General features: G+C 31.8%; 5 protein-coding genes across 20 annotated transcripts; 3 read left to right on the plus strand and 2 right to left on the minus strand.

The window, feature by feature from the left end:
- Positions 1–27,911: 27,911 nt before the first annotated feature.
- LOC129942917 (uncharacterized) lies at positions 27,912–32,195 on the plus strand. The gene is made up of 2 exons (XM_056052058.1): positions 27,912–31,859; positions 31,929–32,195. The coding sequence occupies exons 1-2, from the start codon at positions 27,912–27,914 to the stop codon at positions 32,193–32,195; spliced, it is 4,215 nt and encodes a 1,404-aa protein (XP_055908033.1).
- A 9,923-nt stretch (positions 32,196–42,118) lies between these two features.
- Positions 42,119–52,464, plus strand: LOC129938727 (ras-related C3 botulinum toxin substrate 1). Of its 4 annotated transcripts, none has more exons than XM_056046443.1 (5): positions 42,119–42,345; positions 43,550–43,665; positions 43,786–44,018; positions 47,460–47,620; positions 47,679–52,464. In XM_056046443.1, exons 2-5 carry the CDS (start codon positions 43,550–43,552, stop codon positions 47,754–47,756), a joined length of 588 nt encoding a protein of 195 aa, XP_055902418.1. In that variant the 5' UTR covers positions 42,119–42,345; the 3' UTR covers positions 47,757–52,464. The 4 variants fall into 4 exon arrangements, with proteins under 4 accessions (XP_055902418.1, XP_055902419.1, XP_055902422.1 ...); XM_056046444.1 differs by having other exon boundaries at positions 42,119–42,342; positions 43,548–43,665; XM_056046447.1 differs by lacking the exon at positions 42,119–42,345 and adding an exon at positions 42,412–42,544.
- Positions 52,465–62,443: 9,979 nt separating this feature from the next.
- Positions 62,444–93,342, minus strand: LOC129952875 (microtubule-associated protein tau). 13 transcript variants are annotated; one of them, XM_056065800.1, is made up of 11 exons: positions 93,160–93,333; positions 92,957–93,108; positions 86,384–87,400; positions 86,171–86,214; positions 75,696–75,867; positions 74,327–74,529; positions 73,431–73,616; positions 70,778–70,798; positions 70,276–70,431; positions 67,278–67,343; positions 62,444–62,838 (listed from the first exon to the last, which is right to left on the minus strand). In XM_056065800.1, the coding sequence occupies exons 3-11, from the start codon at positions 87,387–87,389 to the stop codon at positions 62,650–62,652; spliced, it is 2,043 nt and encodes a 680-aa protein (XP_055921775.1). In that variant the 5' UTR covers positions 87,390–87,400; positions 92,957–93,108; positions 93,160–93,333; the 3' UTR covers positions 62,444–62,649. The 13 variants fall into 13 exon arrangements, 11 of the variants coding, with proteins under 11 accessions (XP_055921775.1, XP_055921769.1, XP_055921784.1 ...); XR_008782412.1 differs by adding an exon at positions 63,011–63,140 and having other exon boundaries at positions 62,704–62,838; positions 92,957–93,331; XM_056065853.1 differs by lacking the exon at positions 62,444–62,838 and adding exons at positions 63,521–66,451; positions 66,979–67,035 and having other exon boundaries at positions 92,957–93,331.
- A 43,755-nt stretch (positions 93,343–137,097) lies between these two features.
- On the plus strand, positions 137,098–137,607 carry LOC129942923 (AT-rich interactive domain-containing protein 1A-like). The gene has a single exon (XM_056052072.1). It carries the CDS (start codon positions 137,098–137,100, stop codon positions 137,605–137,607), a length of 510 nt encoding a protein of 169 aa, XP_055908047.1.
- Positions 137,608–141,162: 3,555 nt separating this feature from the next.
- LOC129939056 (uncharacterized) lies at positions 141,163–142,271 on the minus strand. The gene is made up of 2 exons (XM_056046921.1): positions 141,642–142,271; positions 141,163–141,560 (listed from the first exon to the last, which is right to left on the minus strand). The coding sequence occupies exons 1-2, from the start codon at positions 142,179–142,181 to the stop codon at positions 141,513–141,515; spliced, it is 588 nt and encodes a 195-aa protein (XP_055902896.1). The 5' UTR covers positions 142,182–142,271; the 3' UTR covers positions 141,163–141,512.
- Positions 142,272–144,179: the final 1,908 nt, after the last annotated feature.

Here is a 144,179-nt window from a genome sequence, read left to right on the forward strand (position 1 = left end):
CAAAGGTTTGTAGGTTTTCGTATTTTGTTAAAAAAGTTGTTAGTTGAATTATTCAAAAATTACCAACAATATTTTGATTGATTTTAAAAACTGTTTGTGTTAACGAGATTTTTAGTCGAGAGATAAAATTAGTTTGAAGACAATATTTATTTTTAGTCAAAGGTAAATTTGTACAAACTTTTAATAATGTTTTCTTAGGTTTTTATTTTTTGAAAAAAAAAACTGTCAACTAAACTTTCTCAAATCCTTGTTGAAAACAATAAATTATAAAAGATTAAATTAATTTGAAGCCAATATCTTTAATTTTTGAAAAGATGTTTGAGTCTAAAATCAATTTTTATTCTTCGTTGTACAAAATTGTTTTGAGATTAAATCATTTTTTGTTCGTAAAACATTCAAGATGCAAATATTTTTTTTCAATTTTTTATAATATAATATACATACCTAAACAAAATTATTTAGACTCTAGGGACCCTCAACATTTTCAGTTTTACAAATCGGACCGATTACAATAACTTCCTATAGGAAGTTAAAAAAAGGCCAGGGTGCGAGCCACACTGATAACTTCTCATCCCGTCTATCGATTTGTCTTGCATAAAACTTTTCACAAAATATTCATAAAAATATGTTGTTGTTTTCCTAGTGCTTGAGTTGAAAACCATTTCTTATCAAATTTGATTTCGAAATCGACATTTTTTGTCGAAAACCAAAGCACAAAGTAAAATTCTGTTGTCAAAAATTTCAACTTAATGTCAACTAAGCAAATACTCACAATTTTAATTGCTATTACAAAAAAAAATATCTCTCTAGCGACTAAGTTAACATAAGTGCATAATATATTAAATAATAAGTACAAACAATAATTAGCGTTTCTGCTGTTTTTGAAAAAGAAGGTTGATAGAATTCGAAATTATAAACACAATATTGTGTGCTTCAATAATTCGAAAAAAAAATCTATTGAATATCATTCATCAAAAGCGCAATCAATCAAAATGTCTTTGAATGTTCTATTTACTCTTTAAATGCATGCAAACCGGCCCTGATGAATCTAAGTGTTCCACTTGGGTGTTAACTTTGCTAACATTCTTGAAGAAAGCTAGGATGTAATTATATAATTAACCAACTCACCAAAACACTCAAAAAAACTTGTAACAGCCGTTTACAAATTAAGTTTCAAAAAAAGAAGACTTTTTTCTTCTATATTTGAAGGAAGAAAAGAGAACAACTATGCATAGGTAAGCACACAGGAGTCAAATGGAGTTTAAGAGGATACTTGGGAAATCCAATCACAATCAGTCTCACAAGCATTTATAAGTTCGTAAGGTCGTTCGTTAGAGCAATATGCGGGACTCCATATCCTCCATCACATCTATAGAAAAATTGTACAGAAGAAACTCAAACTGAGTAGCACTATCTATACTTTGGATAACTATAATCGATTAAACGGGATTTCAACGTCTGCTTGGCGCCACCGTTAGTCGATGAGAATCTGTTAGCCTCGCCGATAGACGTTTGTATAATATACAAATGTACCTATACATACATCTATATTTATATACATATTTTCTCACATCTTTTCGTCCTTCACGTTTGTTGTAAATGTGTGTATTAAAGCGTGCAAAAAGGTAAAATATCGCAAACTTGTAGACATCGAATAAATGAGTCTATTCTGTTGTTCGGTTTATGTTTGATATATTGGCTGAAAAAGGTCGTAGCCAGGATATTCGAGTTTCTTTGTGCTATGTATTGTATTTTGGGGGTAAACTCACTCAAACTCTTAAAAAAGAGGGATACTAAATCCTTCCTTCATCCCTTCCTTTATCCACCTTCGACCATGGTCAGTGGTCAGGAGAAAGAATAAGTAGCGATTTTTCAACCGTTTACTTTTCGTTTCAGCAATTTGAAATCAACTTATGGTGTTAAGATAGGTGGATATATCATAATAATAAGTGGCTTAGTACATATACATACCTATAAAGTATACAAAAATTAAATGACTATTTTAACTGGACCATCAGTAATGACTACCTGATGATTTTGTTTTTGACATTATTTTCATAGCCTGTAGGCAGAGATCAGAAACAAGTTTTAAACTTATAAAAAGTTATTCAATAGTTGTTGATCAGTGAGATATGAAAAAATAAATTCATCTGCTAATTTTAATTAATAAGAATATCCGTTGATGTTTTTCAAACCAACCACCGATGTACTCATACGAAAATGTTAGTTGACAAAAGTTGCCTTTAAAAGAAATACCTGGACATCGAATATATTTCTTGACATATTTCAAAAAGCAGTTGTGTTTTTTCTCTAAGTTTAATTTTCATTTTCTGTTAAAGTGCTAAAGAATGAACTTCATTTATTTTAAACTTTCCATAAGAAGTTATTGTAATCGGTCAGATTTGTAGAATTACAAATTTGGACATTTCTCTACGTTTCAAGGTCCCTAGAATATAAATAAAAGATTTTAAGAGAAATGTGTGTCCGTACATACCTACACGCTTTTTTCGTCTCCCATATCTCAAGATCCAGTAGTGGTATCGACTTCATATACGCCGAAAAGACACTCAAAAAAATTAACACACAAACCAATAACGCCAGCGACTTTAATTAAGTTATATATTATATATTGTGACGTGATATCACACCAACATAATTTAAAAAAAAAAAGGCTGGGATGCGACCCAAACTGAAAACTTCCCATCCCGTCTGTCGATTTGTCTTCATTAAAAGTTTGTAGGTTTTCATGTTGGGTTAAAAAAGTTGTCAGTTGAGTTATTCTTAATTTTTTTTAAATTACCATCAATATTTTTCACATAAAGGAATAGCTTAGTTTGAACATCTAGTTTTGTTAAATAGGTTTTTAGTCGAAAACAAATTTTTACCAATTAAAGTAGCATTTCTTAAATTTTTACAAATTGGATGAATGAATTTGCTGATCTCCTTTTCCACGCTACTGAGTGTCAAAAATTCAAGCTTTTTAACTGCACCTGTAATCCTATGGTTACTTCCATAACATTTACGGATTCCATGAGCCGTAGTGATAATTGCTTCAAATTAGAAATAGTTAATGAATTCAAGTATTTGGGATTAATAATTGATTCTTGAATGAGTTTTTATAACCACACAGAGAATCTTAGACAATATTTTCGGTGCACTCTTAGAAACTTCTTCTTTTTGCGTAAAGTTTGCTCTTCCAAACTGCTACTTAAAATTTATTATGGCATTTTTCATTCGAAACTAGAATATGGAATTTCTTGTTGGGGAGGTTCATATTAAACAAAATACAACCTTTATTAATTTCGCAAAAAAGTGTTCTGAAGAAAATATGTGGTAAGCGTCGCCTGTACCCTAGTTCTCCACTTTTTAGAGATTTGAAAATTCTTTCAGTGAGACACATGTATTGTTATAAAGTTCTAAAAATTTTCTTTAAGAGATCAGGTAATCTTAATTTTAGAATAATTGATAATTATATTTTACGTGGAAATTTTTTTAACCAAGTTTCTATACCGGTATATCGAACAACCGCTTTTAGAAATTTTTATAATGTTTCCTCATGTCGGATATTTAATAGACTTCCCCATTCTATTAGGATGCAAACTTCTCATTTGTTATTTATGTAACAAGTTAAATATTGGCTCCTTAGTCTTGATAATGAAAGTATTGAATTTTTTGTAAATGGATCTACCTGATGTTTTCTTGAAATGTTTAACTTCAATTTAATTTAACTTCTGTATGCATTACATAAATGTATGATATTTTAACTTTCTTTTTTTAAATTTTCTTTTAAGGGTCAACCCACCCATTTTAATTAATAAATGTAAAATTTTTCTTAGAGTGGCAATAACTCTATTTTTTATAAAAATATTTTTGTCACTTATTTCTTTTCATCTTATTGTTTTTATTTGGATTTTAAGAAATAAAATGTTTAATCTAAAAAAAAAAAATATCATCAAGAACCGAACCTCAATTTTTACCAAATTTGCCTACTATTTCTTGTAGATTTTATTTTTTTATTGAAAAAACGAAATGTTAGATTTTTATAAAAAAAACTACTGAACATCAAAAAACAATATTTTCTGTGAAATAAAAAAAGTTTGAAAACAATATTTTTAATTTTTACTAACTTTTAGTGTTGTTTTTGTGTTAGGTTTTTATTTTTTGTAAAAAAACTGTCAATTCCATTTCTCTCAAAATTTTACTGAATTTTGGAAACAATATTTTTCAAAAGATAAAAGTAGTTTAAAACCAAAATCTCAAAGTTTTGAAAAGATATTTGACCCGCAAAATAATTTTTACCAACTTTTATTCATTTTTTTGTTTAGGTTTTTTATTTTTTGTTAAAAAACTGTCAATTCGATTTATCTCAACATTTGTCCCAATGTTGAAAACAATTTTTCTTATAATATAAAATTAGTAAGAGGCCATTATCTCAAATTTTTGAAAAAGTATTCGTGTCCAGATTCATTTTTTACCAACTTTTGTTAAATTTTCTTTTGAGTTTTAATTTTTTGTGAAAAAAAACTGACAATTCAATTTTTCTCAAAATTGTACAGAATGTTGAAAACAATATTTTTATAAGATGAAATAAGTTTGAAGCCATAATCTCAAGTTTTTGAAAAGATATATGAATCGAAATTCAATTTTTACCAACTTTAAGTATTGTTTTTTTTATATTTTTATTTTTTATAAAAAAATGTAAATTTGATTTTTCTCAAAATTTTACCAGATATTCAAAAGTTTTTCGTTGCACAAAATTATTTTGGAGATGAAATCATTTTTACTCATAAAATTTTCGAGGTGACACATTTTTTTCTAGTTTTTCGTTTTGAAATCCAACAATTTCTTCATATGCAAAATATTGTTGGTAATTCCTAATCTTTTAGAAAAACTCAACTGACAACCTTTTTTTCAAAACACGTAAACCTACAAACTGATAAGAAATGGTTTTGACTTAATTAGGACAACAAAGAAAAATATTGACTTCAAATTATTTATCTTACACAAAATATTGTTATGAATATTTTGTTTAAGTATTGAGCAAGACAAATCAACAGAGGGGATGGGAAGTTTTCAGTGTGGGTTACATTCCAGCCTCTTTTAACGTTTGTGATTAAATAAATATTTTAAAAATTATTGAGGCATAAAACATTAAAAAATTTAAAAAAAAAACCGTGTAGTTTTCAATAAGGATACATTATATTGTGTCTAATATGTGACCTAATTTTTTGTTTGGGTATACAAAAATACATAGTTCTAGAATTAAAGCGTTTTCTTATAGAAATAATTTTATCTTTTAATCATCGTGCAGTAACTTTCTTTCCTCTGAGGGTTAAATTAAGTAAACATTAAACAATCGATTTCCCAAGATGTTTAAGACGTTTTATTTTATTGGATGTGGGAAATTTATGTGAGAATTAGACCCCTAATAACCATATGTGTCGAGGGAGAGGAAGAGAACATTTTAGTTCCTTTCGCATGTTGCAACCAGTAAAAACTTGGGGCGCAAGGACTGGAAGTAGTGTAAGCACTCTTTTCTATCCTAGTTTAGTTCACATCGGAAATCTATGAAAAAAATAAAGTGGTTTGTCTTTGTATTATTTGTAACATAGTTTAAAAATTTATTTTAAGTATTTTTTTAAAAATCTACCAAATATGAAACTATCCTTTTTTATCTCATAAGTGCGAGTTCAATTTCTCACTTGTATTGTCTTTCACTCAACGATTCAATTAAATTTAAATTCGAATGTATACTAATTAAACTTTCATAGTTAAAAATGAAATATACAGATATGGACATTAAATAGACACAGAGACATCCGCTATGAGTAAAAGCAAATTAAAACAACAACAAGCATTAGAAGTAGTTTTAACCCTTAACAAAAGAAAAAAGTTAGACTATCTTATGCAAAATAACATGGGTTTAATTTTTGTTTAGCTTGTTGATTGTTTGGAGATGAACCGCTCCTTAGGTAAGACTGTGTTTTTGGTGGACATTAGAATAGAAACAGGAACTTAATATTTAACTAGTGTCAAAAATATTAGTTTCTAATCTTTTATTTTACTTTTATAAAACAATAAGTTCATATAAGGAAGTAAATTTAAATAATAATATTACTATTAATTCTAAGGAAAACATGGGTCGCGGTAGGATTTGTTCCCTAAAAAAGAAAGCTGTCATTTTAGTTCTACAATATGAGGGAAAATCTTCGAGGGAAATTCACAGAATAATGAGCAAGTTTTCAAGTTGATTGCAAAGGCAATTTTACCACTGAGCTGGGAAAACCAAGCAAAACAACCTTAAGGGAAGACTGAAAGATCATTTGCGCCTCAAAAAAAGATCTTTACAAGTCTTCAAGGGAAATAAAAAACAAACTACAGCTTCCAATAACTTCCAGAACTATTCGTAGAAGACTTGTTTAAGCTAACTTGCTTAGATCGCGTTTCATAATAAAAAATAATATAACAACGCGGTTTAATTTCGCCTTCCATCATTTTGATTGGAGTGGGAAAAAAGTCGATGAATGTTTTGTGGATGGACAAAAAAAAATAAAAATTTGTTTGTTAGTGATGGCAGACACACCGTTAGAAGGCTTCCTTTGAAAAAAACTAAATCCCAAATACATCAAGAAAACGGTCAAGAATGGTGGCGGCAGTATCATAATTGCGGTTAATTTTCTTGGTATGGTGGTGGACCAATACATTTCAAAATATGAAGCGAATATCATGAAGGATACATTATAATAATGAAGGATACGATGCTGCCTTATGCGGACGAGAACATGTCTCTCAAATATGTTCTACAGCAGGACAACGACACTAAGCACCCACCCAAATTTGCTCCAAAGTATTTTTAAGACCGAAAAATCAGCTTATTGGATCGGTCATACCAATCGTCTGACTTAAATCCCATAGAAAATTTGGGGTTGATTAAAAATGCGCGGTAGGGAAACATTTAACAAAAATAAAATCTGAACTGTGTTGGAAAGTTCAACTGAAGTGGTACAATATTTCAATTGAAATATGCCGCCGATTATTTGTCTCAATGTCCAACAAATGTCACTCTGTAATTAAAGCTAAGGGCCAGTCTACCAGATATTAAACTAAATGTATTTATTTTAATGTCCACGATATTTGTTCCTATATTTTAAGTTACAATAAGAATATGAAGACCAAACTTGAAAAAAAAAAATCTTTTTAAGTCAATAAAAACTTGAATGTTAAAAACTCGGGTGTTTCAATTTTAAAGTCTATATCTGTAAATACAATCTAGGTAGATGGATTCTATCTATTTAAATATAAAATTTAAGAAAACATATTTTTTTTCTGTGCTGAAAAGGAACGATGAAAGTTGCAAATTGATTTAATTAAAGATTGCTCAATTCTTATCAAATTTGGAAAAAACTAGTGTTATTAATTTTATTGGACCAGAATTATTCATCGGGTCTTAGCATTTAACCTAAAACTTATAATAATGGATATTATTAATCTTGAATTAAAGAAAGCGTTCGGCAATTTATATACATTCAACATTAATGGTTTATGCTCTAGAGAAATAGCCAGCTGCATTCCTCCCCTTAAACAGTTCAACCGTAATACTCGCGCTTCTAGGAATGCTCATCAATCTACCCTCGAGCCCATCTTCGGTCGTACTGTCAAGTACAGAGATTCTTTCTTTAGCCGTACTATGCGAATGTGGAATGCCTTGCCACACTCTGTCTTACCCAGCTATTGCAATATTCAGGAATTCAAAACCAATGTGCACCGACATCTCCTTTCAACCCCTCTCTCCCTTTCCTAGTGCTCACACTGTGTCTACATAATAAGGGTAATATATCCCCTTGAGTGTGCGCTTATTATAAAAAAAAAAAAAAAAACGAGATCAGGATTATTATTCGAAGATCAATTGGACGTTCAAGTTTATCTAAGCGTCTCTTATCAAAACTTCAGGTTCACTCGTATATAATTTAATTTAATTTTAGAAACAAATAAATGAAAAACCTCTTATAAAAAGTGTCTTTATTTAAAAGCTATCAAGTGTATACTGTGCACCCGTAGGTACGTGAATCTATGAATTTCAAACAATATGTTGAATTTCAACGAAAATTAAAGTTTCATATGGCCTTGCTTAAATGGTGGTGTGGTGATTTCATCAGGACTATATGACTCAAACTTGATATATTTTTGATGAAAAACAAGCTCATATTTGAGATTTATACGCTTCTTTCGCAAAAGGGTGCATTCACAGTGCATAATGAAAACGATTGTCATGATTCCAACTACGTATAGTAAAGTACATGGTGTTCCACTGCTGTTGATTTCCTATAAAGAGACAAGTATATTCGTAATTAGTCGGGAATCGGGTACATTTAATTTGATGTTGAATTATAAATTCTGTTCGCGTGCTTCAGTAAGCTCATTAATTTTCGAGGGTTTTTCGAAAAAAGTAATGCAATTTGTAGACATTTAAGAGTGATATATTATTTGTACATATGATTTTGAGACTTAAATTTGACAACTGAGTTAAATTGATTTAAAAATATTTTAATGAATTTCACAAACAAGATCTGCTTACATATTTACAAACAGATGATTGGATGTATTTTTAACATTAGAACCAATAAGTATAGTGTCATATTTGACATATTTTTGTATATGGCAGGTTAGGTTAGGTAAGCTTGAAGTGCATGTCCGTGATGGAGTAGGAGACACTTATGCAAGTTTAATGGGCCATTGTGATACGAAATGAGTCTTGCAGCTTTTTTCTAACCTTAATGAAACCAGTTGGAATCCCTTATAGAAAACATGAAAGACTGATTATGTTAACATGAATGAGATCGTTTAGACCGTTACAGAAGAATTGTCCTATTTAATTTTTCTTTAAACTACTGCCAATTGTTTTGAGCATTCAAACAAGCGTAAATATATCACACTTAATCAATAATGTACACAACATTAAGAACACACTTAATAAAGCTTTATGGCAAAAGCTAATAGTACAAGACGTCACAACATCAAATTGTCGTTGATTTCGCTAAGCCTGGGATAGTTTATCGGAATTGACATGGACCTAGACTTGATAGGGATTGATTTATGTCAAAGTTTCAATCTTTGCGGCCTTACATGACCCAGCGATTTAAGTCGTTGGACTTTAATTCTTTTAACCAGGTCAGTGTCGCTGTAAAGTCCTTAAATTTTGTCAACGTATATCTTCTCCTCCACCTCAATGTTACAGCTGTCCATGGCGAAGTTTTGTCCAAGACATCATCGCACAGTGTATGGGAGAGATAACCAAAACTCAATTTCATTTTCTCTTTATTATTATGTAAGCTCAGGCTTTTTCTTATGATTTGTTTATGCTCATAATGCTAAAGTGTTGCGTATGTTATAGCTATAAAGTTGTGAAACCAAGAGTGTCAAGTGCATTACCCGAATTTCATAGTTTTTTTTAATTTTAAATGATTTTTACTGTTTTTAAAAAATTGATAAAACAAAATCAGCTATGGACCATGGTAAGCTTAATTGAAAAAAAAAATATTTTTTAGGGAAAGCTTGCAAAATTTTGGGAAATACCATGAGTAGGTTTGGTGTTTCGATCAATATAAATGGTTTTTTTTTTAAGAGCAGATTACTTTTAAAAATTAGGAGTCTCTTCAATAGAGTAGAATATCTTTAATGTGAAACTTAAGTCAAAAGTAAAAGCGAGTTGCCCCTTTTTTTTAATAATTTTTGTTCTTACCTTGTAATAGTATTTTTCATACACAGTATTACCCTATGTTTCCATTTTCTTTTGGGAACTGAACCAAAAATAATTATTAAACGCGAAACGAAAAGGTGGTAGACCGAGTCTTTCCTTTGGCGAAAGTAGCGAGAGCTCTAAGCGAAGGAAAACAGCTGATATCCGTGCTGAACATACTTCAGATCTGTTGACTTATGCCGTACAGATAAGTTTAAGAGCTGAAGGAAAAACTATGGAAGCGGATGCGATTAAAAAAGTTTCAACCGTGCCAATATACGCTAAAGATTGCATAGACTTAAATAATCATTCAAAAATCAAAAAATGTACGCCTAGCGAAGCACTTTTATAGCTTAGTAGAACACAATATAACGTCATAAGAGACTATGTAACAGATATATTTCCATCATACAAATTAGTACAGGCAGAGAAAAAAAGATCTTATCCTGATGATGTGAAAGTTTCGGAATCTGAAGCTGAAGTACCTTTACAATCTCTATTAGACCATAGAGCTTCTCCTTTGATACAAAGTCAAAGTCCTGTAATCAAGTCAGAAGGGCTTGAAAATTTTGAAAAAATAATTCAGTTTTCCAAATGGGGATTTCAAGCCACAAACAATTAAACAGAAATGTGTATCTGATGCCTCTGATGACCAATATATATTTTTGATTTCCCTTGTCCCACTACATTTAAGTAGCTATTTGTGTAATGCCGCTTCAAAAGACTTTAACGATCTTGAAAACGTTTTCCAAAGGCCCATAAATACCCAATATGTGTCGTTTGGAATCTCCGTTCTACATGCGTGGATGTTAAGTGAAGAGGCTCAAGAGTCAAGAAATAAAGATTTAAAATCTTACAGAGAATGTTTTGCCACGAAAACTTCCAGAGTTGACAATATCACCGATATTATAAACAGGTTATTTTTTGTTTGCGTAAATTATCAGTGTTCAATTAAAAGATGTTTGATATTGATGTTGTTAACATGGTAGAAGAAGTAAAACTATAAAAAATTAAAACAAAATAAAAAAAAAAAATGCATGCATTTTCAACTTCATTTATAAATAAAAGCTTATCAACTAAGTTTTGCGCATGGTTTTCCTTATCTTGGCCCCAGTGTGTCGTTTAATGTCACTTTTTGATGGCAGCATATACATACTTGACCGCAGAGCTCAAAAACGCTCAATTAACATCAAAAATCAAATCAAATGGGGTGGCGCAACAGTCCGTTGTGAACCAGGGCCTAGTGACTTACAACTCTCAACCATTCCTGTGTGCGAATACTGTTGTCAGGAATGGAGGGGACCTACAATTTTAGGCCGAATCCGAACGGCTAGTTTGAGAAAGCACTTTTTCATGACAAGAATTACTCTTGAAGGATTTGTCAATTCCTCGCAAGAGGTACTACCCGCGAAAATTATTTTTTTTTTTAAATTAAGGTGGCACTGGCAGGGATTGAACCCAAGACCCCTTGCATGACAGTCCAACGCACTTTTTTTTTTTTTTTTTTTTTACAATTCATTTTTATTTAATTCAATCTTAAACCTATCTTAAAGCTAGACAAAAATTCATAAAACTAGCCTAAATTATCCAAAACTTACAACTAACTTAATGGTCCCATACGGACACTCTAAGCTAAACTATAACACTAATTACTAATGCCTTTCGGCCTTAAGATATATTTTACTTCAATTTAAATTTTATTTGTTTTGTTTTCATTAGAAAATTTTGAAAAAAACTAATATCAATAACCTTTTTTATTTTTACTTACAAACTACTTAAAATAAGGTCCTTAAATAAAACTTAAAACTAACTTAAACTACCTATTCTACCTATAAACTACTTAAAACTAGAACAACCACAGCAGCAAATCTAACGTGTTTTGTTTTTATATTTTACTGTCTTTTTTGTATGTTTTTTTTTTTTTATTCCATGTTTTTTTTTTTCTTTGTTTTTTTTTGTTTTTTTTTTTTTTTATTTTTATTTTTTAATTTTTTTTTATTTTTTTTTTTTGTGCCACCATGCCTATTCTACTTAAAACTAAACCCTAAAACTATAAAACAAGTATGTATGCCGGCCAAGGCTTAAAGCCCCATCCCGACTACCCAATATCAAGTGCCGATTGAAGCCACCAAAACTGGTTCTCCTGCTTCACCCTATCCGTTCGGTCCCGTTCGGACACAGCCCTACTGAACCGAAGGAGCTCTGCTCCGCCTTGTGCCATGACGTCCCGATTGTACAGGAGTCGCCTATCCACGGTTCTTCGTCTGACGTGGTAGATTAACGGAACTGCCAATCTATCCTGTATCAGACCGCATCTATCTAAAAAGAGGAATGCCTCTGGGGGAATGAAGCCGCTCAAGCGTGCACTCTCAAAATACTCGTCGTTCGGATAGAACGCCCCGAAAATTAAATTGTTGGTCGCAGACATAGCTCTTGCAATGTGACCTCGAACGAGTTTTATCACGAAATTGTCAATTCTGTTGATTCGAGCCCCGTTGTATAGGACCTCGTTTGAATAATAATGCACATAAGAAGATTCGGCTGTTCGATATAAGCCGGTACAGCGTCGTAACCACTGCCGCTCGAACACCCGAAACTTCTCCATCTGGGAAGGGGCAACGTTGAACCACACAGGACAACCATACACGATCATTGGCCGTATGAGGGCCATGTAGCAAATTACCTTCACTCTGGGGTCAAGCCGACTGCTAAAAAACAGCCGTTTCGTCAGAGCGAAGGCTCCTCTGGCCCTGGTCAGAGCAGCATTTATATGTCTGTCGAAATATAAATACTGATCTAACCAGATACCGAGGTACTTCACTACACTTTTGCTCGCCAATGGCTGCCCGTGAAGATCAACGATGACCATCTTGCGCCAATTCTTACACGTATCCCTCGTGGCCCTAGCCAACGGAGTCCGGAACAGAATTGTCTCTGACTTCTGGACATTTATTTTCAGTTTCCAGTCGTCGCAATATCGCTGAATCTTGTCGAAATCACGCTGCAAGAGAATTCTAATAACCTCAACCTTTCGGGCCGTTCTGTACGCAATTAGATCGTCGGCGTACGCAATTGCCTTTGTAAGACTACCTATCAGATCGCTGGTGTAAATGTTGAAGAGAATCGGCGAATTCACCGCTCCCTGTTGAAGACCATTTTTAATTGAGAATGTTGTGGTAGAAGTTACATTGCCACTTTTGACAACAAACTTTCTACCGTTAAGCATATCATAAAGTATATACAACAATGGCTTGCTAATGCCAAACCTGCTCAATTTTAAGTAAAGACCCTCTAACCATACGGTGTCAAAGGCCTTTTCCAAATCAACCAGGACAGCACCTGTGCATTGTTGTTTTGATTTATTCCATTGGATATCAGAAACGAGTTTAGACGCAGCATGAATTGTGTCATGACCCGCCTTGAACCCGAACTGTTTATCCGGAATTATTTTGTTGTCCGCAGCCCACTTAGTCAAAGCCCTATTAATGATTTTTTCGAAAACTTTGCTGATGCTCGGAAGAAGACTTATCGACCGAAGATTGACGGGTTGGAGTTGTCCTTTCCCTTTTTCGGGAGAGGATGAACCACAGCGGTCTTCCAATGCACTGGATAATATGCATTATTCAGTGCATTATTGAAGAGTGTGGTGTAAATGTCGATTGCTTCCGTCGGTAAATGTCTTAGTACAACGTTGGATATACCATCGACACCCGCTGACTTTTTATTTTTTATTGAATTGAAGATGAGTTGAAGCTCAACCTTCGTAACTAACAAGGGACTTGGTCCCGTTTGCTCGGCGATTATGGCATTTGCCAAGGAATCGTCATTGAACCGCATGAAACCGCGGTTCTCAGATCGCCAATGTGTGATATCATTACGGAGGTAAAAGTGATTAAGTAGGGCTCTGTTTTCCAGGTCGTGGTTGGGGCGAATGCTAACATTCACCTTGTACACTTGCTGGAAAGCAGCTCCCACCGCCTCCACTTTTTCCTTCGGATCTTCAATTATGTAAAAGTCATCGTCAAAGATGGCTTCCTCTGGATCTATTTGCGCTGTCCTGAGTACGTCTCTGTTCTCTTCAGTTCTTTGTAGTTTAAGACACGGAAGGTCATTATCGTTTTTTTTCCTGAATATCTTGTTGATTTTGGGGAACATACTAGGGTCACTCGAATTAACTGACCGGATCTTGCGGTCCCAGTACTTGTTAATTGATAGCCTGTAGTTCTCCTTAATCAACAGATTGACATTTTTTATTGACGATTTCAGTGTCCTAACCTCCAAGTCGCGTGGGTCTGTAAGTCGTCTATGCAAGTTTTTGAGTCTTGTTAGTAAGCCACTCTTGTGCCTACGTAGTGCGTCAATTGTCGCGTTTCTGTAAGCGTCCATTTGTTCCCGTTCTTTGTACTTTGGAATTGTCCGTTCCATCGTACGTTTTATTGTTTCGTCCATCTGTTGTAGGTGTTGGTCAATTTCTGTATTTGTCAGGTTTCTGTTGTTTGGTGGGGCTATGTCACTCGAACGAAGTTCTCTCGCTAAGGCGTTGGTGAAACGAGGCCAACGCATCTTACTGTAATTGTAAGAGTGCGTTGCAACGTATTCCTCCAACTCCACGCGTTCGTTCGGAATCTGCATTACAGCAGCCAGTCCGCAGTGATCACTGTCGTACTCGACTGTCTGTAAGCAGTTTCGAGGGTGATTACCCACTTTGTCTGTTACTGTCAGTCTAGTGTCGTACAGCAAAAGATCCAGAAAGGAGCCGCTTCTTGGATACGATGGCTTTTCGGTAGCCAGCAGGTCGACGCCATATTCAACGCTGTTAAGATTCATCAAATTAAAAAGATGATTACCTCTGGGATTATTATGTTGATTTCCCCAATCTTCATGTTTTGCGTTCAAATCACCGGCCAAGATGAAATAGTTTTCTTCCAAGCTCAGTTTCAGTTCCCTAAAAAGAATCTCGAGTTCTGAAGCAAAGTAAGTAACCTGCGGAGCTCCAGCCGCATAAGCCGCAATCATATACATCCGCTTCCCTTGAGTGAGAGAGATGCATACAACGCAAACTTCTAGCGTCTTGAGCTTTCGCAATTCATTGTTGTATATGACTTTATAATTAATGCCTTTTCGTATAAAGAGAGCGACACCGCCCCCTTGAGTGGAGTCGGGCCGGTCTCTTCTTACGATATTGTAATTTTTATGAGTCAATTTGTGTTTGTGGTTTAGCTTAGTTTCGCTAGCCATAAACACATCGGGACTGTAGTCTTTCAACAATTGGAACATATTGGCTCTTCGTTCAATCCTAATCAGTGAATTTACATTTACAGCTAGGACTTTTAGGCGCGTCTCCGGCAGCGCGCCCATTATGGTCTAAATTGCGCCAGGCCAGGCAACAAAGAGTAGAGATGATCTACCCTTTTGCCTTGCTCCTTTATCTGACTTTGCAGTCCTGTTAGTTGACCTTGAATGCTCAACAACAAGGCTACAATGTCAGGCTGCACCTCTGGTGCCTTAGGCACAGTGGCCTTGGGGGCAACCGTTGGTGGAGCCTGTCTCGTATTCCCATTCCCTGACACCATTTGGGCGTAAGAGAATTTGGGATCCACGAATTTTTGTGTTGGAGCCTGTCGAACTGTTCGACTTTTTTCGGCTTTTTGACTGGCCTGTTTTTGCTTCATTTGTTGGACCTTAGGGCAACCCCTATAGTTAGCCGGGTGCCCTTGGTTTCCACAAAGGACACACTTGAGCAGGGTCAAATCCTCAACCCGCTCATTCCCCAGCTTACATTCACCTACTTTGTGGGTTTCTCCGCACCTGACACAACGCAACTGCATATTGCAGTTGGCATTGGCATGGCCAAACCTCTGGCAGTTAGTACATTGTAAAATGCCTTCGTGCCTTTTTAATGTATCCCAGCGTACAGCTTGATTGTCGAGAGATGTGATTCCCTTGACACTATTAACACTGCTTTGGGGCGATAATGTTACCAGGAACATTGGCAGCCTATAACCCCCTCGCCTGGACTTCACCGTAGTGAAAGGCTTGACCCCGATAAAATCGAGATCGTCTGTGGCTTTTTGACGGAGCTCAGCTAAAAGCTCCTCTGGTTCCGTGCAGGAACTTATACCCTTCAGAAGGACCGTCTGGAATTTTTCGCTCTTAGGCGTGTAGCTGAAGAACTCAGCTGTGGCCTCCTTAAGTAACTCTTTCACTAGCTTGTATTCGGCCAGTGAGAAGCACTGTACCGAATACCGCTTTTCTTTTTCGTTCAAAATATTTAGTAAAAAATTTCCCTTAGTGGCCGACTTACATACCTGTTTCAAGTCCTGCAGGTCAACCTGATAGGTCCTAATTGGTGGCACCTTCTCCTTCTTGAGCTGTGGTTGTTTCTGGTGTTGTTGCTGCTGCTGCTGTTTTTGCTGTTGCTGCTGTTTTTGCTGCTGCTGTGTCTGTTGCTGCTGTTTCTGTTGCTGCTGCTGCTGTTGTTGTAGCTGTTGTTGTTGCTGCTGTTTGGCCTTAGCCGAAGTCGATGGGCCCTCAGCAATTGGGCCTGTCACTGCTGCTGGCTTCTTTTTATTTTGCTCCGCTCCTGTATTTTTGGGAGCGGGCTTGGGTTGTGGTTGTTTTTGCTGCCGTGGTTGTTGTTGCTGTTGTTTTTGCTGCTGGTGTTTTTGTTGCAGTTGCAGTTGCGCTGCCACTTGCTGCCGGCGCCCTTCTTGCTTAAGCTTTAGTTGGCTGAGGAGTGGCTCCATTTCCTCCTTTAGTTTTTTCAGGCTGTCTTCAAATTTACTGATGGCGGCCTGTTTAGTTTGCAGTGCCTCCATCAGTTGCTTTTCTTCATGGAGGATTTGGTCCACCTCCCCCTCCAACGATTTATTTGTTGGCGGTTCTGTCTCCGATAGGATCTTGTTCCTATATTTCGGAGACCTAAACTGCCCTTCTCCACCCTCTGAGACGTAATCTGGGCTCCCAGAGTCATCACTCTCTGATGTTTCGTGCTCTGACGCCACACCTTTCGATTTTTCTTCCATTTTTTTCTTATTTGCGTTCCGCTTGGCTGGATTAGTACGTTTTACCAAGTTGGGAGATTGCCTTTTTCTCTTTACTATTGCCCACTGGTCAGTTGAATGGTCCGATTGTGTTTCGGTGATTTTTTGTACCGCTGCTTGCACCACAGTAACATCACCTGATGTATTGGCAGAGGTATCTTTCGATACCCCTGCTTTCCTCTCCCTCTCCATTTGCTTTTTTTCCCAATCAATAAAATCTACGATTTCACGATTGTGAAAAAAAGCTTCAATATTTTTTGTGCGCTCCGACCGGGATTCGAACCCACGACCCTTGGAGTTGTGTTCGGCCGCCACTTTTTTTTTTTTTTTTTTTTTTTTAAATTCATTTTTATTAATTCATTCTTAAACCTATCTTAAAGCTAGACAAAAATTCATAAAACTAGCCTAATTATCCATAACTTACAACTAACTTAATGGTCCCATACGGACACTCTAAGCTAAACTATAACACTAATTACTAATGCCTTTCGGCCTTAAGATCTATTTTACTTCATTTAAATTTTATTTCATTTATTTTTGTATTTATTAGAAAATTTGAACAAAAAACTAATATCAATATCCTTTTTTTTATTTATTTTTACTTACAAACTACTTAAAATAAGGTCCTTAAATAAAACTTAAAACTAACTAAAACTACCTATTCTACCTATAAACTACTTAAAACTAGAACAACCACAGCAGCAAATCTAACTATCAAACATTTTTTTTTTATATTTTGTTGTCTTTTTTTATTTTTATTTTTTTTTTTTATTCCATGTTTTCTTTTTTTTATTTTAATGTTTTTTTTTTTTTTTGTTTTTTTTTTGTATTTTTTGTATTTTTTTTATTGTTTTTTTTTTTTTTTTTTTTTTTTTCTATTTCTTTTTGTGCCACCATGCCTATTCTACTTAAAACTAAGCCCTAAAACTATAAAACAAGTATGTAAGCCGGCCAAGGCTTAAAACCCCATCCCGACTACCCAATATCAAGTGCCGATTGAAGCCACCAAAACTGGTTCTCCTGCTTCACCCTATCAGTTCGGTCCCGTTCGGACACAGCCCTACTGAACCGAAGGAGCTCTGCTCCGCCTTGTGCCATGACGTCCCGATTGTACAGGAGTCGCCTGTCCACGGTTCTTCGTCTGACGTGGTAGATTAACGGAACTGCCAATCTATCCTGTATCAGACCGCATTTGTCTAAAAAGAGGAATGCCTCTGGTGGAATGAACCCGCTCAAGCGTGCACTTTCAAAATACTCGTCGTTCGGATAGAACGCCCCGAAAATTAAATTGTTGGTCGAAGACATAGCTCTTGCAATGTGACCTCGAACGAGTTTTATCACGAAATTGTCAATTCTGTTGATTCGAGCCCCGTTGTATAGGACCTCGTTGGAATAGTAATGCACATAAGAAGATTCGGCTGTTCGATATAAGCCGGTACAGCGTCGTAAACACTGCCGCTCGAACACCCGAAACTTCTCCATCTGGGAAGGGGCAACGTTGAACCACACAGGACAACCATAAGCGATCATTGGCCGTATGAAGGCCATGTAGCAAATTACCTTCACTCTGGGGTCAAGCCGACTGCTAAAAAACAGTCGTTTCGTCAGAGCGAAGGCTCCTCTGGCCCTGGTCAGAGCAGCATTTATATGTCTGTCGAAATATAAATACTGATCTAACCAGATACCGAGGTACTTCACTACACTTCGGCCGCCACCTCCACTAGGCTATCGACTACTTATTGAAAACTGTGGCACAATGCCAACTTAGCAAATGCTCAACACTTTTTAAATTTAAATTGCAAATTGAAAAAAAGATTAATGCACACTTCTTCACTCGCTGGAAGTCAAAGAACGACTGAGTCCAACGCACTAACCATCATGCCACGGGTCAATTAACATCACGCGTTTTTTTTCAAATTATGTCAATATCATCGGCATATCCGAGTTATTGGATGACCCATAGAAGATTCTATCCAGAACGATGTAGAAGAAGTCGCATGACAGTGCATTGCCTTTTCTTAAATCTTTTTTGACATCAAATGCATCGGTGAGATATTTTCCGACCTTGATAGAGCAGCGTGCATTCTCCATCGTCATTCTGCACAATAGAATAAGTTTGACAGGGATGCCACAGCTAGACATGGATCTGTAAGACTCTCCTTAATAGATGATGTCATACGTAACTTTAAAATCGATTATCAGCCGTAATGTGAATATTTTGTCAATGGTGGACTTCCTGGACTGAAGCCACACTGACCAGATTGTTGACGAAGAGCTTCAGACGTTCACATAATATGGCAGAAAGGATCTTATATCGATGTTCAGGAGACTGATGCCTATGTTGTTGAAGTTGGCGCAATTCAGAGGGTCTCCTTTCTTGAATATTGGGTGAAATAAGCTTAAACTCCACTCATCGGGTTTGCTTTTTTCCGACCATACCTTGGAAATGAGTTGGACTTCTTCACTTCGTCAGGGTCGGGTCGGCGAAATTGTTGATCTGCTGCGTCCTAGTGATTCTACCTCATATGTAATGTATTGCATGCATATATAGTGCCCGAAGTGTGAGGAGTGTGAGGGTTAGTGCATAGGACTTTCATGCCAGTCCCTGTCTGAAAGTTTTTTTCACGGACACTGTCTCTTGCAAAATATTTAAAAAATCTTCCAAGAGTAATTTTTGTCATAAAAAGTGCGTTTTCTCAAATTTGTTGTTGGAATTCTGCATAAGAACTATAGGTCCCCTTCATCTCCGAAATGACTCACCCACAGGAGTCGTTGAGAGTTGTAACTCACTAGGCCCTATAGTTTTCTATACGTTTAATTTTTTTTAAATGTATGGCATGTATTACGTATTTTTTCTGAAACCTTATTTAAAGTATGCGCTTGTAAGCAAGAAGACGTTTTGAATATATTTACAAAAATAATGTTCCCTACAAATTGTGTTCATCATCTTATTTAATCTAAATCTTCTTGCATATATGTACATATGTAAATATGTAAGACTCGCAGAGAAACTGCCCGAATCCCTGCTGAAATAAATAAGCAAAAAAGTACGGAACACACAGGCAAATAAGTCATGAATCATGCCGGGATGGAGAAGGTAGGACACACTATACACTCCCGAATGCCAATATAAAATAAAACGATTCACGTGAAAGGATGTCAATGTAAATATACAACACAACAGGACACATAACACAATGTGTATGACGCAAGAAAAGGCCAATGCGACATCTCTGTGGGAGACTTATCCGTTGTCCCCTGTTCGTCAGTGTTGGATGTTGCCCGTTGTCCGTTGGCGTTTCCAAGTTGACGGCGATAATAATTAATCTCCATTTTGCTGGCGTTGTCAATCCCCCAATTAGGAGGTCATTCATTTATTTTATAAAGAGCCTCAATTAATTTCATCAAGGATTTTACAGTTAGTCTATGTCCTATATATTGAGAAATTTCTTTGGCTTTTATTTATTTTTTCTTTAGAAAAATTTTCACGTCGTCGTTTGAAACCAGATTATTTATAACACTTTTTTGTTTATAAATTAAAAGATATCTAAAAAAGCAATGAGTGCAATTAATGAAGTCTGCAAATCATTCTATTCAAAACCATTACAAATTATGCAAAAGGAATTGTTGTGGTCTATTTTTTTTTATTGGGTAACTATTCCTTCTTAAAAGTTAAAAAATCCTCAAAAAAAAAAAGGATACACAACAAAAACAGCCACAAACATAAGAAGCCAAGTGATGATAAACATGAAACAAATCAAAAGCTTTGCGAAAATAAAAAGTGTTTTGGGAAATTAGTTGCGGTTGACACGAAAATAAAATGATTGAAGAATCTTTTTATTTCTAGAGGTAGGTGGGTGGGTATTAACGTACCAAAGCTTATAAAAGGAGTAAATAATGTTTTCAAAAAAGAGCAATTTTATAAAGTTTTTAATTAGTTTTGAGGCTTTAGTTTACTTGTTTTTTCGGTTTGTTTTGGTTTAATGTTTATGGTCAAGAAGGTTTTTGTGCATTGGTCATTTTGGTTTTGTCGGCAACAACAAATTTGTTCCTATTTTAAGACCAATAAAAAAGTACAAGCTTAAACATATACATAGGTAAGGTTCGTTTAGAATATGATTTTTTAATAGGATACAAGTCAAATTTTGTGAAATTTAGTGTACATGTACCGACAATGAAAAATTAATAAATTTGAGGTTCCAATATACTGAATTTGTAACTTTAATATTCCGCAAATGCATCTTATACGCAGAATAGTGAGAGCTTAGGATTAATTAATTTTACAAATATAACGAAATTTACACTGAATTATTTTAATTAAGTTATCAACAAAAATGATGGTTATGTAATGAAATAAGCAATTAAGAGGCAAATTTATTTTGAAAAAAAAAAACAGGTTGAAGTATGAAAAAACTTTTATCAATTGTTTAAAATGTTCCAATTTGAGCCAAAAGAGGGAAAATATTAAATATTAATAAAAAAATATTTTTGATGATTTCCAACCTAGAAACAATACAAATTAATATAAGGAAACAATTCTAATTTGCATTTATTAAAACTAATACTATGCCTCCATTTTTATTTTTAAATTTTAAGCTAAATAAATGTACATCTTATCATATCAGCATAGTACCCACTTGTGCCACGTAAGCTACAAAATACTAACACTCAACGTATGATTATATTATAATACTATACATACGAGTATTTTTTTTTAAATTTAATTTTATTTTGAATTAATTCTGTCCTGTTCTGAAGTTAAATACCATGACCATTCAGAAACATCTTCTCCCTTTTCATGTCATGACCCCTGTGGTAACTTCTTTCATGCAAAATACATTATTGTAACAAATGCGTTTAAAGACAGAACTAATTCGTCAAAAATTGGGTTTTGGTATTATGAAGATTGTAGAAAGATTTCTTTATCGAGGCCAGCTTTCAGTTTGAATTGACGAACAATATGTCTTTCAAATATTTTTGATGATCAATTACCTTTTACAGACGATCTTGTTACTCAAATGTCTATTTTAGTAACAGACTTTTCCTATCATTCTTTGGATAGCAATATTCTTTTTTTAGGTGAAATTAACTGGGTCACATCAGAAGATGAGTTATACTCATTGAGCTCGTCTGAAAAGTAGCTTCTATTATAAAACCATATCACAACATGGTTTTATGCGAAAACTTTTGAAATTACAAATGTGTACTTGACTATTTGCATAATTGCTCAAATATCCTAGAACTCGGTCAAGAGCTCGATTGTATTCACGTTGATTATTTAAAATCTTTTGACCAGCTTTCACTTAAGGCAATAGGAGTTCTTCCTCAGTTTATCACGTGGAATTTATCTTATCTTAAAAATTCGTCTTATCAAGTTAAACTTAGAAGTTTTTTCTCTAACCCTTTCATTGCCAAATCAGGAGTTGCCCAGGGTAGTCATTTAGGATCTATGTTCTTTATCTTAGCTATATATGATGCACCTCTTTGTGAACGATACAGCAACATTTAAATCTACACGGATAATATCTTCAAAAGCATACAATCTAAAAACGATTGATTATAACACCAAGAGGCTATTAACAGTTTTGTTATTTGGTGTAAGAAGAATGGGCTCTCAACCCGATTAAATGCCAGGAAATGACTTAGTTTGTAAAGCCAGCTCTTCGTTAGGATTTGTTAAACGTTGATCTAAAGAATTTCGGGATCACTATGTTACTCTCGCTTTATATAACACTTTAGTCCGCTCCTATCTTGAGTGTGGACTTTTTTTACTCGAACTACAAGAATGGGAATCTGTGCAATTTTTTGTTAAAAAAAAGAGAGCGCTAAATTATTTATCTAAAATTTAAAGACCAATAAACATTATCATTACCAAATTAAACTTATCGTCTATGTTTTAATTTTTGTATGGTTATGCTGGCGGAATAAATACATTTATTTTTCTCATATTTGTTGATTTAAGTTTAAATAATTATAAACCAAAAACAAAACCTTTATGTTATATAAACTTTTTATTGTTAAATAAAACTCAAATGAAATTAAACAATGCATTCCATTCTCTTCGTACCGTAGCGTGCGTCATCTACAAAAACCATCCATCGATCTCCAGACTTACCTTCAACAAAATGAGATATTTCATATGCAAATTTATGTACATATGTATTGCAATTGTAATATGATGCGTCTGAAAATTCCAATCAGATATTCCTGCACCTACCAGCAAAAGCTTAACTTATTCGATTTGAATTCAGAAACCCTTAAAATCAGGTGACTGTCTTTCGATTGCAATTTCATTCAAAATGGTCAAACTGAATGGAACATCACTTTATTCACTGTAGGTATTTTTAAATTATCTATCTATATTTTGAGTCATACCTACATATCTAAAATGTACGTATGTACATAAACAATCGAATTAAATCTTAAAGATATAGAATGTTCTTATTTTTGTCAAATAAAATCTCATTGCTTTATCATAAAATGAACTTTGATACACAAATATACCAAATTAATTAATTATGCTAGATAGGGTATCCATGTAAATTAGTTCAAAACATTAAAAAACCTTAAAACATATAGAACTGAATAAAATATTCACTTTTGAAAGAGGTTCTCTTTAATATTTTGACAAATGTGTTTGAAACAAAAAAAAAATTGAAGACACAAAATAAAGAAAACCTTTCATTTCAAGTGATTTACAATGCATGCTCTAGACGCCAAGGCATATATGTACGAGTATCTTTCTTGTCAAACGAGCACACAAAAATCCAACAGGAAGACGATGGTTATAAAAAAGAAATATTACCCATTACTATATTGTTAGACTTCAAGGCGACAATACACCTTTACCCCTTCGATTTCTCGTGCAATTGCACACACCCCACCACTCCCACACATACTCGTAGCTGGAAATGCTGATACACCAGTCAGGGTCTAGTTGAAAAAGACATTTTGTATTTTATGGATTAGGTACCCTTCGCTCGTGAAGTAAAGACAAAAATGACGTACTTACTAAAATACATTTAAACTTTTCCGACCTTTTATTATATTTAGTTGATAAAGGCCATGATATAATAGACACATCCAAACTTAAGGTAAGGACCACTGTTAAAAGTAAAGACCACTTTTGGATATTTTTATTCTTAGCGCCCGCTTTAAATTTAATTATAATTTGATTTTGAAATGATACATTTTTTAAAAAAAAAAGGGGCCAAATATCAAAACATTCCAATTACGGTGAAGATCAAGAACGACAAAAATTCACAAATAATTAAAATATTGATTGATATTAATTGACTATAATGACTACAATGCAAATTGTGGAGAAGATTTAAAATTTATCTCTAATTGAATGCCGTCTTGGGTTCTAATGACAAGTATATTTGTGGATTAAACCACTGTAAGTCCTAAAACAGTCGTTTTAAAATGTTTTTTAACTTCTCCTAGGAAGTTATTATAATGGGTCAGATTTTTCGAATTGAATTTTGACATTTCTGGACGTTTTAAGGTCCCTATAATCGAAATAAAAGATTTTTGGAAAGATGTCTTTGCGTGCGTCCGACGTTTTTTTCGTCGTCTATAGCTCAAGAACCAGAAGAGATATTGACTTAAAATACATTTATACAGAAAGATGCAGAAAGGGCTCTCAAAAAAATTTTGGTTTACCCTAAATATCTAACGAACCAATAATGCTAGAGATTTGATTAAAATTTTATATTGTATACTGTGACGTGATACCAAACGAGTATATTTTTGGAAAAAAATCCTATTAATGGTTTTTTTATAAATCAAACTAAAAAAAATTTGTCACCTCGAAAATTTTACGAATAAAAAATCTTTTTATGTCTCCAAAACAATTTTGAACAAAAAAAATATTTTTTTATAACAGGTAAAATTTTGAGAAAAATCGAACTGACAGTTTTTTTTTATAAAAAATATAAACCTAAAAAAAACTACTCAAAGTTCTTAAAAAATGAATTTGGAATCAAATATCTTTTCAAAAATTGGAGATTATAGCTTCCAACTTATTTTATTTTATAAGAAATATTGTTTTCAACATTCAGAAAAATCGAAATGACAGATTTTTTACAAAAAATAAAAACCTAAACAAATTAATAAAAGTTAATAAAAATTGATTTTCTTTCCGACTCAAATAACTTTTCAAAACGTTAAGACTAATTTTATTTTATTAAACGTTGTCAACATTCAATAACATTTTGATAAAAATTGAATTGATAGGTTTTACAAAAAAATTAAAAACCTAAAAACAAATTAACAAAAGTTGGTAAAAATTGATTTCCGAATCAAACTTTGAGATATTTGAATTAAACTAATTTTATCTTATGAGAAATGTTGTTTTTTATAAAAAAAATAAATACTTAAAAAACAACACTAAAAGTTGCTAAAAATTTATTTTCGGCAGTTCTGGCACTAAGAGTGACCTAGGCTGGTGAAAACACCGACCATAGGGAGCTTAACCTGGTCTTGACAGCATTCTCCAGAATCAAAAACCGTATAGTAAGTAAGTTTCGATAACTCAATGCTGTCTAATGCCGCAAAAGCGTAACCCTTCTCAATGCACTTATCTATGGGTGGTTGTTGCTTCCCAACATATTTTTTGTTATTATATCTTGTTATTTATATCTTAAAATCACTTTTGTTTGATTCGTATCTCAAAATTATATACATTTATTTATTTAATTTATTTAACTCAAAGAATTTAAAAACTTTATCTGCACATTTGACACCAATGATGAAGGCGGGAAAAACATTCGTTGGACTGAGATGCCTTTTAAGAAATTGAAACACAAGGTTTAACAATCTCAACAACCAGTCAAGCGAATTTTTACCTTGCTCTTCTATATGAGATATTTTGATTTATATAACTAAATTAAAAAACAAAACAAAAATCTAAATTTAAAATCACTATTAATTAACGCGTGAAAGAAACAAGCCGAAATCTAATAAACTGTCAAACACGAACTGTCAAATGTGCAGACTAAATATGCAGACTAGATTTGCAGACTATATGTGCAGACTGCAAAGCTAATTATATAATGATCTCTTTTCTTTTCATTAAAATTTAATTGTCATACTTTCATCATTACATGTTTTGTATGTATTAAATTAAATATGTATTTGCTTCACACTGCAAAAAGAAGTTAAGCATGTAATTGTATATGCTAAATTTAATATTATTCCAGTCTGCAAGAAATTTATGAAATGTCAATAACCTTTGAAATACTTATGTAATTATTTATATATCACAGCTGACTTTCATATAACTTTCAATAGCGAGGTGTAAAGTTTTCATACACTTGTAATATTTTCATTCCTTCTTGCAATTTAAAATAAACAAGTCATTTTTATAACGTGAAACAAAAATCCGTATTTTATTAAAACTTAAAATAAAATAATATTATTTCGTTGGTTATACCTTTGCCGCGAAACATGGTCCTTCGAGCCTTCGAATAATTTAAAAGCACCTAAGAACATTTGTTTAAGAAGTTTAAATTTTAAAGTTTAAAGTTTAAAGTTTTAACTGTTGAAGTCAAAATAATTAAGAACTTATAACTTAAAAGTAAATTTAATCAACGTGAGTGGAAGTTTGCAATAAAATTGCCAATAAGATCAAAAAGAACCAGGATAGCATCGATTTATGGTCAGAATCAAAAAGCATCAGAACGTCAAGGAAGCATCTTTGTTCACCAAAACTACCTCATCAGACCGTAAACCAAGGGACAGTTAAGGAGCACCGTACTAGCTGTATCTTCACCCGAGAACTACTTACTGCTACCTCATCAGAGCGTGAATCAAGGGACAGTAAGGAGCACCGTACTAGCTGTATCTTCATCCGAGAACTGCTTACTGCTATCATTAACAAAACTATTAAGTATATGGCATTAAGGTAAACTGTTTCTCCAATACCATACAATTTACATATTATAACACATATTTAAGAACTTAATATAATTCTCATGTGTTTATATTAAATTTATTTCAAATAAAATTTAAATCAAGAATTTTAAACTTAAATCTAAAATCATATCACAATCAGAATCTTTAATTTAAAAAAAAAAAAAAAAAAAATGTCTAAATTAACAAAATTAATAGAAGGACAAAGTTTAACTTTATCTGAATTATCCAGTGGTTACGAAAACTATTTAAAAGAAATCGCGTCGCGAAAATCAAAGGGGTACGTGAACGCGTGTATGAAAGAAGTTGAGGACATTTTTTCACGAGCCAAGAAAGACCACGCGGTTATAGTGAATAGTACGTCCGATACTTCTAAAGAAGCATATTTTGCTGATGAAATTTTTTTAAAAATTAAGTATATATATTACAAATATATCGGTACCATAAACGATGATAGAGATAAGCTATTGGCAGAAAAAGCAACAATCTCTTTAGATTCAAGTGCCTTGAACTGTACTAATAGCAATTTAAATAACTCAAAATCATATAATTCAGATGTGCGCTTATCACGCATCAAAATAGAGCCTTTTTCGGGTAAATTTGAAGATTGGATAGAATTTTTCAATCTTTTCGATAATTTAATAAATAAAAATGAAGAACTTTCTGATATTCAAAAATTACAATATTTAAAAACATCTTTAACGGGTGATGCTGCTCGTCTGATACAACATCTACCCATAGAAACGAAAAGCTATGACTCTGCTTGGCAGATCATTACTGATAGGTTTCAAAATAAACGAAAACTTGTAAATACGCAAATCAAAAATTTGTTGGAACAAAAAAAACTAAATATCGAATCTGCAGACTCTTTAAAATCACTTCACGATAAAAGTGTCGAATGTGTACATGCTCTTGCCAACTTAGGAATTGCGGTAGATATGTGGGATGCTATTTTAATTTTTATAGTATTTCAAAAATTACCATACCAAACCCAAAAAGATTGGGAAAACAAGCTAGGTGCAACAAAAAGTTTGCCTGACTGGAAAACCTTTCTAGCATTTATAGAAGGTCGATTTAACTCTCTAGAAAATATTCTAGACATGAATGAAAATCAAAGAAACCTTCCACCAACCAATTTTTTTCGAAAAAATGTTCAATTATCGCACCATACCCAGCCGGGAAATAAAAATACAAATTTCAATTGTCGCATTTGTAAAATGCCTCATAGCACACGTCATTGCAGGAAGTTTTTAAATTTGGATGTTAAAACTCGTACAGATGTCGTGAAAAAACATTCAATTTGCTCTAACTGCTTAGGCTATGATCATCATGCTTCAGTGTGCAGCAGCACAAATCGATGCTACAAGTGCGGACTCAAGCATCATACCTTATTACATATTGAGTCTCAAAATAATTATCAACCAACTAAATCATTAAACACATACCAAGCAAATGCATCTCAGTCGAAACAAAATGTACAATCCTCAAATAATGAACCTCAACCACACTGCTCTAATACAGAGCCAATAAACTATAAAACGCATTTAAATCAAATGCAATCACAATCCTTATTGGCTACTGCCCTTGTTAAAGTTTTCAAACCAAATGGAACTCAACTTATTTTAAGGGCTCTTATAGACCCAGGATCTCAAGCTACCTTCATAACCGAAGATGCAGCTCAGATCTTAAAACTTAAAAAACATAAAACACATGCGATTGTTAAAGGACTAGGAAATACTGAAACTGGTACATCAAAATATGAAGTCAATTTTAAGTTATTCTCAGTACATGATTCTGATTTCTCTGTAGATGTCAGGGCTCTGGTATTCAATAACTTAACCACTACATTGCCCACTCAAAAATTTGATGCATCTAACTTCAATCATGTATCAAACCTGTTACTTGCTGATCCAACTTACAATACACCCCGAAAGGTTGATCTTTTAATAGGTGCCGATGTGTATTCGACAATAATTTTGGATGGCGTAGTCAAGGGAAGTACAGGAACACCTGTAGCCCAGTTGACCGAATTAGGGTGGATCTTAACTGGAAACATTCACACACAAAAAATTCCAATAACTATCCAAAGTCATCATACACAATTGGATGTTCAACTTACTAAGTTTTGGGAAATTGAAGAAAATCTTGATGAGAGAAAATGGACTGAAGATGAGATTATGTGCGAAAAACATTTTAAGGATACATGCAAGAGAAGATTAGATGGTAGATATGAGGTACACCTTCCATTCAAAAACAACAAAAGGCCAGTCTTAGGTAATTCCAAACGAGCTGCATTAGCAAGATTTCTACAAATTGAAAAACGAATGAAAGCAGATAGTAACTTTAAAAAACTTTATGTAGATTGCATGACTGAGTACCTTACCTTAGGTCACATGAAAGAAGTGAAAGTTGAGGATGAACTAGGTCCAAACTATTTTTATTATCTTCCACATCATGCGGTTCTGAAAGAATCAAGTACTACAACCAAACTACGGGTAGTATTTGATGGTTCTTGCAAGTCATCAAATGGACTTTCATTAAATGAATGTCTTATGGTAGGCCCACGCCTCCAACTCGATATAATTGATCTGGTGGCAAGATGGAGGAAATTCAAAATTGCTCTTGTTGCAGATATAAGCAAAATGTATCGTCAAATTTGGGTGGCTCAAGAAGACACACCATATCAAATGATCTTATGGAGATCATCCCCAAATGAATCCATAAAATGTTATTGTTTAAATACAGTTACCTTTGGAACTGCTTCTGCTCCCTTCTTAGCTGTACGAACATTACAAAGGTTAGCTGAAGATATTGAACATAATTATCCTCATGTAGCAAAGGCAATCATGGATGGTTTTTTTGTCGATGATCTTATATATGGATCAGATAATGAAGTTGAAGCCATTAGATTGCAAAAGGATATCGTTTCAAATTTACAAGCAGCAGGGTTTCCTCTCAGAAAATGGGCAAGCAACTCACAAAGAGTTATGGAGGGAATTCCTGAAAATTATAGAGAGATTAATCTTCCTCTTGATTTAAAATCAACAGATGCCATAAAAACATTGGGGATTCAATGGCATCCTAGTATGGACTACTTTAGCTTTAAAATAAACTTACCTGAAACTTCAAAATTATCAAAGCGATCAGTTCTAGCCGATATCGCTCGCCTGTTCGATCCATTGGGATTGATTTCTCCTTGCATTGTCAAGGCAAAACTTATACTCCAACAACTTTGGACTAGAAATTTGGCTTGGGATACACCTTTACCACAAGATATAGAAAAGTCTTGGACAGATCTTCGCAGTACCCTGCCAAAAATTTCACAAATACAAATACCACGTTGGATTGATTATGAAATCTCGTCCGAGGTGGAGCTGCATGGCTTTAGCGATGCTTCAGAAAAAGCTTATGCAGCAGTCATCTATATACGTGTCATACAAAACAACATTGAAAAAATACACTTAATAGCATCTAAAACAAGAGTTGCTCCAGTAAAATGCATTTCTTTACCACGCCTTGAACTTTGTGCAGCATTACTCCTGTCTAAACTAATATTCAGAATTATTAAAGCCATGCAATTTGAAAACATTAAAACATATGCATGGACCGACTCTATGATTACTTTAGCATGGATAAAAGGAAGCCCAACCACGCGCACCACCTTCGTTGCTAATCGAATAAGCGAAATTCAAAGTTTAACTAACATCGAATCCTGGTATCATGTAAACACAAAACAGAATCCTGCAGATTTTGGATCGCGAGGATTAACAACTGAAGAGCTCATTAACAATGAGATGTGGTGGGATGGGCCAAAATTTCTAAGAAACTTTAATCCGCAAGATTATTCATCAAAAACTACTTTTGAAACACAACAAGAAACTAAAAAGGAAAGCAAAATCAATACAAAAACATTATACAATAAGAATTTTGCAACACTATTAAACTTTTCTTGTGTTGCAGCTTACTGTGTTACAACAGAAAACGAATTTTTAAGGAGAGTCTCCGATTTAAGAAGATTGATTCGCATCGTTGCAATATGGCAAAGATACATATCTAACTTAAGATCAAAATTAAATTCAAAAATGAAATTAGGATTAGAGAACAATCCACTTAAAATTGAAGAACTAAATGTATCTAGAACAACAATTACCAAATTAGTACAAAACGAACTATTTTATGAAGAAATAAAGGCATTAAATGAATCAAGAGCTATCCCTAAAGGAAGTGGAATTTTGAACTTAAATCCCTTCCTTGATAAAAACGGTATCTTACGTGTAGGTGGTCGACTTCAAAACTCCTATTTACCTTACAGTCAGCGGCATCCAATCATCCTCAAGGATCAACATCACTTTTCAAAACTAATTGCATGCGATGCTCATCAACGTACTCTACATGGTGGACAGCAACTCATGATGGCAGATATTCGAAACTATTATTGGATAACCAACCTTAAACGACTAGTAAAATTTACAATACACAAATGTGTAAGGTGTCATAGACATGATGCTATAATGCAAAACCAACTAATGGGAAGCCTTCCAACTGAACGTGTTATAATTACAAGACCCTTTACAAACACTGGTGTGGACTATGCTGGACCTGTTGAGATTAAAATGTGGAAGGGTAGGTGTAACAAATTCTCAAAAGGGTACATCGCCGTATTCGTATGCCTATCTACAAAGGCCTTACATCTTGAATTGGTCAGTGATTTGACCGCAGCAACCTTCATAGCTGCTTACAGGAGATTCGTAGCCAGGCGCGGAATATGCAACAACTTATTTAGTGATTGCGGAACTAACTTCAAGGGTGCAAGCAATGATCTCAAAAGAGACAGTAAATTCATAACTTCTGAATGGTCATCCACAGTTTCAAAAACTCTGGCCACGCTCTATACCACTTGGCATTTTAATCCTCCACTATCCCCCCATTTTGGTGGACTATGGGAGGCAGGGGTGAAATCCATTAAACATCACCTTAAAAGAACAATTGGCACTGCGAAGTTGACTTTTGAAGAATACTCTACATTACTAACTCAAATTGAGGGGTGCCTTAACTCACGACCTCTTTGTCCAATGACATCTGATCCAAATGATCTTAATGTCTTGACACCAGGACACTTCCTTATTGGAGGTCCACTCAATGTATTGCCTGACAGAAATCATACAGTAAAAAATTTAAATAATCTTGATAAATATAAATATATACAAAAAATTACACAAGATTTTTGGAAGCAGTGGAGCACAAGCTATCTTCACTTGCTTCAACAAAGACCAAAATGGTTACAACAAAAACCAAACATCAATGTTGGAGACATTGTCATAGTAAAGGACGACAATTTGCCACCCTCATTATGGTTACTCGCGCGGGTTATCGAATTACATCCGGGAACTGATGGTCTAACGCGCGTCGCTACCATCAAAACACAAAATTCAACGTTCAAACGGCCGATAACAAAATTATCCCCTTTGCCGGTAACAAATCCGTCGAATCCGAATACATAAAAAGCAATAGAAACTATACCTGAATATGTACATATGTATATATGAAATAAACACTACAGTGGAGCAGGAATTAAAGTCACTTTTAATTCTCAATACAATTCATGAACTTTAAAAAAAAAAATCAAATTTAATTCTAAAGCCCATATCAATTACCTATTTATAATACAACGTTATAATGCCCATATCAAAACAAACCTGCAATACACTTCTGCTTATATCAATGACGTCGAATAAAATCTTAACCTCAACTCTATGAATATCACTCAAGCCAAACAGATAACTATATTCAATTATAATTATCCTTGTCGTTTTATTGGGTCTAAGAACTAACTAACCTTGTTTCCTTCTTTTCTATAATTTTCATGATAAATCCGATGAATATTGTACTGAGATAAATCCAACAAAAACAAGGAGATTCTGGACGTCATGCAGAAGTCACCAACAGCATCCAAATACTTTGGGCGGGAGCAAACACTTTGGGCGGGAGCATGTTGCTTCCCAACATATTTTTTGTTATTATATCTTGTTATTTATATCTTAAAATCACTTTTGTTTGATTCGTATCTCAAAATTATATACATTTATTTATTTAATTTATTTAACTCAAAGAATTTAAAAACTTTATCTGCACATTTGACACCAATGATGAAGGCGGGAAAAACATTCGTTGGACTGAGATGCCTTTTAAGAAATTGAAACACAAGGTTTAACAATCTCAACAACCAGTCAAGCGAATTTTTACCTTGCTCTTCTATATGAGATATTTTGATTTATATAACTAAATTAAAAACAAAACAAAAATCTAAATTTAAAATCACTATTAATTAACGCGTGAAAGAAACAAGCCGAAATCTAATAAACTGTCAAACACGAACTGTCAAATGTGCAGACTAAATATGCAGACTAGATTTGCAGACTATATGTGCAGACTGCAAAGCTAATTATATAATGATCTCTTTTCTTTTCATTAAAATTTAATTGTCATACTTTCATCATTACATGTTTTGTATGTATTAAATTAAATATGTATTTGCTTCACACTGCAAAAAGAAGTTAAGCATGTAATTGTATATGCTAAATTTAATATTATTCCAGTCTGCAAGAAATTTATGAAATGTCAATAACCTTTGAAATACTTATGTAATTATTTATATATCACAGCTGACTTTCATATAACTTTCAATAGCGAGGTGTAAAGTTTTCATACACTTGTAATATTTTCATTCCTTCTTGCAATTTAAAATAAACAAGTCATTTTTATAACGTGAAACAAAAATCCGTATTTTATTAAAACTTAAAATAAAATAATATTATTTCGTTGGTTATACCTTTGCCGCGAAACATGCATCGAGGAGACTGAACAGCTTTCCGCCCTAGGTATGTGCATCAGAAACCACTTGTTGTGGAGGGATCACATATTCGACCAAAAATGCTGGTTTTCTCAACGATACAAGAAAGTAAGTAAAGTTCCCATTTTAGGATTCGTGCCCCATAGCGTACCCGTGTCTTTTGAATAGAGTTTAAAATAGAGCTCTTAAAATAATTTTAAAAAATCAGTTAATTCATAACAATCTCTAATGTGTTAACCAATCCGTTTTTAGAATAAATCACAGTTGTGTGTCTGATATCATTAAAGTAACTGATCATCTAAGATGTGCTATTGACCATGATCAAGCATAATTTTTAGGATTATTTGACTTCTCGAAGCCTTTGATACGGTTAATCACAGTGTTTTTATTTTCAAAATAAAAAGTCTGTACCGATTCAAAGATTCAGCTTCCGATTTAATGTTTTCTTACCTTTCTCTGAGAAAAGAAGCTGTCGTTGTAGATAAATATGCTGCAGGATTTCTGGATCTCTATTCCGGAGTTCTCGAGGGATCAATACTAGGACCATTGCTATTTTGGATGTGTATTAATGACCTTCCAACCCAGGTACATTATTCGTCCATTGATTTGTATGCAGACGATGTTCAGATTCGCCTAAGTTGTAAATTGGTCATGATTGAAAACGGTGCTTACCAACTTAATAAAGACTTGTATAGAATTTATAATTGTTCAAAAATCTAAATATATGGTAATTTATGAACATAAGCTTGATCTCAGCTATTTTCCACCCATACAAATTTGCAACCAGGTAATCGAGTACGTTGATAAAGTAAAGAACCTTGGTATATGGTTTAATTCCACACTTAGCTGGGATTGTATACTCCACAAGATATTAGACTTTACTTAGAAAAAAACTTTAACTATCCCGATTATTACTTACAGATGCCAGATATTTAGCAGTCATAGCACAGAATCTAAAAGAAACCTAAATGTTGCCTTCAACAACAAAATTCGATACGTGTACAATCATAAGCGTTATTTTTCGGCCTATAAGAAAAATGTTCTTGGTTGTACCTTAAACACGTATCTAAGTTACAATACTTTAAAGAGTTTGAATCGTAGCAAAGAAGGAGCCATCTTATCTTTATAACAAAATTGTGTTCTCTACTTCCATCCGATCTTTTGTATTTATTCAACCAAGAGCGCCAATTCTTTGTTTGTGTTGTCAAACTATGGAACTCCCACCCTTAGACACACGAGAGCTTCGACGACGACGCCGACGTAAGCATTTTGATCGCGTTATCTTTAGGTTGGCTGAAAATTCTTAACTTAATTTTCTTTTTTTTGCTTTAATTCTAAAAACTTACATTTTTTAATCCTAATTAATATTATTAAAAATTAAATAGATATAAATATAATTTTTCGTTGTTTTTTTTTAAATATGCTCTATATTGAAATAATTTAAATTTAAATTTAAATAATCTTGTTAAAGTGTAACTATAGTATATAATAAATGTAACTTTAGCTTTCATAGACTTAAATCTACTAAAGATGAAATAAAATAAAATAAAATAAATTAAAATAAATGAAATTCAATAAAATTGACTATACTTATTACAAATGATTTATTGTTTTTGCTAAAAGCAATAAAAATTATGATAGTTTTAGGTTTAGATATGAGTGAAAACAGTCATCTTAATCTTAACGTTAGCATTTACCGTATTTTATAAATAATAATTTTAAACCAATGGAATATCCGTTTAGAAAACTTAAAGGAAATATTAGGGGCTCAATGACCTGAAACCACTTATAACAAGATACGAAAACAACGGTTTTTTACACCTTCAAAGACAAGTGCCAAAATGATAAATTCTATGCCACCAAAAATTCAGTTTTATTGCTAAAAATAAAAATGTATCTAAAGGATCAAATATAATTTGAAACGTTAAAAAATTCTCTTCTAAATAACTGCACTTTCAATTGGTTTCTATTATTTTTTCCAGGTCAAACCCATCGGAAATGCTTCTATGATTTTTCTATAAATAAAAGCTTAAATAAAGTTTTAAAAATTTAACATGCTATGGTAATTTTAGTAGAACTTAAATTCAAATAGAATTTACAGGCTAAGATCGTTTCTATTATTTTGTTTCTATCAATGAACATATTAATATGTTTCCATCCCCATCTTATTAAATTAAATTAATTCTTTTATATTCTCTTTTCTCCCTTCTTAAGAAATTAAATAAAAGTTCAGTATACATAAAATTTATATGCATAGGTTATGCACATTGTTTGGACTATTTACATTACTTTTTATTAAAACATTTTAATAAAATTGAATTCATATTATTCCCCATGTGATATTATAAATTCCTTTAGCTGTAATGTCAATACAAATACAGAATCCAAAAGACTGCCGACCAAAAGCTCCCGCGGATAATAATAATTGCAATATTGAACAATATTGTTTAATTGACTTTGTCAAATAAATCGAAATGAAATGAATATTTTCACTGGAATAAGTTCGTCAACTCAGAATATGATAATACACTTCCATCGCCAATGTTTCCCCAAATTGACATGCTTACATCATCATAGCGAATGTCATCTACCTCGCAGGTCGTAGATTGTCTCCATCTCCATGTGTAACAATGGTAAAGCAAGGTTTTGTTAAAGCCTCAAGTTTTATTTTTGTATACGAGACCAATACATGTTTTAAAGCAAGTGAGATTCAGATATAGCCCCGAGGTTCAATACCGCTTTTAAATGTTGCGTTCTTGCATATAAATAGATACATTCGTGCATATTGGAGGTAGAAATATATATGTACATATAGGTTTGGGAAGTGTAAAATCCCCCATTGATTTAAACTCTTGGATATAAGAGATCCACACACGAACACGACGAAATGAATGTCATCTGCTCTCCCCCTAGAAATGAAATTAAGTGAAACAGATGTCCTCAGATATTGTGATTGATAGTTCGCAATTGATTGGTGCCTGATGATGCTGTGACTGTGACATTGTGTGGAGTCAAATAATTTCATTACTGAGATTTAGACAAATTACCTGCTAGGTCATGCCCATGATAAGGGTCAACCTTGAGCATAAAGTGTGTCTATTTTGGTGTCAATATACAATATACATACATATTATGTAGATAATCTTCGATTTCCTTATCTGATGTATTTGAAACTTTTTTCGATCAGACTTTGACTTTGACAGGAACTTTTTTATAAAAAAAAACGTGTACCTACATTATTTATATCATGTCATTTTGTTCCTCTGTTATATGCGGTGCTATACAATATGTACTCGTAAGTATAAGCTTCAGAAAAAATTAACCACCGTTGGGGTCAATATACTGCATGGATGGGTATAGTACTGTATTTATGATACTAAAGGATTTTCCAATAAGGGCAGGATAAGTTTGACGACTCACGGCGGCCATATTGTTCCTTTTCCTTTCTGTTGAAATATCTTCTTTTAATCAGTCACTAAAGACAAATCATCATGATAAGTGACAACGTCAAGCAAGATGTGTCAATGATAAAGCTTAATCATCAAACTGGGTGTTCTGTATTAGGACTCGATTCAATGAAGAACCAGGAAACACTGAAAACATCGATTTTGCTCGTAAAAGTGTGCAGCAGAATCCGAATAACAGCAGAATTTGTCATGGTGTTACGTTATTTAGGCCTGCAAAGATACAAAATCCGACTGGCCAAGAACTGAAACTAAACGCCCACACGCTGCATGTCGTATGTTCGCCAATCGAATTTTGGAGAAGTTGAAAGTTGATCCCAATTTTAGTCGAAGAACCATCTTTATGGATGCGGCTCATATTTGAATGAATGGGTACGTGAATAAGCAAAATTGCCAGCTATTGGACGATAGCATCCCACGGGAAATTTACGAAGTGCCAATTCATCCAAATAAAATTATGTTTTGAGTATTTTTACATTTCTCTATATTTCAAGGTCATTAGAATCTAAAAAAGACGCTAATAACTTCCCATCCCGTCTGTCGATTTGCCTTGCTTAAAAGTTTGTAGGTTTTCGTGTTGGGTTAAAAAAGTTGTTAGTTTAATTATTCTTCAAAATTTTAAAATTACCAAAATTTTTTATGAAATGAAATAGTTTAGTTTGAAAATCTAGTTTTGTTAAATAGATTTTTAGTCGAAATCAAATTTTTACCAATTTAAGTACCATTTCTTAAATTTTTACAAATTATATGAATGAAATTAATTTGAGAGATATCAAGAACCGAACGAACATCAATTTTTACGAAATTTGCGTACTTTTCTTGTAGATTTTATTTTTTTTATGAAAAAATGGACTGTTGGATATTTATAAAAAAACTACAATATTTTCTGTGAAATAAAAAAGTTTGAAGACAAAATTTTTAATTTTAGAGTTAGTATTGTTTTTCTGTTAGGTTTTTATTGTTTTTGTAAGAAAACTGATAGATTTTTAGACAGATTTTTCTCAAAATTATACTGAATGTTCAAAACAATATTTTTTTTTTAAATAAAAGTAGTTTAAAGCCAATATCTCAAAATTTTGAAAAGATAGTAAAGCCGAAAATCAATTGAAAAAATTGTTAATTTGATATTTACCAGATGTTAAAACGTTATTTTTCGTTGCACAAAATTATGTTGGAGATGAAATCATTTTGTATTCGTAAAATGTTCCAGGTGACAAATTTTTTTTTCTTCAATTTTTTTGGATTTATAAAAAAAAACGTTAATTGGAGTTTTTTTTTTCAAAAATATAGTCGTTTGGTATGACGTTAAACTATATTATATTAAATTTAATTTAAGTATCTAGCGTTTGTTGGTTCGTAAGATATTTAGGGTTAACCATAATGTTCCCCTTTTTTAAACTGCTACGGTAAAAAAACCACCCACGCAATTTTCTTGAGAGCCCTTTCTGCATCTTTCTGCACTACAAGAACAAAATTTATTTGAAGTTTATTTGAATTTATTTCTGGATCTTGAGCTACGGACTTCGAAAAAACGTACGCACAGTCATCTTTCTAAAAAATCTTTTAATTCGACTCTAGGGACCTAGAAACGTCGAGAAATGTAAACATTTTCAGTCTGACAAATCGGACCCATTACATAATGGAAAGTTAATAAAATATTTTTACTTGAATTAAATTTTATATTATGTAATAAAATGTTGACAAAATCGAATTGAAAGTATAAGAAATAAAAACATTATTATAAGTTGGTAAATATTGATTTTTAACTTACATAAATATCTTTTTAAAAGCTTATGATATTTGCTTTAAGCTTATTACATCTTATAGAACACTGTGGTTGAAATATTCAGGAAAATTTTGAGAAAAATCTAATTGCAAAAAATCCAACAGTCAGTTTTTTCATAAAAGTTAATCTACAAAAGATAGTACTTAAAATTGGTAAAAATTGATAGACGATTCTCAATATTTCGTGTGAATAAATTAAGGTATTTAATTCAAAATGATTTTATTCTGTGCGTAATTTTCTTCTGTGTTTGTTTATATAAGATATAAAAACTTTGAAGAAATCCTACTAAAACTGGTTTTTGACTAAAAATTTCGTTAACATGATATGCAAAATATAACAAAACACAAAAACCAACAAACCTTTTAAGCATGACCAATCGACAGACGAAGTCAAAATTCTGTTTTTACAAAATTCTTTATAGTTTCTTATGAACAAAATTCTGGATGGTCATAATTAAGTATTGCAAAATTCTGTAAATATTCAATTTTTTACTAGCAATATAATTTGAGATATGCATTCATATTCTTTAAATACATAAAATATTTTATTTAATTTATAAATTCATTTTAATTTTTTTAAATAATGAAATCATCTTACTGAAAAGCTGACTGCCAAAAGCCAACAAAAATTCAATTTAGTTTTACTGATTTAGTTCCAATTTTTTACTTTTCCGATCACTTCAATACAAAAATTTACTGATGAAAGCAACATTAAGAAAATTCTCTGGCGCGAAGCTCAAACTCTTTAAATAGAAACTTCAAAGTGACATTTAATTTAATGACGTAAATTTACTGATTGCTGTACGCTCATCTGTAAAACATTACAGATGTTTTAAATTTAACTGAAGGATTTTACTGATAGCTATTAACGGTCCCTAAAGAAGTCCAACATTTTATAACTTTCTTTTTGTTTTGCTAACAAGTAAATTGCTATTTGTCTTTTATTAAATAAATCAATAGTAAGAGTTACTGAAAATAAACAAAGAAAATACGTTTAAATGGACTTATTTATTGTACAGATGTTATATGATTTTTTAGATAAGATTGGTTTTTATTTCGATAAAGTTAATTACAATTTTGTTTAAAATTTACAAACAAAAAGCTGCGGTTTGCCTCATTGACAAATAAAAAAAAAACGATAACATACCTCAATAATATATTTAAAAACTTTCATTTATAATTCTACTTCTATAAAGAAAAGCTAGGCCTGCAGGGTCATATATGTGTCATATGGATTAAGCGAATTGTAAAAGTTAAAGTAACTATTCATAGGTAAATCATCACAAAAGCTTAGTAAATTGCTAAAATGCTTTAACATTTTACTAAATCATTTAAAACTTAGCTCCAATATCTTAAATTTTTGCCTAGATAATCGAGTCAAAAATTAATTTTTACAAATTTTATGGTAATTGGCTTAACCACAATCAAACCGCGGGTAAGATCGGTCTGGCTTTTGACAAGTCTTACCGACTTAACAATATTTCATGATTTTATGTGTCAGAAAGCGTGACTTTGGAAATTAAAAAACGTAATAGCTAAGTCTGAAATGTTACCTTAAGCTTTGTGCTCGCTTTAGATCTTAAATATCGTGTAATGGAGCCCAACGCCAGAATACATTTATTTTTGTTGTCGTGCTTTGTAACCTGTCAACTGTATTTTCATTGGAATTTGGTTAGTTTTATTTAGTTTTATTTCTTAATCCGTGTGTAGCAGCAAGCAGCATTGTCTTCCCTTCTGTTCTTTATTTATGATACAAATAAAAAAAATATGTAAATCAAAAAATGTAAGTAAACTTATAAACTCCCGAGCGACGGTTGAAGCTGCATTACATTTTGGAAATTCCTAGGTCACGTCATAATTTGATATCGTAAAATATTGAAACTTCGGCAAAAGCCTGTCAAAAGTCCGGTCGACGGGACCATATGCATAGTTAAGCTTGAAATTAAGCTACAATTCTTGTTTTTCTATCTAATCGACAAATAGTTACTTAAATATATTTTTTGTCTATATTTAAAATATTCTCTGTCGTGTTTCTTGATTCCATACTATAATTTAAAAATGGGTGTAAATTGTCAGAAATCATCAAAAAAACTATGAACATAGTCCTTTTATTTTAATTATTATATTTATACTATTTGATTGTAGTACCCGTATCGTGGTGCTTAGTGCGTAGGACATGCGAGATGTCTTGGGCCTAATCCCTGCTTGTGCCACCTACAAGTTTTTTGCACTTGTATTGCCTCTTGCGAGGAATTGACAAATCCTCCAAGAGTAATTCTTGTCATTAAAAGTGCGCTTTCTCAAATTAGCCGTATTTAAAAATGTAGGTCCCCTTCATCGCTGACTTGAGTCGCACACAGGAAAGGTTGAAATATGTTAGTCACTAGGCACTGGTTTTCTACGGCCTATTTCACCATTCAATTGAATTATTTATAATTATGATATGCATAACTCGGAGCCTTAAAAAGATTGTTAGCATCTGTTTTGTTAGATAAACTAAAAAAACTCATTTATATAGTTGTTTATTCGGCTCAACTTTCCATTACCGCAGCACGAATTTCGTCTTGGGTTTTTTTTTATTCGATAGATATGTGCAAATAAATAATAACTATAGCAATTTTAGAGCGAGGAAACATTTATTTCTATTTTTAATTAATTTTTAAAGTTCACTTTTTTCCATACAAAACACTCAAAAATGGTTGATTTTGACATTTCTTCCCTGTTTTTTGTTCAGTGTTGCCATACTTGTTTTTTTTTCTTGGTAATTTCTTTTATTTTAGTGCTCAAATGGAAAAGTACTTTGCATATACCCAAACTCGCACCCACCCCAAATCCTATAGTGACCCCAAGCAGGGGGGTTGCAGGGGGGCAGCATGCCCCCCTTACATACCTAGCTGTTAGTACGCCGTGCTATCAATTAAAAAAAACTTGTTTTAGGCTCAAAAATGCAATACAAAAAAAGTAGGGTTAAGTCCTAAAAAGAAAATATTTTTTTTATGACTTAAAGTTGTTTCCTCGCCCTAATATTTAAAACATGTTCTATTGAGACTCCTACCTAACTGTAAAAAAAAAATCAGAAGGAAATTCGTGCTGCGGTAATGGAAAGTCGCCCCCTCGTAATAATTATTCTAAGTGAAATTTGGACCAACTCACAAAAGTTGCGTGGTAAGCACTCGCCCTAATTCGTTTGATATTTTTTGAAGACGAACTGAATCATACCACAAAAGCGTTCCAAGCAGCATCGCATTCAACCAACTCCATCCAAAAAATTAAAGCCTGAACTCTGCCATGTACATCAACCAACTGTCATTCGTAGGGTGTTTAGTTTGGCGATAGCGAGTGACATTTTCATTTTCATTTTCGATAAAAGGAGTAAAAAGGTCTCCTTATTTAATTTTTATTTTATTTAATAAGTTATAAAAAGAAAGAAGCAATTCTTCCAATTAATGCAAGCACCAAATATTGTTGGTTCACTAATTTACAAAAACAAAACAGTACAAATTGTTTAAAACTCAAACTCAATAAAACCATTTGAGGAACATTAAAAAAAAGGTAAATCATCAAAAACAGATCGGTGCCAGCCAAAGGCGAGGTTTGTCATCGTCGTCGTCGTTGTCGCTGTCGTTGTGTCGTAGTGCAGTGTGCTACATCTACCTGCGTCTTCATAAATTCAAAATAGGGAGGAAAATTATTGCTTTGTTTGGGACACAAGACAGCTGCAGGCGTTGTCATTATTTTTGCAATCTTTTTCGTTAGTTTTCTTTTCCAGATTTTAATTTATAAAACTCTTTAAATTTTATATTAAAAATAGCTAATAGGGTCTACTCTCAAGATAATAAAGAATAGGTATGTTTGTTATTTTCCTTTTCTAGTCATCATCATCATCTTAATCGGCGACGAAATGGGAGCGCCGCCCTAGCAGTAGAATACAAAAAAATGACTTAATTGACTATTTATATCCATAACGTCAACACCCGCAATAAATTCCTGAGAAATGAAATTGCAAATTTCGAATTAATTGCAATCGTTCTTTTTTGTTCCTTTTTACAAATTTAATTAATTGTGAGGTTTTTGTTTTGTTGTGCTGCATGACCAGTTATTGGTGAAGTCGTCAAAAAGACAGTGCCGGACCACTGGCTTTTAAGGCCCTCTAAAAACAATGAACAATGGTATTTCGTGTGCCGATTAGTATGTTGTCTGAAGATACTAAAAACTGCTAATGTTACGCTGAAAGCTATTTTGTCCACATATTCTACAGATAGTTTTGCGTATGTCAGATTTTGTTGGTACAAACAAATATAATAACTCTTAGCCAGTCGCATTGGGCGGGTTGCGTTCCTACCACTATTTCAAATAAAATGTCACCCAGTTCATAGCTTCATATTCTTTACACGCTTCGTAGTTCCCAGCAACGCATTTTCCAGGTGCTGTTGCGTTTAAAATGTTAGACAAGAATTTGCATATCAAAAAATGTACATTCTATACCATGACAAAAATTTTGAGTGTATACCGATTACCCTATACAAACTAGCTTAGCTGAATAGCGATTAGTGAAGTATCAAAGCCCAGCATTTGGTAAATTGTGCTATTTGATTGAAATCATCACTTATTGTTGATTGGCTCTAAATTTATTTAATTTCCCGATTCCATTCGCAAACTAGGGCCCAAAAAATTACACGAGACCGTTGTTTTCTTTTAAAATTTTATAACATGGGTCTGTTTAGCTAAGCAATTTGTTTTCGTCTTTATATTATAGATGTCAACAGGAAGACCAATTAAGTGCGTTGTCGTCGGTGATGGTACAGTCGGAAAGACATGCATGTTAATATCATATACAACTGATAGTTTTCCAGGGGAATACGTGCCTACAGTGTAAGTTATTGACTTTTGCATGAAAAATAAAACAAACCGTTTAATATATTCACTTCTTGTTGAATGCTTAGCTTATGAAATATTGAAATTTATGTATTTTTCTATTTAAAAAAAATTTAGATTTGATAATTACTCAGCACCAATGCAAGTAGACACAATTCAAGTGTCACTTGGATTATGGGATACTGCAGGTCAGGAGGATTACGATAGATTAAGGCCATTGTCATATCCACAAACGGACGTTTTTCTGATATGTTTTAGTGTGGCCAGTCCGTCGTCGTTTGAAAATGTCACATCGAAATGGTATCCAGAAATAAAACATCATTGTCCGGATGCGCCTATCATTTTAGTTGGTAAGTAAAAATATCTATGCTTCCAATATTTTATTGAGTTCGTATTATTATGTTTATCTTACATTATCCTAACTTTTTTGCTAAATAAATTATGCACAATGGATAAACAAAAAGTATTGGCAATGTTAGTCATTTCATATTGTTTGCTATTGGAATAGGTTTTGTTTTAGAAAAGCATATTTTTATTTCTTACTTACTTACTTGTCCTGTGCGAACTAAGCCTCACCCAGTTTCGCACTCCGAGATGGGTGAGGTCACTTTCCACTTGTGCCACCTGATCCGCGGCATTTCTTTTCTGCGCTGTACCGTGGGCGTGGATTCGAAGACTTTCTAAGCCAGAGCATATGATTCCATCCGTTCTACGCGATCTAGCCATGTCAGTTGTTGGATTTTTTTCTTACTAGGTCTACGTATCTGTATGCTGTACCCGACCGTAGATCACGCGAAGAAGTTTTCTCTCGAAACGTCTGTAGCGTAGCGTCACGTTGGTCGGTCGAAACAGAGCTTTACTACTCAATTGCTTTCTTAGCCCAAAGAAATATCGCCACCGAAAGTAATTATTCGTCTAATCGTAGCGCTAGTTTGTCGGAGTTTAGGTAGACAAAATATTTAACTACCTCAAAGTTACGTCTGTCAATGGTGATGTTTTGACCGAGAGTCGATGTTGTAAGAGGTCCTTTCTTGATGTCAATGTCATCAGCATATGGTAGAATTTGTACAGACTTGTTAAATAGTTCCTCTAGTGTTAACGTGAGAGCTCATGTTAAAGAAATGGCATTACAGCGTATCACCTTGCTTAAAACCGGCTCTATACAGCTCGTCACTGTAGATGCTGTCATATGCGGCCTCGAAATCGATGAAGAGATGGTTTATGATTTGATATTTTTGGGTTATTTCCAAGGCCTGCCGTAATGTGAATATTTGATCATCAAGATGTTGACGATTACGGCAGAGAAGATTTTGTAAGTGATGTTAGAAAACGAATGTCCATAAAGTTGGTGCAGTTAAGGGAGTCTCCTTCGGCATTCAAGCCATCTGCTCTAGCGGCTTTGTTAGACTTTAGCTTTGATATGGCAATCCTTACTTCGTCTGAATCAGGAAGACTCAGGATTTCGCAATCTCTTGCGTTTGTAGCCATTCGACGTTGTATCCTTTTCCAGCGTCTCTCTTGGGTCTGAAAAGCGAAGCGCTAGCTTGGCTACAACGAGGTAGTGGTCCGAGGTGATGTTAGCTCCTTGGAAAGTTCGTACATCCATGATGCTTAAAGCGTGCCCAGCGTCGATCGCAATATGGTTAATCTAATTAACGATAGATTGATCAAGAGAACTCCAAGTTTCTTTGTGAATGTTGAAGTGTGGAAAAAACCTACTGGCTTCCATGACATTTCGCCCCGCAGCAAAATCGATGAGTTATCGGAAGTGATGTCGTGCAGGCTATTTTTCCTGATTATTCCACAGAAGATGTCTTCCCATCCTACCTTGACATTAAAATCTCCCAGAATAATTTTAATATCGTAGCTTGTCCAAGAGCTGTAAGGACATATCCTTGGTTTTGTCATCTTTTTCTTTTGTAGTGAAGTGTGCACATATTAGGCTAATGTAGCCAAATTTTGCCTTCATGCGGATGGTCATGAAGCGCTCGTTGATGCACCTATAGCTCAAGACTTGTTGCCTATAGATGCTGTCATAAGCGGCTGTTGGCTCCACTGATAAAGCCGCATCCAATTAAGACTTGTTGTTTTTCTCAGTAGCAGTCACAGTAGTAAATATTGCAGTTTTTCATCCTCTTTTTCCCATAGCATTTCATGGATGCCGGTGATATATGCTTCATAACAGTCTAGGGCCTTTACTCATTTTTCGGCTGCATGTGGCCTATTAAGGGTTCTAACATTAAACGTGCATATCCGAAGTTCGTTGTCCTTAAATCGTTTGCGTGGGTTGTCTACAGTAACTACGTCCCTATCCGAGGCTTGTTAGTTTTCCACAACAGCTTTTTCTTTACGTGGCCAAGATGTCACTTTGACACACGTCCTTCAACCTAAAGAACCAGGTCCTTAATTTAACTCCAAGAGCAAGAGCATAACAGCTTCTTACAGGCCTGGACTTTGAATATGTCGAATTAGCCCTAGCCCAGCTTTTCATATTCATTTTAAGCTTTACGTCATTTTTCTCTGTATAAAGACTTTCTACGGCAATGTATGATAAGCTCATTTAAATCTGATTTTTATAGCATTGGGGGATCAAAAAACACGGCCTAGTATTCATTTACATCAATGTGGTCCTCTTAAAAGTAGTCCCCCAGATATAATTTATTTATTTATTTATGCCAGCGTTTTTTTCAATCTTCGGAGCACTCTTGATATTCACTTTTTGATATGTCCTTGAGCATTCTCAGCAATTCGGCCTTTATTTCTTCAATCGAGGAAAAACGCCGTCCTTGCATGGGTCTCTTTAACTTTGGAAACAGGAAAAAGTCACACGGAGCCATATCTAGTGAATATGTAGGTTGGGGCATTACTACGGTATTGTTTTTGGCCAAGCAACTACGAGTGAGAAGGTGCGTTATCGTGGTGCAAAAGCCATTAATTGTTTTTGCATAAATCAGAGCTTTTTTTTCGAATGGCTTTACGCAAACATGGCATAACTTCAAGGTGATACTCCTTACTAACCGTACGACTATGTGGTAAGAACTCTTGATGCACTATGCCATTATAATCGAAGAAAACAGTAAGCAAAATCTTAACATTTGATGGAACTTGACGTGCTTTTTTCGTTGGTGACCTTGGATGCTTCCAGGTGGACGATTGTGCCTTGTTTTGATATCATAACCGTACGCCCATGTTTCATCACCAGTTATGACCCTTTCAAGCAAACTAGGATCGTCGTTGACGTCATTTTACAGCTCCTGAGCGATGTTCATGCGATTTTTTTTGGTCAAACATTGTTTAAACAAGCAAAAATCGCCGAGCTCATAAAAACACGTCGAACCTTAGAAACTACCACAGACAAAGTAAACAGTGAGTATAGCTGAAAATTGCATCATACTTTAGGGACATGTATACTAACACAATACAAAACAAATTTTGACTTTCGGACTCTACTTTTTGAACACACCTCGTTTATATTTGGATTTTGGTTAGGCGGTATTCCGCGTATTTATTTAAAAATAAGACTGCATAACCATCCGGTGGGACGGAAGGCGAAGTTATAATAAACTTATTAACAGATTTATGTTTCTGAACCTAAGTAACCTATTGTTTTGCATGTTGATGTGAATGCCAAAGCCGTTTGCAACAAAAAATAAAATACTTTCATGTTCTTAATTTATTTTTGATCAAAATAAACTTAAATCTGAATCAAAAATATTCAAGCAGTTTTGAACTTGTATTCCTAGTTTACCAACCAATTTTATGTTAATACAAAATTTATTTTTTTATTCAAGGTACAAAAATCGATTTGCGAGACGATAGAGAAACACTAAGTGGTTTGGCTGAACAAGGACTATCGCCATTGAAAAGGGAACAAGGCCAAAAACTAGCTAACAAAATCCGGGCTGTGAAATATATGGAATGTTCGGCATTAACTCAACGAGGGCTCAAACAAGTATTTATATTTTATTATTATAACAAAATCCAATTTAATTTATTTATTTATCATTTAGGTCTTTGAAGAAGCAGTACGAGCAGTCTTAAGACCAGAACCTCAGAAACGGCGTCAGCGAAAGTGTATAGTTATGTAAGTAAAAGAATAAAAATAAATATTTATGATAAACAAAAACAATTACAAAGAAAATCTATGAAACTCATAAAAGAAAAAAAACAAAATTAAAACAAATCAAAATGACATACACAATCTGAACTCACTTTAACATCAGATTTTATTCATATATACATACAAATATATATACATTATAAACAGACACACATACATAATTTAATTTGTTATATTTTTATTTAAGTTAACATTGACTTAGGTTATTAAACAATTTTTTTTTCCAACAAAGAACAAACAAACAAAATATTATCATAGAAAACTCGAATATTAATTTTTAAAAAAGTTTATGTTTTATCTTTGAACATCACAACTATTATATTATATGTAAAACAAAAGTAATTGAAAAAATAAAACTTCCGTCAAAAAGACTGAGTTGTGCAGCAAAAATTATAAGAATTGCAGCAAGCGTTTTGTTAAATTTTGTTATACAAAAAGTAACTAAAAATGTATTTAATTTCAAACCGATAAGTATTTCGTATATATATCGTATCTACTCATATTCAAGCAAAATCTACATGATGTAGATTTGATCTTTTCTTTTCGTAATATCACAAAAATGTCCGCTATTTTTCACATTTTTTTTTTATTTTTTTGGTAATTGTAATTTAATAAAAACAAAAAATTAAATAATAAATAGATTATATATAATTTAGACAGTTTTAGTACCAAAGTCAAAGAAGGAAAAGTATGTGAAAGAGCTCAAAATAATCAGATTTAAATCAAAACACGGCGGCGGCGTCGCAAGAGGAGAAAAATGTATCCGCGTGTGTTGAAGTTAGATTTATCATCTAGTCAATTGAATTATTAAAAAATTGTGAGAATACAAATTTAATGAGAATTAAAATCATGTGAAAGCAAGAAAGCAAAATAGTTACCTAATGACGGATTATAATACGAGTATAATTTAAAACAAAAGAAAGAAAGTAGAGACTTAGAGTATCTCCAATGGATACAGTGTAAGAGTTAAAGCAGCTTAATATTATTACATTTATATTATTTTTTAATTATTTTATAAACATTAACTGTCACTAAAATTTAAATATGTTCTAATAACAACTTCAATTTATTACAATATTTGTTCTAAGGTCTTTTCCGGAGTCTGGTCTTTAGCAAAATCAGTGCAACTGAAAGTATTTGCTTTTCATATCATATCCTTAAAAAATATCACTTAAACATGTTAAGCACAGATCATATCACATTGCTATTCATTTTATGTCCTAAAAATATCAAACAACAATTATGTACTGATTGTTTTTTAGGATTTTGTCTTTTTTGAACTTAATTTTTAACTCGAATTAATGTCCTTTAAACCTGTTAATGTTAATCGTCAAAACGATTAACATTAACGATATCGTCAATAATTTGTTTCACGTAACTTTATCACTATAGTCTCTTTAATAGGCATAAGCAAACATAAGCTTATTTCAAAAACCCAACGAAAAATTCACTTAAGTTTGTGAAATTACTGCGGATAGCCATAATGCAATTTTGCTCACGTATCTACCGAGCGACTGGGATCGCTCTTGCTTACGTTAACGAAACTTAGAAAAATTGAACGAAACGGAGCTAAACTCCATTATGTTCACTAGTATTGAGATTCTTTGTATTCGCACGTTTACTTATGAGCGAATATGCTAGCTTATGCCTATTATAGTTGGGCCTTAAGTTTGTTGAGTATATATTTCAAATACTCTTATACTATGACTGAAATGTCAAATTAACTCAACGAAAGATAATGCTTGTCAATTTATAATTACCCTTTTCAACAAACAAAACAAAAGGGCTATCATTTTGAGGTTAAGTTGAGCCCGAACAATTTATTCGTAGCAGTGTGGATGGTATGTTGAACTCGAATAGAGTTTGACAGTTCGTAGCAACCGCACTGCAATTCGTTGCTACCAAATTGTTTTTACAAAATTGTCTTGTTTTAGAGAACAAAATGCAAATTTTATTATCCTTACATACATAAGTGTTAATTGGTTTCTTATAATTTAATTGTGTTTTTGTTTGAAATTGACTTTTTGAAATGTGTAAAATTACGTTTGGTAGTACCGAATTGCACTGAGGTTGCTACGAACTGTCAAACTCTATTCGCGTTCCACATACCATCATGGTACTGTTAAACAAATAAAATATTAAAAATTGTGTAGCCAGACCACTTCTAAGTCGGCAAATAGAATAAGTACTTTAAGTTTCGTTGTGAATTATATGGCTGAAACACATACACGCTTCAGCTTCGTCTGCGTTACGTTAGGCCTGCTTCGAGGTTGCTTTGAATGACATTTCTATTATTTCATTCCTCCAAAGAGCAAATATTTTGTTGACATTTTTTTACAGCTGATTAGCTGTCAGACAAAGCAAATGTTCAGATAATTGAACTAGAGCTTCCGTTTGGAGTCACATTACGTTACATTACGTTCTTTTCCTTACGATTGTCAAGCGAAACGTGAGGTCGAAGCTCCATTGTGATAGCATGCATTGAATTCCTATGGCTGAACTCGTAAACGTCAGGCGAAGCTGAAGCGTGTTTGTGTTTCAGCCAATACTTATACATAATACAAATGTAATGAAAATGAAATCTCAATAAAAGTTACTACTACTACTCCACATACCATCAGCACTTCAACGAAATTGTTCGCGCGCAACATAACCTCAAAACTATACCACTCCTATTTTGTTTTTGTGTGAAAGATCATGGTTGAGGAAAACATGGAGAAAAGGGTAGTTCAATTCGTCGCTGTCTGCGAATATATAAAAAACCCATGTGAAAGAAAAGTCAGAACATCTACAGTTCGCAGTTCGTAGCTCATGTGCAAGATGCTTTATACTGAAAACGATAGACGAGACGCCAAAGTTATGTGAAGCAAACGATGATATCGTTAATGATAATCGTTTTGATGGTTATCGTTTTGAAAATTACGGAATGACTCCCCAGTTTACAAGGAGAATTGAATCAGGATTTAGTGTCGCATATACCTGGATCAGATTGAAATAGGATTATTCGATCCGATATTACAAAACGAGTTGAATCGAATCGAAAATTGTTTTGTAAACCTGAATCAAGAAATCGAGTTATTGGTGTGTGAGGTTTTGCTTGTGTTCGTGTGTTATGTTTTTTTCCAAAAACACTATGAAAATATAAATCCTTCGCACGTATCACCCTCCAAAACCCATTTTTTTACATTAATGTGGACTAATTCAACGAAAAAAATTGATGTGTTTTCACGTATATGTACATAGAATCAACTACTTAGTTTTTAGGGGAAATTTAATAAGATTAGAGGAGAAATTCACATGCATCCTTAAATAAGTTTATGAGTTCGATTTCCTGTTTTGCTTGTAAGCAAACCAATATGGCTACCGAGAATTTATATCTTTACTAGATTTCAGATGAGTTTCTTTGGTGCTCGTTTTTGTGTTGTAAGCATTATTTTATTTAAATTTTAAAACTGTGTAATATGTTATTTTTTATCTATAAAGATAGAAGTTAGTCGCAACACAATACGCACACAAATAAAGTGTCATTTCGTTTCGATTTCTCGATCCACTGACAACATATACCTGGATCGAAACCTCAATTAAATTTAGGTTAAATTCCTAAATCTCCTCAGGTAACCAGGGTAAATGGGCAGGTTCAATGACTTGAAAGTACAGCAAGCTTGTAGCATATGATTGGACAACTTTCAAAAATTGCCTTCCAATTAATCCAAAAATGTATTTGAAAGTTGAATGGAAAGATAATCAAAGAAAATATCTATTACTTTCAAGTCAAGTCTACTTATGTCAAAATGACAGTTGATCATCTTTTTTCATTTAATCGAAACCTGAACTTTATAATTTATTTAGTTTCTCCACAATTCTTTTTAATATTTTATGTAAAAGGGTTTCTGATCAAGTTAAAAAATTAATAAGTAATATTTTTTAAATGCAAGATACGTGTTTGAATTGAAGCTTGCCTGAGGAGTGCACAATTTATTGTTGGTAGTTTTTTAATGATCAACTGAAGGTAGCGAAGTAAAGTTCCGAGTTTGAAGTTGATGAGACTTTATAAACTAAATAGTTGCCTTGTTCAAAATGTATGTTCAATGAACGCAATTGACTAGAAATGAAGTCCCTTATGTTGTCTGAACCTGCTCAATTTTGTATATTCTATAGAAATCATAAACGACAAAAATCAAGAATTTCATACTTGATTGAAATTCAGTAATATCATGGAGGTAGAAGTTATTATTCTATATTAAATGGGCATGAGTAGTGATTAAGAATTCAATCCCAAAGTCTTTTTTGGTTACTTTCCAGTAGCAGTACTATCACCGAACCAACCCAACATGTCCTTATTTAGACTACATTTTTTCAGGCCCAGACAGACATTAAGAACACCTAATTAAAGCTTACTTTTCATTTTAAGTCGGCGAATAGTTTTTGGTTTCTTCCTTTCCACTTTCAGATTCCGAGATAAGACGTTCGAAATATTTGTCACTAATTTATTAACCATATGCTGGATTTACACCATTGACAATTTTAACAAAGTTTTTGGTCATTTTGAATGCATTCACAACAATGGAAACAGCAAAATATTTTATTTTGTCAGTTGTGCAAATCCAGAATTTAAAGCTTTTACTAACTTTGCAAATATGAAGCACAAACAATCAAATTTAAAAAAAAAAAACAAATATAAATAAAATGTAGAAAAAGGCAAACCAAAAGATATCAAAAGAGATAAAACTGAATATTATGTTGCACATAAACTCAATTATGATATTTTGTATTTATTTAAAATATAAACTTGTTTGCAACAAACATAATATGTAAGTCCTTTTTTATTCTAAACAAAAATCTACATAAGTTTAAATATTGAACAGAAAAAAGTGTAATAAAATAAATATAAAGTACTAACGAATCTTTCTTACGATATTTTTCTATGCAAACAATCCAAAAGTTCTACAATTATTATTGTTTTGTTTTTAATTATTTTTACTACTATTACTATGAACAAAGTTTTTGTAATTCATATAATTTGAAATAAATTAAGAAAACCAAAATGAGAAGATGATTATGTAATTCAAAAATAAAACAAATATAAACAACAACAAAACGAATAAACAAAGAATCATAATATAGATAATGGCAACTAAAACAAACACGTATTACTATTATTTTTTTTCTTTTTTAATAATATTTATTGTAATTCAATCTTAGAAATTAAAAAACAAAAAAGAAATGCATTTAAAATAAAAATCAAATAAAAAGTGAATTTAAAAGAAATCAACTAAAAAATGCGTGTGTAAGAAAAATTTACTTTTTAAAAGTCTATAAATAATAAGAATAAAGTTAAAAATATAAATTAAAATTAAAAAGTTGTTTTATTTTAATTTTTTATACTTAGATTTTTAGGATGATCTTTTAAAGAGATAACCACGAAATCACGTTTCTTAGATGAATACGGCTGCATTTTGGAATTATTTGTTTGTGTAATGTCCACGCTCTCAAAGAGTTTTTAATATGTTAACATGTTTACGTTTAAACACGGGCTTTAAGAAAATAAGGAGGGATTTAAGAGGAAAAACACGTGCACATTGGTCTTAAAATTTTGAATATTAAAGTGGGAGGAAAAAAAAGAGTACGGTAAAGCATTCCAAAATCTCGGTTAGTGGTTAGAAAAGAATCCATATCCATGGACATACTGTTCCAAAATTGAGGTCAAGATTAAACTAAGCATTCCTGGTAGTGCGAGTATTATGGCTAAATTGTTTGAGGGGCAAATACAACTAACTAGTTCGACAGAAAATTGTTTGTTAAAATATCTGTAAAACAGCGAAAGGCATGTGCTCGAATGGTGTAAATTTTTCGGTTTTAGTTTTATGGCTTATTATTTTCCAAACTCTTTTTTTTTATGCTATCTAAAACACTTACAATTGTTTTGGGGGCACGCGACCAAATATGTGAGGTAAATATATTCAAGTTTTGGACGGTTGAAGGATTTTGTAAATTACAGCCAGAAGGTGTGACAAATTTTTTTGCACCGTTGGAGAACTCCTAAGCACGTAGTAGTATTTTAAAGGATATTGAATATATGATCTGTGATACACATAACGAGTACTGAAAATTGATTATTTTTCTGGATGTAAGTGCCGCTCATGGATAGCGGGATCGGGGGTGGGTTATGCTTTAACGACAGGAGACAGCATTGAGTTTTTGAAGCATCAAATTCTACATGGTTAATAATTACTCAACTGACAATGCTGTCGGGATCGGAATTTGATGAGCTTATCATACGCTGTCCTTGAAGTTACACATCCGAAGGACAAGGATGTACATAAATCTAGAAACTTTAAATTTATACTTGTACTAGCTGACCCGACAAACTTCATACTGCCTCAATCGATAAATAAAAGACCTAAGCTTTTGCATAAATTAATTTCAAAACAAACAAAACGTATAAAAAAGCTTTTTTTTAATGAAGCATAAAGTTTTATTATTATTTTCGACACATCATGTTGCCTACTAAAAAACAGAGTTTTCCTGAAATACTTTCAGGATTTTCCCCAAAAAACATCGGTCGAAATATGAAAAAAAAAAAATAATTTGGCCCTCCCTTACAAAACTAACTACCAGCTGATTGATTGACTATGGGTGGGCTTAAAATCATTTCCAATCTCAGAAGCTAAACAGCGTAAAAGATCTGGTCGTGGGACCAACTGTGGCAATTTTACTTTTCCTCCAGCACAATATAATCCAGTAGATTCACCAGTGTATTTTAACACCTTACAATATTTACAAATTATTCGGCCCTATCTAGGTAACCGTCGCGTCGGAGCGGAATTCTCTCCGATTTCTTCCGAATCGGAGACATTTTACTTCAAGGTAGTTGTCCGATCAGCTGATCGGAATTTCTCTCCGACATCCATCTTAGTTCAAGAAACGAAAAATATGGCTTCATCAGAAATAATGAAGGTAGGGGAACGGGCATCCTTCTCAAATATTCTATTCAATTCTCGCAAGTTTTTTTTCTCTAATAATATCATTTCAGCCACCATAGCTTCAATTCCTTTAAAATCATATAACTCAACTAAAATCTTAGCAATAGTTTCTATTTATATTCCTGTCTTCCTGCATAAAACATATTAAATGAAGGTTTTAATCATAGTTTTCCTTCAAATGTAATCTCCAATTCAAAATATCTTTAAAATATTATAAAATTTTTCAGTTGTAAGATATAAATTAAATATCAAATCTCTGAGCAAGCTGCGTATTATAAAAACAAAAACAATAATTTGTAAAAAGCATTTATCTATGAAAATAAAATATCTATCTATCTATCTATATTCCTGCCTTCTTAATTTTGACTACATAATTGTGGGAGGTGATTTTAATTCTTGACACATCTTATGGGGTGATTCCAAGACCAACTTAAATGGTTCACATTTTGCAAGTTGGTATCTAAACAATCACTTTCTTGACTTTCACCTGGTAGCTGCCATAGGCCCTACTCGCCCCAATTCGGGTTCGCACATAGATTTCTTCATGATTTCTTCAAATCTCCGTGCCGGTGATAATATTGCTTATCTTACTTTGGATCTAATTTCTGATCACTTCCTGGTTTTTATGAGTATTCAGCTGCAAAATGATAGTCCTTTTCCGGTTCTGCCTCAAACTTTTTCTTGCTTTAAAGATACTAATTGGGTACATTTTAATAAGGCACTTGGGTCTAAGTTAAACAACTTACTAGTTCCATGTGATCGGAACTTGTCAAATGATGAAATCAAGATTCATATCATTTCTCTCTCTCTAACACTCAAACAGACTGCATTAAAGTGTTCGGTAAGACAAAAAGCCTACATCCCAATCATTTAATCTCAAATGATACTCTTAATCTGTATAAAACAAGAAAAAAACTGAAAAAAGGCTTAAAAGAATTTTCCACCGCTTTGGCGATCGCAGCAGCCATGAATACATCATTCGTCGTTCACTTGCTCATCGATCATTGCGTTACCAAAACATTAAAAATCTTCATTTCATACCTTCATATATTTAAGATTTGAAACAAGTTTTTGTTAACACTATTTTTGTGACGTCACAACTTTTTTAGAGCTTGCTGTGAAGCAAACATTCAAGTTGTCGTATCGACATGTTATATTTCTCATCTTTGGTCCAACAAACTGATATATCAATTAACTTTAAGGTGTAGAACAATAAAAAATTGCTGTTAATATTATAGATAAAATATAAAATTGTTCCGTCTATAAGGTATTATGAACAATAAATGTTTGTTCCAAAGCAAATTCTTACAAAAGTTGTAGTGACTAAATTTTAAAAAGAAATAAGGATTCCAATTAAAATAACGGATACTCTTAAGGGTAGTTTATTAATTTTTGTATAGTATTTAACAAGCTAGTCCATATTTTATTTAAACATAAAGAAAAGTTGATAAGGTGTATTTTTGTTTGTATATAAAAGGAGTCATTTTTAATATTATGGACAGAAGAGTTCCTTAAAAACCTTATTACAACGCCGACATAATCAATACAAGATTAGTTAAAAAAGAGGCTGGGATGCGACCCACACTGATAACTTTTGTTTGTAGCTTTTCGTGTTTTGTTTAAAAAGTTATCAGTTAAATTATTTCAAAAAATTAAAAATTACCGACAATATTTTGCATATGATAAAAGAGTTATACTTTAAAATATATTTTGGTTAACGCAATTTGTATTTGAAAACCAATTTTATTTTTACTAATTTTAGTAGCATTTCTTAAAAGTTTTTATTTCTAATATAAACAAATACAAATTGGATGAATAAAATTGAAGCCAATGTTTTCTATTATTCACGATTATCGACAACCGAACATGGATTTTTACCAATTTTGCGTCTTATTTTTTGTAGATTTTATTTTTTTATATAATAAAATTGCTTTGAACCCTATATCTTAAAGTTTGAAAAAATATTTGAGTCGATAATCAATTTTTACGATTTTTTATTACATTTTTTTAGGTATTTATTTTTTGTTAAGAAACTGTCAATTCGATTTTTCTCAGAATGTTACTGAATGTTGACAACAATATTTTAAGAAAATAAAATTAGTTTAGAGCCAATTTTTACTAACTTTTAATATTTTTTGTTTAGGTTTTTATTTTTTTATAAAAAAACTGTAAATTCGATTTTTCTCAAAACTGTACATGATATCAAAAACGTTATTCTTCGTTTTACAAAATTGTTTTGAAAATAAAACCATTTTGTGTTCGTAAAATTTTCGAATTGAGACATTTTTTTTTTTTCAATTTATAAAAAAATCGTTCTGGTATCACGTTACAATATATAATCTAAACTTAAATTAAAGTCTCTAGCGTTATTGGTTCGTGAGATATTTAGGGTTAACCAAAATGTTCAGCTTTTTTTTTAAACACTATGGTAAGAAAAACCACCCACGCAATTTGCTTGAGAGTCCTTTCTGCATCTTTCTATACTATTATTAAACAAAATTTATTTAAATCAATATCTCAATACGGACGAACGACCGTACGTACATACACACCCACGCACAGAGATCTTTCCAATAATCTTTTATTACGACTCTAGGGACGTCGAGAAATGTCAAAATTTGAAATACGACAAATGGGACCATTATAATAACTTCTTATGGAAAGTTAAAAAGGTGCGTATACGTCCGATAGAACATCTTGAGTATTTAATTGCGTCGTCGCTATTTTCGAGTAACATTAAAACCTCGCAAGATTTACGATAGTACATTCTTACTGTTCTACTTAATATGAAGATTTCATGACCACCGTTACAACTTGTAGCAATTTAATTTTTAAATTAATATACTATCCGTAACTATATTAATGTTGCACTCTAGATTTGTCGACTCTTAAAAATAATGAGCTGCCAATTCCCGTTCCATAACTGCGTCCCTGAAGTGAAGTTTCATTTGGCTGTTTTCATAAACTTCGGAAATCTGCGTTAATAGAATCGTCTTTCTGCTTTGTTGCATTAATAAACACGCTATTCGCTTGAGTTCGATTTTAAATAGTCACAGAATGTTCATAAACGTCACACAAAAATTGAAAATTTTCATCGAGAGAATTGTTTTTGATAACAAGATGTCTAAGGAAAACAATGTTTCAATTTTTTTACTTTTAAAGAATACTCCTTCATAATAAACTTTTTCCAGACCTGAATTCTTTTTCCATGATAATTTTTCTTTCGATTATCTTCTGCAATTTATCTGTGTTTCCTCGATCGCAAATAAGACTATGAACATTTCTAACGCAGGTTCATAAAGCAGACGTTTATGAAAACACCCTTTAACATGAATTTGAATATTTGTAATTGAGGATCTCACGTTTGGAGTATTTAAAATGTTGGTATTTATATTTAAAGAAAAAACTCAAAATTCTTTTAACCTATCCAAAATTAATGTGTCCCATGCTAATTTCAATAACTTCATTGATTATAGAAATATTGTTAAGATTTTGCTATTTTCGAATAAAATAATAATAATAGGTTTTTTGAAACAATGTTGGAATATTTTACGTATAAAACGATCTACCGTTGATCTAAATTAATTAAGTTATATACTAGACAAAAACCTATTATTCGTAAACAGGTATTGCTGCGCAGTTCGGATTTCAGGTTGGAATCTGGTACTCGACAAAAGTCTTGGTATTCTTGGCACGGTCTCGTAAAAATCGAAAAGTATCAGTTATAAAGGGTGTCCCAAAATTAACGCAAGATTTGAATTAAATAGAAAACGCCGTTTTTAGTCTTATTGACTCGTAAAGTACATAGGATAGGGTTATGTATGGAATAACATATCGGACAAATGGCCTCCACGGCTTTGCATGCACATGCGCACTCTTTTGTTGAAATTTTCCATGACCATTCTGCATAAATGTGGCTGATTTTCGTTGATGCAGCGTTGAATCTCCTCCTTTAATGAATGGGTGGTTGTGGGCTTGTTGGCATAAACTTGTGATTCCAAATAACCCCATAAAAATAAGTCTAATGGTGTTAAATCACACGATCTAGGAGGCCAATTTTGATCACCGAAACGAGAGAGTACACGACCTGGAAATGTCTCATGCAGTAATTGAATTGTTTCACGGGCTGTATGACATGTGGCACCGTCTTGTTGAAACCACATATTGGACACATCAATATCATCCAATTTTGGCAGAAAGAGCTGTGTAATCATGTCGCGATATCGAGCACCAGTAACGGTCACTGCTTGACCAGCATCATTTTCAAAAAAATATGGTCCAATTATGCCTCCAGCCCAAAATCCACACCATAAAGTCACGCGTTGTGGATGCATTTGTTTTTCGACAGTCACATGTGGGTTCTCCAAACCCCAAATGCGGCAAAATGTGCTTCATCGCTTAGGATGATTTTGCTCGAAAAATCAGGGTCCATTTGTTGATGTTTAATAATCCATTGAACTAACTCTGTTCTCTGTCCATGGTCATTAGGCTTCAATTGTTGTGCTAATTGAATTTTGTAAGCATGAAGACACAGATCTTTGGTGAGTATACGCTGTGGAGAGGTTCTTGAAATTTGCAATTCTTGTCCACGACGTCGAATTGAGGTTCCTGGATTGTCAGCAACACTCTCACGCACTGCTTCGACACTCACATTTGAACGGCTTGTTTTTGGACGACCAGTGTGTTTGGCGTCTCCAACGCATCCAGTCTCCATGAATTTTTCAATTAATATCTTCACAGTTGACGAGGTTAAAACACTATTCCCACCATATTTTGTATGAAATTTTTGGATATTTCACTATTTTTAAAATATTCTTTAATAATGAAGACACGTTGTTCTATCGTGTAACGCTCCATTTTTAATAACCCTATACTGTTAGCTGTCAAATTGCTTTTTTTCAGGGCTGCCAACACTTCACTGCACAAATGGCGGCAAATTCAAATCTTGCGTTAATTTTGGGATACCCTTTACATCCGCCTAGTATATGTTTAATTTTAAACCTCATCTCGTATAGTCTAGATCTCTTTTCGCAAATTGCGTTTATGGTTTTGAGTTTAACCTAATTTTAATGAGAAACGTTCTAAATACGTACGTTTGATTTTTTTTAATTTCACAGTTTATGATTTGGACTAAGTCCTAGTACCTAGTTTAAAAGTAAGTAAGACTTCTTTTACCAACGACGTTTCCATACAATAATAAATTAAACTGAAATACAAAATATGCGTGCAATAGAAGCAGGTATGATTATCTTCCTACTGCCTAGTTATTGTTTCAGTATTTAGCAACAAAATATAAAAAAACAAAAGCAGATACTAACTTATTATTTAAAAAATAAATAACAAATTGAAATAATCAGTAATAAATAGTAAATAATAAATAAAAATAGTAAGTAATAAATAATAAATAACAATTAATAAATAATACAATAATAAATAGTAAATAATGAACAATAATTAAATAACCATAAATGGTAAGAAATAATTAACTAAAAATAAATAATTTCAATAAATATAAATAAATAAATACATTTTGATTGCGCTACTATAGGGTTGTCAGAAATATCACAGTTTAATAAGAAATTATCAGTTAATTTTCGAATTCTTGTGCAAATAAATTCAACACCTGTTTGATTATGAAGATCATTAGTTGAATGATGACAGGGTAGATTAAGCATCATTTTTAAAATTTTGTTTCGACAAACTTGGAGTTTTTTAATATGGGAGATTGCGCAATTACAACACACCTGACATCCATACAACAACATTGCTTGAAGCACAACCTTTTGTATAATGATCTTATTGTCAGCACTTAAGTGCGATTTTCTATTTATAAGCGGGTATATAATTTTAATTGCAATATTAACTTTTTTAATTATTTTACTAATATGTTCTTTAAAGATAAGCCGCTTGTCAAGGTTTATTCCTAGATATTGCACATTGGACTCCCATTTTAAAGTAGCATCGTCAACTCTAGCTCATTACTATGAAGAAATAATCACTTTCTTTTTCTCGTGAAAAAAATTGATTTAATCTTTCAATATTGAGACCAAACTCATGCGACGAGAGCATGCAGGTGTCATCTGCATAAATCCCTGATTCACAATGCGGTAGCTGTGAAAAATCAGACGTGTACACAATATATAAGACAGGACCAATAACTGAACCTTGAGGGACACCATACTGAATACTAACTAGCACGGATTTACATTTATTAACGTAGGTACACTTGAAAACATCTTCCTAATTAAAAACTTTGGATTATTTTTATGAGAAAACTTGGAATCGCGAATGTTTCCAAATTGTATATAAAAGCATTATGCCAAACAGAGTCAAAAGTTTTTTCGATATCTAATAGAACCAGATCTTCATTCAGAACGATTTTTTTTCATAATGTTACAAATCCTAAGGACTTGATGTAAGGTACTGTGGTGGCTCCTAAATCCAAACTGTTGGTCAAGAAATATATGTTTTCCTTCAATTAATAAGTTGAGTTATTTTTAAAATATTTTTTCGAACACCTTACTCAAACTACTAAGAAGACTGATTGGACTATAGCTACTAGCATTCTCCCTGTCTTTACCAGCTTTCAATATCAGGATGACCTTCGCTATTTTCCAGGTCTCAGGAAAGTATTGGTTCTTCAAACAGTCGTTGATAATAAACGTTAGATACTTTCTTCCTGGTTTGGGTAAATTTTTGAGGTATACATTTTTTATATTATCAAGTCCATCGGTTTTCCTTACTCGGAACTCTTTTATTATAGCGGAAACATCATCGACAGATGCGTATTCATCTTGGGGTGTTTTTGTTATAGAAGAAAAAAATCTATAAGAGGCAGCATCTACCAAACTTATAGTATCTAAATCACTAAGTTGGGATACCTCATGGTTTCTTACAAATTTTACAGCGAAAGCATTCGCTTTTTACTATCAGTATAAAGGACCTTATTAGAAATTTTAAGCGCAGGAATTAATCTCGTCTTAATTTTTATAATGTTAGCAATGTTCCAGAACAGTTTATCATTTTTATGTAACTGGCTGGATATTTGGTTTCATTGGGTATTTCGATTTTTTTGAACTTCCATAGAAATTAGTTTATTAAAATACGTTTTTTTTTTAATTAGTTTTTATATAGGCATACTTACTAAGAATATATTAATATACCTACATTATATATTTGATTTTCGTAACAAAAATGTCGCCCCGTTTTCGAGATATCGGATTTAAAAAAAAAATTAAATATATTTTTGGAAAATCCAAAACAAAAATGTTGACAATTTTGATCATCAATTATTATTTAAAATATTTGATATCTTTTGCAAAAATCGGCTCAAGAGTTACTGAGAAAATTTAAAAACAAAACAACGGTTATAAGGGGGCTACCCTTGTGGAGCATTAGAAAATTGTTTTTTTTTTTTTTATTTAAAGCGACCAATTTAATAGACAAAAGTTACGGAAGAGAAAATTTTAACAAAAATATATCGATTCGTTTTAGGGGGAATTCGAATTTTCGATTTTTGACTAACAAATTAAGGTTTTAACTCAAACTACTTGTTTCGCAAAAGCGTGGACAGACAGACGGACTGAATCAATTTAAATTCAACAGTGTCCCTAAAAGTCTTCTTTCAAAAATGAGTGCCATTTGACGTTGAACCAAGATAAACACAAACAAGTATTACATTTATTTATTTCTTTTGATTTATTAACTACGTTAAAATGTGCAAATTTTAAATACTTTTCAGTACTACAATCGAAATATTTTTTAATTTAGAATTGTTTTATATAAAAATTAAAATGGTATGTTTTTATTACCACAAAAAAGAAAATTAGTTTTTAATATTGAACAGACAAAACAGCATGATTGAATATTTTTTATTTATTAAAACAATCGGAAAGGTTTCGGATGTATTGCCTGTCCAGGCTTTCTAGCACTCTTTGGCCCTGCGCTTTTTGGTCGTTTTTCATTGTTCAATGATGGCATCGATACTGAGAGAACCAAACACTCGGCGGGAAGAGACATTGATGATGTTAGCGTTGTAGCTCGTGTAATTTTTGGCGCTTTCCAAAACTATATAATTCCAAAAGATAATACAATTAAAATAATTAATGAATTGAATTTTCCTTAATGTTCAAATAATTGATTTAGACATATGTATATAATTATTAGTTTATAAAAATAATTATTTTAATTTTACGGTAAATTAAAATTCAAATAATACAAAATAAAAACAAAAACTTACGACTGATGAAAATATTTCAATTGAGTCACCAATTCTACTGTCGATGCTGCTGTTGGCTTTGCTTTACTGCTCAGCGTGATTATATCGATCAATATTTTTAATCATATGTGCGATGAGAAAAAAATGTTCACTAAAATAAATAAGTTCTATAAAGTGTATTCTATATTTTTAATTATGGCTTACTTTTCAATTTGAAAAAAAGATAAGCTCGCTTAATAAAAGCATTCATGAACTACCTTGGGTGTAAGATGAAAATAAACACCTGAACAACTTCTTTTAAATACCTTGTTTTCTTCTTTTATTAATGCCATGTGAAATTTATTTTATTGATAATAAAATTTTTATAATATTAAATTCTCTAAATATATAGTGTATTTTATATAAAGTAAATAAAACAAACTTAATATAATAGCCAATAGCGGTTGCTAACTGTATTAAATATATAAATTTCTTTGTATTCCAAAACTATTTTGTTAGTTTTCTACAAATTAAATTCAAAACAAAAACAACTAAATGTTAATAAGGTGTCTTTTACTTTTATTAAATATGCACAGATAGTTTAAGGTACTTTAATATTATTCATACAAATCATAGATATGAATTTAGCCACACAAAAAATACAATGCAAAGTTTTAAAAACTGTTTCAAATAAAACAACAAAAGTTACATTTCATATATATATTTTCCTATAGATAAACCAATGGCTTTCAAAACAAAAGAAAAATGTTCAAAAGTGAAAAACAAATTTAATACATATTATCATTTTTCTTTGGTGCAGTTTGATTCTGAAAAGGGGTTACGTAATTTAACTTTTTCGACCCTAGGAGAACTGCCTACATATTTGAGATATTCTAGAATCCATATCGTTGAGTTATGTTTACCCTTGACATGATTAACATTCATATTTTTAAAATGCAGAAATGGTGCGAGCGAAGAAGTCCATTAAACAACGCAGTCAGGTCTCGTAACTTCTTTTTTCCTCAAACCGGACTCTGTCAATGTTTGTAATCTTGCATTCCAAACAAAAAAACAATTATTAAAAAGTAATAAAAATGATACCCAGAGCTTTAAAAAGCAATGTCTAGATTAAGCATTCCTGTCAAACTTATCCGTTTGTGAAGAATGCCGATGGGGAATGCACGCTGCTCTATTAAGGTAGGTCAAGATTTGACCGGTGCAACATCGTTCTGGAAATAATTGTGCAAAACCCAACCATCAACACTAGAGGCATGTTGATGATATTGAAATAATTGAAGATCAAAGCGTGATGTTAGTGGAGCGGTTTTGAGCATTGCAATGGAAGCGGAAAAGATGAGTTTAGTGGATATTGAAAGACGATGTCTTGAACAAAACGTCACCATGGATAGATATTACTTTTCGGTAGCTAAGGACTTTGTTTACCTAGACACTGAAATCAAACGAAGAATAACTCTTGCAAATCGCTGCTTCTTTGGACTTAGAAGGCAATTGAGTAGTAAAGTCCTCTCTTGAGCATTCTAAGTCACCATTTATAGGACACTTATCATTCCAGTTCTCATTTAAGGCGCTGAGGCTTGGATCCTATCAAAGAAAGATGAGAACGTCGTAGGATGCTTCGAGAGGAAAATTCTTTGGGTGATTTTTGGTCCAGAAGATACTACGAGGAACTGTTCGGGCTGTACAGCAATACTGACCTAGTTAAAATAAATAAAGCATAGAGTTAATAGAAATCAACGCTCGGCGCAGTAGAGGAAAACCGTGACTCAGGTGGGGCACGCAGGTGGGAGAGGATCCCAACTAACTTGTCGTGCGAAACTGTGTACACCTAGCTGGGACCGAGCCTTTAAAAATCTCAAGGAAATAACCATTATTAATTTAGACTAAAGATTTGTCGTTACTTTTCATTAAGTATCCCGATTCTGAAAGAATGAAGTCCTATCGAAAAATCCGTACACATAACATTCAATACAAACATTTAAACCTATTGAATTTATTTATATTTTAGTAGGACTTGTAATCATAGTGCAGGACAAATTGTTAGTCGAAGACTTTCGCAGACAAAAATCGATTTGCAGAATTGTCCTGCGTGTGGAGAGACGTCTGACATTTTTAGATGAATATACATTGGTCGCATTCACAAAGCTAGTGGCTACGTATCAGAAGTTAATAAAAAATCTTGGTTCAAATTTCATTTAAAAGAGGATAAGTCTTAAAAAAAGGCTATTACTTTACATCACCAGGTGCAGGCCTTCAATTGTGTGGAAATTTAAAAAAATGATAGTGTATAAGATTTGTTAGTATTTTTTTCAAAAACAGTTCTGATATTTGAACATACATAAGTTCAAGACCTCATAAAGCTTTTTAATTTTGTCCAAGAAAATATCTGAACTATCAACTATCATTTTGTTTAATGGATATGCGTCAACATAAATTAATTTTTCAACATCTTAATAACCTTATTTTCCCATTGATTTGATGCTATGAATTAATTATACAATAAACATATTTAAAACGCAATAATCTAACATTTCAAAAGATGTGAGTTGATGGTGTTATTATGATAATTGTAATTCAATATTTTGTAAAATGATAAATAAGACCATGTACATCACTATTTATAAACGAATTGTTATCCTGAAACATGCATATGTATTTTACTGCAGGTACTAATTCTTGAACGGAGAATATATATTTTCATATGCTAATAAAATATTTATAAACTTAATAAAATTTACTAAAGCAAAAACTATAAAATTTACGGTATTTTTGTCACATTATTTACCTTTACTTTGAAAGATTTAGCTATTTTTTTTAAATTCAGACTAAACGACTTATGCATATAATGAGTTCTTGATGCATTTTATTTTACTAGATGAAAACATGTATTTATAATTAGAATATTTAATTTAGTATATGTATTTTTTTATATATTTGGTTTGAGTTAAAAATTTTGTTTTTTTTTTTTGTATTTGTGTAAATATGTTGTTAAATATGTTTTGTTTTACAATAAAGTTTTGGTACAGTATAAATGTACATACGTTGGTATATTTATGTACTTTAAGATCTTATATAAAAATCGTAATAACTTTTTAAATAATAATTTTTGTATATAAATTGTGTATGAAAAATTTCGTTTTATTTATTCACTTTTTTAAAAGCTCTTTAAAAAGATAAAGGTTTGTTTTAAATTAATAAAATAAACAATAAAATAATAATCTTTTATGTGTTTTTTTTTTAAATTAAAACGAAAAATAAGTATGCTTATCAAAGAAAAATATAACAATTTTAAACAAATAGCTTCTTGTGCTACAAGTGAATTAGAAGAAACTAAAAATGTTGTTTTTTATATAGGAATTAAAATTATGATTAATTTTGGTTGATAGCTGTTGCTGTTTGATGTTGTTGATTTAGATTTTCATCGGCACCAGTGGTTGATGTTGTCATGGACGAAGGTGGAGGAGTCTGTTTGATTTTGAATTTGGAAAAAAATATAAAGTAAAAATAAAATATAAATATTTTAATAAAACAAAAAGAAAACTGAAATAGTTTTATTTTTTTAAAAAGTTATAAACAGTTTAGATAGGATCAAGAATATTGAAAGTGATTCGCATTGGGTCCATATTTAAATCGTTCTTCAAATGTATCAGAAATTATGAGTTCCGATTTAAAGTTTTAATTATTATCACAAAATTCGGTTTTCATGTTTTCTTCGTTAATAACTTTGAAGGTTTACTGTAACCCGGTGTCAGCAAAAATATTTCATTATTTTCGTTTTAGTAAACTTTGTATCAATTATGATTACATACATCTCTTTCAATATTCTTTCAATCCTAAAACTTTGATTATAACATGTTGTTTATGATAATGAGAGCACACCACACGTTTTATTATTTAAACAAAAGGTCATCAGCGCACGAATAGGAATGGAATATGGCTAAGCAGAAAAAGGCGAAGGTTCACGCGAGCACTCCCTTATTAAAACTACTCACAATTAATGGAAATTGAATAAATCTTCAAATCTTCTAATAATACGTATAAAGATATTCCTAAAATATAAATATTTTTGTTTGTGTGATTAAAGGTAAATAATACATAATGGATATATTTGTAGTTAAGGATTTTCAAAAGAAGACTTTAGGCGATAATATAACAATAAATATTTCATGCTATGCAAAAGCATTGCCTTTTTTTTGGTGTTGTTAGTTTTGTTTGTTAAATATTAATGTTAAAAAAGTTAGGTGTTGGAATTTATCTATATGCAAAATGCAATAATATTGGTAATACACACATTATTGAAACGACTGCAATGACCAATTTCAATGTGTATTGACGCACAAAGATGCCCATTGCAGAGCTAAAAATAATTGAACAAAAATGTAATTTAATGTTTGATGAAAAATGTTTTATAGTATCAATTAGTTAAGCAAAATACTATGATATTAGAATATATTAATAATTGATTAAACTTGAATTGATAAAAATATTTTAGCTTAATTCAAATGGATTTTACTTCAAAAAGTGCTTGCTAAGTTATAGTTATGTTTTGGTTGTAAACACTTCGATGTCATACTCTGCCAACCGCTAGCATGGAGTCACAAAATTTTGGAATCGATTTTATAGCTGGTGGAATTCTTGAACCCGAAAAAGTTTACTACTTGTAAATATATACATATTTCACCATTACAAATTCATAAAATTAAAGAAGAAATTGGAAACGAGCTTTGGAATTTATCGATATCAAGTTATGAACTACTAAAAAAGTCAATTTAACAGCGACTAAAAGCCAAAAGCTGAGAATCAGCCATAATAACAACGTTTTAAAGGATAACATAAAAAAGTGTTATTATTAAGAGAAGATAACTTAAAAGACAAGTGTACAAGAAGTGTCTGATGCATTTTGAAATAGAGCATATGACTGGGAAACGACTTGTGTTTTCGGATACGAAAAAGCTAAACCTTGTACTACCATGATGTGAGAAAAGATGAGCTTATTTTGAAAAGACAGCACATCCTACTTACGACAGAATCTACTTTTTTTTTGCTGAAAAGGTTATTTACAAAAATGGAAAGCATTTTTGGACCTCAGCCCTGGATTAAAAAAAAAAGACAATGGACGAACCTTTCAGCATAAGGGACTTCATTTGCAGTCAACTACATTCTTTGAACGTAAATTTTGGCTAAGGCAGTTAGTTAGTTTTGCAAGTGGCGCAAATTTCAAACTTAAAACTTTACTTTACTAACCTACACTAACAAAAACTATTAAAAACTATTGTCTATGAAAAATTCGTCAGGCAAGCTACAAGTCCATCACGATTTGCATTTTGTATTGTAAAGAATTATTACTTATATCTTTTCCAATTTGACAAGGAGCCCTTTTACACAAAAGATGAAAAGGAATTGTGCAGAAAATAAATATATTATACAGTAATAAAGTTCAGCTTTCAGTTGAATGAAAAAACCTTATCAACTGTCATTTTGATAGAAGTAGACTTGACTGGATAGTTAGGGAGATTTTTCTGTAACTAACTTTCCAGCCAATTTTCCATTAAAGTTGCCTTAATTGGAAGGTCGCCAATCAGATACTAGAAACTTGCCTAACTTTTAAATCCCTTGTATCGTCTGAACCTGCCCAATGCTCCTTTTCACATTTCGAGGGTTGTTAGAAGTTGAATTCAATCAGAAGACGTGGAACTTTTGCCTTGGCATCCATACTCACTGCACTTTAACATAACTTTTTTTTATAATAAAGCGCACACTCAAGGGAATAATCCTACACTTATGCAGAGACACAGTGCGAGCACTAGGAAGTGGAGAGAGGGTTTAAAAGGAGATGTCGATGCACATTGGTTTTGAATTCCTGAATATTACAATCACTAGGAAAAACAGAGTGTGGTAAGGCAATCTCTGTACTTGACAGTACGGCCGAAGTTGGGCTCGAGGATATACTGATGAGCATTCCTAGAAGCGCGAGTATTACGGTTGAAATGTTTAAGTGAAGGAATGCATCTGGCTATTTCAATAGAGCATAAGCCGTTAAAATAACGGTAAAAAAGTGTCAGACGAGAGACGTTACGACGATGTTCAAGCCAATATATGAACTTATGATGATATTATCAATTTAAACGCTCTACGTTAAATACTATCCAAAAGGCTTAAGTAAGTTGCAGGAGCACCAGCCCAGAGATTGGAGTAATACTCAAGGTTTGGACTTATGTAAGTCTTGTAGATAACAGCCAGATCAGAAGTGGTGAAATATTTCTCGCCCAAACACCTTGCGGCATTTTTGGCGACATCGCGTATGTGATCATTCCACAAGAGGTGGAATACAAGACAGCATTGCGTTTTTGAAGCATTAAATTCCACGTGGTTTTGAGTCCCCATTGAACAATGCTGTTTAGGTCGGAATTTAATGAGCTTATCATATTTTATCGTTGCGGTTCTACATTCGAAGAAGGTAGATATGAATCTGAAAACAAATATGAAAAGCTAAGAGGTGGCAGACAATTTGAAGACAATTACAAAGGACACCTGAATCGAAGATTCCTGATCTAAATTTGCTATGAATATTATGGAAAATTTAATGTTTCTATTAAAAACCGCCTTATAGAAGTTATATGTAAAAATGATAAAATGTACATATTTTATCAATTTGTTCGTTTTTTTTCTGAAATTTGTCATGTGGCCTGATCCTAGGGACGCACTTTTAGTTGTTTCTTCATCTTGAGGAATTCCAACGCTCGTATCCAATTTACCTTTAATTTTATAAATTTGTAAAAGTTAAATACGTACCTATTCCCAGGTAGTAAACATTTCCGGGTACAAAACTGCCACTAGCTATAAGAAGCAAAAATCGATTCTAAAATGTATGGCCTCATTCGAGTGGTTGGCAGTGTATGTATGATTGCATTATAAAATGAGTTATTTTTTCATTCAAAATTAACATGGGAAGAAATATAAATTTTTTTGTAAGTTTTACCATAAGGGCAGTATTTATCGAGTGCCGATATAATAGCTTGTAACTCACAAAAACATAGTGTAAAAGTAACGCCACATGGTGTTATCTAATGTTTACGAAGCAGAAGTTTTTGTTAGTTTAGACTTAAGAGGGAACGTGCGACGAATTAGTTGTGCTTAAAATGTGCGATTTGCTGATACGAGTATATAATAAGTATTTTTGACATTTTGTAACTTATGGTTACGATTACGAACACAAAATAATATTTTTAAATAAAGTGACCTAGTAATGTATTTGTTATTAGGAAGCTTGTGAGGTTATTTTTGTATACCTGTGAAGGTGAAGTCAGTGCAACAGGGTGATCAACATTTTTTAAATAATCCTTGTCATCGAATATTTTCTTATCCCCTCCACCTGGTTTGTGCTTTACATTATCCAAAGATCCAATTTTACTTTGAGCTTTAATTTCTAGCTTATGGGTTTGTATCTGAAAAGTATTGTTTTATTTGTTAAATGTGGTTTTGATTAGTACCCAATGACAATATTTACAAAATTTGGTTTTTATTTTATATAGAATTTATTTACATTAAATAAACTAACTTAAATATACAATATATATATAAGAAAAGTGAAATTAAATTCAATATGGACACACATTTTTTTTAGAAAATTGGCAAATAAAAAATACAGGCATTTGTTTATTGTCGAATGCGGTATTAAGAAGTGCACATGAATTTAGTAAAAATTAAAAAACAATATAAATTTTTTGTTTTAAAAAAACCATAGTGCTTGCCGCATACATGATTTTGTTTATTTGTTTATGATTTACTTACGTCCTTTTGAATATCGTCCTTCTGATAAATGAAATGCCAAATGAAAATTAAAAATATAAATATTCAGAGAGACAAAAATAATTTATGCAATACTTTTATAAGGTGTTTGGGTAACAAAAACGATTGTTGTTATGAAAAAATATAATGCCTTTAGTTTTGAGGAAATTGTTAAGTAGTATGTTATTTTTTTGAAAAATGTTATTCATGCTTCTAACTAACTTATTTTTTTTGTTTTTTTTGTCAACTATCTACGAATGTGTTATTGAATATTACCTTAATGTAAATTATAAGTACAAACATTTTGTTTTTATTTTATTACAGCTAACTACTCAAAATACTTTGATTTTAAGATAAAAGCAGTAAATAAATTATTGTGTTGTTTAATGTTAGTGTTTTTGAGGCAATGCATGATGATGGTAATTGTTGTTTCTAAATCTATAGTTTTAAATCGATTACATTGGTCGACAAAATTACGTTTTGTTCTGTTGCCTACATCGAATCTCGTCTTTCTTCATATCTTGTTTTTTAAACATGCCCCTTTAAAAATGCTAATCACATCAAAATAGATGATTTTTAAGCCTAAGTTAAAATTCAAAATATATCTTATAAATTAGTTTTATGAAGATTTTGAAAAGTAAAAATTGTTCTCCTTTAGATACGGTTTCAAGCATTTTAGTATCATACTTAGTTTCTGAAAACTCTCATTAGTTATGAGTGTTTATTTGAATCTATATGAAGTTTCAAGAAAAACATAAATTTAATATACTTTAATAGTTTTGGAAAACACGTTTTGAAATTATTTTTTTATGCGGATTTCGAATCCAAACTCTTATTTTATCTATTTGTTCAAGTTTTAAAAATACCGGATTTTAACATTATTTTTAAATATATTTCATCAATTTGATATAATAGTTAGTTACAAGAACCAAACTTACTTTCAAACCGTTTTGCGTTTTTATATTGAAACCCATTTTAGCAAAAATGGTTTAACGCATCTTTAAACTTTAGTAAGACAGATGAAATCTAACACTTTTTGAAGTGTTTTCGAATCTTATATGAAATAGCATAAATATTTCAACTGTATTGAAAAGGATTATAGATTTGGAAATCTATCACGGATTTTATTGAAAAAAACCTCTTCATTAATTTAGATAGCCTAGCCTAATAGTTTCAAAACTTCAAGACCTTGTTGGCCAAAACGTTCATTTGATATAAAATAGTAATTGGGTTCTTCTTTAGTTTCGCATATCTACAAGAGAAGATGACTAGCCCAAAAAGTAGTTGTTTGCCCGTTGCACATATTTGCATTATTATGAAAGCAACTCAAGAACAAATACCACTAAAACCCCTTCCGAAGGGAAAGATAAATGTCTAATGAATTAGATATACATTTAAACACCAGATTCATTTCAATATTGATTAGAGAGCATCTACACATAGAGGATAACCGACTTGACTACAGATCATTTGTAAACACCTCGACTGAAAGAGTCAAAGGGCTTTTATTGTGGCAGGCGAGAAATGAGCTTGAAATAATTCGTTTATTTCGAATAAAAAGATTTTTAACGGTAAAGAAGAAAGAAAGGTGAAATATTAACCATCACCACCCTTTTGTAAAGATTTGATTGAAAGTCTCACTCCAAAACGTAACATAACGCATGTTTTGGGAACAAATGTGAAAACGGTTAACAAGTTGTGCTACCTATACAAAAGTGGAAGAGGGTTTGGTGAATTGTTTGACAAATAACCTTTTTAATGGAGATAGATAAATTCTTCTACAAGATTCTGGTGAGAAAAACAAAGCCAAGACAACATAAAAGTGCCTTAGGTTCAATATAGTAGGGTTTAAAGAAACTTAAGATTGGCTCTTGAGAAGTCTAAAATTTTAATCCCTAAGTTTATTTTTTACCTCGAAGACTTCTTACAAGAATTTTTAAACTCTTAAAGGAAGCAGTGTCAAAAATATCAATAGAAACAGTGCGTGCCACTATAGTTCGATGGCAGAAACGTTAAAGGGCTTTCATTAAAGCTGAAGTCTGTTTTAAACATAAAATTAGTTTTTTAATTAAACTAATATTATGACCAAATAAGTGAAACAACAATGAATAGAAAATAGAACATATGGCACGACTTCGTTCATGTATTTAAACAAATTAATAATTTATTGTGTTAGTGTAAATTAATTTTGATTTGTTTTATCTATGCCAAATTATTTTTGATTTTTGTGAGACTTAAACTTGATGAAATGAAAAACACGCGAATCTTTCAATTTTATAAAAATGTTTTTTTTTTTTGTATTAGTTAGCTCCTGCACAATTAACAAATACTTAATCATGAAAACAGCTAGAAGTAGGAATAATAAATGTTCCATGGATAGGTGTAGTGAAGTTAGATAGTTTTACCTACATCTAGACGTTTACTATTTCAAAACAAAAATTCATGCACATTCAAAATGCATAACATTCCAGATTAAAATACAGAGATATGTATACAAATAATTTTTATAATTAAATTCCCTCAAAATCCTGATTTATAATGATCCCAACCTTTTTCTGCCAATTCGGTATAGGTAATTATTTTCTTTTTTTGTAACTATAATGCTGTTTTAAGTTTTCTTAGGATTCACGGTGGTATACCTCTTTTAAAATCTTACCTTTATATCACCACCCCCTGGAGCATATTTAACATTATCCTTTGAGCCAACTTTTGGCTTAGCCTTATCCTTAAAGTCCGCTTTTATTGTATCGATTTTCTTATCACCGCCGCCAGGCTTATGATTGGCGTTCTCTAGAGATCCGATTTTAGATTTAGCATTCCATTGTAATTTCGTTGAAACTATCTACAATAATTATTGTGCATATGTTTATCGAAGTTAAGTAATATGCGAATGTATGTGTGTTTAAAAATGTATATATTGTATTCACGGCGATTATTAATTAGCTTTTTGATTCTTTTTGATGGCATTGAAATTATCTCCGAAGATATGTTCTCTTTTATTTTTACTTAACCAATTGCATGGAGTTCTTTGCAAGGCAAATAATATCGACTTTATTCTACTTTATGCTTGGTAAACAAAACGAAAATATTTTTTTTTTTAATATTACTGTCTGAAGTGAACTGTGAAATTACTTTCAATTTTAATGACGGTGCACATGATGAGTATGCATTGCAAAGATATTTTTGTTTACTTTTTAAAAATGCCTTGAGTTCCGTTAAATTTTGAAAAAAATATCTATGTATATGTGGGAACTGCAATAGATAAATACTACATACTTTGCCAAAAACAAAAAGAAAACTTTTGTGCTAATGTCGTTTTCCATTCCTCAAAATTTATTGAATTAAACAAAAAAAATTAAGTAAATAATGAAAGCAAATTTTAATTTATCTTCTTATTAAAAATATCCCCAAGTTTACGTCAATGGTAATAGAATATGTTTTTCAATATGGAATAATATTGTTTTAATCCGAAAGGTCTCGAATTGTGAATGGAATATGACATAATGAGTGTTACAATATAATTTCTTATAACCTAGGGTCCTCATAGCTTACCTTTTTATCTCCGCCCTTGGGAGTGTATTTTTCGTTTTTCGCTTCGATCCTTGGAGCGGCCTTAATTTCAATTTTCTTGCTTTCGATTTTGATTTTACCTCCGCCAGGTTTATAGGTGGCATTGTCAAGTGATCCTATTTTTGACCGAACAGCCTTGAGATTAGGTGAAGGTGCATTACCCACTTGAATCTTATTCATTGGAACTATAGAAATTAAAACAAAAAAATTAAGTGAAGCAAAATATTTAGATAACATTGCAAAAACTAATTTTTTTGTTGTGAAATAAAAGTCATTACTGGGGTTTAAATTAAATCTAAGAAACTCATTTATTACAATAAGGCAGATTACTTAATCGAAATATTTTAGAAGCTTTTAATATCTACCCCTGAAAAATAGGGAGCAAGAATTGGTTTTCGCAAACATTAATGCCTGGATGCCTAATGCTTAATACCCAATACCTAATGTCTAACGCCTATTGCCTAGTGACTAATGCCTAATGACATACGCCTAATGGCTATTGTCTCTTTTCTAAATCACTAATGCTACCTGCCTAATGTCTAATTCCTAATGCCTTATGCATGGTTGCTAATGGCTGACAAGAAAAATGTCACCCGCTATAGCTAGTTTTGTTTACTTTCGTCGACTTTTCTGTTTCTACATTTTAATTTAACAAATAAGAATCCACTTCGATATTTTATCCTTGTTCGATATTTTATCCTTTAAAACTATGCGTGACATCTGGTAACAGCTCTTCGGAGGCTTCTAAATGATAAATGTGACACAATTTCAATATTATAAACTTGATAGAAACTTTAATACCAACTGTAAAATATTGATGTTATAATTCTTCTTGTTATAGTTATTTTTATCAAAAAAGGGTTAACCTTTACATTCGTAAATGTGTATTAAAGGTTGACAACATTTTTAAATTTAAAAGAAACTGTTTTGTCTTTTTAAATAAGAACTTACAAAATAAATTAATTTTTGTTATATCACATTTTGTGCCAAGGACCTACATACATATGTATGTATATTTAAATAGCAAACAAAACTTTTTATAGAACACAACATTCCTACTAAGCTAACAACTATATAAGATATTTTACATACACAAATAAAATAAATAAAATTTCTGTTATCATAAAGTCTCAGAAAATAATGACGTGTGCTTCTTAATTGGTTTAGACACTATTTTTCAGCAAATTACTGAATTTCAACTAAAATTGCTTAGTCTGAAAAAAAAGAGATTTGCAAGATATTGATGAAGATTTATAAATCATCAATTTTGTACTTAAAAGCCTCCGCCATACCTTTTAAGGGTTTCATGTCAGTAACTTGCATTATTAAAATCAAAAAAATATGGAAATACCTTTCTTAGCTGACTCTGGTTCGGGTGTTTTGAGAGCTAGCCTTGATCTAGAAGCGCTTCGTGATTTATTGGACTTATTCGATGGTGTTGCACTTGGGGGTCTTGAAATGCCTGAAGTAGGCTTAGTTGGTGTCTTGGCGGGAGAACTTGGTGATGTTGGTCCGTTTCGATCCTGAAAATTAGAAGAAGGTTTTACTACAAAAATATCTTTATGACACGATAGTTTTTTACCATTAACAACATTCACTGCACATTGTTTGATTTCTAATAGTTTAAGGGGTTTAACTTCTATTTAAACAGGATATAAAGTAGATATCCGTTAAAATAGATTTGTTTAAAAGGATTAGTATTATTAACTGACAAAAAAAAACACTTCAAGTTTTCGGGAAGCTTTTCAAAATATGAGTATCTTTTTGGTCGCCTGTGGCAAAACTGATTGTTTGTTCAATCGAATGCGACTTAATAGGCTCCATCAACCGTGGCGAAGTTATATTCAGAGCAATGGTACAAATATGGGGGATGAATTGAGGTGCCTTCAAGTTGACTGTGTGTATTGCTTCTAAGAAAAACAAAAAATAAATAAATCCATAGCCCCTTTTTCATAAAATTGTATACAAGGTAGGAGCAAATAAAAGAATTCAGATTAAAACAAAAAGAAGAAACTTTGCCCCCGCAAGAAGTTGGGTCGTTATTTTGTTCGTTGTGTGACTCGATATTCGCTTTCTCCTCCCACTTTTGTTGCCTTTCAAAGTTTTGTAGTTTTTGCGCAAAACAAAACGTTTTAATGTGTATACGAGTATGACAAAGCAATTGATGTATTTTTATTTGGTTATTCGTATTTGAACACGATAATAATAATTGTAGGTTTTGTTTCAGTTGGAGATATTCGTATCATCATTGAAGCGAAAATAGATTAGATACAATTAAATAGTTTATGGGTGATACAAAAATAAAAGTTAGGTGTGCGAACGTGTGCTGCATAGCGGAGTGTCCTTGCATTCTTTTAAAATAATAATTATTACAATAACGAATAAAATTAAATTAGAATTTAAATTACATATAGATTAAATTAAACATGTATTTAATTTTTTTTCTAAGCTGTCTGCCTACGCAATAAGGATTTTATACTTGCATGTCTTGAAGAAGTTCATTATTGGAAGTATTTTTATATTATTCCATAAACATAATTATGGAATTTTGAAAAGTTGTATACTTAACAACTAAGTTTTACTTCGAAAACTATTTACACTCCGCTTCAACTGAATACGTACAGACATTTTGGACAATACCTTAATATGTTAAGAAAAAAAATATTCAAATAAAATTGCCAGACTTGTTTTCTTCCACTCATTTTATACGTAAAAAAGAAGTTTTTTTGAGTCAATGAATAGGAACAACGACAATTTAATCATTGCTTATGAGCGTTTTTAAGTACTAGATAGTTTAAATCAACAACTTTAGTGTTTGAAGTGAAATTCAATCTTTGATCTAACATTTTAAGAACAATAGGTAGATCTATGTACATGCCTTAGCAGTGTTTCAAAAGCTAAAATCGACATGATAGAGAGGCCAAAGTCTTATTCTTACTTAAAAAAAATAAAGATTTGTTCGGATAAAACATAAAGCTGGAAGGCGATACATTTTAAGGTGTGCATCTGATTCTTGTGCAGACTCTGGGGATAACCTAAAACAAAAAAATTGCGTAAACACAAGTCTCTCAACAGTTTTAGGAATTTTTAAAATAATCAACGGAACGTAATGCTATGAGGTGTTCAAAACTCAAATTATCTGGAAAAAGAATTGTGTGACGTGTTTTTTTTCAGACGAAAAACTATTTTATTTCGGTGTTGCTATATTATGAAAGCTATCAGTAATTACTGAACAGTTCAGGTTGACATGTTCACATCAAAAACTACTGCAGCTGGGTATGAGGTAATCTTGGAAAAAAAAATTCAAAAAATTTAATATTTGTTGACCCAAAAACTTGGTGTACTCGGTGCGCATAATAAAAGCTTGGACAGACGAGCAAAATGTGCACTTCATTTAATAAGTACCACACTCATCTGATCAAAATATTATTTAATATACTTGGGAAATGGTTAGTACCCATAGTTAACGAAGGTGGTCGTCAGTTTCAAGATATTATCGTTAGCGAAATACTGTTGAACTATATCAAAAGGCGGTAGGATTTATACCAGATCTAATTTACGATCAAAAGTAAGCGTGGAAGTACCAACTGCCTAACTTAACAGGAACTTGTTTTATTCCAATCCAATAATGCTCAATTTTTTGCAAGCAGAAAGTTTTGCAAAACTAGTGGTTAATTTTGGGTAATTCTTTTTAAATTCTTTTCTTAATATCTTAAAGGAGTAGTTAGGATCAACAGATGGCACAATACCCATCAATATTAAAAAAATTAAAAAGTAGTTTCAAAAATTGCTGTTCGTATTCAGTTGAAGCGGTGTGTATTCATATATACATATTATGTTTATTAACATGTAATTTGAGAAATAACGAAAAATATGGAGAGAGATTGTTAGAAGAGATTTTATCATACATAAATATTATGTCGTTAGTAAGACTTCCTGTTCCGGATCTCAAACTGAATCAAATTTAACAAATAATGTGTCAAAAGAAAGATAATTTTTTAAGACTATGCAAAGTTCTTTCTAACATTATGTTCTTCATAACATTATGGTCTAGAAATGAGCTAAGCCAAGGGATGAACTTTGTGGAATATTTTTGTATGCTGTGTGAATGTAGCCCATACTTCAGGAACACCTCATACCTCAAACAAAAACTTATCCCAAACACAGGTAGGTATGAACCAAATTTAATGATTCTGGTGGATTGTTGTAGGTATGTAGACTAGAGTGGGAAAGTTGACTTGTGCGAAAACCACTAGAATGGCCATTTTTTGGTTCTCACAGCCTGAAAAGTTAAAATTGCAACATCGGCAAGTGTTTGAATACTAAAGTTTAATTTTTAATCAAAAAATGTAACCGATTCTGTCAATTTTATAAAAAGCAAGAAAATCTGAGACCTACTTACCTTAAGAAATATAATCAATTTTTGACTTTGAAATAAAATTTTGTTACAAGAGTTCCCGCACTCATACGAGTATATTCATTTACATCATTCAAGATTCAAAATAATGGAAATGGCTTCGATTTTTAATTAAACTTCCTTTTTGCTTAAAGTTAGTTGGGGTCATAATTTCGCAAGATGAAACTCTAATGTGGAACAGTTTTTTTAATACAGTATTATGAATGGCGTGTCAAAGAAATTGTTAACTGTTATGGACGCTGAAAGTCCAGGAACAGCTTTTTATATCTACTAGTATGAAACAATACAAGTGATTGCGCCACCGGCTACTACGATTCTCTTACACGTCACTTAAAGTTGACTGGTGCCGGGTGGTGCGAAGAAGACATTATAGCTGAAACAAAAACACGCTTTAGCTTCGGCTTCATCTGCGTTACTTTGGGTTTGCTTCGAGGTTGCTTTGAATGACACTTCCAATATGACATTTCTAAAATGGCGCTTCTGTCATTAGCAGCTGTTAGTTTTTCTCAAAATAACAAAAATGAGATTTGGAATCTAAAAAATTAAATTTATCACGGAAGTAGCTTACACAGCAGCCTATAATATTTTGTGTTTTTTTTACCGCTGTTCCGCAAATTTTAACTAGAGCTTCCGTTTGGAGTCACATTACGTTATTTTCTTACGATTATCAAATGAAACGTGAGGTCGAAGATTCATTGTAATAGCATGCATTGAATTCCTATGGCTAAACTAGTAAACGTCAGGCGAAGCCGAATCTGAAGAGAGTTTGTGTTTCAGCCATTAAGTTTACCCATTTATATCCGTTTGTGCAGCCTTAAGGCTCAATTAATTTAAATTGACTGTTTCTTTGATTTAATAAACTAATAGCGTTGGATTTTTATGCTAGAGGTCTTGGGTTAGATCCCTGCCTATGCGAGGTAGTGCCTTTTGCGAAAAATTGACAAATCCTCCAAGAGTAATTCTTGCCATGAAAAGATTGAGAGTACGAATAAGAATTAAAGACGTTCTGGGAGCTATAGAAACTGCGAATATATATATAGGGTGCGCCATCTAACGTTTCTTTCAACTAGTGCTTATTTCAAGAATGGTAACACTAAGCTCATGTCGGATTTGACGGATAATTAGTTTTATCCTTCCGCTGAACAAATATGGTTGTGTATGTGTATACGCTTGAACAACGCTGAGAAATATTGCCTGCGATCGACTTAGAGAAGATGCCGATTTAGCAAAAGAAAAAAACATTTTTTCAGATGAATCTCATTTTGATCTTTGCGGGTGTGTAAATAAGTAAAATTGTCGCATTTAGGGCACAGAAAACCCGCAATCTTTCATTGAAAAGTCGATATTATCGATTTATTTTGGTCCAGAGACATAATTGGGCCATTTTTCGAAAATGAGCAAGGAGTGACCGTTACAGTCAATGGCGATCGTTATACGAATTTTTCTTCACAAAAGGAGAAAGAGGATATTGGCAACATTAACGTGCCACACAGCCGAAGCTACACTCGATGTTCCCTATTTCAAAAAAAAAGAAGTTATTTACATGCATATATAGATGTCTCTCAGTTTCAAAAAGTATAAATAATTTTTAAAAGCGTCACTTTTTCTGTGTGCAAATATTTTACAATAAATATTCTTTTAAACGTTCACGTAAAATTTTATAAAAGCTTCGTTATAAAGTATACATATATGTATGTATAATGTATATTTATCAAATGAATTCTATTACGATTTGTTTAAATAGGTACATATTAAGCTGAAGATATCTGAATCAGAGAAAACCATACAAAACCATCAATATCAGAAATATTGGACATTTTAATTTTCAAACACCAAAATGTTGGGTGGGAATGATTGGTAAAACCATATACATAATATGTTATGCGTATTGACCAAAATTAGTAACATTTTTTGGCAGAACTCTAAGATTGGAGGACATTACTTTGTGCATGATAATCTAGATGTTCTAAAAAAATAGTAGGTTACAAAATAAAATGCATTTGGTAGTAAACTGAACAAAAAGCTTTTTAAAATAAAATGTATGTAAAAGATTTTGTCAAATTCAACTTTAAAATATAAATAAACTGTTTTAGTCTTCTGAACTGAAAATGACACATCGATATTTATAATTCACACTAGTTCATACTGACCTCCGACTTATCAAGAAGATTACATACAAAAATTTCCGAACAATCTACACAAACAAAGTTATGAAGAAAATCATTTTCCCATAGATTTTGTTTTCAGTGATTTTTCGACGCCATCTTCATGATAAAAGACGCTTTAGTTTAATTTAAGTTGTGAACATTTTTTTGAGAATTTTTTGAAATAAAAAATGTCTTTGCAACAATACAAATTTTGTCGTTTTGGTTGAAAATTTTGTTTTTACATTTTTTTGTCACACATTATCAACGAAACGATTGATCGCAAATTAAACCCACTAAATTGAAAATAATACCCAATTTTTTCATAATGAGAACTTGAATGCTATTGTTGACTACGTTTTTCATTACGTCCATCATTTTATCAAGCGATTTTATTATTTAGTATAATTATTCATCCTACAGGAAGATATATTTTTAACCAATTTGAAATTTTCTTTACCTATAATCATGCTGTTTTATAATATAATCGTCATCGTAACTTTTGTATAATACGAACAAAAATGTATAACTATTTCTTTTAGCTGAATATACAGTCAAACTTCTTAATAACGAATATTTAAGGGAACATAAAATTGCTTCGTTATAAAACAGTTTTATAAAAAATTCGATACATAGAATTTTATTTTTAGCACTGCAAGTGTTCTCTTATATTTGCAAAAAAAGTATACAAGAAACTAAAATTAAAGAAATGTATGTTTTGTAATTTTTAATTAAAAACATATTAATTTTCGATTGAACATGAACATTTTGATTTTTGTTTAAAAATCTTCCAATTTAGTAAGGTGAAAATTTGCATCATCTGAGGTTTCATCTCTTGTTTCAATACACACACATTCACTTTAAGAAAATTCTTCCCGAAACGGGGAGTTCCCTTTTTAAATAAGGAATAGAAATCGTAGTAAACTTTGTTTTCAAATTGACATTTCGTTATAAAGAAACAACTTTAAAAAAACAGTTTTGTAAAGGGGTATGCTCATTTTCGGCCCGGAGTGTACACCAATGAATTTAGTATCAAATTAAAGGTTGTTCTAAGCCGGATATATCTGCAAAAATATTTTGTCGATAACTCATGGGAGATCCGAGATATTTGAGATTGAAGTTCGAAATGTCTAACCATTAAAAATCAGCACTTTTTTGACATATGTAAATGCTTATATCTTTGGATACAGAAAAGTCGAAAAAGTGCTGATTTTTAATGGTTGGACATTTCTAACTTCAATCTTAAATATCTCGGATCTCCCATGAATTATCGACAAAATGTTTTTGCAGATATATCCGGCTTAGAACAACCTTTAATTTGATACCAAATTCATTGGTGTACACTCCGGGCCGGATGTCCCTTATAAAATGAGCAATCCCCTTTAGAGATATTTGAATTGAATGATTTTTTTTTCGAAATCCATAACTTTAAAAGATAGTAAAAACTATTATCCTTGCTAATACTGCCATTTTAAATATGTGAGAAACAACTACAAATAGATAATAGGTTTTAAGACAAAGTTAAAACACAACATATCCTTTAACAATAAATTATATGATGATTTTTCAAAGCAAAAATCTAGTAAAAAAGTCTATATATTCGTATGTTATAAAACACACCAAATATTGCCACCGAAAAAAGTATATGTACATCATTTCTGACTTGTTCAAGATAGGCTTTTTGAGTATCTTTAAAACAAGTTTGAAAAGGTTTTCGAGCAATAAGCTCAACATAGATTTGATGCATCAAACCTCTTCACCTGCCATACATTAACCTTATAAGAACGTTGAAGCATTTATAAACGTTTCTTACCACACAAACGTAAAACAGTATGAAAGAAATATTTGATCTTTTAATAAATTCGTAGTCTTATGGTTAAAACATCAATTTTTGGATTTCAATTTTTTTATTTCAGTTTGTAGTATGTTTTTGTATGCCACTGTAAGTTTTTGAAAGAGTTAAGAGATCCATATTTGTCTATTTATCCATGTCATTTTACCAACGTCGAAGTCCTTGATAATTGTGTACCTTTTTTTCATTCGATTTATGTGCTTATACAATTTTTAAAACACAGATTTCTTTATACAAAATATTCTCTTTTGTGAAGCTCTTTTTTTATACAATTGCATGAGTTGATGAATTTTATGCGTATTTATTTTTAACTCATATAGATAAAATCGGATTTTTGATTCAGAATTAGCTCTTAAACTAAAAACATTAAAAAACATACAACTTCAGATTGAGTCAAAAGAAGATCCATGAATCATCCCATAAATATTGAGAAATTATGAACACTAAGTCAAATCCTACATATATGATTTCAGAAGCTTACAGATTTGTGCTTTGAAAATACAATTTATTGTTAAAGGATAAAATGTTTTTTATCTTTGTCTTAAAACCCTATTTATGGTTATTACTCACATTTTTAAAATTGGAGTATTTAAAAACTTGATGTGATAGAAAAAATTTAAGGCGAGATTCGAATTCAGCACAACTTAATTCATTAAAAAAAATATTATTAACTTCCCATAGGAAGTCATTGTAATGGGTCCGATTTGTCAAATTGAAAATTTTGACATTTCTCGACGTTTCAAGGTCCCTAGAGTCGAAATAAAAGATTTTTAGAAAGATGTCTGTGCGTGCGTGTGTACGTACGTTTGTACGTCCGTACGTCCGTACGTTCGCGACGTTTTTTCGTCGTCCATAGCTCAAGAACCAGAAGAGATATCGACTTCAAATAAATTTTGTTATACAGATAATAAGGCAGAAAGATGCAGAAAGGGCTCTCAAGAAAATTGCGTGGGTGGTTTTTTTACCATAGCAGTTTAAAAAAAAGGTGAAAATTTTGGTTAACCCTTAATATCTTACGAACCAAAAACGCTAGAGACTTGAATTAAATTTTATATAATATATTGTAACGTGATACCAAACAAGTATATTTTTTGAAAAAAATCAATATAACGGTTTTTTTTCTAAATCAAAAAAACTGAAAAAAAAAATTTGTCACCTCCTAAATTTAACGACTAACATATGATTTCATCTCCAAAACAATTTTGAGCAACGGAGAATAATGTTTTAAAAATGTGATAAAATTTTGAAAAAAATCGAATTGACAGTTTTTTTACAAAAAATAAAAACCTAAAAAAAAAAATTAATAAAAGTTGGTAAAAATTGATCTTTTCAAAACTTTGAGATATTGGCTTTAATTTACTTTTATCTTTCAAAAAATATTGTTGTCAACATTTAGCAAAATTTTGAAAAAAATCGAATTGATAGTTTTTGTACAAAAAATTAAATACCTAAAAAAAAATTTAACAAAAGTTGGTAAAAATTGATTTTCGACTCAAATATCTTTTCAAATCTATAAAATATTGGCTTCAAACTAATTTTATCTTATAGAAAATATTGTTTTCAACATTCGATAGAATTTTGAAGAAAATCCAATTGACGGTTTTTTACAAAAAATAAAACTCTAAAAAAAAACAATACTAAAACTTGGTAAACATTTACTTTCGACTCAAATAGCTTTTCAAAAATTCAAAATATTGGCTTCAAACTTATTTTATTTTACAGAAAATATTGTTTTCAATATTCAGTGATTTTTATATAAAAACCTAACAGTCCGTTTTTTCATAAAAAATAAAATCTATAAAAAATAATACGCAAATTTGGTAAAATCGATACTAGTACAAATAGACAAACTTTTAAGCAAGACAAATCGACAGACGGGATGGGAAGTTATCAGTGTGGGTCGCATCCCAGCCTCTTTTTTTGTTTGTTTTAACCTTTAACTAAACAACTAAACCTTAAACTACAAAACTAATTTGTTAGTATGCAAGATTTCTTACAGAAGAGATCTATGGCATTCTAAAGTAATTTTAAATCGAAACATTTTTAGTGTTGAAAATCATTGAAAATTTTCATAGTTTCTCTTTTTGTCTTAGCAAGGATACAAATTTTTACTATCTTTTACACTGTTTCTAAGGATTGTTCTATTTCCCATCCAAAGAAATCTTTAAAGGCTAGTAATAGTAAGAGCTAACAAAAAAAACTGCGAAAAGAACAATAAGACAAACAATCAGCCGATCGCAAGATTGAAGAAGAAATACGCGGGCGGTTGCTCTAAGCCAACAGAGCCTACTTCAGACTGTCAGAGCTAATCCAGAAACCTTTTCCAAATTTATAAATTTCTAACAATTATAGTTTTTGAACACTTATGTCTGGTTCATCAAAAAGATGGTCAGGTCAGCTGTTTCAGCATTGATGCATCTTAAATATTAACTCTTCTTCGAAGCAGATATTTTATGTATGTATGCAAATGTATGCCTCTCAATAGTTATCCACCGAAGAAGCTGTGAAACTTAAAACTTATATTGTTTTCTACTAATTTATTTTCGTGATACCAAATCATTCTCAAAATGGTCTCAAACAGAACTTATTTAACTGGAAGTATTGTCCTTATTAAAAACTCAGTTATTTGGAAAATGGACATTTATTCTTTGGGCCGATTAAACCAAGATAAATTTCGCATGCTATGTTGTAAAAAGTTTAATATCATCGTAGCTACTAAATTTACACTGCTGTACGGAGACTTGTTGGACTATGTGTATGTGTAGAATATAGAAAGCATGTTTTCAAAATATATAAAAACTCCAAATTTTGATCAATCGAAACAAACTTAAGTTAGATATAGTATATCTATTGAATTTGAAAGCTGAATAGCTCGAAATTCGGGTCAAGAAATGTCTTTTAAACAAGCTTTACTTTAACGCCACCAAGCTCAACGGACAATTATTAATAACCCATTACATAATTTACTTCTAATACATACGGTTTTTATTATTTCAAAAGTACCCTGTTTATAAGCGCAAAACTGTTTTTGGTATGGAACTTGATAGACAGAACGGGTCTTCAAATTTCTTTCATTAATATTTGTATGCTTCTTTAAGAATAGGAAATTACTTTTCGTATGCGGTATACTAACTGGAAATAAAATTGCAACATTATCTGAACCCTGATGAAAATATAACCACTTATACTTCCAGAAAATGTGTTCTTCAAAAAACCAAGTTAAGGCAATACTTACTAGCTAATATTTCTTGCTATATCAATTGTTTTCGAGAGTCTTATAAACTTAGTAAAGAACAAAAGGTTGGACTCGATTGATTACAAATATGATGATTCATCATTCTTATATAAGGAGAACCTTTCTGTATTAAATTTGTTAGATAGAAATAAAACGTACAAAATTCAAACAATCTTACCTTTTCCTGTGTAGACTCATCAACGCCACTGTCATTATCCCCTTCTGTAAACAAAGGAATACGTTAAATTAAATCTGCAATAACTTAAATGAAAATATTTATGGATGTGTTTAATACAAACATATTTTTTGATTAAAATAAGGCTTTTTTGACATCAGTAAGCAAGATATAGTAATAGAATCCTATATGCAAACAAATTTTAGTAATACTAACTTATATCCTTATTGAATGTTGCCTCTTTCGGAGAACCCTCCAGCTTTTTATTATTCTCAACTTTAGTTGGTTTCTCAAGCTTATTTGTGTTTTCGGGTGTGTCTCCGCTAATTTTTTGGAAGTTCGTTAGTTTCGCTGAATTAGAACTAGATTCGGAAGATCCGAGAGCTTGTTCGTTCACTTTTAACTCTTCCGTACGTTTTCGTTCAGTACTTGCTTCTTTTTCAATCTCATTTAGGTTCTTCTTGTCATTAAGATCACTAAATGATGTATTCTTGGGGTTCGTATTATTCTCTTTATTTGGTTGTACTTCTGGAATAGTTTTTAGGTCATCGATTACTTGATTGGTCTTTACAGTCGGCTGCGGTGGTGGCGCTACTCCTGTTCTTACAGGAGTGATTGCTTGTCCAAATACTACATCACTGTCGTCATCGTCGTGACTATTAGTTTTGCTCATTGGGGCATTTTGTTGTGGTGCAAATGGTCTTTGTTGAACTTGGGGGGGAAATTGTTGTGGCATTCCTTGATATTGCTGCTGCATATTTTGCTGTTGGTATGGTGGTCGAAACTGTGGCTGGCCACCACCACCGGTCCCACCAGGTCCCGGCCGTGGAAAAGGTCTTCCACCTTGATTGGGTGGTTGGTTACCAAAAGCATTCGATGGACGATTTTGTTGGCTGTTTGGGGGTCCAGCCCAAGGGAAAGCACCCTGAGGTCTTGGACCTGGACCTGGACCACCTTGCCCAGGCGGACTCGTTGTTCCTCCGCTAGATGGTGGGCGAACTTGCTGCTGAATTCCGCCTCTTGGCGGTTGTCCAGGATTAGGCAAAACATTCCCTTGACTATCTACTCTCCGTAATTGTGGCGCCATTTGCCTTTGTTGAGTATTCATTGGCTGTCCTTGATTCATTGGCTGTCGTGGCGATGGAGATCCCGGAGCAGGGGCGCCCATCTGAGGTCTCATTTGTTGTGACGGAACAAAAGGCGGCCTTGGTGCAGACGACATCGTTGGCAAATCTATTTAAAGACACAAATGCATAACAAAGAATGTTGTAAAATGAAGACGCTAAAGATAGTTTTTTTTTGTTCCACCCTATGTACATATAATGCGACTTCTAATGCCAGGAACCTTTGGAACTTTAATGTACAAGTTTGACAAAGATAAAATACACAGATATTACTTTTTACCCTCCTAAACACACAAAGGTACGAAGTAGATGGTATAGTTGTTGGCTTTATTAAAATCCAATGATATTAAATACCGCTCCGATATAAGATTGTGTCGGGAGGGTACAAATATTTTTCGTGGAATACCGAGTTTACATTTAGGTAACTTTATATTTATGTGCATAATGTTTTTGTAATACGACCTAGATTTATTAAATCACTTATTGATTATACAATCCATGTCATCGTAATACAGATAGTTTGAGGATTGTTATTGGAAATGAAATAAGTAATTGCATTTTTTTGACGGTCCAACATAAATTTCTAAGACAGCTGAAGGTTTTCCATTGATGGAATCGTTTTATTTTTTTAATGCAATTAAATTGAAATTTCTAATCACAAAAGTTTTGATCATTAAAACAAAATTACTGAATTAGCTGCAAAATAAATCTACTGACTTTTTTGTGGAAATTTTTCTAACGAATTTTAATTTTTAATAAACGAGTGAAATGATTTAAATCTAATTGAAAGATAAAATCTACCTCTAATATTGATGTAAAGATATAAACTAAAAATAATTTCAACAAACTAATCTTTGTTGACAAACATTTAAAAAATAACTTTCTTCTACAATAATCTTTTATTTGAATTTAAATAATTGTTATTTTTGATATACTTGTATAAACCCTTTCTATTTTGAACATTACACTTTTCATTTTAAGGAATCACATCAAGCCTAAACTTAACTGATTGACACAAACCTACCTTTATATTAACATTGTGGGGCACTAATAGTTAATGTCGTCGTCGGTTCAAATTTAAAACATATTTTTGATTTGAAAAGTAGTTTTTGCATGATATTAGAAGAGCTATTGAGAGACATGTCCGACTACTATATCTTTCCATTATAATTACTCAAATTTAAAAGTCCTTATATTTTTTCTATATATGTATGTATTTAAATAATCTTTAAAATATTTTTTTAGTTAGTGAGTTCTATCCTTGTTTCCTTATTCAGTTTAATCTGAAAATCTAATCCAATAAACAAGAGATAGAATAGGTACTCGAAAAAGTGGTGCACTGTATTCTTACTTTTCATCAATTTAACTTCAATATGTTGTTTGAAAGCTATATTTTTGTTCAAGAAAACTCTTCTAACTTTTTCTAATAGATATAGCACTTTCCTTCCACCATCAGTTTAAAGTTTAAATGCACCTCGAAATTTAAAACCGCACCATCTGCTCCTTTTATTTGAAAATGTGTCGACGAAAAACAATTAGTTTAAATGGTAATACGTAACTAAGTTTTTTCTGGTCAAACCTTTTTACCACCACATAAGCTATTAACCTCGTGTAAGCTCAGTGAGGTTGTAGGGCGCATTGTTCATTGCTCTTTCACATGCAAATTTTTCAAACGCCGTGTTGCTCACTGAGTAGTGAGCACTTTTAACTTCCTGGCGCATTGTGTTTAAATTGATTTCTTAATACCATTGCCATTATATTCACTTCTCTAAGGTTCTAAGGAATTTATAACTTCAAAGCAACGTTTAATGCATGCAAGTTGTTGCTTTACAGTGTTTGATTTATAGTTCCTGCGGATGGTTGGGTTCCTTTTGGTAAGGCATTCTAAGGTATGTCTGTCTAATTGATTGGTAGGTGTCTTGTATTTGCACGTTTTTGTGGTAAGGATTTTGTTCAAAAAAGACATACATTTGTATGTACGAGTATTTATATTTTTACTGGAAACGAATGGCAGTATTGATGAACTTAAAAATTCAAGTTCGAATATTATTTTTACCGCACAAAGCGAAAAAATGTTTTAAAAAAAGGAAAATAACATTTTTGACGTGATGTCATGATAATAGAAAATAACCATATAATCAATCGTTGATGTAATTTATGTTTATAAATCGCTAAATAAGGACAGTAATGAGTCGAAAATCATTTTGTACGAATACAATTTCTTGAAAGTTTTTATTTCTTATACAAAAATACAGATTTGATTTTCTTAATACCATTATCTTACGTTAACAACAAAGTTTAGCACAGACTTAATTCATTCTGAACTCAATATCTTTCTTTATTTTTTTAAGATTTTATTTTTTTACGAAAGAACTGACTTTTTTTAGGTTTTCATTTTTTGTCAAGATTTGTCAAGATTTCTCAAGATTTTACAAGTTGTCAAAAACGTTATTAAAATTTTTTCTGTTTGTTAAATATTGGAGGTGCAACTTATTTTGTTTCAGTAAATTGAATTTCTTTTGAAGTTTTATTAGTTTCGTACCATGTCACAAATATATAATGTTAAATTTAATTTAAGTGGCTAGCGATTTTGGTTCGTGAGATGTTTTTTTTTTTTTTTAATTGCTATGGCAAATGGTTAATGCGTTGGACTTTAATGCGAGAGGTCTTGGGTTCGATTCCTGTCTGTGCCACCTAAAGGTTTTTTTCACGGGTACTGCCTCTTGCGAGGAATTGACAAACTCTCCAAAAGTAATTTTTGTCATGAAAACGTGCTTTCTTAAATTAGCCGTTCGGATTCGACATATAAACTGTGGGTCCCCTCCATCCCTGCAATTACTCGCACACAGGAATGGTTGAGAGAGTTCTCAACGGACACAACGGACTCACTCAATTTTTTTGGGAGTCGTTTCTACATTATTATTTGTGTAACAAAATTTATTTGAAGTCTGTAATCTCCACTGGTTCTTGGGATTTGGCCGTACGCACGTACGTACTCTAAAAATCTTTTATTTAGATTCTAGGGACCTTGAGATGTCGAGAAATTTCATAATTTTCAATTCGACAAATCGGACCGATTACGGTTTCACTCTTTCTCAATAAGAAGTTAAGAGATGTCACTAAAATCTATTCTGTTTATAGGTAGCCAAATGTTGAAAGGTATAGTATTCCACAAACATCCAAAGCCATAAATTCAGCCTGTGACTCTTTTAAAGTTATAAAATATCGTGTATTCTAATCAATCATTAATGTTTGGTCGAATTTGCAGACCATAACTTAATGAAAGAGCTATAGATTCTGGAATTTAAATCAAGTCTATAAGAAACAAATTATTCAAGGACTCACAAGGAATAGACGAATTTTCTAAAAATGTTTTTATTACATTATGCGTTCCTTTTTGTGATAAGCATGAACAAAATTTGTTCTGTTGTTAAAAGGTTACTCTTTTTCCCCAAAAACAAATAATTCCGAGGTCAACATTTTATTCTATTACACTAGTTTTATACTAAGAAAGATAACGTTGTAGTTGTCCGACAAAATTTGGACAAATAGGAAAAAATCTTTGTGACTGCATTTGTTTTTACAAAAATAATGCCAAAGCATGGTAAAAATTGTCTTTGACCCTAATAATTAAAAAAAAAATTGTGAATTGATCACATATGTACATATCTTATTGCTATTGTTTAAAAAAAAATCCAATGCCCTTCTTTTGTAAGATAAAAAAAACTAATAAAATGCTCCTAAATTAATTGAAATCTCGAATATCTTGAGATAAAACAATTTATTATGCAATTTTAGATTTTTTTAAAATAACAATTAGACTTTTAACAGCAATTGTAAGAAGTTATGTGGGTTGTCTTCCAGCCTTTGTTTAAAAATATTGATGGTAAGTCATTTCAAAACTATACAGAACAGTCCTTGACAAAATTAATTTTATTAAAAATCACAAGTTCTCTAATGTGAAAGTACATTATTTAAGTTAAATAATTAATAATGCTTAGGGTAAATGGTAGGAAAATTAGCTTATATTTTTAATAGCCATGATTTATTAAAAAATGTTAAAAAGGTTTTCCTTTAAAAAATCTTCTGGTTTCTGTAAATTTTGATTACACTTTTATATTTATACCAATTAATGTTTTTTTCCTTAAATGTATTTATAATTGAATGGGCTTTATAAATCACTTCATCGATCATCATTTTGACGATAGTTTTTTATAAAAATGATTGGAAGAGCGATCTAGAGATCCTTTTTATTTGTTTTTTGAAACGTTTGAGAAGGAAAACACAATGTTCACCAATCGACTTATTAAATAATTTTTACTAAATGGTCCTTTGGTCAAACATTATACATTTTATGATAATATTATTGATAAGTCAGTTTTGAGAATTGAGGTTTTAACAATATACATTCTTAATATGATCAAATCACGCATTACGCACAGAATATTTATCAAGACCAAACATATTGATTTGGTTTTTATATTCTCACTTTTTTCGAAATGAAAATTGTGCTTTTGTGTGAGTGTGTTTTTTTTTTAAGTTGGAACCTTTAAAGAAATCGTGTATTCAGTAGATTCAGCCAAAGGATTCGTCGAGACGATAAAATGTAACAATATTGCTAAAAATGTATTATTTAAAATATTCAGATGCACATAATGTCAAAACGGGCTTCTTGTCTTCTATAAACAGATTAATCCACACTTTTATTTGGTTGACCCAATAGTAGTGGTCATTATAAACGCTAATATAATGTCCTCCCACCCTTCAATGCAATAAATACATAATGAAAAACTAAAATAAAGCGCAGGAAGAGTAAAAAGTTTAATGGGTTTAAATGCTTATGCAAACTTCACACTTTATGAAACTGTCAGCGTCCATAACATTTTACATTATGCGAGCTCCTATTTATGATTTTTTGCCAAACCGTCCATGTTTACGTATTTTTTAAAAATATTTTATTATTATACATAAAGGGTCCTTGAGGTCTGAAATTAAATCCAAAACCGGAGTGAATATGAAATTTAGACTTTTGGAAGATGTAAATATATTGCTAAACCAAATTTTAGGGTCAAATAAATCGAAGATCTATCTTAAGCTGATATCTAAATTAGAGTTCTAACGCTTGAGAACTTGATGGAACAAATGAGTTAGAGCTCAATCATGTTCTAATTTATCCATAAACTGAGTTTTAGAGACTAGAACTTGGTCAAGAAATTGGCCGAAGTGTTTTAATTTAATCATCGCTGACATACTTTTTTCAAAATTATCTTGATGACGCAAAAATTGGTTTTTGATGTGGTTGTTTTAAATTACACACGTTTGTGAGTACCTGAAAATGTGTTTACAAAATTCAGGTTTTCAAAAAAACTAACACTTTTTCACTTGTATTAAAATATAAACAAATACTCAAACTACAAATATGTATAAATTCAAACATAACGAGTAAGTTTTTTCAATAGTATTTTATAAGAATAAAAACTAATCAAACAAAAATCAATTAGGTTTGCAAGAGATATACAAATTCTTGACTTTGGTATCTTTGTATCCATTTACTCGAATATCCCTTCAAACAAATGAAAAACTCATGGGTGTCTATAAAAACGGGCTAGGCTTTTCGATATTAAATAATTATGGAGAATTGAATTTGAATTGATCAAACACTTACATTTTTAATGAAGTAAAAAAGTATCTGAAGCTTTCTTATCTATGCATTTAGTTAAACAAGTCCACTTTTTGACACGAAATAATTACAATTGAAACTTATGCAGGTATAACTCGTATTTTATCGATTCGCAGTTTCGATTGGGAGCATCAACACTTAAAAAATATTTGTTTAAAAAAAAAAATATTTTTGATTTATGTACGTACTCGTACGTAAGCCAATGCTGATGATCGAAGCAAATAAACAATTATTTTATAAACAATTCTAAGGAATTATTTTCAAAAATAGTGTAATTTTGAAATTTTTTAAACTCTGTATGTTTAATATCCTTTTTGCCCGAATAATGGTCGTAAGGGTACAGGTGATAGAATTCAACTGTTTGGGTTTTTTCCTTTGGCCATACACTAACTTCGTTACAAGAAATAGTTGGAAAACTAAAGTATAACCAAGTCCTTGCGCAGTGTGAATACTCAAAACACATTTTTATTGTTTTGACTGCCACTGTTTATGTCCCGTTGGGGAAGTTACTGCTTTTTTTATTCGTTTTTTATACAAGTTTCAGCGAAACAGTATCTATAACAACATATATATATGTATATATACATGTGCTATAGATATATTTATAAAAAAAATCCTGGCAACGTCATTTAGAAATTTTAACAAATGGCGCGTAATTTTTGAGGTCATTGGGTTAAAGACTTTGAACTAGACAAGTTTCTTGGTAGGTATAGAAAACGAACTACACCAACGATTTACTACTTAATTTCTTGAAATGACTTTTATAAAGGTACGAGAATATATCCAAATACAAATATTATGTTCTTGATTCTTGCCTTACTCACGGTAAATCACTATGAAATTAGCACAATGTAGATGTTTTGAAAAATAATTCGCGACACATATCCCATGTATTTATGGATGTTTTTGCTTATTAACTTCTGCATACCAGATTTAAGCTTTGAATAGAAATACTTTAATATTGAAAGGCGAACCCTTTATTGGTAAGGTTATTGTGTTTAGTGGATAATGGCACGCAACTATAAAATACATAAAGATTTGATTTTCTTATTTATGCAAAAATGTAATATTGTTTTTGCCTTAAAAGATTGATATCGGAAATAGTTTAGCTCTATCTATCTTTATAATGAAAAACATGAGTTGAGGGGTACGACAACCGTATAGAACCTTCAATATTTTTAGTGTCGGGTTGTCCAAGAAGGGCTGATATTGTTGTTTTAGTGTTCATTTTATTGCATTAATACAAGGCAAGGTTGGCTTTACTTATATGTACGTATATTTTTAACATAGAAGAGTAATGGTAAGTGCGTACAGAGATGCCAAGTTTTATAACAATCAAAGGAAGGTGTAATTGAATCAGAACTTTGAAAACATTATATAAAAATAGTTATTGTTAGAAAATCAATTGTTATCTAAATTTGTTTATACTAAGCACTTTTCGTTTTTATAAAGAAGATCAAAACATTCATACAAATAAATATATAGATTATGCAATGAAAAAGACTTTTGCTTGGAAATGTCACTGGGATAATCTGAAATTTGAACATGATATAAACTTTAAAAAATATATTTGCAAGACCTCTGATCCAAAAATTTGGCACACACCGCAAGGGGAAATAATCATATTCCAGGACTAATGCAATATTCGATCTTGAATCAATCAAATTGATTCTTTTGTGTTTTAGAGCTTATCTATGCAGTCTTTTCTTTGTTATGCAAGTTATAAATTCTACAACTACTATTGATAGGGAAAATCTATAGCAGATGTCTTATCAATGTGATTGCCGGCTGATAGATGTTCTTGCATTGTATTTTTCGTAACTGCATGAATAATGGCTTGTCGATGGCTTAATACAATTTTTTTTGATTCCAATTAACGTTGAAAATTTGTCTAAATGTCTCTTTTCTCTTGGTCACAGTAAATACGTCCTTCAAATTGGTCGATAAGTGCATGGTTTATAGAAATTACTTTGCTAAGAATCTTGAAGCTGTTTCAACTGTACCACACATGTTCACAACGGTAATATATCGAAATTGAAATCACTGAAGAACGAACCGTCAGAAACCACACGGTGAGCTATATTGTAGGATTTAAAGCATTGGTTCCATGTACTATATTCTGTAGTGACTGCAGTAGCGCGAAGTTCAAAACTGGTTACGAAAATGTTCCGATTTTAATGGAACAAGTTACTGGCGATGCTTGTGACGTAGCTCTCTTGAAGTGTATTAAGCTCGAAATGGGTAAGACTTTATTAATTCGTATGAAACTTAAAAATGGAGCTGTTCCCTTTAATTCAACAAACAAATGCCAATCCATATACAAAATTTAAGTGCACATAATTTAAGGTCATGAGGATGCTCCCAAGAAAGTAGTAGAACGGTGAGAAAAGGTTCCTTGATGCAAATATTGCTCACAAATTAACTAAATCTCTTAAGGAATTAGGCAGAGTTGATGAACGTGTGCAGAGCTTTTTTGATTTCATCCTTCTGTCTGATGAATACTCCAGTGACTATGAATTTGAGGCTGTGGGAATCAATTTTCAATTGATATACTTCAATGTCTCATCGGTCTTTTGTTGGTGATTGATCCCCCATGAGCTTCTGTTTCCGATGCAGTTTGGGTGTCGTTTGGCTGGCATAAAACGAATCATGGTAACTGGTGATCATCCAATAAATGCAAAGGTGTTTTTGGGTATAACATTTTACCTGAAGCTTTGAGATTTAGTCCTCTGAAGTTTACACACGGGATGCAAAGGCAATCGGTGTGCATGACGTACATTCTACCGTTAAACTAAGTCAAATTCTAAAAAATCGCTTGGAAATAGTATTTTCTCAAACTTTTCCACAACAAAAGTTGATAATTGTGATGAATTGATGGTTCCGGAGTTGGCTTGAACGATAACCAAGAAATCAGTAGATCCGACGTGTCCAAGGAAGCTGCCGATATCAAATATATAATGATCTGAAGCTTGGGTTTCTACGTTTAGCTTGTTTTTTTTTTTAAGATTTAATGTGAAGATTTGTTTGATTATTTGTTTCCTTTTTTATTTAAAAATTATTTTTCTTAAATTTTGTCTGCCTTAATTTTTGATCATGTAAAAATTTGGTCAGTCGAAAATGGGCGTTGCAAGCCTTCCTGGCTTGTTTGAACTATTTCTAGCTTTCCTCAGTATGGTTGGCTTTATAGCAACGAAAACTTACTTCTTTGACCCTAGTAACCTCTTTACAGCTTGCTTTAAACCATGCGTTTTCCTTAGGTCTGATGCTTTTAACTCTGTTCGGGATAAAAGTTCTCATTCCAAGGAGAATTAAACTTGTGATCATATCAGCGCTGGCGCCAACGTCACTTTCAAATAATTGTTGAGACCATCCCGGTTGGCTTTCTCGTATTGTTTTGATTTGTGAACGGAGAACGTTGACTTTATACAAATGTTGAGATGGATTTCACTATTGAATTATTAAATCTGTTTTTTAAATTTGTATGCAAACAAATCTCTTATCTATCATTAAAGAAGCCTTATTTATGGGTCCAGTATCAAGTTACTCACCTGAAAAATAAAATAAAAAAAGGAAGGTTAGAATTCCTATCAGATAATTGAATTAGTTTACTCAAATTAATTATATTAAAATATTTATATATTATATAATAAAAATCCTAAAAATATTTTTAAAATTTAGGTAAAATATTTTCCAGAGACAGCCATCAGTCCAGGTCTTAACAAATCAAGTCAAAACAAATGGAACCGGATTTATCTCACGGTCATATGCAAAAAGATGAGTTCAAGCCTTGCATTCACTTTTCTGAGAACTTTCTTAGAGTGGTATGCAAACAAAACACAGCGACCAAGATCGATCTCAAGCTGGGAGTTCGAAATTAAAGTGTTGAGATCTATCTCTCGACGAAAGGTCTATGTGAGAAAGTTCTAGTTTTGATATGCAAAAAGATGAGCAAACGCTCGATTGCACGAGATTGATCTCACAAATTGTTGGGGATGGGTTTTCTTTTACTCAGTTGATAAACAACTATCAAAATGGACGAGTTTCTGAATAATTTGTATACAAATCGTGTTTATAAAAATAGAAGATTTTTAATTGGTGAAAGTTTCCGAAAATTGTATAGATTTATTGAAACATGTGTGCAATTATTTACAGATGAGTTTTTGAACAAAACTCTGGAAACACGCGGTGGTATAAGGATTTTTTCTGCGTTAAGTAGGAGATCCTGAATTTCAAAGCGGTGTTGGTGACCACATTGGTGTAAATCAATCAACGATATCTAGGGTGGTACAGCGAGCCGCAACAAAAATTACAAGCCGTGCAACTGATTGGATCATATTCCCACACACTTCTGAAGAAATAGAAGAAGCGCAAAGGAGCAGTAAGTTTGAGTTTCCTTACGCCATTAGTGCTCTGGATTGTACACATGTGCGTATAAGGAAACCACTCCATCCACCACGAGGAGTACGTCAACCGCAAAGGATACTACTCAATAAATGTACAGGCTACGTGCAACGCAAATACAAAATTTACAAGCATCAAAATAAGCAATTCGTTTTCCTAGTCCTTAGGACTTATTTCTAGTTTTTTTTTTTAAATCTATTTTTCTTTTTAAGCGGGACTTCATATTTGAAATTTTTTAAATATTATTTTCTTGCACTTATGTCCTCGCCAAATTTGTTTTTAAATGCTTCTATGATTTTAAGAATATCTTTTTCTTGCTTTTAAAACTGGTAACTGCGACTTCTCCCGTAAAACTTTATTTAGTTTCAGTTAGAAATTCACTATGATGGTCAGCATTACTGTTTATAATTACACTTTCATTTTCGCTTTCAGAAGATATTTTTCCTTCTTGACTCGACTAACCGCACATTAACTACTGTTTTAACTATTGCAAGTGCATACAAAGAGTTTTAATATCGTTCTCATATTACTGAGTCAGAACTGTAGAGAGTGAACTTGTTTTTTTGCATATAAAACTTGGTCCAAGTCCGAGTCTGCTCGATCGATCTCACATGCGAGTTCAAGTTCGTTAGCTCTGACTATGAGAACTTTCTCATCCTTTAGCATATGACCCAATGTCATGCAGTTGCAGACTTCTCATCCACAATAGGTGGTGTGCTGAATCTTTTTGCCTTATGAGATTGATCTCCAAATGACGAGAGCACCTTAGGACGCTTCGAGAACAAAATTTTGATGGAGAGTGAAGGAGAAGATACAACAACGAACAGTGTGGGCTGTACAGCCACAATGACTTGGTTTAAAGAATACAATTACAATGACTTAGATGGCTGGGTTATGTAGAGCGAATGGACATCAACGCTCCAGCACGGAAGGTCTTCGAAACTAATCCCTAGGGACGGCGTAGTAGAGGACGACTGCGACTTAGGTGGGAGAGGACCTTAACCAACTTGGATTGCCAAACTGGAGAGAGCTAGCTAGGGTGCGACTGGCTGGAGACCCGTGTTGGTTGAGGCCCAGGTCCGTCCCGGTTTTCAGCGCTACCTTAAGTAAGTAAGTATGTTAATATAATTCCTATTATTTCCTGAGCTAGCTATATTAAAAAAAAAACATATATGAAAAATAATTGCAAATAGGTATAACTCTTCAACTAATTTGAATTTGATATTAAGAACTTAAATTTTCTTTGCAAACGCTTTTACATCTTTGATAGCATTTTTAAAGTCTGAAAAAAGTACATTATGTACCAACGTATGTATGTAATTATGTATGTATATATAAATAAACTTGAGAAACATAGAAGAATACAATTTTATTTCTTAAATGAAGTACACCCCGACCTGACCAAAATTTATACAACTCCCATGTTTATAACAATCTTAAACACGTTTTACTGTTATACTAGTTCCTACAAAATATTTTAAATTTGAATATTTTGATGCCTTTGCTATAATTAAGCTTTCACCACATCGGAACCGACACCATCTACCATAAAAAAAAAAAAACAAAACTTTGTTATCTCATATGTAAGCTTAAGTGTATTTGGGTTGTGCCGGTATTTCTGTTAAATTGTTTTGTTCTAAAAAAGCTTTTTTCCAATCTTTTCCAGTAGGGGAAATTTTCTTAGGTTGGTCGTCGTTGGTGTTTATAGCTGGTCTTCTATTTTAAAATCAAGAGTAGGTAACTTTTTGAAGCTGATTACTCTCAAATTGAATTTTCAATCAGTAAAACTCTAACGCTTAATCACTTTAGTAGACTGTTAGTTAAGCTATCAATTTTGAATACCTTAATGTTACTTAATTTAGTAGGTAGGTTAGGTTGTTATATAAGTAAGGATGTTGGCGAGAATAGTTATAGCTACAGTTCTAAAATTAGGTTTTAGAGAAAAATTATATTGCATTAAGTAGGTATGCAGTTAAGTGGTTTTTTTATGGGATAGTTTTTAAGAACAGGCTTAAGGAAAGACCTGAACAACTGCAGGAAACAATTTATGCATTTTTTAATTCTTTCTGTATCCTACATATGCATATAAACTTTATGTATGAAGATATAAGTATACCTACTCAAATTGTGAAAATGGAAAATCGATTTTCGATGTTGACCTATCATCATCATTAACTCGATTAATCTTATTACAGCCCAACTTTGGTATGCTATAGTTTTAGCTGTAAGAAACAGTAGGTAGGTTAAAGTATTGATAATGTAAATGTTTACTTTTATTAGTAATGTACGTATATACGAGTATGTACATGTAACAATACCCGTGTTTTGTTGGAAAATCTTTCAATAGTATAGTAGGATTTTACACGAATAACAAAAAACGAATGGGTTTTTTGACATTTATACGAATCTCGAATGGATTTTATGTGATTTCGGTTTGATTGATATGGCATTTGTATCTCAATGGCTGTGTTCGTTGAGCAGTTGTGCGTTTGGAATCATGTGTTTTCCATTGGGAAAAAAAATTCAATCTGTTACTGTAGATATTATTTAGTTTTGTTTTGCTATGTTTCTACCAAAGGTTTATCTCAGTTTAGATTAAATAAATCTTTTTGGTGTTTCCACCACACATGAAGATTTAACAATGATTAAGTTTGACAGCACTTTCTAAAATGCAAACGGTGTTTCGATGTTTCTTATGAAGTGCAAGTGTGATAGTTTGATTCGTGTTAAACAATGAAAAACTGAATATGAATAGTTCAGCACCATAGAAGAACATGCTACCTGCTACATGTACAATTTTTTTTTAAATTTGATTGAAACAAAACTATTTTTTTTGTACACAAACATTAAGACCATAATCCATTATCTGTAAGATCAACTTCTCCACACAGGTTTTTCTTCACAAATTTTGACTCGAATCTGATCCCGACCAAATCAAGTTCATTTCAACGCGATTCAGGTATATAAAGAAGTTAGGCTCGCTTCAACACCACATGTTATTGCAGTAGTCTACGAACAAACCCCCTTCCTTTTGATTGGACCTCAATTTTCAGATGTTTTCCTACCATTTCTTCTTGAAAATTGTCCGTTGTATAAGTTTTAGTTAGTTTTTTTTTGCTGAAGTTAATTTTAACTTTTGATTTTCACTTTCTTCTATTTGTGTTTTTTTTTATTATTATTCTGACAGGTCTTCTTTCAGTTGTACCAACTTTTAAATAAAAAAAAATCCAAAAACACGAGTAATATGTATTTGTTTTTATAAGACATAAACACTTTCAAGGAATGCTACTAAAATTTTTAAAGCTTTATTTGCACTAAAAAGTTTGGTAACAAAAACAGATTTTGAAATCAAACTACATATTTTATCAAATGGAAACTATTGTTGGTAATATTTAGTTAATTTTTAAGAATAATTCTATTGAGAACTTTCTCACAAAACAAAAAAACCTACCAAAACAACAAAAAACTGATAAGAAATGGTTCTCGATTATTAGGAGAACAAAGAAAGATATTGACTTCAAATCATTTATCTCACACAAAACATTGTTATGAATATTTTTTTATAAAGCTTTAAGCAAGGCAAATCGACAACGGTATGGAGAGATATTAACGTGGGTTGCATCACAGCCTCTTTTTGGATTTAAATGTGTACATCTCTGGAATGAATGTCATGCATAGAGGAAAGATAACAATCTTTTAAGGAATAAACTACTTTGGAAATTCATAATGGTGTGTTGATATTGAAACTTAATTAAGCGAAATCCACAAAGGATATTGTGGGTCCGTATGTCCATATGTCCGTATGTTTTTTTTAGAGAAAAAGAAAAAACCGATACCCCTGTAAGAAAATAATTTTTGATTGTGATAGACTTCCAAGTTGAGAATAATTTTGGACATAGATGATTTTCAAGTTAAGTTGAGAAAAAGTCAAAAGAACTTTAAATTAAAGAAACGTCAGAGAGATTAATTCGATATAAAACAATCAAATCATTGTGAATTCGACAGGAAATAATATGAACACAACGTCTATATGGTTAGCTTACTTACTCAAAGGAAAATTAGAAAATTCCTCTAGAGCGGCAAATATAAACATTTTTGTACAAGGCCCTGCTTAAACATTTTCAAGGTCATTTCAGACATATTCTTTTTAGCTCATAGAAATACGAAAATATATTGCATATGACTTTTAATAGTTTCTTTCGGTGAATTTAAAATGCCTAACCATAAGACTTAGATATCTTTTAGCTGTAAAAAAGCTTTATGTGTAAAAAAAATAAGAGTTAATTCCATAAGGTTTTTTGTTTTAGGCTTCTGGCTTATTAGCTTCATCTCTGTGCACATTTTTTGTATTTGTATTAACATACGCTCTACCACCCACTGGTATATAAAACCATAAAAGCTATACTTTACTTGTTCATATGTGTGCGGTAGCAGTTTAGTGTCATATGGGACCGCACCGTGGTTTTCCTTTGTCAAAGAAACATGAAAAAATACAATATAAACAATGCCTGGTTCTATTTTTTGTGTACATATATATAATAAATTATCTAGAAAAGGTTGAGTGTCCTACTAGTGCATGCGTACAGCGAAAAAAAATAAGAACACTATGGGTTGTAAGAGTTTGTTCTTAAATAAGTTCAAAAATTAAAGGTGCATACTTATTTTGTTGATAAATAATCCCATAACCATTTGAAAATAGTTATCATACAAAATTTGGACCTGATAGGCACTTACATTTTTAATGGTTCTCTTCTCTATATAAGTATTGATTTGTATGCCCCTTAATATTGTGATTTTTTTTATTGAAGCTATTACTTATCCCTTACTGTAAGTAGATACAAAAATATGCATTTCAGTATGATACTATACATGCTACCTATTTAATGTTCCTTTTTTTACAGGCATATAATAGTTTAAAAACGACAAAAACGAAATTTTTTGGTTTTGTGAGTTACAGTGGAGGAGCTTTATGTGAAGATGACAGAATAATAAAAAAAAGCATGTTCATACTACATGTCCATAAGACTGATTCAAAAACACTAAATTGTTTTCAATTTTTATTGCGACTAGCTTTTTGCAACGCTATAAGGGGTGAAGTTGCAATCCATGGTTAATTGCAGATTTTTTAGATTAACTATTTAAATTATTAGCTATAATATACAACTTCATGAGTTAACACTATAATACACTTTTCGAAGCAATTTTTATCCAAAAAACTGAAGATAATATCGAAATGATTGACAAAATGGACTGTAAACAATAATATAGTTTAAACAAAATAGACATTTCTTCTCAGAATAATTTTCATATCAATACAAATTAGTACAGCAGACCGGACACTACAAAGGTAGCACTTCGGGTTTGAAGACCCAATGCAAAACAGGGAGGAGCTGGGAGAAGATACAAGGTCGAACGGATACAATCGCCAGACATCGCCAAATCCTTTTCCGACCGAGTTACAAGTAACCTCTCTATTGTTTGTCCGATCCTGAAAAAAGGAGACCCTCTAACTGCACCAACTATAGACATCGCCTATAAAATCTTCTCTGCCATAATATGTGAACGTCTAAAGCCCATCGTCAACAAATTGATAGGTCCTTATCAGTGTGGTTTTAGACCAGGAAAGTCCACAGTCGATCAAATATTCACATTACGGCAGATCCTGGAAAAAAACCAAGAACACCAAATCGACACCCACCATCTTTTCATCGATTTCAAGGCCGCTTATGACAGCATCTACAGGGACGAGCTGTATAAAGCCATGTCTAGTTTTGGCATCCCTGCCAAACTCGTCCGTTTATGCAGGATGACCATGGAGAATTCATAAACGTTGAAAACAACTTAACCGAAGACAAGGTGATGCGCTGTCATGCGATTTTTTTTTTAACATCGTGCTTGAAAGAATAGTGCAGAGCTCACACGTCAACATTAGAGGCACTATCTTTCAAAAGTCTGTCCAATTGCTAGCATATGCTGATGAAATTGACATAATCGGAAGAACTCAGCGTGATGTCAATGGAGCTTTTGTGAGTACAACAAAGTGCATGCTGTCGTTAAGAAAGGACATATAACACCGACGTCTTGATCAAAACGTTACCATCGATAGACGTAACTTTGATAAAATCAAGGACTTCGTCTACCTACCAGTAAACAACACCAGCGCTAAGATCAAACGCAGAAAAACTTTTGCTAACCGCTGTTTCTTTGGACTAAGAAAGCAATTGAGTGGTAAAGTCCTCTTTCGACGGACCAAAGTGTCGCTATATAAGACCCTTATCATCCCTGTCCTGCTATATACGGTGCAGAAGCATGGACTATGACAAAAGCGGATGAAAGCACCTTGGGTCGGTTCGAGAGAAAAGATCTTCGTGTCATCCACGGTCCCGTATGCATCGAATGGGAGTGGAGGAGATGATGGAGCGACGAGCTGAACGGGTTGTACAGCAACGTATAGACTTAGCCAGAAGGGTAAAAGTCCATAGACTGAGATGCGCAGTACAGGAAGACCGCGGATCAGGTGGCGCGCACAAGTGGAAAGAAAAAATCCCCAAAGATCTCAATTGAGGTCTATCATTACTCCTTTTTAAGAATTTAGAACAATTGATTGACATCCATTTAAGGGCAAGTATTGATACAATACTTCTGCCTATGCCACTATGTAAAGGAAAATCGGTAGAAACAGCGTTACACAGATTAAAACGCACCATCGAATACTCCCTCCTTCATAGATAGCTCACTATGGTTGCTTTCCTTGACATTGAAGGTGCTTTTAACAACGTGGACACATATGCAATCACATCTGTACTGCCATCTCTGAACGTAAATGGTTCGCTTGAGGAATTAATTCATTTAATGCTGACTAGCAGAATAATTGACTTAAAACTGGGCAACTCTTCTGCTTGAAGATATGTTAGAAGAGGGGCACCACAAGGTGGGGTTCTATCCCCTCTCCTCTGAAACTTAGTGGTGAATGAAATCCTTACTGGTATGGATGCGGCGGATCAGAGTGATTCCTTATGCAGATGACGGTGCTATAGCGGTCTCACGAAGGCATCTTAACACCCTAAAATTTTAATTACTAAGCCATGATGACTAAAATAACAAAATAAAATTCAAATTTTGTATCTTTACTTAATCTTTACTATGCTTAATCGAGAGATTTAAAAACTTTGTACAATTACTTAATAATGGCTCCAAATGTCTGCACCAATAATTTTCATCAATATTGGAATATTTAATTTTTACGGCAAAATTGTGCTATTCCGTTTTATTAAAACTTATTGACCCGTGTGTCGTACTTTTTGAGATGAAAAACAAAGTTTATTTGTCTGAAATTTATTAATTTCTACTCAAATCAATCCTAAGTCAAAAATTTTAATTTTTAAAATAAAAAAGTACGTATACGCACGAGTATACTAAACTATTTTATTTTTCAACATAATTAAATTCGATCCTTAAAAAAACTATTGTATGTTTTCTCGATTTAATATACATTGATTGAGTATCTACTTATTTCTCATAATCTACAAAGTTTTACGAGATAATTTGTTTAGAATTTATAGTTCAAAAGTTACAGGCTTAAAACGGATGAAATTTTCGACACTAAAATCTTGCTAGCTTTTTATGTTTGTGGGAATTTTGTGTGACTCTTTAATAACGTTGTAATCAGTGCTTGTACTAATTTTCATTTATATTCGAATTCAAGGTTTCGTGAATTTTATATCTATTTTGATTTAACTATTATTAGTATTATCTTGTTATAAATATCAGCTCATAAAGTGCTACATCATATATATGATAATTTCAACAAAAATAGAAGGTTTCTTTTTAAATTAATAAACTTTCATAACTGTGGAACGAGTGCATTAAGTACAAAATAAGTCACGACCTTGTTTAAAGGATATTCAAATTTCCTTAGGAAAAAACCACAATAGCTGAAATTTTGACATAGTTATCATTTTAAAAAGCTTTTTTGAATCAGTCTAATGATTCCATATCCAAGAATTTGTAAAATTTTAATTACTCTTCAACCAGCACATGCATACGAGTATGTACATTTGTATACAAAAATACAAGGGAAACTGGGATCATACATTTTGGAAAAATAAATACAAGAATGCCAACTAACGGTTTGATCGATAAATTTTAAATTAAAAATTTGCGTGCATCTCACAGTGATGGACAGTTATGAGCCTTCAAGGAAGACTATAACATTCCTCAGTAATTACAAGTTTAAGACTTTATTTTTTATTTTATTTTTTAGAAAAGCGAGAGTTGTGTCCTTGCTATTTTTAATTTTGCCCTAAGAGATTATATACATAAGTTTGTATGTATGCTCCTTGTATTTTTAGTATATGCTTATAAATGTTTGATACTGATTTATTAAAAGGTCAGGGTTGATAAGTTTTCGGGAATTATGCTTTACTTCTTAAGGCTCTAGATACTTTCTGGATGAAAGTATCATCAATTTTCATTCTTTAACTTTGTCCACAAAGCTTAGATTTGTCATCAAAAGAAAAATTACAATATGGTAAAATATATAATTCTACTACTCGTTGAACCGAAAACTTAAATTATTTTTTTTTCTTTCTTTAAATTGGAATTCAGCAATTAACGACAATAAAAAAAGTCATTATAGAAAATTCCATATAAGTGCGCAAGCATAAATTAATACCAAATAAGTGGAGAACGTCTAATCGCATTTTTATTTATTTTTTTTTTCAAATTCTTCAAATGTAGCGTACATATGTATAGTTCTTCTTAAGATGCCATAGAAATTGAATTACTCGAGGTGACAAACCCATTTCGATATTAGGAAGTAAATTTCATTACTTTCTGCGTCATTAGGTTGAAGGTTTCATTGAAGAAGAAATATGTTTATGTATGTATGTACTCTTATTTGAAACAAATTTAATTAAAATTTCTTCATACTGAATAAGATGTAATTATGGAAATATTACAACGGAAAACTTTTAAATGTGTAAATACATTTATAATCTGCTTCTTATTCATGTTCAAATAAACATTGTTTGCAATAGAATAATTTGTAATCTTAATTTCTATAATTTTTACATTTAATATTATTATTAACTTCCCATAGGAAGTTATTGTAATGGGTCCGATTTGTCAAATTGAAAATTTTGACATTTCTCGACGTTTCAAGGTCCCTAAAGTCGAAATAAAAATTTTTTAGAAAGATGTCTGTGCGAGCGTGTGTACGTACGTTTGTACGTCCGTACGTCCGTACGTTCGCGACGTTTTTTTCGTCGTCCATAGCTCAAGAACCAGAAGAGATATCGACTTCAAATAAATTTTGTTATACAGATAATAAGGCAGAAAGATGCAGAAAGGGCTCTCAAGAAAATTTCGTGGGTGGTTTTTTTACCATAGCATTTTGAAAAAAAGGAGAAAATTTTGGTTAACCTTAAATATCTTACGAACCAAAAACGCTAGAGACTTGAATTAAATTTTATATAATATATTGTTACGTGATACCAAACAGGTATATTTTTTGAAAAAAAAATCAATATAACGGTTTTTTTTATAAATCAATAAAACTGAAAAAAAAATTTGTCACCTCCAAAATTTTGCGACTGAAATATGATTTCATCTCTAAAACAATTTTGTGCAACGAAGAGTAATGTTTTTGACATTTGATAAAGTTTTGAGAAAAATCTAATTGACAGTTTTTTTTACAAAAAATAAAAACCTAAAAAAAAATGTATAAAAGTTGGTAAAAATTGCTTTTCGACTCAAATATCTTTTCATAACTTTGAGATATTGGCTTTAATTTACTTTTATCTTTCAAAAAATATTGTTGTCAACATTCAGTTAAAGTTTGAAAAAATCGATTTGACAGTTTTTGTACAAAAAATTAAAAACCGAAAAAAAAATTAACAAAAGTTCGTAAAAAATGATTTTCGACTCAAATATCTTTTAAAAACTTTAAGATAATAGGTTCTAACTAATTTTTTCTTACAAAAAATATTGTTTTCAATATTAGGACAAATTTTGAGAAAAAAACGAATTGACAGTTTTTTTTACAAAAAATAAAAACCTAAAAAAAATCTAAAAAAGTTGGTAAAAATTGATTTTTGACTCAAATATCTCTTCAAAAATTTTAAATATTGGCTTCAAACTAATTTTATCTTATAAGAAATATTGTTTTCAACATTTGGTAAAATTTTTAAAAAATTCGAATTGACAGTTTTTTTACAAAAAATAAAAACCCAAAAAAAATTGGTAAAAATTTACTTTCGGCTCAAATAGCTTTTCAAAAATTAGAAATATTGGCTTCAAACTTATTTTATATCAGAGAAAATATTGTTTTCAATATTTAGTAATTTTTATATAAAAATCCAACAGTCCGTTTTTTCATAAAAATAAAACCTACAAAAAATAGTGCGCAAATTTGGTAAAAATACATAAAGACAAACTTTTAAGCAAGACAAATCGACAGACGGGATGGGAAGTTATCAGTGTGGGTCTCATCCCAGCCTCTTTTTCTTATTTATTTAATCATCAATCAGACAAAAATATCTTACTGACTACAATAGGGTTTTTGAAATTGGCGCGGGTATATTTTGGCGCCCCGTGGCAGCCATTTTGTTTTGGTGACATCTGTCAAATCTTTTGTTTATTATTCAGTTGCTTATGCCAAATCATCATTGCAAGTTACAATATTAAAGAGCAAGTTCAAATGATAAAAATTTATTATCAAAATGAGTGTCCATTTACGCAAACGCGCATTGCGCCCATTTTACGATAGAAGTGGTGGCCCTTCAAACTTCAAAGTTGACTCTTCACCGGTTGGTGGACAAATTTAAGACGACCGGTTCAGTTCAGAGAACGGAAGATCGTCCGAGAGAATCGCCGCGGTCCGTGAAGCAGAACCCGAGGCAGTCTATTCCTCGCCGTGGACTGATTTTTCGCTGACTTCATCTTGGCGAATTTCGCGTCGGGACTTGAGCCTGAACCCGTATAAGATCCAAAGGACCTAGGAGTTTAAAGTTCATGACCATAGACAACGACATTTGTTCGCTTCGAATCGTTTAGAAGAGGACCCCAATTTTGGCCGAAAAATCATGTTTAGTGACGGGTTGCCTTTTTGGGAAGCTGTGTTAACAAGCAAAATTGCTCTATATGGGACGACACTTACCCACGCAAGGTTCACCAGGTTCTAATTGGTCCGTAAACGACGTTAAGAGCGAGCGCTACATAACTCATTTCTTATGCCCCAAATTAAACTATATGGACCTAGACGACATGCGGTTCCAGCAGGACGGCGGCTGCGCTATGTGCCACACAACAAACGCCACAACATCTACCCACAACATTTACCCACTCTTAATGAAAACCCCTATAGAAATAACACTTTAACAAAATAGTAGTATGTATGCACGTCATATATGTATGTATGTTAATTTTAAAAAATAACTGAAAATTTTTGCATATTAAACCAGTGTGAATTCAAAATCCATTTTTGCTAACGATATTTTAAGTTGAAAACCAATTTCTACCAATTTGAGTAGCATTTATCGAAAGTTTTTATTTCTTATAGAAAGAAATAAAGATTGGATTTTTCTAAGAAAATTTAGAACATAATAAAATTCATTTTGGAGTCAATACCTTTATTTATTCACGAGATATCGAGAATCGAACATCAATTTTGCGTACTGAAAAAAAAAACTGGCTGTTGGATTTTTATGAAAATTTCACTGAATAGTTTGAATTTTTTTTAAAATATTTTTGTGTTGAAAATCAATATTTACCAAGTTTTAGTAAAGTTTTTTTGGGTTATTTTTGTTTGTAAGAAACTGTCTATTCCATTTTTCTTAAATTTTTACAGATGTCAAAAACGTTATTATTCGTTGCATACAAATATTTTGGAAAAAAATCATTTTTTGTCGTGAAATATTCGAGGTGACAATTTATTTTTTGCTAAGTTTTTTTGATTTGTAAAAAACATTTAATTGATTTTTTTTTTTTTCAAAATTACATTAGTTTTGTATCATGACACATTATATATATAATTTATAAAGGTGTAACCGACATTTTTACGTTTTTTTTGTAAATTGCCATATCAAAAAGAACACATGCTCAATTTTCGTGAGGATTTCCTTTATATAACTTTCTGTATTATTATCTTTATAACAAAATATCGATATCCTCAATGGTTGTTGGGATATGGACGACGAAAAAAGCTCCCCGAACGTACGTATACACACACCCGCAAAACTATCTCTCTAACAAATTCTTATTTAGATTCTGAGAACCTTAAAAAGTCGATAAATTTTAAAATTTTCAATTCGGCAATTCGGACCGATTACAATAACTTCCTATAGGAAGTTAAGAAAAAATTGGTTGATCCCAAATATCTACCGAACCAATAACGTTATCTACCTCACTTACATTTTATTTTAGCTATTACGACATTATAAATTCAAAATTATTCAAAATAAATGTTTCCATTTTTTTTACAAAATAAAACCCTACAGAAAATACAACTACTAATTGACAAATAAGTTGATTTTCGACTTAAATGCTCTCAGAACCAAGACAGATATTGATTAGAATTTTAATTTCATTTTATACAAAATACAGTTGTTAACAATTGGGAAGATTTTATTTTATACAAATATGTATTAACAAAACATTAAGTGTCTGAAAAAATCCAAGTAACTCCATATATATTTTATATATCGTTTTCAGATTTCTTAGGACATCAATGAGAACTTATTGGTGTGGCAGTATCCTAACTTATTTTGTATGTGTTGTTTCTTACTTTGAAAACCGAAGAAAAAAATCAGAATTCCACCAAAAGAAAAGGACATATGTTTTTCAAACCCCCCAAAAACCTAGAATACTCGTATATGTACACATGCGCGCATACGGTTTGAATGACTCAAAAATGTGCAGATATATCGATTTTTTTTTTTCAATACTGAAAATCAAAATATGCAAGAAAGTACCTATAGGTTTATTTTTTCTTTTTACTTTCTTTCTAGCAGTTGGATTCCAATGTGTAGCAGTAACTTTAGAAGTAAGTATGAAAACGTTTCTATTCTATTCTAAAGATGTATCCTTTTTTCTTAGGCAATGGAACATGCACATACATATGTACATTTGTTTATAACAGATAATATGAGTTTTATAATGTAATGTTATTATGCAGATTTTAAAGAGTCTTTTCACTCAGGCATGATATGGATATCTTTGTTGATTCATATAGTTTCAAAAAATAGTCACTTGACACAGAATATCACTTATTTGAACATTTGAATCGGACATGATAACTTTCAAAACACGTGTCTCCAATTATTTAATTGTCATACATTGTTTTGCATGTGGAGTAAGGATTACTGAGCATTGAGCATCCTACTTGAAATACTTCTATAAGTTTCCTGACCATTTAAAATCTGATAAAAAAAAATACGTAATAATTTAATAGGGTTGAGAGTCTTCAGATCAATTGAATACAAAAACTCAAATCATAATAAACGTCAAAATGATAAAAGAAGTAGACAATGTATTTGAGAGTAATTTTATTAGAAACTGCATTGGTGCTTTAGACTTAGAAGATCCATACCTAGCATGTAGGTATTTGCGTCATATTTAAACTAAGTAATTATTAATTTGCTAAAGTATATATCCATATATGTATGTATGTACAGTCCCTGGCCATATTGTTAGACGCACTTTAGATTGTATGTAATGCATTTAAATTATTTTACTTTTACTTTTTTATAAAAATAAAACGAACTGATTTATAGAATTTTTTTTCTATAATATTTAAAAATTTTGCGTACAACCTAATAGTTATAAAAATTCTGCAGTAGTTGCCTGTTTTTTTAAAAAGAAACTGAGCTTCATTTTAAAAAATAGCTACATATATTATAGTTTTTCTTTTAATGTTTTGTTTTGTTAAATATTAACATTATGTTATCGATTAATAACCAAAAATTGATATTCAAAAGCTTTTCATAAATTATACATAAATGTATATTATTTCGAATATTTATATAGAAATATTTTTGTATAACATCTAGTGAAACACCCTAATAGATACATACAAATGAACATACTTATAGAACTGTAGACATAACTAAGTTTGCTTTGCTAACCATTCGAACAAAATTTGCACTTGTTTGCATTATGTTGTTAAAAATGGGGGATCATACATCAGTAGGTCTAATAAAATATTTTAAGGTAGCTAGACCATGTGTCTGTATCTACGAATAGTAGATCACAAGTCAGGCTGCGCACCGTCTTTAACCTAAATTGAAAGTGTATTCATTTATTTGTATATTTATTTATTAATAATTTTTTTGTAAGTCTAACTCACAAAATACAAACAGTTGCGGTAAAAAATAATACTACGGTGTTACTTAGTGTATTTTCAACGATTAAAACAATTGTTGGAACAAATTTATTGATCATTACTTTACCTTGCCGTTGTATTTTTCTACTTTAAATATTCTCTCAGCTTAACTTTAAAGTATGACTTTTATTTAAATAGTTTCCTTCTTTAACAAGTTTTTTTACTTAGGTTCCTAAGATTTTAATTATTTGTTTCAAAATTTTATTCAACTTCAAAAACAATTGACCGAAAAACAGCCGCGGAAAATATCTTCATGTAAAAGTAAAACTTATTTGATAATCAGGAAAATCCGATTCGAATCGCCGTAAAATATGCAGAAAAGTCAGAAAAACCTGAGACAAACACATTTGAAGTCAATACTTCTCTTTGTTCTCATAATACTTGAGTCGAAAACCATTTTTTATAAGTAATTTATTGTTTGCAGTTTATCGTATTTTGTAAAATAATTAACTAAAAGTTATTTACAATATTTTGCATATGATAAAATAACTTTGATTTCAATTTTGCATTTTTTAAAGTTCTTATTTCCTTTAATTAAAAAAATACCGATTGGATTTTTCTAAGAACAAATATCTTACGTTAACATCACAATTTATCACTGAATAATATCATTTGGAATTTAATGCCTTCATCTTTTCCTGAAATATTCGAATCAAACATCAGTCTTTACCAATTTTTTGTAATATTTTTTATTGATTCTTATTTTTTGCAAAAAAATACTGAACTTGAATTATCAATGAATCAATTTTTATCAACCTTTTTTATTTTATTTTTTGTTTTTGGAAAAAACCGACAAAGTTTTACCTGATTTCAAAAACGCGCTTCATAAAATTATTCTGGGAGTTGATAACTTAATTATATTTGGAACAGCATTTTGTCTTCTGCGAGTAGTCATGTCGGATGATATGGTGTTAAGTAAGAACATGAATCCATCTTTAGAAAGATGATAGCTCTTAATAAAACGAAAACAAAGTATATATTTTTCATTAAGAATGCGTTCAAATATTCTACCGTGTATAAAGGGCGATTTTTTAAAAGCTATAGGAAAGTTTTAAAAAAGAAACACATAAAATTAAAAAAAATGCATGAAATCTTTATTTGAATCGATAGTACGGTCCATATAATTTAATGTTTGAAGACTATTTCATGCAAATGTCGACCTTGGTTGCGCCTCAAATGGTCCACCTGCTTAATTAAATTTTGGCATACTATTTCCAACATTTCTGCCGGTATCTCACGAATAAACGCTTTAAGGCGTTAAATCGCACGATCTAGGCGGCAAATTGACAGTGCCCGAACGTGAAATAAGTCCTTTGTTGCGCAAGCTGTGTGGCATGTGGCACCGTCTTGTTGAAACCACATGTCATGCAAGTCAAGCTCTTGCATTTTGGACAAACAAAAAGTTGGATATTATCTCACGGTAGCGCTCACCATTCAAAGTTACCTTACGATTCGCATCATCTTGAAGAAGTACCGTCTAATAATGCCACTAGCCCATAAATCACACCAAACTGTGACTTTTTCTAGGTGCATTGGTAGCTCTTGCAATGATTCTGGCTGATATTCACTCCAAAATCGACAATTCTTCTTATTTGCGTACCCATTGCGCCAAAAATGAGCTTCATCGCTAAACACAATTTTCGATAAAAAAGTGGATCTTCGGCCAACTTTCCAAGAGCCCATTCACCAAAAAAATGTTACGTTGCATTGATGAGTTACAGAGGCCCAATTGCTGCGAACGGCGACGAATCGATAATTGATCGCCATCATCAACACTAGCCGATACAGCTGCGATATTTTCTTTAGTTCACACTCTACATAAGAGTGTTGGTGATTTAATGTCCAACAATGTAAATTTGGTGCGAAATTTAGTTACAATAGTCCGAATAGCCGCTTCAGTGGGTCGATTAAGCTTACCGTAAAATGAAAGAAGCGCGCGATGAAGTTTCTTAACAGAGCACGCATTCAATATTCAATAATTAACAAGAGTTGTCGTTTGTAAGAAGATTCATCGTTAAATTATAGACCAAACTGAAGATGTTTGACAGTGAAAGGAAACACGAAACGTGTGTCAGCTATGTATTTAAAAAAGTGTTGCCAAAAAGATAATAGCTAAAAAATCACACTTTATATGTACAAACCTTTTCTCACTCAGCTCCAATATTTTAAAATTATCTCTTATTCTTCTTTTATTTGCTCGTACCGTTCCTTATTTCCTTGCAAATTAAACCAAATTCCACCGGGGTCCATTTTTGTTATAATTATTCTTGTCCAAAAATTTGATGTTTTATTTCTGTTTTGTTTTATTTTTAAAACTGTCAAACGTTCGAAAGTACATTTTTTTTTAAAACAAGTTGGTATAACCGGTATCCGATTCTACTTTCATACGTAGTACGATTTGAAAGTAGAATCGGAAATGAGTTTGGAATAGAATGAAAAGTAGAATCGTAATGTAATAGTAGGGCCCCAGTTTCACGTCACATTATATAATTTACAAACTCATTAAAATAGCTAGTGTTATTGGTTTGTAAGATATTTGGGATTAATATAAATTTTCACTTTTTCTTAAATTCTACTATAGTAAAAAATAAAAAACTACCCACTCAATTTTTTTTTAAAGCCCTTTTTTGTGTTATTATCCTTTTTGAAGTCGGTATTTCTATTAGTTCCTAATATATCGACGACAAAATTGGTATCACAGTAACACACAAATACAAACTTCTTTCTTAAAATCTTTGATTAAGCTTATAGGGACCTTGAAATGTCGATAAATAAGAACATTTTTAGTTCGACAAATGGGAATGATTACAAATAATTCGTATTCAAAGTTAATAAAGAACTCTGGTATATTGTTGAAAGCAGTTAGAAATTGATTCCTTTCGAGAAAAGCCAACGTCCTATAGACTTAATCCAAAAAAATACTAAAAAATCAATTGAAATTTGGCAACGAATTTCAAATTTTATTTCTCGTTTAATGATATGCAATTAGATTCCAAGTAAGAACTTACATTTTTCACATCATTGGGACGTGAGTGAATGACTTTTTGTTGTGAGCATTTTTTAATTACCGACGATTGTGAGATCTATTAGTAAAAGCTTGTCCAAAAAGACTAACAATATAACCAGGGACTTCTTCTCTTGTACTGTGTGGCATTCTGCACTGATGCAGAATCAAATCAGCTCACTATCTAACAATACAATTTTAAGGCTTGGACAAAGTCTGCAAACCGTTTGAACAGTAGTTATCAATTCACAACCAGTTTTTGTCTGACAAAATGTTGTTACATATCGGCCAGCCGTTCATATTTAGCATAAGATTCGTTAAAACTAATGTTAAGAATTAGTGAAATGCTTGCATGGGTATAAAATACCCTATTAGCACATATACTAGACAATCCTTGGATGTTGGGCTATCGTTAACATATTGTGCTTTGGTTTAAGAAGCATGCATCTGCGTCATGGTATCTTAAAGTTTGATTTATCACCTTTTAGTCTTTTACAATTCTTTTTTTCAAATTCAATACAATTGTGCTTTGTAAAATTCAATGCAATGTTTTTGTTTTCAATTATTTTTGAAAAAATAGCATTGCTGGATGTTTTCTCTTTCAAATATAATCTATCGGCATTAGTGCCTAGGCTGCAGGTCACCCTATTAAATTAGTTCAAAATTGTCTCTCTTTAACATAAAACAAAAAAATAAGATGCGTTACGTACAAGTACATACCTAAATCTAGTCTGCATATACTTCAGTTGACATTTGAACAGTAAATTCATTTAACATAGTATATTCCGTTACTTATTGTATGTCAACAGGCAATCTGATATGACTAGTCGATTAAGTCATGCAGTAGAAAAAAAGTACTTCAGTACAAAAACCACAATGGCACGAAGTCCGAAGTTAAAATAAATTAGGTAATCAGCGCTGTTAAATTCTGATGTCATTTAGTTGATATATTAAATATCTACACTGAAAATAAAAATTTCAAATAAATTAAACAATACACATTTTTTAAAAATGTGATGAAAATAAATTTCCGATTGGAAACCTTTGTGACAAAAATACAAATTTACTTCTTAAGTTTTCTTTAATTTCAAAGTTGCTTTTAAATATTTCTCTGATGGAAACTTAATGGCTGAAACACAAACACGCTTCAGCTTCAGCTTCGCCTGACTTTAACGAGTTCAGCCACAGGAATTCAATGCATGCTATCACAATGGAGCTTCGACCTCACGTTTCGTTTGACAATCGTAAGGAAAAGAACGTAATGTAACGTAACTTGAGTATGTGACTTCAAACGGAAGCTCTAGTTTTAATCAACATCCACACAAAATCACTGTCGTTTTACTTTTGTACATGGCTGACTAGAATAAACGAATCTTGTACATGATCAATTTAAAAAAAAAAAACAATGTACTCGTGCATGTGTTGTAACTTTCGAAATTGTGGATTTTGAAAATATACCAGTCATTTCCTTGCAAAACTATAAAACCCAACCAGCTGTGCTCGTTGCAGGAATCCTTATTATTTTTAAAAGTCATACACTTTTTCATTTTTAGTCAAAAATCAATTTTGAGTGCGCTTGACGTCGTGAAACAACAAGGCCTCGCCTTGTTGGAACAACATATCGTCCAACTCTTGAATCACCTACCAAGAAGTTTACATACGACATACGGTGATGTACATTCCTCACGATATAAGTAATACTTACTCAGTATTTGAATTACTTTAAGTAAGTTTGAATCATTTCATGGCGTGGTATGATTAGAAAATCATAATTTTACCTTTTTTGCCGTTTAGTTTTACTTTTTGTGCAATGAGAGAACTATCTATCAACTTTAAAAATTATTAATAAACATACCTACAAAAGTTTTATTTTCAGTGTATGTGTTAGCAGCAGACAGCTGATATACCCTGCTTCAAGGGTTCATCCAAAACAGTTTTTCTGCTTTTTATAATTGCGTGAGCATACATAGCCGGTATCTAAAATAATTCTAAAAGCTTATTTTTATAAATTAAGAACTTGCATGTAAACCTACTTACCATAGAAACATTTTGTCTCGAAAAATAATTAGGTGATGTCTTATGGGTGTGTAGCATTTACATGATAACATCCATGGTGGTTCGTGATGTTTTGAATTGCTAAAAGTGAATTTCAAATGACACTTTTCCTCGGGAGCTATTTTTATAACGAAAAGCTTATTTTTGCGTGATTCATAAGTTATTCTCTTTTTATTTTGTTTCTTGTAATGGACTTCTGTTTTGCAAGGTTATTCTGCAGATTTATGGCGATATTAAAGAAAGTCATGATAATTTTTGATTAATATAATTAAAAAACTAACATAAACTTTCTTTTGTTTACTTTGTTTAGGCATCGAAACACCTGTTTGATAAAATTAATGTGAAAAGATAAGAAGTTAACTGATAAGACTATTTAACGATGACAATTTTCCTACATTTGTTTATACCTATTGCGAAATAGATTAGGTTTTTTTTTTTAATTCGTTTAAAGATATTTTTGCAAGCCTGGTGCCTTGAAAAACTTATCAGCGCTACAACTTTTTGTTTTTCAGGTTTTTTTGTTGTTTAAATGAGGATATTGGTAGGTTGTAATTTTGTAGGTACAAAATATGTAATACCTAGTGTTTCACTGTCCACTATAGAATCAAACAGTTTGTCTTGAAGTTCTTGACGGATTAACAGTCACAAAATTAAATCTACACCTTTTTAAAGATTTTCTACTAATAAGATAAACACACATATACCTACCTACTTAGACTTAAGTTTCATTTCATCAACTTTTACACTTTTTTTAAGAAGTGTCATAAGAAGACATAAGTTGACTTACTCTCGGAAAATTTACATAATTCCATATGTAAGGAAAAATAACCTTAACTTTCAAACTACAAATAGTGACTAAAATATATGGTTTTGCTTCTGATCATTGATTTATATGAAATACCCAACCATTAAGCCTTAGACTCAGATGCTGGTAAAAATTAAAGTTTTTGTTGGCATCGCACTCAGTGGTGGATCCGAGGGGCGGGGTATCGTAATGGTCATACGAATCATAAATCTAATACAGTTAAGTTGTGTAAGTAAAGATTTCATCCAAATTTTTTCTAGTAATTTAACGATATTGACCAAAAAGCAATTTTCTGTCAAAAACAACTTAAATCTTTGTTTTCACAAAATTAATTATTAATGCTTTAAAATATTTTCATAAGATCTCTTTTGAGAGAAAGGTTAAATATTCAGGTTCTTTAAAGGAAACCTTAAATAAAAGAATATCAATTTTATATTAATTTGCCTTTAAGTTCCTGAAACTGTTCTTTAGTTCCATTATTTTTTTTTGACACACATAAATAGAGTAAGGCTTTCTTAAAGCGTTTTTTTTTTTTTAAATTGATTTTAATACTTTATAATATTGATTTAAACACAATAAACTTTAAAGATCTTTAAAAACCAAAGAATACTACTTTTTGAACTGCATTTGCTTTCTTCGCTCTAGGACTGAGTTTCAAACATGAATTTCGATAATATTAATGTCCCAAAAAGAGTGAAACTTTCGTTAAACTAATGGTTATTTGAAAAACATTATAAACGTTTTATGTCTATTTATTAAATATAAAAGAATAGAATCTCTCTAGAACTGAAGTGAGAAAAGATTCTGCAATGTAAAATTTGTGAGTACCACACTAAAGTTTCTTCTCAGCTTATTTGTCTACCTTTGTTTTTTCTTAATTTTTACAGAAGTTATGAACTTATTTCTCTTTGTGGAGCGCCTGGGGGTTTTCACCTCTGATTAGAGTTATAGTGAATGAATTAATATGATCGATGTGGGATACTGTTGTTCAAACTATTAATTGCAATGTTTTCACTTTCAATTGCACTCCATTTTTTCATTGTTTAAACAAATTATTATACAAAATTAATGTTTGACCATATATTTTGACTTTAAACAGTAATTTTTTTTTATTTATATGTTTAATCTTACCTGAATAGACATATAGGAACATTTTTCAAAGATACCTGTGTATACAAATAGCAGTAGGATCTCGAAAAGGTGGAAAAGCGTGGAGTGGATAGCGGAGCAACAGCTGCTATGTACAATGGAATTTCTTGATATCTCTCAAATTAATTTCTACTTCTATTTTTTGTAGATTTTGTTTTTTTTTATGAAAAAACGGACATTTGGATTTTTATAAAAAAACTACTAAATATCGAAAACAATATTTTTTATGTGAAATAAAAAGAGTTTAAAGACAATATTTTTAATGTTTAAAAGCTATTTGAGTCGTAAGTACATTTTTCCCAAGTTTTAGTATTGTTTTCTTTTGTTAGGTTTGTATTTTTTGTAAAAAAAAACTGTCAATTCTATTTTTTCAAAATTTTACTAAATGTTGACAACAATATTTCTTATAAGTGAAAATTAATTGCAAGCCATAATCTCAAATTTTTGAGAAGATATTTGAGTCGAAATTCAATTTTTACCAACTTTTGTAAAATTTTCTTTAAAGTTTTTAATTTTTGTAAAAAACTGTCTATTCGATTTTTCTCAAAATTTGACTGAATGTTGACAACAATATTTTTTAAAGATAAAGTAAATTAAAGGCAATATCTTAAAGTTTTGAAAATATATTTGAGTCGAAAGTTAATGTTTTCAAGCTTTAACTATTTTTTTGTAAAAAAAACTGTCAATTCGATTTTCTCAACATTTTTCAGAATGTTAAAAACAATATTTCTTGTAAGATTAAATAAGTTTGAAGCTATAATCTCAATTTTTTAAAAAGGTATTTAAGCAAAAGTTCTGTCTTTACCAACTTTGAGTAATGTTTTTTATAAAAAAAAACTGTCAATCAAATGTTTTCAAAATTTTATCAGATACCAAAAACATTATTCTTCGTTGCACAAATTGTTTTGGAGATGAAATCATATTTTAGTCGTAAAATTTTCGAGGTAACACATTTTTTTCAGTTTTTTTTTATTTATAATAAATACCGTTAATTCGATTTTTTTAAATATACATACTTGTTTGATATCACGTTACAATTTTATATACTATAAAATTTGGTTAATATACTATAAAATTTGGTACTGTATCCCACATCGATCATATTTATTCATTCACTATAACTCTAATCCGAGGTTTTACGGTCTTGAATGCTCCATGCACTCCACTATCTCTATAATTTTTAAGTCTTGTTGACTCCTTTAAGATCAAGGTATTTTCAAAACGTTCATGCAAAACAGTTATTTTTAGAATTTGTCTTCTAGCATCAGCTCCAATCTACTATTAATCAGACTAATAACAATAGTAATAAAAGACTTCCGAAAAAATACGCTAGCAAAAAAACCAGAAAATTCATCATATTCATATCATATTTTTTGGAAAACATTTTCATTTATAGAAATGGCAATAAAAACCCAATATATTATTTTTTGTAGAAAAGCTACGTTTCAACACAATTTCTAACATTTCTGCTAGTAATGCAACAAAAACCCTCTTAACTATTGTATTTTAACTCTTTAATATGGCATATTTAGAATCCTGTTGGAATCTTAGAATACTTTTATAAGCAGGGAGTCATCTTAATTTAATAGTTAGACCATATCTTGCTAGAAAGCAGTGTTAAGTGTGAGACACCCGCTCCTCCTGATTAAAAGTCTGTATTCGACCTTGATAGCACTTGTTGCAATAGCATTAAAAATTTCAAATTTGTAGTTTCGAGTGTTAAATTTTGGTTTTGTTGTCCTAAATTTCTAACATAGATTCCTACCTAGAGCCAAATGCCTAATACAAATTAAGCTAAATATTATTTAGCAGTTTATAAGCATAATTTGTTACTTACGTATTCAAAAAAAAAAAAAAAAACGAGTAGTTATATTATCAATTTAATGCCTCTCATACTTAGATTGAGAAAATATAACAATCTCTCTAATTGAAAGTCATATTCATATCTAATACCTACCCTTAAAAATTATCAATAATGAAGGTATCTGCATATCTTGGCAGGGACCTACATATATAGCTATCATAGTAAATTTTGAATTTTATTTCCCTTTAAATTATTCTCAAAGCGGCGTAAGAATCGCAATAAAAAAAATACAGACCAACACAGACTAAACACAAAACACAATGCTTTCTTCCTGCGTTATACCTATTTAGGTACCTATCTACCTAAACTTAGAAAAGGTCTTTGAACTAAAAATAATTAAAGCTATATTAAAGCTACATACATCGGATATGAAATTCATCCCTTGCATATTTACGTACATAGATAGGAAGGTATCTACTTTTCTGTATCCATTAAGCGGTGGCCGGTCGGAAAAACATACATAACTGTATATCGATTTTAAATTAATAAGAATAACTCATTGGTGAAACCTGGAAAATTGTCCTGATCTATTTATACCTTTTTGTTGTTCTTCCTGCTGTTTTTCCTGCTTTTCTTCCTGTAGCTGTTGTTGCTGTTGTGGTTGTTGTTGTTGAAGCTGCAAGGGCTTTTGTTGTGTTTCAGTTGGTTCAAACGTTTGAGGAGATGCTAAAGTTGTTGTAACATTAGCAGGAGACATCTTTTGAGCCTCCACAGATGAGCTTTCTAACATATCCGCCATTTTCACGATTTTCCAATGAGAAAACTTAGTAAAATTTTATTGAAAGGACAATCCTTTCTTTTCTTTACAAAAAAGAAATCACTTAAATTTTTTCTTTATAAAAACTTACAAGTTCTTATATTTTTAATTTAAAACAATTTTCAAAATCACTTCTAGCATTAACATATACAAAGGTATATTTAGATTGTAGATGTAGGTGGTACAAGAGAGAAACCTTAAATTCGATTGTTCTTATTTTACCGACACGACACGCAGTCTTATTTAAGTGCAATTACACCGATGTCGGCAATAGTCAACTTCCGGAAAAATTAACGAAGAGACGATGAAGAAGGGAGGTTTTATTGTTTCTATTTCAATGATAAATTTGTATTCAAAAGAAATAATTGCACTCACACGAGAAACAACACTGCTTAGCTGTTATCTCAAAATGAACTGAAGACTGAACTGATTTCGGACATCGTTCTTTATTGATGGACTCTCGAGAAGATACGCGTACCTGCCCTAGAGTGGGGAATGTTATTAAAAAAGTTTATTTTAGTACAGAAAAAGTTTACTTAGCTTTGAGTTAAAGTTTATTCTAAAAGCTTAGGATTTCCTTATGAACGACATCTATCGGAAAGGTAAGAAAAATACAAATAAGCAAAAAGAATGGGAGCTATTTTTGTATATACATATTACAAGGTTTTTTTTAATGGCCATAATTCAAATCCGACTTTAATATTAATGTATCACGTCAGGTTTTTGAAATATCACTTTTAGAATTCGAAAAAAAACGTAAATAAGGCTTTTTGAGGCTATCTAAATTTATGATAAAGATCCGTAATGGTTTATCGAATAGGTACATAATCTTTTTTTTTTAATATTCTGTTAAAATATTTATATTATTTAATATAATATTCGAAAAATTTTCAAAAGTTGTTCGATTTCAGCTGTAATACAAAAATCTTTAAAAAAAACGCTAAATTGTTTTTAACAGAAAAAGGGAAAACGGTTTGAAAGTAAATTTTGTTCTTGTAACGAATCTGCTGTCTACATAATTCTATTATATCAAATTTTTGAACTACATTAAAAAATATTAATATAATGTTAAAAATATAATGTTTAAATTGGAGATTGAATTCGAAATCGCCACTTAAAATTAAGACCAAAACTATTAAAGTATCAAATTCAAGTTTTTCTCGAAACTTCATGGATATTCAAATAAAGATATAACTAATGAGAATTTCCAGAAACTAAGTAAGATACTGAATAGCTTGAAATCGTGTCTAAAAGAGAAAGATTCTTTTTGTCAAAATTATCATATTGCCAAGAGATATTTTGAGTTTTAACTTAGGATTAAAAACCCAGCTTTTCTTTGTTTTCAGTATATTTTAAGGAACATATTTTTAAAACCTGATGTTTGAATACAATTTAAAAGACGTGATTCGAGTTCTGGACATCCTAGTCTTTTAAATAAGTAGATATTGTTTTGTTTGTGCTACAGAGAATTCGTAATTTTGTTTACCAATGTAATCTAAATGCACTTTTGTAAATTTGTCGAAATTTTGAGATATCAGGTTTTCCAATAAGGACTTGACAAATTTCCTTGTGAATAAAACGCAAACCATTTCAGATGTTTCAATAATTGTATCATATATTTAAAGTACAATCAAAACATGTTTAAATGGACCTCGACTTCGTTCATATGGCCACCGCGGGCATGTTTGCTGCGGTCGATTCTTTGGACATACTTTTTAATGACTCCGTCACTATTTCGCGTTCAATGTTGACTCTAAACTCTTCCAACGTCGGGTCTTTAGTATTCTAATGACTTAGCGTAGCCCCAATGAAAATATTTTAGAAACGTTGAATCGCACAATCGAGACATCCAAACGACGGACACATTTCTTAAGATAGTATTTAGCGATACAATTGAGTCATTGAGATACGGCGAGAATTATGACCGAATTAACGCTCTTTAAGATGCCTCTAATAGTACTACAACAATGGACCAGAAGGTGCGAAGCTCCAGTTTATTTAGAACCCATAATTGAATGACTTAAATTTACTTATTGCTATAAAAGCTCATCAATAAAATATTTCCGATCTTTCCTGTTTCAATTTTAAATGATAGATTTATAGCTTCAACTGATCCCTTAGGTCACTCAAATACTGGGATATCGAAATTATAATTCTTTGTTTATTTAAAAGCGAACTGTTACTTAACCGCTTCACTGTACGTTATTTCTATTAATACAAAATGCTCAAAACAGGTCTTACATAAAAAACGATTTTTTATTAATTTTTACTACTTATTAATAAAATAACAATATAAATAAATAAGTAAAATAAATAAAGCTAAACTTCTTCCTTTTATCGTTCATTAATTCATAATACATTATATTGCCTATACAAAAAATAAGCTTAGTGTTTAAAAAAAATTCTAGTTTTAGACTGTTTCTCAACGTTTGCCGTGTTGAGTGGATTCTTTTTTAAGTAAGCAATTTTAAATTTCATTTGTCACATCGCGAATCCTTTCAATTGGAGATTGCCATGTACCAATTTCAAGATCCTTCCAATGTACGCCTTCAACAATATAATAAGCTTATGTTAGTCTTTCCAAGATTATCTCGATTATTGGGTGTCTTGGTTCTACATCTAAGAAAGTTAAGCGTCTCAGACCTAAATACAGCCATTTTGTAACAATTTTCAATTGTGTAACGTCGTGTAACTATGATTTTGAGATTTCTCGCACACACCCGAAAAAAGAAATTTTATGTTGGCCTTTGTTGATTTCCCAAAACTTAAGTTTTGGTGAGAAGACGCTGCTGATAAAAAATTGAATTGTCCTCTACTTGTTTCGAGTGAGCTGCACAATTATCAATTTTTCTGATCCAGTCATGTCATCCCACAAGATAAGTCAACTTTTCTTTATTGTGCTTACCTCAAAAGAATTTTTAAAAGAAACGCCGTTTCATCGACACATTTTTTAATGTCGTACGGGTTGAATCCTCTGACCACCTCTAAGATTTATTTTTTCCACTCATCGGTTTTGCTTTCATCCGATTTTTAAATTTTGTTTCTTTGAAAAAAAAAAATGGACTTAGAATTAACTTCGGCTTAGAGATGGTCTTCTGCATAATTAAGAAGACCATCTACAAGTCGAACTTTCATTTGGTACCAATATCAGAGGTGTAAGAACGGGGACCAAACTTGTGTTTGTTTTTTCATTCTCTTCTACATTTTTGGGGTATAAGAGAATAAAAATTAAAAATGCAACATTGCAAAAATGGTTTTATTTCTTTTGTTTTACGTTTTTGAAAGTTTTGTTGGTAGAGCTACTTAAAAGACTCTCCAAAAAGGTGGTTAAAAATTACATTAAAAAAAATCACAAGAAACTAATATTCCCGTTAATCCATCGGACTCAATGAAAGGTCCAAATTTTATAAATACAAACATTTTCATCAAAAGTAGTTATTACTTTGGAGACAGAGAAAAAATAAATGTCCTGTACAATATAAAGCCAATGCGGTTTTTTGTAAGCATCCGATCCCTATATCAGATTTATGAACGAATCCTTCAGTAGGTTAGGTAATCCTGTCTTGTATTAAAAACAATGCCTTACTCTTAACTTAAATCCGAAATTTAACCATGTATGTATCAAATATTCAATTTGACCCATCTCAATCCATACACAATCCAATAAAAACACGTATACGCCTAGCCGGCCGCTTCAATCAAGAGCAGCCATTGTTTGTATTCAGAATTTTGCTATAAATTATGGCTTATATTTAGACACAAATAAAAACTGAATCAAAATTTATTAAAATATTTTAATTTAAGAAAAATGTAAGAAACAAGTTCATATTTTTATCAATATGGACACTTTGAACCACCACCAGGATTCAGAAATGCATCGTGACTTAACAAACGACACATATCTTTGTAGTTCTTACTCGACCTATGGGTCTGTGGTTTATTGTACTCCGGGCGATAATAAACTCCATTTTGTACGGTTCTTGGTCTATGGTATTGATATTGACCATTTATATCTTGTCTGCTTTGGTATTGAATGTTGTTATTAGAATTAATTCCGAATAATGTTTCAAAAACCGGATGTGGAGCAGCTGAGGATGTTTTTAAACAAATTAACACGACTACTATTATTATGGTTGAAACTAACTTCATTTTTAATATATTAAAGCTTAGACTTTGTCGTTTTAGGTTGTAGCTCTGTGGTAACGAAATGACTAGTACGAATATTATGGTAAAATATTATTTATTGAAAAAGCAAATATTATAAATTTGTGGGAAGCTGATAACAAGTCCAAGGCACGGTCAAATTATATGTGAGCATAAGCTTATGATGTGTTTTGAAAACAATGAGTTTGACCTTGTAACAATTGCGGAATAAGATTAAGTAAGGTTGATGTGAGATTCCGGTACATTTGCCTTGTAAATTCTACACTTTAAAATTTTGTGAAAACGTTGCATTAACTATTGAAATTGTTGATAGTGTTTTTATACAAATATGTTGTAGTTAAGCGTACACTTAAGGGGGAAAATTGTGCAATGTTAAAACTGTAACAAACGGTTTAGAATATTTGTAAGGCCTTATCTTATTGTAATAAAGCACTTGCACTCCGCTTTAACTGTATAAGAACACAAATTTTTGAAAAAAAATCGTACCTTTTTTCCGAAAATTGATTTGTATTGAGCCTTCTGTTGGTATTATCAAAAATCAACCACTAGTTCCCCCACTTGCAAAATTATCTACTGAGTAAAATAAAATTCTTTTGTGACCACTGAATAGACACAAACATTAAAATTGTTTCTGTTAAGTTTCGTAGTGGGTGCTTCAACCTTTTCTTTTAATCATTTTGCAATGAATCCTACAGCTTTTTAATAAAGTTCGACGATAATTCGTCAAACATTAACTTTATTGCAGATATTAAGGATTCTTTGTTCTTAAACTAACGACTACCATCATTAACTGGGGGTATTAACCATCAGGCATGCTAAGTACGGCAGTTATTGAAGGAAGAGCATATTTTGCTCCCCTGTCCAAGCTTTTTCATGTTACTAGGCCAAGGTTTTGGGTCAACAAATATTTGATAATTTAGGAAAATTTTCTTTCCAAGATTCCCTTATACTTCAGTAATTTTTTATGACAGCTTTCAAAAATGGGCTAAAAGTATAGGGCTGGAATTCTAAATCTGTCAAACCAAGATGTTAAAACATTTTTTTCTTCAGTTGAAAGTCTGATATTTATGAAAATGGACCGCTTAACTATCACCCAATGCATACAAATTGTTAAAACTAAAAAATGGTGATTTTGCCTCAGCCACATATCGTGCTCTAAGAGCAGTTTATGATTAAAATAATTGTCCAACTACGCAAGCAATTGCCAAAGTTGGGAAGAAATTTGAAGAAACTGGATTGGTTACAGATATTGTAAGGCCTGTGCATCATCATAGCTCGTATCAATGGAAACATCGCTGCTGTAAGTAAATGAAAGAGTTGCTAAAAACCCAAATGTGTCGACTCCTTTCCTGGCCGCGTAATTTCTAGTAGTGGCGATATCAATTGGCTACCCAGACCGGCTTCCAGAAAGATCGTGTTTATGCAGATAAACCTTAAACTCTTGAGCACTTAAAAACCAGTCAAATTTTGATCACGATACCGCCTAATATATGTCAAAAAGTGGTGGCAAATTACTTCAAAATAATCGATGCTTGCAACCATAGACAAACCATATAAAGACCGGAAACAAATCTGTCAATCTGGTTTGCCTACAAGCTGAAATGTCTACTTGCACGCACCCTTACGTCTAACATCAATTCACCACTGCTAACATCAATTCACCACCCTCTAAAGTCAATTCACCACGAAAATAAGGAATAGTGCTGAGAAATTCTTTAGGGGTGGCACCTAGTGGCTACGGCGACATTAGCTATTGCATTTTTTGGGAAGAGTACGATAACTCAAGCGACAAAGTTTGATGACGGATTTGTATAGAACAGTTAAAAACAAGCATTTTTTACTATAGGAGGGGGTCTATTTTATTTTAAAAAAATATGTACTCTAAATGGAAAAAAATAATTGCAATACTTTCAACTAAGTTTTGTAAATTTCGTTAAAGCCGACACTTTTGTCTATTAGCTTGTTTTTAAATCAAGTAAAAACTATGCAAATTAAAATAGTCTGTTGAGATATTATATTTTTAAAAAATATTTATTTATCAGATCATCTCAGATGCCAACTAACTAACATTGAAACACATTTTTGCTGTAAACTGTCATGAAATATGGTTAAACAAAGAACTTATAGTTTCTTAGACATTAATCACTTATAAGAAAAACAACATGTTCCTATCTGATTTTATTGAAATGCGACATAATATTTAACAGAGTATATTTTGGTTCACAATTTTCTAATTACTAATGACGTGTGTTGATTGCATAGTTTTTGAAAAAAAAATTGCTATAAACTAAAATTTTTTGCAAAAAAGGGTAGAAAAAGGTTTAAAGTGTGATTTTTAAAACTTTAAGATTATTTACTATTGTTTTTAGAATGAATGGCTGATCAAAAACTGAAAAGTACATGATTTTATGTCTTCTAGTTCTTGAGAAAATTACCAAAAAAATATTTTAATTAAATTATTTTTTCCTTGCTTGAGTATTTACGTAGTCTTTTTGATTGTAATAATCGAATATGGATTAAGATATACCGGGAATATATTATTTTTCCTTAAATCTAGCTTATTTGAATACAAAAGAAACTTTTGCTAGAAGACTCTGTGATTGAAAGTGGCCAGAAATTGTTTTTTAACTTTACTATTTTCAAAAGTGTGTAGTATGTATAATAAACTTTTTAATTCAATAAAACGCTATAATTGTCTGAACAAGACATTTGTTGTATTATGTAAAGAAAACTTGAAATATATTAGCAAAAATGTAAAAATTGGTTGTTTTTTTTTAAGATTTAAATGTAATACAAATATTCATGTAAAATTATACATTCCAAAAATGTTCTTTTTTTGAATGTTATAATGATTGTTTTTTTCCCGAATTTAAAAACGATGACTATTTCCTAAAACTATTTTGATAACTACAAAATAGTGACTTAGTTCTAACAATTATATATTAGAAGAAAAATAATGATATATAAGTTAAGTTTTTCAATTAAAAAAAATGATAAAAGTGTGACAGCACCTCAACATCACACATAAAATTACTATTTATTTGGGCGAGGTGAGTTTGAAAACGTCAACAAAAATTCTGATTTTTTAAATATTTCGATAAGCAAGATTCGTTTTTGTGTTTCTTTATTTAAAAAATTATATAATTGAGCTAAAATTGTTTTTTTAAAAACATAATTTACCGAATATACTAACAGTTTAATTCCCTTTCTTGATTGACTATTGCCCAAAGCAGTATTCATATTTTATTCTAACTTAAATCGGCTAAAAGAGTGTTCGCGCCTTTTGTGTAGTGATTTCTTTTTCAGATATTTCTAGTAATACAATATAATTTATTAATATGGATAAGAAAAGCTCTGCCCGATGTGTAATGGGCTGTTCTTCATTCAGCCACACGTTCCGCGCTCCAATTGAAAAGTAAGTAGACACAATATAGTATCCTGATTTAAAATAATTTCTGCACCACATTGGAACTCACTTGGTCATGTTCTTATAAGTTTTTTAGATTTCTACAAAAAAGTGTGAATGCAGTGTTCTGACTCACACTTCAACGATTCCAGGAAGGTATAAACCATTCCTGTAGGTACATTATTGTGCCAAGGACACGACCGAATGAGTTCCAATGTTTGCATTTTTAAACATTTTTGATAGCAAAATACGAACATTGGAACTCACTTGGTCATGTTCTTATAAGATTTTTAGATTTCTACAAAAAAGTGTGAATGCAGTGTTCTGACTCACACTTCAACGATTCCAGGAAGGTATAAACCATTCCTGTAGGTACATTATTGTGCCAAGGACACGACCGAATGAGTTCCAATGTTTGCATTTTTAAACATTTTTGATAGCAAAATACGAACATTGGAACTCACTTGGTCATGTTCTTATAAGATTTTTAGATTTCTACAAAAAAGTGTGAATGCAGTGTTCTGACTCACACTTCAACGATTCCAGGAAGGTATAAACCATTCCTGTAGGTACATTATTGTGCCAAGGACACGACCGAATGAGTTCCAATGTTTGCATTTTTAAACATTTTTGATAGCAAAATACGAACATTGGAACTCACTTGGTCATGTTCTTATAAGATTTTTAGATTTCTACAAAAAAGTGTGAATGCAGTGTTCTGACTCACACTTCAACGATTCCAGGAAGGTATAAACCATTCCTGTAGGTACATTATTGTGCCAAGGACACGACCGAATGAGTTCCAATGTTTGCATTTTTAAACATTTTTGATAGCAAAATACGAACATTGGAACTCACTTGGTCATGTTCTTATAAGATTTTTAGATTTCTACAAAAAAGTGTGAATGCAGTGTTCTGACTCACACTTCAACGATTCCAGGAAGGTATAGGTATGGTTGGTCTATGCTTGCAACACTTCGTGTGGTGGTCATTTTAATGATGTAGTATTTCACACATAATGTCAATGTTCAAATTTTAACGTTGTGATGAAGCTTTTAGCACCTTCCTTTTGTCTCAAATCTTTAAAATAATAGGTTGCCCATCAGGGGCCAATGAAATTAAATAGTTATATCATGATACCCCTTATTTTAAGATTATTTAAGTTTTGAAAAACTCGAATAGCATAACTTTTCGTTGTTCGTCAAGGAGCGGTTTTTTTTTATGTTTAAATTCTTAAATTCTTTACATTAGATTCTTTTTTTGAACTAATAAGACTTTCAGCAACGCAAAGATTTCGTCCTACAACACTAATGCCAAAATCGGAGTGGTATGACGATGAATGTAAGAAATGTAGGGAAAAGTCTTTCGCTTACCTAAAATTGTTTAGACAATCTAACAACGAAACTCACAGAGGAAATTACCTTGAACAGAATAAAATATATAAATATTTGTGTACACGAAAAAAGCAATGATATTTAACCAAAGCGGCTGGGAAACTTGTAGACATTCTGGTACAATGTACGGATTTTGGGAGGTCGCAGCAAGTCATCGTCTTTAAGTATTAGTGTTACTATACTTTGAAGGTTTACTACTGCCAGATCCTGGTCAAAATTCCATCAGTGTTGCCCTGCAAATGTTTCAATCGATGAGCTAGACTCTTCTTTTACCATGGTTGACATTTTGCCATATCTAAGCAAAATGAAAAATAACAAAACCGCGTGTTTGGATGGTATTCCTATGGAATTCTATAAGAATTCAACTCCTGAATTTATCGAGCGTGTGTTGGGGTTATTAAACGAAATGTTTACAGAAGAGATATTTCCGAAATACTTTCGTTTGGCTACAATATTTCCTATATTTTTAGAAAGGGTAATCTGAGTTCACCAGAAAGTTATAGAGACTTTTCAGTTCTGAGCTCACTAAGAAAACTGTTTGTCCAAATTTTGTACGTTAGGATTGTGAATTGGATTGATAGAAATAATTTGATAAGTCGATATCAGGCTGGTTTTCGGGTGGGCCTTTCAACGATTGATCAAAATTTTGCTCTTACCAGCGTTGCCAGGCGTTTTATCGACAAAAAGAAGCCCCTATACACTTTTTTCGTCGACATTAAAGCGGCTTTTGATACCATCAACAAAAGATAACTTCTATATAAGCTAGCTGTTATGGGTCTTTCAACCAAATATATTCGGATTTATGAACAACTTTTATTGAACAAGTCTGCAATGGTATATAATGTCTTTGTCAAAATCCTTTAAAACCGAAACAGGTGTTCTACAAGGCTTCATATTGAGTCCGCTCATGTTCGCTCTTTTTATACAACGCAGACTATCTTATTAGAAATTGACATGCTATTGCCACAGCACATAATCTAGCAATGAATCTAAATGCAAACAACAAAGAAGAATAGAGGAATACTTTTTACAACTGGATTTAGATGGTTGATGTTTAAATGTACAAAACTAATCTCGAAAGGGCTAGAGAATCACTTTCTAGAGCAACCTATAGCCGTTTTAATTTAACTTTGGGTGATTGTAATTATTTCTGTGAGAACTTTTCTGCTTCTGATATAAGTTTGATATTCAAAAAACAGTCTGAAACTCTTGAGCTCAACTACAGGCTACATAGAACTGACATAGATGCAATTTGTTCACTCTGCAACTCAAACCAAAACGAAGATGTTTACCATTATTTAGAAACTTGTCCTATTTTACAAGAAATCCGTAGACTTCATTTTGATAAAAGCTTCTTTTCGTCATCAGAATGTTTAAGTGTTTTGGACGGGGAGTATGGTTGGAAATTGCTGGTACGCTATGTCTCCCATGCAAATAATTACAGAAATTCTTATTTGAGTCTGTTTTGAAGTATCTACGTAAATAAAAAAAATAAAAAAAGTTTAGTTTTAACTAAACTAAAAGCCCCAATATTCCATAACTCGAATCTCTTAGAGTTCGGCTTTTTCCGTTTTAACAAAAGTAAAAGTCCATATTCTCCGAAACCTTTCCACTTCTTTGCCATCTTTGTTTTTTTAGTAAAAAAAAATTAAACTTAAATATTATGAACAATCATTTAAGTAGGTACTTTAAATTGTTAATTGCTTTCTTTTTCCATAGTAACACATAATTATTGTTAACTATTCTTTTTCTTCTTTAAATTTCTTTGCCACTTTAATAAAACAACATTTAAAAAGTTGATCACATTTTTGCAAAATTATTTATATAAAATATTCTTTATTTTATATTCCATGATAGTGCAATCTTTTATCTTGATGTAAATGTCTTGATAATATTGGACAGACCGCTCTAATGCCTTCCTTGGAAGTTTTGTTTTCTATTGTTAATTATAATGTATTGTTTTTAATGAATAAAGATTTATCTATCTTAAGTTAATTTTTTTTAAATAATAACAACAATCAGATGTTCGTCTTCAAGCTGTTGTTTTTGAAGTTCTTTTTATGTTTTATTTGTGCGAGTGTTTATTTTTTAAGCAAGAATAAGGCCGTCAGAACTTTGGCAATTGGTCGTAAAATTTTATATCAGATATTGAATTTCAATTAAAACACTTTAATAAAACTATCCAGTACTTAAAAACGCTTATAAACAATGATAAAATGACGTTGTACCTATTCAGTTGACTAAAAAAAAACTTTTTTACGTATGAAATATTTTACAAGTGGGCGAAAACAAGACTCTCAGTTTTATTTGCTTATTTTTGCTTAACATCTTAAGGGAGTAGAATCAGCAGATATCACAATAAAACCTCAATGCAAAAAGCATTTTTGAAAACGTTTGTGCGTATTCCGTTGAAGCGGAGTGTACGTGTTTTGTGACTACAAGCTCAAGTAACACGCTAAGAAAAATCTTTTGAATCTACATTTCTGTCTATTATCACATTAGCAAGTTAAAATGGCATATTTCTGCGTAGGAAGATCCGATCTTGTTCATTTTGGTTTCAATCCAATCAGAACAAAAACATGTTGTAAAACTTAGCACATATTTTTGACCCATTTGAATTTTAATACATTGGAATCCAGTTATATCGACCAATTATGGGTGGTAAAATTTCCGAACGAAACATTTGTATTCACTATTTGGTGCCAAAACTAAACTTTATCTTTAAGATTCGTCGCCATATGCTAATTTAATTGTATTTGAATAACTTAGTCAAAACGAAACTTATAAGCTTTGTAACTATGTAAGAAAAACCCATTTTTGTTTTGATATTTGCATAATAATTTATTTTGTGGCACTTATTTAAATAATTTGTTGTTTTTAACTTAAAATTTAATACTGGAATGATGATTGACGTCGTTTTCAAATCAATCCTATGAAAACATGGCACGATTAATAGCATCCGGACCATAACCTCCTCTAGCGAATTGTATTCCAATATTTTTTCTTCTTGTTCGCAATCGAGAACTTTCTGAACTGAGTTGGCCATTTTGCAACTTAACTTCTACGGGCTTAATACTGCTGGGGTTGGATACATTATCCTGTGGATATTCTATTACTTCCTCATTCGAATTGGTTTCTGCATACTTTGCAGCTTCTTGAACACTTTTTTCAGGTAAATATAACATGTGGTGGCTGAATTCATTTTCTCCAAAATGTTTGAAAAATTCGTGATCCAATAAAGGAGATTTCGGATAAGGCAATGGAAGTGGAAGTGGAAGAAAGTGGTTACTTTGTGAGTTCGGATTGTGAACTTTGCTTGTAGGCTCCAAAAAAGCAGTATTGAAATGTGATGGTACTGTTAAATCGTTTTTGAATTCTCCATCAACTTCAAAAAAAGGATTATGGTATTGAGCGTAGAACCACGGCGGCGGCGTCGGTAGAGTTGGTTTAGGACTTTGTTCGAATCGAAACGGATTGAAATTATTAAGTTGAGTTATTGCTCCAGATTGATAATGTGGATTAATATTTATACCACTTGTATTTGCTGAGTAAATTAAAGAAAATATCAACAAATAAAACCGCAGCATTTGTGCCTTAGAACTTTAGAACTGATACTAACTAACTTTCGGCTTCATGATATAGTTTTATACTAGAATTAAGAATAAATAAAAGTTGACGTAAAATTTACTCTTTGTGTTGTTGTGATTTTTTGGGAGAAACATGTTTTTATGTTAATTTTAAAGAACATTTGGTAAGACGAAAACATTGTATTAAATTAAAGTGACTAAGTTCATGATCTGGAAAATTACTTGATAAAGAATTAACTTTTGAGAGTTGGTTTATCGTGTCTTTGTTTATATCACTCAAACTCGTTAGTCTGGGAATTCTCTGATTTTTTTGGGTCAAAGTCAATGAGAATACGTTGAGATTATATAAATTTAAAATTTAACAAAACAGGATTTCCCTTTTTTATTACAGAGAGACTTAAAAAACATGATTTTATATATGTATAGATTGATTTTGGAGTAAAAAAGAGAGGGTATTTTTTTAAATAGTACAAATCTGCGTCTATAGTTCTTGAATGTGTATATAAACTCGTCTAATTGATTCTCAAAAACCCTCAATTTAAATTCTTTAATAAGGGTAAATTGACATTCCTAATAAAGACGTCACAAACTTACTTCCGTATTCTTTATGTATGTATGAGACGTTTATTTTAAATTAATAAATACCGTTTTTTGAACTATGTACTTCTGTTTTGATATTTTTTTTCCACTACCAACTATTTTATAACAGCTAAAATTTGTTTAATACCTTAAGGGGCCAGTTATAGCTATCAGTAAAATGCATCAGTAAAATTTGAAACAGGAGGAATTTGAAATGTTTTACTGATGAGCGATCATAGCAATCAGTAAATTTACGTCATTAAATTAAATGTCACTTTGAAGTTTCTATTTGAAGAGTTCGTTTTGTTATTCATTTGTTTGTTATCGTTTGTGCTTCTGTGAAATTAAGTTGATCTTATCATGGGTCGTGCAAAAAATAAACAAAATTTATTGATTGCAACAGCTTTGTGTATAATAAATAAAAGATCTTCTCAAAAAATACGACGCTTTCAAGTACACCCGCTTTTCCATGCTTGGAAGAAATTTCTTTGGATTTTTTGTCAAACTGGAATTTTCCCAACTGTCTTGGAGCTGTTGATGGAAAGCATGTGAAAATGTTTGCCCCAAGAAAGTCCGGCAGTTTCAATTTCAATTATAAAAAATGCTTCTCAACAATTCTGATGGCAGTTGTTGATGCAAATTACAAATTTATTATGGTAAGCATTGGAGCCCACGGATCTAACGCAGACTCTACTGTTTTTGCTTCATCTAACTTTGGAAAAGCTTGGCTAAGCAACCCAAAGTCATTATTTGTTCCTGCTGACCAAAAATTGCCAAGCACAGAAAATTGTCTACCCTTCCTTCTTGTGGGAGACGAAGCATTTGGCCTCCGATATAATTTGATGACTCCCTTCCCAGGTTCTCATTTGACCACCAAGCAAAGGATTTTTAACTACAGATACGAAAAAGATATAATTCATATATATGTATGTACACTATCGAATCATCAATTTTTTGATTGTTTAGACTCTCGAGAGCAAGGCGAATTGTGGAAAGCACATTTGGTATTTTAGTCCACACTTTTAGAGTTCTGATAAAACCTCTCGAAATTCAAATTGATCTGGCAAAACCCCTAATTCTTTGCTGCTGCGTGCTGCACAATTTTTTGCAGAATGAAAAAGAACACTTGAATCCTTCCCATTTTCAAGATGAATTTTCAGCGCAGTTGGTGGATCAGGATGCAAGAAATGCCGAACCAGCATCGATGGCTGTTAATATAAGAAACGCATTTTCTGACTGGCTTGTGACGGAGGGAAACCTTGATTACCAGTGGGAGAGAATTTAAAGCAAAATTATTTAAGTTTTTTATTCAAAATTTTATTTAATAAATAAATATGAAAATATTCTTCCTTAAAACTTAATCTAATTGCCATTTGCCATTTTGTCTGAATACTTTTGGTCGTCTTTGGCATAAAGACACATATGGTTTTTCACTTCAAGTATTAATTTGGTTTCAAACTCTTTTTTTGAAGTCATTTTTGTTATTCGTTTAATTTGTTTTGCTAGGAAAATGTTGTTTACTTTCGATCATAACATCGAGCTTCGCGCCTCAGACAATTTTTTTGCTGTTGCTTTCATCAGTAAAATTTGTAATGATGTGATCGGAACAGCAAAAAATTGTAACACGAACAATAAAACGAAATGGAATTTCTTTTGACTTTTGGCAGTCAGCTGTTCAGTAAAATGAAATTTCATCATTAAAAAAATTAAAATGGATTTATAAATTAAATAAAACTTTAAATGCATTGTTTCTTTTTGAAAAAAATACTTCAATATAGGATTCATCTTATTGCATCAATCTTTTGTTAGAAATAAATCTATAACACGCTCAAAAACTAAAAACTAAAATTTTACTGATGGATTTTACTGATAGCTATAACCGGCCCCTAAGGCCATTGTTGTTTATAAGTCGTCTTAGAATGAGGATTTCCCCCGTTCAGTTTTAGTAAATAATTTGTTGTCTTTAGGCAATTGCGTTATTAATATTTAGCGTTTACTAATGATGTTATTTATTTCTTTACCATTATATTAATATTTAGAAATAGGGTGTTACAATGAATAATTTGGTTATTTATATTGGGACTTATTGTAAATTTCGGTGGATTTTGTAGTCCTGATAAGCCTTATTAAGTGATTAGAAATCCAAAGAAATTTTAGGCCTTCTTAAAGGAAATTACTCTTAAGCACAATATTAAGAGCTGCTACTAATTATAAACATTTTAGGATCTTTACAAACTGTATGATTAAATTAACAATGTGCATATCACGTTTCATTATAGATTGTTTGCTCGAGAAAACATTAAAAAGTCAATATAAACAAAAAAGAAAAACAATCTAATAAGTACGAATATTCTACAAGTCGCAACGCACTTCCTAATTATAGCTTTTTCTGATATCGAACGACCTTAACCTACAGCCTGCAGCTCTTGATAAGAAAGAATCTCCTTTTTTTCTTGGCCTACTTAAGAAGATTAAGATTTTTATAAGTATAAAAGTCTTTGCAATCACCAGATAGGATTTAGTATTCGTTGGGTCTGTTCCAAATGAATTTTATTTAAAAAAAAAAAAAAAACAAACAAAAATGTATAAATATTTGATTATTTGCCTTGTTGCATTTTCCTTTCCTATAAACGCGAGACCGACATTTGATGTGCTGTATAAGCTTGCTCAAGACATAGAGCAGGAATTGATCGATGATTCCCAACCGGCATCGCGAGATCCATATAGAAACAGAAATCCAGGACCAGGCTATGGATATGGACCAGTACCTCCCCCGCACAGTATAACTTACCCGGTGTATTCAAATAGAATCCAACCAACATATCCAGGGGAATATCCACCCCATTATTCCCCAGAGCCATACCCCAGTGCAGTTGGAAACCCTTCTGTACCACTTTATCCAGCACCATATTCACGTTATGGACCATATCCACAGCCATATCCCTCCAACAATAACTTTATTCAAGGTCAACAAAATTTATATGACTATCCAAACCCAGATCAATATGGGAACAATGGCTATGGATATGTAAGTGGTTCCAATTCGTATGCTTATGGAAGTAAATCAGGATACAAAAATATGGGCTACTAATCTATGTTGTTAATTGTGCAAATGTAAACTCACTTTATCTTATGTACGAGTAAAATGTCATGTTTATATTGTTTTATTGCCTTTAACAAAAAAACAAACAAAATTAATGTGATATAAAATGTGATTTGAAAAATGTCTTCATAAATAAAATTAAAAAAAAAAATGAAATAATTAAAAACCATAGTACAAAGTTCAATTTTTATTCAAAACACGATAAGCGGTCATTAAATCCAGCCAATTAAGAAAATATTATTGAAATTACTTTTACAGGGTTTTACCGTACTTTGATTAATTTGAAGGTAAACAAACCAAAAATGGTCAACAAAAACAACCAACAACATTTTATTGCAGGACTCACTTTTTGAGCACCGTAGGCCATGATAGATGTGAAAGCCCAAAAAATGTGAAAGTTTGTTAGAAAAATGTGATCTTTTTTCATAGGAAAATAAAACAGAATCTGATATGAAGATGTATCCCAATTTTCGGGAGTCTATTATTACTATCTTTATCATTCGCTTACTCGAAAATTGGAACTGATGCTGGAAGTCAAATTTAAAAAAAATACTGTTTTGCGTGAATCTTTTGAAAATAAATTGATCTAAAAGAAACTAACTAAAACTTAAAAATTGTTGACAAATGTTTGGTTCTTGAATTTATTTAAATAGGAGCATTTAACCACATAATTATGTGTAATAATAAAAAGAAATTAAGGTAAACAAATAAGTTGGAAAGAAATTGCAATGTGGCACACAAAAATTCTCTTTTCACTTCAGTTCTCGAGAGATTCAAAGCTTTTATATTAAATATAAATAGGTATGAAGTGTTTATCATGTTTTTCAATTAGCCATTAGTTTAATGAAAGTGTCACTTTTGATGTTTTTGGGACATTTATATTCTTGAAATTCATGTTTAAATCTCAGTTCCAAAGCAAATTCACTTCAAAAAGTAAATTTCTTTTATTTTTTAAGAGCTTAAACGTTTTTGTATTTAATAGAAAATCAATTTTTAAAGAAAAAAATACTTTTAGTGCGTCCAAAGAATTAAGATGGAATTAAAGACGAGTTTCAGGAATTTAAAGGCAACTTAATATCAAATTATAGATCTCCCATTTAACGTTTCATCTTAAGATCCTGAATATTTGCTATTCTCTCAGATAAGACCTTATGAAAATAATTTAAAGCATTCCAGGCCATCATAGAAGGACACGTCTTAGTCGTCATGGTCATCCTTCTCATTAGTTGATGAGGGTGGCTGGCGACCCTGGTGACTATCTTCTTTGCTGCCGGTGCAAGGAACTGGTCAAGTGACTTGATTTCAGCTTGTTCGTATACTCTTCGAGTTGATGTTTCGGTCGTTGACTATCGAATTGTAGATCAGTACATATCCTTACTATCTTCCTCTCGAAGACTTTAAGTTTTTCCATCGCAGTTTTGGATATGGTGAACCATATCGGAAAACTGAAGATGATAACCGGTCTTAGCAGCTGTTTGTAAATTAACAGTTTCGTTGGATTACTTAATCATGTTTTCTTCTTCAAGAGAGGATGAACTCGGTGGAATGCAATGTTGGTTGGCTTTAATTCTTGATCCATCCGGAAACGTCAGAACAAGGTTTCGGGTTACTGCCACCGCCGATTTACAGCGGCTGATGTTGGTGAAGGGATTCCCAAAGTACACCATTTCCGATTAGAGGTGTTTATCCGTATGCCCCACTCCTGGTAATACTCGTAGTTTGCTTATGTGTGTTTCTACTTCTCGGGCTACGATCGTAGGAAACAGGGAGGACGAATAGGTTAGTGAGTCATCCGCGAACATCCGGTTCTCACAATCCGTTGGTACTAGTTAGTCAGATGTCATCAGGCTGTAGAGAACCGGTCCAAGTTTCGATCCTTTGGCGACACCAGCATTTGCAACTGTCGATTTCTACAAATAAGTTTCTGATTTCTACGAAGAAGTTTCTGAAAGAAAGAATATAAAATTTTGATTATTAGCTGTGTAATATAAAATATTCGAAGCTTATAGATGAGGGCCTCAATCCATAAGCGTTCTCGATATCCAGAAAGCATTCAACTGTGGCTCGGTGGCTACTGAGAGCAGCGGTGACGTCGGACTGAAACTTTAGAAGTGGATGGATAGTTGAGTGAGCTTGTCGGAATCCAAACTGCATGTCGGGGAAGATGTTCGTTGCAGAATTTATTCCTTCCAGAATTTTGTTGATGTTATTGAAGAGTGAGACCGGCCTGCAGTTGGAGATAATGTTGCTGCTGCCTTTCTTCGGAATTGCCACTACATTAGCTTCCACTTTTTTGGAAATAGCCGTTGTTGAAGATTATCATAAAAACTTGCGGAAGTCTTTTCAGGATATAGTTGGAAATCCCGTCCAATCAAGTTGACTTCTTTGGCTTCAAGTTGTTAATGGTCTCACCTATGTCCTTAGGATTGCAGAATTTATGGATATTAGCTGGTTGATCGGTTTCGCAATTGTCTTCAAATTGAACCAAAATGTTTGGCTGTTGAGTCAACTGGATGGAGGTTTCCACTTCGTTCAGGGAAGCTTGGTCCGTAGAAGGTTTTAGGGTGGTTGGCAAAAGCTTCCACTTTGTCATTTATTGATGTTAGCTCGATATGGTGGTTTACCAGGACTTCCGGCAGTGGTTTTCTCCTACCAATGTGGCGGTTGATTTCCTTAAAGGCATTTGGTCCAGGTTTTATCTCTTTTTGAAGAGATGTCGTTGTGGTATCAAATGGAGTTTCGGAGCATGATGATTAAACATTCCATTTCACTCTTGATAGCCCAGTATTCGGGGTTCACCCTGTTGAGTTCCTTCTGATGGATGCTCTGAAGGCACTTTCTCAGCCTTTGTTGGTGAAAGTACAAATTTTGGATATATTCCGGGAGGTGTTGGTATCTGTCCTTCGTTGTCCTGTGAATTTTTTGGGCATCAAGAGCGATTGGATTGGTTGATTCCATGTACTCGACAACCTCATCAATTTCATTGTCCCGGAGGTTTCGATTCGCTGGTGGAAGCACAAGGTTTCCTTCGATGTCCAACTGCAATCTCTCGAAGTATAGTCTCTTGTAGTTGATGAAGTCTGCTTGAGGTCTCGCTGCTAAAACGGCTGGGTGGCTGAGCTTCATGGATAGGAGTACTGCTTCGTGGTCCCAATCGCTTGGGACAGTTGAGCATGTAAAATTGCAGATGCCTGGAATAACAAAAATAAAATTTGAATTTTAAAGAAAGAAATCAAGAGTTGATGTAGTTCTTGGGAATGTTAACCAGTTCAATATAGCTTTTCCTTTGATATTGATGGTTGTACCCTGCTATTGATGGTGACGTGGTGCTGGAATCGGGCTATATTACGAATTCGTATTATGTTCTAAGTCAAGTCCTCAGGTAAAAGTAGTACTTTTAGCAACAAAGTTTAAAGCAATAAAATAGAAATATGCATATAAAAAATATTATTTAAAATATTAAGGGTTCATATCTATTAACGCATACAATAAGTTTTAAATTCAATGAAGTTCCAACGAAAATTAAACAAACAAACAAAAATCGATTACAAAATGTAATAGTATATTTATTGATAATGGTTCTTTGGTGTTGATTTTTTTTTTCGAATTTCGGTTTTAATTTAACAAAATAAAAAGTCCTAAGCTGCTGTTAAAACGTAAAGGCACATTGCAGTCAAAACATAACTTTATTTTTGCACTTGAAGTCTAACTTACTCGTGTTGAGTTGGTTTGTGTATCTAAGGGCCATTTGCTGAAACGAAACCTAAGCAGCTTAAGTATAACACGAGCTCTTAAATGACATTTAACGTAGAGCAAAAAGTAGAACATAAGTATTTAGGTTGAACATAAATATATAAGTTTCGTTTCATCAAATGGGCCTTTGTGGGTTACATTTAGTAATCATATTCTAAACTGCTGGCTATCGATGAAGCTAAGAGGTGCTGGAATGTATGAGAAAAAAAAACGAATTAATGATTGAGACAGTTTACCCCTGCGTTTTTCATGACAAACTAAATTCTTACCGAATAAGTAATTTCTTCCAAACTTTTCAATACTTTCTTTAGTTCCTCTGCTTCCATTGGCTTCAAATTATCGTCTTTTAACAAAACTTTTACAACATTTGCAAAGTGACCCAGATTAATACTCGTGTCATAAATACGGAATCTATAGGAATATAATTTACAAAATGTTGCTACCTTAACCCTAGTGTTTTGTAATTTTTCCAAAGATTTAATAATTTTTCGGAAATGATCATCTTCAGCAATGTCGTCAAAAACTTTTCCAATAACTTGTTCGAAAAGACGTTCGTCGAATTCGTATATTGCCATAATTGTCTGATATCCATCAGAGTCTTCTTGAAATGTTTCCGCTATGATTTCATTTGAAATTACTTTTGAAACTATTTGGGTTATGGTGGAGTGTATATTTTCCATAATAATTTCAGCTGATGTTTTGACTTCATCCGTAAGAAATGAAGATGCAGAGTCAATGACGTTATGTTTGATCAAATTTAAGACATCGAATCGCTTCTGAATTCCATTATAAGTAATTAAAGAAGACATTTTTTGTATTGTTTATTGTTATCATACAAAAAGCAAAATGAAATGCGAAATCCAGATTTGTGTTTATTTGTTTTGTTTGTGATTGACAGCTAAACAAAACAAAAACTTCATACAATTGACAAATCACATGACATTAAATAGAGCCGTTTGATAATTTGGGTACGTTTGTTAACTTATTGCATTTCAGAACTGAATTTTGTTGTTTGTTTATGTTGATTTTCCTTATTTGGAAACCTAAGCTAGACATACACGGTCGGTACAATTAGACACGCTCCTAATTTGTCTGGCATACGTGACTGCGCCACAGCCACAACGTTCCGATCACAAACATACTTAAATATGTGTATTTTTTCAATAGCCGAAATCTAAGCCTAAGATTCCAATCAAAAACACTCTAAATGAAGATATAAATCCTTCTTACGTATAACCCTCCAAAATGCATTTGTTTACATTGTTGTATAAGAAATGTTGACGAATAGATATGAATTTCAATTAAAAAGACTGAGTCAAGAGTGTTTTGTCACCTAATTCAGTTTAAAAATTAAATTAGTTAATAAATTTACTTCGACAAAATCCAAGAAACTCAACTGTACTTTTTTAAAGCAAAAGTTAGTTTTTCAGTAATAATGAGCAGAAAAAAATGAGCAGTAGTAAAAAGGTAGGATTTTCTGTATGAGAGTAGGCAGCTTTCTTAACAAACAAGCAACTTTTTTTTTTGTTTTGACACAAACTAAACGATCACCTCAAACCAATTCCTTAGTTGGTGTCACAAGGAGTTATAGGACATTCAACGAAAGTCGTTGAATAATTTTCTGTATGTGCAAATTTAGTCCAGGTAAATATATATTTCCTATGTATTGGTTTATTTCGTTAAGTTATTTCGGAGTTGCGATGTTTGGGCAACTAACGATCGAACTATTTTGTTTCGAAAAAGTTGCATGTGAAAAAGTTAAAAAGTAAAAGTTTAAATTTATAAAGTTGAGAATTGTTCTTGATTTTTGATTGCTGTTTTGGTTTTGAGATTTGATCATCGCGTTCATTTTTAACAACTGATATTAATCTCGTACTGTTTAAACTACGCGATCTATAGAAGACAGGGAACGCAACAGTCAAAATTGTTTCCCGGACCTCTGGATAACGTTTTGTTTGACAAGACCTTTAAACGGCAATTTGATAATCAAAGAGTATTTGTTCTTTTGTAGCTAGATTAACAAGTTATGGCTTTTCCACTAATCAATCCATTTGCCGGTCTATCTCTCAGTTTTGCTGTCAAGCCTTAACCATGAATCAAGTTTTCTTTATTAAATTTGTGACATTTTATTTTTGTGGATTTTTATTAAAATAAAAAACCTAACGAGAATTATGTAAAGTAATTTATAATTTTAAATTGTTATATAATTTTATTTATTATTGATGTTTAACCAGCCAAAAACAAAACCAAAACACCTAGACAATTTCTCCAAGGCCGAAGAAGATACATTAATTCGATTGGTCGTCCAGCGCTACACGAATCCCAAAAGAAATTTCTAAATTCACTGAAAAAATAATACTATGCCGGTACATATAAGTCTTCATGTAAGATTTATAATATTGATAATGAAAGACGATTTTGACGTCACAAAAAACCAAAGATGAGCATACGTTTTTTTAATTACCATGCCAGCTCGTCAATATATTATGAACAAACTGAGTTCCAGTCAATACTTAATTAAAAACAGGTAATTAAGTAAAATTGGGTGATTGACGAAATCTCTAATTAAGCTCAAATCATGGATTCTTTGATTACGATTTTAGTGACCAAACTAGAATAATATTAAATTGAATTAAGTGTGAGCAAACTGGACCTTAGAACAACAACGGAACCTAAAACTTGATTTTAAATTTAAATACTGTTGTTGAAAAAAAGATGTTGTTAAAACGTAAATTTGAGCAATTTTTTTTATAGTAAAAGGGCACTCAATAGTTTATTTCATAACATAAATTAGGTGGCGCAACAGT

The sequence above is a fragment of the Eupeodes corollae genome, chromosome 1 (assembly GCF_945859685.1).
Source record: "Eupeodes corollae chromosome 1, idEupCoro1.1, whole genome shotgun sequence".
NCBI lineage: Eukaryota > Metazoa > Arthropoda > Insecta > Diptera > Syrphidae > Eupeodes > Eupeodes corollae.

Coding starts and splice junctions, on each gene's coding strand:
- LOC129939056 (XM_056046921.1), bottom strand. CDS start 142,181: ATGTCTTCTTTAATTACTTATAATGGAATTCAGAAGCGATTCGATGTC. Junction 141,561..141,641: donor TGGAAGAAATTACTTATTCG/GTAAGAATTTAG, acceptor CATACATTCCAG/CACCTCTTAGCTTCATCGAT.
- LOC129938727 (XM_056046443.1), top strand. CDS start 43,550: ATGTCAACAGGAAGACCAATTAAGTGCGTTGTCGTCGGTGATGGTACA. Junction 43,666..43,785: donor GGGGAATACGTGCCTACAGT/GTAAGTTATTGA, acceptor AAAAAAATTTAG/ATTTGATAATTACTCAGCAC. Junction 47,621..47,678: donor CTCAACGAGGGCTCAAACAA/GTATTTATATTT, acceptor TTTATCATTTAG/GTCTTTGAAGAAGCAGTACG.
- LOC129942923 (XM_056052072.1), top strand. CDS start 137,098: ATGTATAAATATTTGATTATTTGCCTTGTTGCATTTTCCTTTCCTATA.
- LOC129952875 (XM_056065800.1), bottom strand. CDS start 87,389: ATGTCGTCTGCACCAAGGCCGCCTTTTGTTCCGTCACAACAAATGAGA. Junction 75,868..86,170: donor ATGAGTCTACACAGGAAAAG/GTAAGATTGTTT, acceptor TCTAATTTTCAG/GATCGAAACGGACCAACATC. Junction 73,617..74,326: donor CCAAGGGCGGAGATAAAAAG/GTAAGCTATGAG, acceptor TAATTATTGTAG/ATAGTTTCAACGAAATTACA.
- LOC129942917 (XM_056052058.1), top strand. CDS start 27,912: ATGCCTCATAGCACACGTCATTGCAGGAAGTTTTTAAATTTGGATGTT. Junction 31,860..31,928: donor TGCCTGACAGAAATCATACA/GTAAAAAATTTA, acceptor TTTTGGAAGCAG/TGGAGCACAAGCTATCTTCA.